General features: G+C 48.7%; 3 protein-coding genes and 2 pseudogenes across 27 annotated transcripts; 2 read left to right on the forward strand and 3 right to left on the reverse strand.

Moving 5' to 3' along the window:
* The first annotated feature begins 11195 nt into the window (after positions 1 to 11195).
* On the forward strand, positions 11196 to 37454 carry UBXN11 (UBX domain protein 11). 20 transcript variants are annotated; one of them, XM_033227666.1, is made up of 16 exons: positions 11455 to 11567; positions 15712 to 15836; positions 15970 to 16075; positions 17156 to 17184; positions 17856 to 17954; positions 21788 to 21900; positions 22370 to 22424; positions 22861 to 22937; positions 25533 to 25659; positions 33457 to 33671; positions 33952 to 34029; positions 35004 to 35124; positions 35243 to 35346; positions 36871 to 36944; positions 37019 to 37159; positions 37239 to 37451. In XM_033227666.1, exons 3-16 carry the CDS (start codon positions 16005 to 16007, stop codon positions 37435 to 37437), a joined length of 1503 nt encoding a protein of 500 aa, XP_033083557.1. In that variant the 5' UTR covers positions 11455 to 11567; positions 15712 to 15836; positions 15970 to 16004; the 3' UTR covers positions 37438 to 37451. The 20 variants fall into 20 exon arrangements, 18 of the variants coding, with proteins under 18 accessions (XP_033083554.1, XP_033083551.1, XP_033083548.1 ...); XM_033227668.1 differs by having other exon boundaries at positions 21788 to 21888; XM_033227665.1 differs by lacking the exon at positions 15712 to 15836.
* A 761-nt stretch (positions 37455 to 38215) lies between these two features.
* Positions 38216 to 40023, reverse strand: SH3BGRL3 (SH3 domain binding glutamate rich protein like 3). The gene is made up of 3 exons (XM_033227678.1): positions 39554 to 40023; positions 38806 to 38973; positions 38216 to 38680 (listed from the first exon to the last, which is right to left on the reverse strand). The coding sequence occupies exons 1-3, from the start codon at positions 39716 to 39718 to the stop codon at positions 38615 to 38617; spliced, it is 399 nt and encodes a 132-aa protein (XP_033083569.1). The 5' UTR covers positions 39719 to 40023; the 3' UTR covers positions 38216 to 38614.
* A 905-nt stretch (positions 40024 to 40928) lies between these two features.
* On the reverse strand, positions 40929 to 87991 carry CEP85 (centrosomal protein 85). 6 transcript variants are annotated; one of them, XM_033227654.1, is made up of 14 exons: positions 87839 to 87991; positions 82060 to 82132; positions 77688 to 77840; positions 64851 to 65545; positions 62981 to 63114; positions 62458 to 62575; positions 60911 to 61096; positions 50571 to 50723; positions 49611 to 49765; positions 48442 to 48535; positions 47567 to 47617; positions 44662 to 44769; positions 42972 to 43197; positions 40929 to 42598 (listed from the first exon to the last, which is right to left on the reverse strand). In XM_033227654.1, exons 2-14 carry the CDS (start codon positions 82112 to 82114, stop codon positions 42441 to 42443), a joined length of 2286 nt encoding a protein of 761 aa, XP_033083545.1. In that variant the 5' UTR covers positions 82115 to 82132; positions 87839 to 87991; the 3' UTR covers positions 40929 to 42440. The 6 variants fall into 6 exon arrangements, with proteins under 6 accessions (XP_033083545.1, XP_033083544.1, XP_033083541.1 ...); XM_033227653.1 differs by having other exon boundaries at positions 40929 to 42601; XM_033227650.1 differs by lacking the exon at positions 87839 to 87991 and adding an exon at positions 87146 to 87695 and having other exon boundaries at positions 40929 to 42601.
* Positions 56151 to 56841, forward strand: LOC117093068 (annotated as a pseudogene).
* Positions 74941 to 75029, reverse strand: LOC117094122 (annotated as a pseudogene).
* Positions 87992 to 106672: the final 18681 nt, after the last annotated feature.

Genomic DNA, 106672 nt, shown 5'->3' on the forward strand with positions numbered 1-106672 from the left:
CCTCATTTCAAGGAACTGGGAAGACTGAAATAGATTATTTCTGAAGTTTAAGACCTTGCGTTTTGTTTTCTTGTTGTTGTTGGGGTTTTTGTTGTTGTTGTTGTTGTTGTTGTTGCTGCTGCTTTTAGACAGAGTTTTGCTCTGTGCAGTGGCACAATCTCGGCTTACTGCAACCTCCACCTCCTCGATTCAAGCAATTATCCTGCCTTAGCTTACTGAATCGCTGGGACTACAGGTGTGTGCCACCACGCCTGGCTACTTTTTTCTATTTTTTTTTTTTTTTTCGTGGAGATGGGGTTTCACCACGTTGGCTAGGCTGGTCTCAAATGCCTGACCTCAAGTGATCCGCCTGCCTTGGCCTCCCAAAGTGCTGGGATTACAGGCATGAGCCACCGCGCCCAGTCAAGACCTAGCATTTTGTGATGTGGGTAGAGAAAGTAGCAAGCAGATGGGTTGTTTGTATTAGCTGAGGATGAGCGACGGAAGTGAGGGAAGGGACAAGCAGGTGACTAAGCTGCGGTGGAAGGGGACTGGGGTGAGGGAGTGGCTGTGAGGGCCCAGGGAGGGGTGGGCGGATGAGAGGAATCCCAAAGCTGGCCTGGACAGTGCTCCATGCTTTATGCATTCCCTCACTTGATTCCCTCTGTGGTGCCCTGCAGCAGGTGTTATGTTTATCCCCATTTGACTGGTGAAAAAACTGAGGCTTAGATGTTAAGTGACTTGCTAAGATCGTAAATGGTGGAGCCAGTCTCATTTGACCTTGAATCCAGGTCTGTCTGAAGCCACAGCCATGTACGTAACCTCTGGGGCTGCCCTAGAATTCACCCATTAAGTCTTGATTCTCTGCCACTCCCGCCTCCTCCCCTACACCAACTCCCCCCAGACTCCAGGAGTTGGTGACCACAGCCCTGGCTCTGGCCCACTCTCCCTTCCTTAGTTCACTTTAGGCCTCATTCACGTGCTTGGTAGTAAAGGGAAAACTCCCCTCACTTCTATTCTATTGTTTTGGGCCTTATGTTGCAAGCCCAGGGAAGATCTGGCTGAGGCCGGGCATGGGGGCTATGCCTGTAATCCTAGCACTTTGGGAGGCTGAGGCAGGCAGATAACTTGAGCACAGGAGTCTGAGACCACCTGGGCAACATACAGAGGCCCCATCTCTAAAAAAAGAAAAAAAATTTGCCGGGCATAGTGGCACAAACCTATATAGCCTCAGCTACTTGGGGGTTGAGGCAGGAGGATTGCTTGTGCCTGGGAGGTCCAGCCATGATTGTGCCACTGCACTCCAGCCTGGGTGACAGAGCAAGACCCTGTCTCAAAAAAAAAAAAAAAGGGCCGGCTGAGGTGGGTGGATCACCTGAGGTCAGGAGTTGAAGACCAGCCTGGCCAACATGGTGAAACCCCGTCTCTACTAAAAATACAAAAATTAGCCAGGTGTGCTGGTGCATGCCTGCAATGCCAACTACTCAGGAGGCTGAGGCAGGAGAATCGCTTGAACCTAAGAGAAGGAGGTTGCAGTGAGCCGAAATGGCACCATTGCACTCTAGCCTGAATGACAAGAGAAAAACTCAATCTCAAAAAAAAAAAAAAAAAAAGGAGAAAGAAGAAAAGAAGAACTGAGAGTCAAAACTGATGAGAGAAAGCCAGGAAGTAGAGAGGGAGGGGCCCCCAGCCACCCATCAACTTCTTTCCCCATCCCTGCCCTTTTCACCCAGAGGTCTCTCCTCATGCTTGACTCAAGTTCTCAACTGCCTTTGGTGTGCCTGTGGGGGTGAGTGATTCTAGGGTTCATGAGAGCCAGGGAGGTGTCCTGTGCCAGAAGGGCACCAGCCCAGGAGACAGGATACCCATGTTGAAGTCAGATTACTCTGCTGAAAATGAGCTCCATCACACTGTGCAATCTTCTCCCCTCTTACAAAGAGGCAGCCAGACAGGACGAGCCTGGGGCTGGCTGTGTTATAGTTTCCTGTGCTGGAGATGCATGCGAGGATATTAAATGCCAGACTCTCATTTGGAAGCATTTTCTTGCAAACCTCAGAAGCTTCATTTTCACCTCCAGACACTCTGAGGAGTATCTTTTACAGTCCATGTATTTCCTCTGCGAGGAAAGCCCTTCTCCAATTATTTTACCTGGCAAACTTTTTTTTTTTTTTTTCCTGTTGAGACAGGTTCTTGCCGTTGTCATGCAGGCTGGAGTACAAGTGGTGCAATCATAGCTCACTGTAACCTCGAACTCCTGGGCTCAAGCAATCCTCCTGCCTCATCCTCCTAAGTAGCTGGGACTACAGGTGCATGTCACCATGCCCAGCTAATTTTTGGGGTGCTGGGGGATGGAGTTTTGCTGTGTTGCCCAGACTGCAAACTCTTCTTTATTCTTCAATATTTAGCTTAGAAGCCCCTTCCCCAGGGAAACTTTCCGCTTTCCCTAGGAAACTCAGAGTTCCTAAATGTTCGAAGGGCCCTTTCTGTTGACCTCTGTTCTAAAGATCGTGTCAACTAAGAATATGGTCTGTCCCTTGTGGGTTGGGACTCGGTTTTGTCATTTCTCTTATTCAGCACAGCACAGAACATGGCACAGAGTAGGTGTCAGGGACTGCTGGAAGAATGAGTGTGTGTAATGTGTCTAGATCTATTCCCACCCTTGAGCCTAGTAGTCCTGCATTTATTCATCCAGTCAATATTTACTATGGAGCAATGGTAGAGTCAGTACTGAAAAGTTACCGATGCAGAAAAGAAATAAGGGGCTGAGAGAAGCAAGCCCTTTATTTGGAGCTGCTTTTCTCCTAAAAGTATTTGCAACTTCAGAGGAGACAGCTGAGAAACTGAGCCGAGCTTTCTCATCTTCACATACTTACAAATATATGGGAGAAAAACTGTAGTTCTAGATCCTCTAAGAAAGAGGAGCCCTGACAAACTCCCCCCACCTAGGCTTTGGGTTGGACCACCATGGGGAGTGAGAGTAAACAGGAAACAACAGCCCAACCCTCAAAGAAATTGAAGACAACATGACCAAAAAGCAGAAACAGATAATAGAAAGTTATACAAAAGATCCAGATAATGGAATAATCAATCAAATTTTCAAATAACTATGCTTTACTCAAAGACATTTTCCTCTTCTGCCCTCTGAGCAGCAGGACAAGATGAGACTGGACAAGATTGAGAACTAGAAATTATAGTAAAGAACCAAATGGAATTCTAGAACTGAAAAATACGGTAATAAAAATTAGAAACTCAGTGGATAGGTTTAACATCAGATTGGGCCAACTGAAGAGAAAATTAGTGAAGTGAAGTAAAGATTGTAAGAAAATATTATTAGAGCAGAATGCGTTTATTGGGTGCCTGCTGTGTGCCAGGTACTGAACTAGGCACTGGGAATACAGCAGTGAACATAAAGACATGGTCCCTGCTATTATGCAGCTGATATTTCAGTGGGGGAAGATGAATAAAAATAATGGTAATTTCAGATTTTCACAAATGGCATGAGGAAATCAAGGGGGTAATGTGAGAAGAAGTGAAACGTGGGGAGGATATATTTTAGGTCAGCGGTCAGGAAAGACCACTCAGAGGAAATGTGTGTGCTAAGACCTGCAGAACAAGAGGAGTCCAGGCATGCAAAGCAGCTTAGATCACCATCCCATCCCAGTTCCACAGTGTCTTTTGATGGCTGTCCTTGGGGCCTAGCACAGTCTCACATAGGCCAGGTTCTCCAAATGTCCTTCATCAATGAGAGAATGGAATACAGCAGGAAGGGAGGAAGGAGAAGAGAGTTCCAGCATACATCACAGTGTGATCCACCCAGAATTTTTCATCCTCACTGAGACGGGGCTGGGATTCAATAGCATCATACAGCATCCAAGGTGAATCTTCATCCACCCATTCATTCAGCTATCCATCTACCCACCTATCCATTCAGTCTTTTGCTCATTCACTCTTTTTTTTTTTTGAGATGGAGTTTCACTCTTGTTGCCCAGGCTGGAGTGCAATAGTGCGATCTCGGCTCACTGCAACCTCCACCTCCTGGGTTCAAGCAATTCTCCTGCGTCAACATCCTGAGTAGCTGGGATTACAGGTGCATGCCACCATGCTCAGCTAATTTTTTGTATTTTTAGTAGAGACAGGGTTTCTCCATGTTGACCAGGCTGGTCTCAAACTCCCAACCTCAGGTGATCTGCCCACCTCGGCCTCCCAAAGTGCTGGGATTACAGGCATGAGCCACTGCGTTCTGGCCTCATTCACTCTTTTAATGAATTTATTGACACCTACTGTGTGTCAGGCAAGATGAATGAGAGTCCTTTCCCCTGAGGAATTTATAGTTTAGCAGGGACACCCATACGAAAATCACAAAACTGAATAAGAAATGCTATAATGGGCCAGGCGTGGTGGTTCATGCCTGTAATCCCAGCACTTTGGAAGTCCGAGGTGGGCAGATCACCTGAACTCAGGAGTTCGAGACCAGCCTGGCTAACTTGGTGAAACCGCAACTCTACTAAAAATACAAAAATTAGTCAAGCATGGTGGTGCACGCCTATAATCCCAGCTACTTGGAGGCTGACACAGGAGAATCACTTGAACCCAGAGGCATAGATTGCAGTGAACTGAGATCCCGCCATTGCACTCCAGCCTGGGTGACAGAAAGAGATTTTGTCTCAAAAAAAGGAAATGCTGGCCGGGCGCGGTGGCTCAAGCCTGTAATCCCAGCACTTTGGGAGGCTGAGACGGGCGGATCACGAGGTCAGGAGATCGAGACCATCCTGGCTAATACGGCGAAACCCCGTCTCTACTAAAAATACAAAAAACTAGCCGGGCGACGAGGCGGGCGCCTGTAGTCCCAGCTACTCGGGAGGCTGAGACAGGAGAATGGCCTGAACCCGGGAGGCGGAGCTTGCAGTGAGCTGAGAGCCGGCCACTGCACTCCAGCCTGGGCGGCAGAGCAAGACTCCGTCTCAAAAAAAAAAAAAAAAAAAAAAAAAAAGGAAATGCTATAATTGCAGCAGGACTTTCGGAGAGTGGTTCTGCTTGCAGGGGAGTGGGGATGAACCAGAGATGATTTCATCGGGGAGGGGACATTTGAACTTGTTGAAGGATCTAGTGGGAATTTTCACAAATGGAAAAGGCAAGAGAGGATATTCTCATTGGAAGGAGAGGCCAGAATGTAGGGAAGAACATGACAGTTTCTGGAACGTGAGAAAGGCCAAACCAAAAATAGGAGGGCTCTAAATATCCAGCTAAGCTATAGAAAATGAGGGCTTCGTCTAAGGTGGTGGTGATGTGGGTGAAGGGGGAACGTGGAAGACAGCTAGATTTGTATTCTGCTAAAGAGACTTGGAGGAACTCTTTCTCCTTCATTATTTACCTCTTACTTCCTGAGCTGGTAGAACTCAATAAACTCTTTAACCTCAGAGGGGTCATAACTGATAAGGGTCTTTCAGGAAATGACCTAAAAGCAAAGCAGACTCTGTCCGCTTTCAAGAATAGAGACTTCTGGGCCGGGCGCGGTGGCTCAAGCCTGTAATCCCAGCACTTTGGGAGGCCGAGACGGACGGATCACGAGGTCAGGAGATCGAGACCATCCTGGCTAACACGGTGAAACCCCGTCTCTACTAAAAAAATACAAAAAATTAGCCGGGCGAGATGGCGGGCGCCTGTAGTCCCAGCTACTCGGGAGGCTGAGGCGAGAGAATGGCGTGAACCCGGAGGCGGAGCTTGCAGTGAGCTGAGATCCGGCCACTGCACTCCAGCCTGGGCGACAGAGCGAGACTCCGTCTCAAAAAAAAAAAAAAAAAAAAAAAGAATAGAGACTTCTGGCCAGGTGCGGTGGGTCACGCCTGTAATCACAACGCTTTGGGAGGCCGAGGTGGGCGGATCATGAGGTCAGGAGTTCGAGACCAGCCTGACCAACATGGTGAAACCCTGTCTTTACTAAAAATACAAAAAATTAGCTGGGCATGGTGGCACATGCCTCGGGAGGCTGAGGTGGGAGAATCGCTTGAACCCGGGAGTCAGAGTTTGCAGTGAGCTGAGATCACACCACTGCACTCCAACCTTGGTAACAAGTGTGAAAATCCATCTCGAGCCGGGCGCGGTGGCTCACGCCTGTAATCCTAGCACTTTGGGAGGCCGAGACGGGTGGATCACGAGGTCAGGAGATCGAGACCATCCTGACTAACACGGTGAAACCCTGTCTCTACTAAAAATACAAAAATTAGCCAGGCGCGGTGGCGGGCGCCTGTAGTCCCAGCTACATGGGAGGCTGAGGCAGGAGAATGGTGTGAACCTGGGAGGCGGAGCTTGCAGTGAGTGGAGATCGCGCCACTGCACTCCAGCCTAGGCGACAGAGCAAGACTCCGTCTCAAAAAAAAAAAAAAAAAAGAAAATCCATCTCGAAAAAAAAAAAAAATAGACTTCTGCCGGGTGCGCTGGCTCACGCCTGTAATCTCAGCACTTTGGGAGGCTGAGGCAGGTGGATCACGAGGTCAGGAGTTCAAGACCAGCCTGGCCAACATGGTGAAACCCCATCTTTATGAAAAAATACAAAAAAATTAGCTGGGCATGGTGGTGGGCACCTGTAATCCCAGCTACTCGGGAGGCTGAGGCAGAGAATCGCTTGAACCCAGGAGGCAGAGGTTGCAGTGAGCTGAGATCATGTCACTGCACTCCAGCCAGGGCAACACAGTGAGACTCTATCTCAAAAAAAAAAAAAAAAAATAATAATAATAATAATAATAGAGACTTCCAGAGCCATCTAGTCCCAGAGCTGGGGTCTACTTCCTCACCCTGCAGGTGGGAAACAGGTCCAGAAAGAGCCTTGTTCAGGACCTCCCTCCTCCCAGGCCAGGACCCTTGCACCATCATCAGACAATGAATATTCACCATTGGATGAGATCAAGATGAGGCTGGGCAACCCCATCTCGTAAGTCCAGAGGGAATTCTTCCAGCTTGGAAGTGGTTGAATGGGTCTCCAAGGCCCTCACAATACTCAAGTCTTGTGAGCCTGGAGACCTCAGAGACTTCCAGACCTTCTAAGATGTAGGAAGAGAAATATAGGTCAAAAAAAAAAAAAAAAAATCAGATGAGCTTAGACTCTTGGTTTCTTTTATAATTTTGTTTCTGAAAAACACCTCTTTTTTTTTTTTTTTTTTTTTTTTTAAGACAGAGTCTGGCTCTGTCACCTAGGCTGGAGAGCAGTGGCACAATCTTGGCTCACTGCAACCTCCACCTCCCAGGTTAAGCAATTCTCCTGCCTTAGCCTCCTGAGTAGCTGGGATTACAGGCATCCACCACCGTGCTCTGCTCATTTTATTTCTTTTTCTTTTTTTTTTTTTTTTTGAGATGGAGTCTTGCTCTTGTTGCCCAGGCTGGAGTGCAGTGGCGCGACCTCGGCTCACTGCAACCTCCAACTGCCGGGTTCAAGCGATTCTCCTGCTTTAGCCTCCAAAGTAGCTGGGATTATAAGCACATGCCACCACACCTGGCTGATTTTTGTATTTTTAGTAGAGACGGGGTTTCACCATGTTGGGCAGGCTGGTCTCAAACTCCTGACCTGAGGTGACCCCCCCGCCTTAGCCTCCCAAAGTGCTGGGATTACACACATGAGCCACTGCTCCTGGCTTAGTTTTTGTATTTTTTAGTGAAGACAGGGTTTCATCATTTTGGCCAGGCTGGTCTCGAACTCCTGACCTCAGGTGATCCACCCACCTCAGCCTCCCAAAATGTTGGGATTACAGGTGTGAAATACTGTGCCCAGCCAAAAACTCCTGCTTTTTGAGCTGGGCAGAGTGGCGAGAGGGTATAGTCTCAGCTACTTGGGAGGCTGAGAGGCCAAGACAGGAGGATACCTTGAGCTCAGGAGTTCAAATTCAGCCTGGGCAACATAGACAGAGCCTGTCTCTAAAAATAAATAAATGAGAAAAGAAAGAAAAGAAAAACACCTTTTCAGATGCAATAATGCAACATTATACAAATTTTTAAAATAATGTATATAGTTTTTTCAGTGTTGTCCCCACTCATGCTGAGGCCGGCGCCCCATTATAAGAAATTTAATTTGTACAATAATCCTAGGAGGTAGATTCTATTAGTATCTCTACTTTACAGGTGTGGACACTGAGACTGATAAATGAAGTATCTTGAGCAGGAACAGCCAGCTATTAAGCGACAGAGCCCAGCCTCATAGAGTTGTTAAGTTATGCTGATCCACAGTACAATGTATCCTCAACAAATGATAGCTATTATAATTTTCCAAGTTTCTCCAGTGAAATTGTATGTTTTTATAATAAGGCTATGACTTCCCCAATAAATGTTATTTAAAAAAAAAATCAAACGAGCAGGGCGCGGTGGCTCACGCCTGTAATTCCAGCACTTTGGGAGGCCGAGGCGGGTGGATCATGAGGTCAGGAGATCGAGACCATCCTGGCCAACAAGGTGAAACCCCACCTCTACTAAAAATGCAAAAATTAGCTAGGGGTGATGGCACGTGCCTGTAATCCCAGCTACTCAGAGGCTGAGGCAGGAGAATTGCTTGAACCAGAGTCAGAGATTGCAGTGAGCTGAGATCACGCCACTGCACTCCAGCCTGGTGACAGAGTGAGACTCTGTCTTGAAAAAGAAAAAAAATCACTCAACTTGGGGCCGGGCGCAGTGGCTCACGCCTGCAATCCCAGCACTTTGGGAGGCTGAGGTGGGTGGATAATGAGGTCAGGAGATGGAGACCATCCTGGGCAACATCGTGAAACCCCGTCCTACTAAAAATACAAAAGAATTATCTGGGCGTGGTGGCTCGTGCCTGTAGTGCCAGCTACTCTGGAGGCTGAGGCTGGAGAATCTCTTGGACCAGGGAGGTGGAGGTGTGGTGAGCCGAGATCGTGCCGCTGTACTCCAGCCTGGTGACAGAGCAAGACTGTGTCTCAAAAAACAAACAAACAAACAAAAACGACTGGCCTGCCAGGTTAGGGGGCTCCCATTTTCCTTCCAGGAACTAGATGTTTGCTGAGTGTCTGCCTGCTGCGGAATCTCCAGCCAGGCCCTGGGTGGGAAGAAGGGATGGGATAAATCCTGGTGCCTGGGTAAGCCACTCATGATCTGGTTCTTGCTGAGGCAGGAATCAGAGGGCAGACCACAGCAGGGCTCATAAGGCCAGAGCTCCTGCTTCCCACGCTTGCTTATCTCCCAGAGCAAGGTGACAGCATGAAGTTGTTACTCTCCCTGACCATGGGTCCAACCCCAAAAAACACTTGGCCCCAGCATGATCTCAGTCTTTCTCATCTTCATATACCTAAAACCTGAGAAAACTTTCTGGGAGCAGCTCAGCAACAAGAGAGCTCCTCCTACCTCCACTCTCCAGTCACACTTTCCGCCCAGACTTCTCCCTTGGCAGTAGGTCTGTACCACCTGCTTCCTAGGCTTATCTATGCCTGCCTTGTTTACCAGAGTGAAAGTTTCTAGGAAGAGCATGGACTCTTGAGGCTGACCGTTCTGGGTTTGAATCCACTTCTGCTTCCTGCCTTTATAATCTTATGCAAGCCACTGTACTACCCTGAGCTTCACTTTTCTCATTTGTAGATATCTTTTTTCTTTTTTTTTCTTTCTTTCTTTTTTTTTTTTTTGAGATGGAGTTTCGCTCTTGTTGCCCAGACTGGAGTGCAATGGCGTGATCTCAGCTCAACGCAACCTCCACCTCCTGGGTTCAAGCGATTCTCCTGCCTCAGCCTTCCTGAGTAGCTGGGATTACAGGCATGAGCCACCATGCCTGACTAATTTTGTATTTTTAGTAGAGATGGGGTTTCTCCATGTTGGTCAGGCTGGTCTCGAACTCCTGACCTCAGATGATCTGCCTGCCTCAGCCTCCCAAAATGCTGGGATTACAGGCATGAGCCACTGTGCCCGGCCCTCATCTGTAAATTTCATGTTACCATCTGACTTGGAAGGCACTCAGTAGTGGTAGCTTTCTTTTTTCTTTTCTTTTTTTTTTTTTTTTGAGACGGAGTCTCGCTCTGTTGCTCGGGCTGGAGTGCAGTGGCCGGATCTCAGCTCACTGCAAGCTCCGCCTCCCGGGTTTACGCCATTCTCCTGCCTCAGCCTCCCGAGTAGCTGGGACTACAGGCGCCGCCACCTCGCCCGGCTAGTTTTTTGTATTTTTTAGTAGAGACGGGGTTTCACCGTGTTAGCCAGGATGGTCTCGATCTCCTGACCTCGTGATCCGCCCGTCTCGGCCTCCCAAAGTGCTGGGATTACAGGCTTGAGCCACCGCGCCAGCCAGTGGTAGCTTTCTTTAGCTTCCAATTTGCATACAAAGAATGCTGTCCACTTTGGGAGGCAGAGATGGACGGATCGCTTGAGCTCAGGAGTTTGAGACCAGCCTGGGTAACATGGCGAAACCCCATCTCTACAAAAAAAAAAAAAAACTAGCTGGGCATTGTTGTGCGCACCTGTAGTCCCAGCTACACTGGTGGCTGCGATGGGAGGATGGCTTGAGCCTGGGAGGCGGATGTTGCAGTGAGCAGAGTCTACCCTTCCCTGAATATGGTAGGTTAGAAAGTCAAATGGAAAAAAAAAAAAAAAAAAAAAAAAAAAAAGCACTCTGTGTTGTGCAGAGAAAGGGCTTTTGAACCTGGGCACCAAGAAGTGAGTGCCTGAGATCAGAACTCATAAACTCCCAGCCCATCACAGCTGAAAGGGTGGAGAGATGATGATGATGATTAACAGCAGGAAACGTTTTTGAAAAAGTGCTCTCTACAGGTGTTTTTGTTTGTTTCGGCTTTCCCCTTTAAAATCGTGTACTTTGCAATATCTTATTTAATCCTCACGGCAACCCAGTGGGGGTGGGTATTATCACTGTTTTACAGATGTAAAATCTAAGGTGTATAAAGTGTCCAAGAACACACAGTCAGGAGCCAGGACTCCTAATTCCAGAGTTCGTGCTCTTAACTGCCTTTAGCTGCTTTGGTGACTGAGTCTAATCCAACAATTTTACAGATGAGGCTCAGGGAGGGGAAATTGTCTTACCCAACTTTTACGCAAGGGAAATAGAATTTGGGCCTCCCTTCCGGGCGCCAATCTGGACAAGGAATTATCACAGAAACTCAGATTTAAGAAACATTTATTAAGTAGTTGCATCATTGCAATCCATCCTCAAAGCAGCCTCCGCTAAGTATTATAGTACTTCGTGTTACAACACTGATCATATGAGGAAATAAGCTAAGAGGGATAATGCCCCCCAAGATCAATTTAGCAAAATAGCGGCACTGTCGGGATCACACATTCAAGTCCAGAGGCTTCCAGCAGTTTCATCAACCTAATCCCAGGTTCCTCCTTCCTGCACCTGTGGGTATGAACGAACTCCCCCCTCCCGACCTGGAGCCCGCCCAGAGCGGTGCATTCTGGGATTCGCCCGCGAAGAATGCCGACTCTTTGGGCCAATGGAATCCGAGCACAGGCGACTGTATCCACCTTCGCTGTCTGCAGGTTGCTCAGGCCTCCCTCAAACTAGCCAATGAGAAGTGCACGGGTCCTGGTCGCCTAGGAAACCGCGTGACAACAAGATGGCGGCGCCGCGGGACGGCTAGCGGCCCTGCGTGGTGAGTCTGGCCCAAGACTTTTCTGCCCCAAGACTTTTCTGCCCCTGGAGTCCTCTCGCAGACTAGAGTCCAAGCCCCTAGAGCCCCGTGGGCCTGCGAGCTCCGCGGCTCCCACAGGAGGGGTTGGGGACCCTGCTTACCATGACTACTCGTAGAGGGGGAAGGAGGCGACACGGCTTCCAGGGCTGGGTTAGGTCGTGATAGACGTCTCTCCCTAAACGCGTCCTGGGGGCATTAGGGAGTGACGGCTGGCAGCGGGCCGGACCGTGTCCCCGCCAGAGCTCTGGGCCCTGGGGATGACGGCTAGGCCGAGGAGGTGTGAAGAAGAATGTTGTGAGTCAACCACAGTACTGAGTTTGGTCCTAGAGATATAGAGGCATGGTACACAGCTTTGTTCTCAGAGCCAGATCTGAAGTGGGTGACAACCCTGCGTTAAGGAGCTTTTGGCCTGAGGGGTAGTCACAGTCCTGCCCTTGGAAGCCCCAAAGTGAAGGAGGTAGACGACTCTGTCCTCAGGGCTCCCTAATCTGAAGGAGGAAGAGACACGCCCCTGTCCTCAGGAGTCCCCCCAAACGGAAGGGGAAATGCAGCCTTTGCCCTCAGGGTCCCCTGTAATCTGGGAGAAGATTAACCTGGGGACAATGTGTTGGATTGGACTGGAGTGACACTGGAAGTAGGGAAGTCAGTTGGGGGCCACGTGACAGCTCCCAGAATGGGCAGTGAGTCCCACTAGGATGGCTGACAGTGGGCATGGAAAGGGGCAGCTATATGTGAGACAGTTTGACCTGCAGTGTTTGGAGTAAGAGGAAAGATGGCGTATGAGGGAAGGAAGGAGAGGAAAATGCTGTGGTTGGGTGATGGGGTCCCATTAAGAAGGGGGAAGGGGAGGAAGTGAGTTTGACGAAGATGTTGGATTTGGCTTAGGAGTTTTTTGTCTTTTGGTTTTCCTCCATGACAGCTTTATTGAGATATAATTCACGTACTACATACTTCACTCCTTTAAAGTGTAAATTTCAATCGTTTTTAGTATATTTCAGTATATATTCCATTTATATGAAATGTGCAGTATGGGCAAGTCTATAGAACAGAAAGTAGATTTGTGGTTGCCTAAGACTGGCTGGGAAAAGGGGTGGGGGCTGGAGAGTAAGTGGCGGGTGACTGCTAGAGGGTACAAGGTCTTTTTAGGCTGATGAAAATGTTCTAAAATTGTGGTGATGGTAGTACAGCTTTGTGAATATACTAAAAACTTAAATTTACACTGTAATAAGGTGAAATATGTGAATTATATCTCAAAGCTGTTTTATGAAAAAGGTTGCATACTGTATAATTCCAGTTATGTAACTTTTTTGAAGTAATATAGAGATGGGCTGGGCGCGGTGGCTCACGCCGGTAATCCTAGCACTTTGGGAAGCTGAGGTAGGAGAATTGCTTGAACCTGGGAGGCAGAGGTTGCAGTGAGCCGAGATCGCGCCATTGCACTCCAGCCTGGGCAACAAGAGCAAAACTCTGTCTCAAAAAAAAAAAAAAAGAAAAGAAAAAAGGAAAGAAAATAAAAAGAAAATTAGAGATGGAAAATAACGTACTGGTTGCCAGTGGTTAGGGCTGGGGGAGGGCGGCAGGATGGGTGTGACTATAAAGAGGGCCACGAGGGAGATCTTGGTGGTGCCAGAATAGTTCTGTATTTTGATTGCAGTGGTAGTTACCCATGTAACTTGACCTATGTGATTTAATCTACCCATGTGATCAAACAGCATAGAACTATACATACAAACTGTAGAAAAAAATGTCAATTCCTGATTTTAATATCATACTGTAGTTATATAAAATCTAACTATTGGCCGGGCACAGTGGCTCACGCCTGTAATCCCAGCACTTTGGGAGGCCAAGGTGTGTGGATTCATGAGGTCAGGCGTTTGAGACCAGCCTGGCCAACATAGTGAAACCCTGTCTCTACTAAAAATACAAAATTAGCTGGGTGTGGTGGCATACACCTATAATCCCAGCTACTTGGGAGACTGAGGCAGGAGAATCACTTGGACCCGGGAGGCAGAGGTTGCAGTGAGCTGAGATCGCGCCACTACACTCCAGCCTGGGTGACAGAGCCCCACTACACTCCAGCCTGGGTGACAGAGCAAGACTCCATCTCAAAAAACAAAACAAAAAAATGTGTTGAGGGGAGCTGGGTAAAGGATACAAAGGATCTTTCTGTACTATTTTCCTAATTTCCTGTGAATCTATAATAACTTTCAAATAAAAAGTTAAAATATAAGTGAAAAACAAACTGAAGGGGAAAAAGAGTTAGCTGGCCAAGGGAAGGGTGCAGGTAGGGGTGGGGAGACCATTCTGGGAGTGGGGGGTTGAGGTTGAGGCAAGGGGGATACATGTGCATTTGAGATATTGCTAGCAGTTCAGGTGGCTCAAGTGTGGGAGGCGGCAAGATGGGACATGAGGTCAGGAGACATAAGCAGGGACCAGGTCACCTATATCAAGGAATTATGAAATTCTTTTTGAGATGGAGTCTTGCTCTGTCACCCAGGGTGGAGTGCAATGGTGCAATCTCTGCTCACTGCAACCTTCACCTCCTGGGTTCAAGCAATTCTTCTGCCTCAGCCTCCCGAGTAGCCAGGATTACAGGTGCCCCCCACCACACCCGGCTAATTTTTGTATTTTTAGTAGAGATGGGGTTTCGCCATGTTAGTCAGGCTGGTCTTGAACTCCTGACCTCAGGTGATCCACCCTCCTCCGCCTCCCAAAGTGCTGGGATTATAGGCGTGAGCCACCACACCTGGCCAGAATTTTGAATTTTTTTCCCTGGGTGAGAAATGCTGGAATTATAGGCATGAGCCACCACTCCCGGCCTGCTTTATGTTTTAAGAAGATCTCTCTGGAGCACATGGGAACTAATGAAGGGGGCCATGAGGGGCTCTCAGACTTGGCCATACAACCCAGGAGGCCGCCCAGACAGGGCAGCGGCTGGGGCAGGGTGTGGGTGAAGAAACTCTGGGCCTGATCCTTGAGGAGGGCTCCTTCCAAGGAAGGGGCAGGGCATGATTCTCAAACTCTGCAGTGAAGGCATTGGAGGCTGCCTCCAGGCAGCATGGATTCCCTTGCTGACTGGCTTCAGAAGTAGGGTTGAGGCCAGAACCAGACATTTTCAAAGTGGAGCTTGCTTGGATTTGTCCTAAAAAATTTGATCCAGGCCAGGTGCGGTGGCTTATGCTTGTAATCCCAGCATTTTGGGAGGTCCCCGAGGCCGAGGCGGGTGGATCACCTGAGGTCATTTACTGAATAGAGTAGTAGCCTTCGATTATGTCCCTCAGGTGCACTCCTCTTTCCAGAAGGAAGAGGGAATGAAAGGAAACTAACATGTATGAGTGCCTCCTGTGGCAGCAACAGCAAAAGCAACAGCAGCCCCAGCTCACATTTTTCAGTGCTTCCTCTGAGCTTGGCACTGGGCTAGACCTTCTCTGTTATCTCTGAATCTGCTCAGAACACTGCCTGTGCCAGTACTGTTACTACCCCCATTTTATACTAAAAGAAACTGAGGATGGGTTAACTCCAGTGAGTGGCAAAACCTGGCATCTTAACCTTGGCGTCACATGGACTGTGTCTTTTTTTTTTTTTTTTTTTTTGAGATGGAGTTTCGCTCTTGTTGCCCGGGTTGGAGTGCAATGGCGCAGTCTCGTCTCATTGCAACCTCCCCACCTCCTGGGTTCAAGCGATTCTCGTGCCTCAGCCTCCCAAGTAGCTGGGACTACAGGTGCATGCCACCACGCCCAGCTAATTTTTGTATTTTTAGTAGAGACAGGATTTCACCATGTTGGACAGGCTGGTCTCAAACCACTGACTTCAGGCAATCCACCCACCTCGGCCTCCCAAAGTGCTGGGATTACAGGTGTGAGTCACCGAGCCCAGCCCACATAGACTGTGTCTTGATTGAATCCTGCCTGTGGGTTGCCCTCTCTGGCTCTGAGATGTTGGTAGTGGCACCGGGTTTCTGGTGGAAGGGAAGGAGACACTTGGGCTTTGTGTCACCCAGCTGGCTGATGGACGGACAGCCTCCTGGGTGGTAGCATTTTCAGGCTCTAAGTCTGGGAAAGTTCCAGGCTTCTAACTCATTTCTGCATCCCATCCACCCTCACAGTCCTTTCCCAAGAACCACCAGGCCAAAGGTCTCACAGTTCAGAGCAGAAAGCTGTATACCCAGAGGAGCAGGCAGATAACAGAAACTTCCAGAAACCTCTGTGGGGACAGTGGAAGCGGCAAAAGGTACTGCTGCCTAGACTGTGCTTCCCATTAGGAAGAGTAGCCAGGGAAGTGGAAACTTCAGTCTACCCCCTGGGATTGGAGCCCTGAGTCCGTCCCCTCTGTCCCCAAGGGCTGACTTCCTGCATTCCTCTAGGGAGTTCCTGACAGCTGGATTCTAGAAGTAGAACTATGAGCTCACCTTTGGCCTCCCTTAGCAAGACCCGGAAAGTGCCCCTGCCCTCGGAGCCTGTGAATTCTGGGTAAGGAGCCAGCCTTAGGGGTCTTTCTGTCCCTGCCTTCCATCCTTCCATGGCCAGAGGACAATGACTCCTAGTGTCTTGGGGAATACAAATGAGGGCCACATAGCCTTCTTTGACCACTGTCTTTTTCTTTATACCTTCTTCTGGGGTGCCCAGCTTTGGATCTGAGCATAAACTGGGTTGTGCTTTTAATAAGGTACGGGCCCTGGAGGAGTGGCTTGGCATCCCATCTGTTCATTCACTGTTCATTGATTAATTCTGCAAACACAGATGGTGTATGGACCTATCCTGGGCCAGGCCCTGTTTAGGGTTCTTAGTAAAGGGAATCTTTTACATCTGTCTAGCACGTTCACGTTTTCAAAACATTTTTTACCTCTCTTCCTTCTTGCTTTTCGGAATACCACTTTGAGTCTTTTTTTTTTTTTTGAGAGCAAGTCTTGCTCTGTTGCCCAGGCTGTGGATTGCAGTGGCACGATCTCGGCTCACTGCATCCTCTGCCTCCCAGGTTCAAGCGATTCTCCTACTTCAGCCTCAGTAGCTGGGACTACAGGCGTGTGCCACAATGCCTGGCTAATTTTTTGTATTTTTAGTAGAGACGAGTCTCACTGTGTTAGCCAGGATGGTCTCGATCTCCTGATCTCGTGATCTGCCCGCCTCGGCCTCCCAAAGTGCTGGGATTACCAGCACTCTAGGTGTGAGCCACTGCGCCTGGCCCCACTTTGAGTCATGCTAAGGCCTAGAAGATTCAGAGAGGTTAAGCAACAGGCCTCACAGCCTTTGCAGAGCAGAGCTGGGGCTGAACTCGTGGGCTTTGCAAGCCTTGTAGTCTTCCCACCTAAGACTCTGCTCTTCACCCCTTCGCCATCCTTCTCCACTGGGCAAAGTGAGTCATGTTGAAGCCTGTCCCTTGTCTCACCCCAGGCTGGGGCTGGGATTTGGGGCTGGAAGTCCTCAGGAGGTAGAGGCCCCGCTTCCATCTCTTTGAGCTTTGACTGAAGTCCGGTGCCCAGAGCCTTATCCCTGGTATCATTCCAGGGGCCCTAACTTATATTTCTTCCTTCTTCCTGCCTGGGTTCCCAGGAGGCGAGGAATCCACATCTATGGGGATGGTAAGTGTGCCCTACCCTCCTGCCCTCTTCGCCTCTCATGTGCTCGCACCTCCTACAGTTGGGCCAATGGAGAGAAATCACACGACGAAGGCCCTTGTCAGCTGGAGCAGCGGTCTACATTGTGTTATCTGCAGCTCCCACGCTGTCCTCCCTGAGGACTGGGCTTCCCTCCTGGAAGCTCTCAGATTAGGAGGCCCCATACCCTTGGCACAGATGTTGCCACTCACATTTGAACCCCTTGACCCACTGTGGGACTGGCCAGTGTGTGCCTAGAAACCACGTGGGGGCCAAGAGATGACCCAGCCCAGGGATCGGGATCCCAGCCCGCCTTCCCCCTCCAGCCTCCTCCAGCATGACAGCCTTTTCTCCCACGAGGTCTGTGCACACATTGCCACCCTGACTCCTGTAGCTCAGGCCTTTGGATCCCCACCCCCCAACACCCCACCATGGCATTGGCATTGGCCATGCAGGTCCCTCTGGGAGCAGAACTGGAAGAACTACAAGAACAGCCCCATTCTGGTTGGGTCCTTGCTCCCCAGCCTTGTGAATTCTCTCTCCTCAAACTCCCTGGAGCACACTGCATAGGCTGCGTCACACTGGCTAGGGCCCAGGGCGTGAGTTTCCTCTGGGCCTCGGCCCCAGAGCAGTGACCTAGGCATCCCTGTCTGCAGAAGATGAGGTGGACATGTTGAGTGATGGGCGTGGCTCAGAAGAAAAGATCTCAGTCCCTTCCTGCTATGGCGGCATAGGTGCCCCTGTGAGTCGGCAAGGTGAGAGCAGAGGCCCGAAGGGTCTGGGTCCTGGCTGCAGGAGGGGGCCCCAGAGAAAGAGCAAGGCCTGGGGAGGCATGGCCCTTCCTCTCGCCTGTTTGGTCTGAGGAAGCTGCTCCCACTCCTGCCTGATGGTGGCAGGGCCCTGGCTTTGCGTAAAGCCACACAAGCCCCACCCGTAGCTCAGGAGGCCTGGCCCAGCCCCAGCCCCAGGCCAGGCTGTGGCTGTAGTTAGCAGGTGTGATATCAGTGGGCTCAGGATTCAGGGTCAGAGAGGGATGAAGATCCTGAGGGTAGAGCTCAGCCTCCTGCTTCTGCAGGGCTCTGGCAAGGTGCAAAGTTGCCTAGACAGTCCACTTAGCTTGGCAGAGGGCTGTGGCAATGCTGAGCTCATGGAGGCACCTAAGGTGGGATGGGGCTGATCAGGGTGACTTCCCAGAGAGGGGATTTAGCAAGTCCGAGAAAAGGGGAGACATGGGCAGGCAGGGATGAGCTGTGCAGAGTGCTGGGCGGGACCTGGGGCTGAGGTTAGAACTTCCCACCAGCTCACTAGCTGTAGTATCTTGAGCAAGCAACTTTGCATCTCTCTGTCTCTTGGGGCCTCCTCTGTGAAGTGGGCATGGGAACAGCAAGGGCAGCGTGTTGGGAGGATTCGATGAGATGCTCCTCGGTTGAAGGCCCCTGGCCAGTGCTTGTCACATGGGGTGCTCAGCGTGGTGGCTGCCCATCAGGAGGCCAGCCGCAAGGAAGGGCCTGATGATCCTCCACCAGGCCCCCTCCATTTTACCGGCAGAGGGGATTGAGGTGGAAAAAGAGACAGGAAGAGCCTGGCCTAAGGTCCCGCAGCCAATTCATCACAAAGCCAGGATCTCCTATACCCTGACTAGGGTCAACTTTCTTTTTTATTTTATTTTTTTTGAGACAGGGTTTTGCTCTGTCATCCAGGCTGGAGTGCAGTGGTGTGATCACAGCTCACTACAACCTCAGCCTCCCAGGCACAATCAGTCTTCCTGCCTCAGCCTCCCAAAGTGCTGGGATTACAGGCATGAGCCACTGTACCCAGCCAGGTCACTTTCAGTAGTAACCATGGCAACCAGGTTCTCTCTTTGAAAAAGCTCCAGGTGTCCTCTCCCTGCTTTCCCCTGTCATCCCCTCCTCTCCCACTCCCAGTCAATATCTGTCCCTACCAAGGTAGATGAGGACCTGCCTGTCTTATTTTACTTCTCAGCCAGCAGCGTCCTATACTGTCCACTGCTCCTTCCTTCTCAGGACCTCCACCAAGCTCTTAGGCACCAAGCTGCTGCCCTCCCATTGCCCTCTGCTTCTAGGCTCTGCCTCTTAGCTATCATTACCACCTCCTTTTTTCCCTCAGTTTTTTTGTTTTGTTTTTGAGACCGTCTTGCTCTGTTGCCCAGGCTGGAGTGCAGTGGTGCAAATCAGTACTTACTGCAGCCTCGACCTGCCAGGCTCAAGCAGTCCTCCCACTTCAGCCTCTTAAGTAGCCGGGACTATAGGCACACACCACCATGCCTGACCATGCCTGGCTAATTTTTGTATTTTTAGTAGAGACAGGGTTTTGCTATGTTGCCCAGGCTGGTCTCGAACTCCTGGTCTCAAGTGATCTGCCCGCCTTGGCCTCCCAAAGTGCTGAAATTACAGGTGCGAGCCACCGCACCTGGGCCCTCAGCTTTTCAATGTGATGTTCCTCTGGCCTGGATTCTCCTCTGTGTCCACTGTGCCCCAGTGAGCTCATCTGTACTCCGTGTGTAGACAGTTCCCAAATGTTTCTTTGTCAATTATGATGCATTTAACTATAAGTCAAAGAAAACCCTTCCTCAACCAAGAAGAACATTAAGGAAGTTTTGTTATCCCACATGCAAAGCCGTCCTAAAGAGGCAGCTCCAGGGGTGTTAATTCAGTGACTCAGAGACATCATCGGGGGCTCAGGTTTCTCCATCTTTTCACCGAACCTGCCTTGACACAGCAGCCTCATGTGGTTGTAGGATGATGGCTGCGGTTCCTGTTTCATACATAGAAAGGACAGTATCTAGGGGAAGAAAAGGAAAAGGCCTGCTTCTTCCTGTATGTTTCTCTTTTTTTCCGTTTTCATACTTTTTTTTTTTTTTTTTTTTTTTGAGACAGAGTCTCTCGCTCTTACCCAGGCTGGAGTGCAGTGGTGCGATCTTGGCTCACTACAACCTCCGCCTCCTTGGTTCAAGTGATTCTCAAGTAACTGGGATGACAGGCATCCACTACCACGCCCGGCTGATTTTTGTATTTTTAGTAGAGACAGAGTTTCACCATGTTGGCCAGGCTGGTTTCGGACTCCTGACTTCAAGTGATCCACCTGCCTCGGCCTCCCAAAGTGCTGGGATTACAGCCGTGAGCCACTGCACCCGGCCCATTCTCATACTTTTTTAATAAAAACTTTTATTTCCCATACTACACAGATGTAAAACTTTTTATTTTGAAAATATTTAAGCATACAGGAAAGTTGAAATAATAATATAGCGAATACCATACGTTCTCCATCTAGATTCAACAATTATGTTCCTGAGTGTGGTGGCACATGCCTGCAGTCCCAGCTACTCAAGAGGCTGACTTGGGAGGATCACTTGAGCCCAGGAGGCCGAGGCTGCAGTGAGCTGTGATTGCACCACTGCACTCCAGTCTGGGCAACAGAACAAGACCCTGTCGCAAAAAAAAGACAAGGCTGAGTGAAGTGGCTCAGACCTGCAATCCCAGCAGTTTGGGAGGCCAAGGCGAGAGGATCATTTAAAACCAGGAGTTTGAGACCCGCCTGGACAACCCAGCAAGACCCTCTCTCTAGAAAAAATAATTTTAAAAAATTTGTCAGGTGTGATGGTGTGCAGTTATAGTCCCAGCTGCTTGGGAGGCTGAGGTGTGAGGATTGCTCAAGCCCAGGAGTTCGAGGCTGCAGTGAGCTATGATCGTACCACTGCACTCCAGCCTGGGCAACAGAGCAAGACTCCATCTCTTAAAAAAACACAAAGATTAAAAGTGACATGGACATTTTGAAGAGTCCTGGCTACTATTTTCTTTCTTTCTTTTTTTTTTTTTCTTTTCTTTCTTTCTTTTTTTTTTTGACGCAGTTTTGCTCTTGTTGCCCAGGCTGGAGTGCAATGGTGTGATCTCGGCTCACTGCAACCTCCACCTCCCAGGTTCAAGTGATTCTCCTGCCTCAGCCTCCCGAGTAGCTGGGATTACAAGGCATGTGTCACCACGCCTGGCTAATTTTGTACTTTTTAGTAGAGACGGGGGTTTCTCCATGTTGGTCAGGCTGGTCTTGAACTCTTGACCTCAGGTGATCCTCCCGCCTCGGCCTCCCAAAGTGCTGGGATTATAGGCATGAGCCACCGCGTGCCCGGCCCTGGCTACTGTTTTCTACAATGCCCTGCATTCTGACTTTATCTGGCAGTTTGCCCGTGGGGTATTTGCCTCACTCCTCTATCTGCCGTTTTGCCTACCACTGGACACTAGATTTGGAGGTTTGATTAGATTGAGGGTGAAAGTTGGCAATGCTTCAGGGTGATGTGGCCCATATGTTACACCACATCCTTGTGTATGTTGGACAAATTACTCGATCCCTCTGTGTCTCACTTTCCTAAACAGTTCATTTACCTCCTGGGTGTGTTTCAAGGATTACAGGGGTTGATCTACATGAAGTGTTTAGAACAGTTCCTGTGATGCCAGTGGGAGCTGCTGTCAGTACCTTCATTTCCATTCCTGGGCCCCCTGTCCTCCTCCCTCCACCCTGACAACTCATCCTCAGCTCTGGGTCTTGGGCTCTAAAGACTTTATGTGCTTGGCAGTCCCTGCATCCCATGACTCGGAGCTGATGGCCTCCATGACGAGGAAGTTGTGGGACTTGGAGCAGCAGGTGAAGGCCCAGACTGATGAGATCCTGTCCAAGGTGGGGCCCCAGGTGGGAGAGGGCCAGGGGCCAGTCTGAGAGGTGGAGGGACTGGGCTGGGGAGGCCAGGAGTTGGACTAGGGCGGGTGATTCTATAACCATCTCCCCGACTGACCTGCCCAGTTTGAGGACCAGGTGTGGCCTGGGCCTGATCTAGGTCCCTGTGACCTGAGCCGAGAGGCTGGGGGTTCTTCCCCTCAGCTGAGCAGGACCCAGTAGACCCTGGACTGGGTGACACAGCGGACTGCTGAGCAGAGCGCGGCACCCTCAGATGCGGGGGTCCTCAGGTGTGGGCCATGCCTCTCCCCACCTCAGAGGAACTGCGAGGGTTATCTGAGGTCCAGGAGAAGTGGCCGTGCCAAAGGGTGGCAGGGGCTTGCTGTTCCCCAGCGTCCAACGTAGGCAAAGCTCTGGAGCTTCCCATCTGGGCAGGGCTCTGGGAACCACAGGCCCTGTGCTCACCCTGTGTCTTATGCTACAGGATCGGAAGATAGCAGCCCTGGAGGACCTAGTGCGGACCCTCCAGCCACACCCAGGTAGGAGGTTCTTGGAGGGCTGACCTGCGCCCCCAGTCAGGCACCTCCCCTGGGCCTGGGGCTCCTGGAAGCTTGGACAATGGCTTCTGGCATGAAGAACATCAAGCTGACTGCTTGGTGGGGTCTGGACAACTGAGCCCACAGAGGGGCTGCAACATATCCAGGACAGTGCTGGAGTCAGTCACTCCGTGCCCTCCTGCATGGGCCTGAGTCCCATCTGAAGTCTGGAGGACAGGAGGCTCTGAGGGGAGTGCCAGCCTCCTAGAGCCCATCAAGGCACAGCCACAGAGTCAGGGGAGAGGCCAGAGAGGTGGGGAGCCAAGAGGCAGTTCTTGGGGGATCCCCAGAACAGCTTCTCCAGATGACCCTCAGGGCAGAGGTGACCTGGCAGTGTCTTGCTGGAGCAGCTGAAGCCTGGCCCTGTCTTTCCCTGAAGCTGAGGCAACCCTGCAGCGGCAGGAGGAACTGGAGACGTTGTGCGTGCAGCTGCAGCGGCAGGTCAGGGAGATGGAGGTGAGAGAGGTGGGGCCCCAGGGGATGCAGGCAGCCAGCAGTCCCCAGCTCTGCGTGGCATGCTCCTCAGGAACTCAGTCCGAGCCCACCTCTCTGGGCCTCTCCTCATCACATCCCAGCCAGGGACCCTGCCCTGCATTTCCCTACTCAGGACTGGCCCAGAATTTAAAGAGCCAGGGAGGTGTCTGGGGTTGGGGCACACCCCTGCTTTTGGGCCCTCTGAACGTGCCTCCCCCCTGCTTAGCGGACCTCATGGCTCCCACTGGACTGAATTGCACAGTCCTCACCGCGGCCTCTGCATGCCTCTTCATGTTATCTTGAACCCCTCTCCCTCCAGCCATGAGGCCCTTCCCCCGGGTCTTTGACCACGTGGAGCTGCTTCCCAACTCAGGGCGTTGGGCGGTGCTGTTGTTGTTCCCTCTACTGAAATGTTTCCCCACCTCCCCCAGGCCAGTTCCACTGGCCTCAGTCATATCCCCCGGGCCTCCTAGGCGGGTTTTCCATCCCATGCTTTCTCAGTGCCTCATCTCTCTTCCCTTGTGGGATTCTGAACTCCACGAAGGAGGAAGCAGTTTCCTCCTGTTGTTTGTCACTGTGCACCTAGGACCTAGCACTGAATTGGTGAAGCTATTTGCTGCCTCTGGCTGTGACTTCTGCTCACTGGGGACTCAGTGACCCCAGTCACCTTTCTTTCCCCCACTCACCTTTCTTTCCCCCACTCACATAGCCATTCAAACAGCAAGGGAACTAGAGGGACACCAGGCACAGGGAAGGGTCCCAGGCACGCATGGGCCCTGCCAGAAGTTCTTCCTGGGATTCAGCCTCTCTCCCTCTCCACGCAGAATTGGATTCCAAAGTCCCAATCTAATTTAAAACCTTGGCAGCAAACCTCCAGGTGCAGCTGAGAGCCCTTCCCTTTCCAGGCTGTTCATACCTGGGGTTGTCCTGGAGCAGTAGCCACAGGCGGTGAGGGCTGCGCCAGAGCCTCGGGGCAGGGGCATGACTGCCCTTGCAGGCATCTCAGCCACACAGTTACCACATTATTCATTTAACAGCCTCATCTGGAGGATCTGCCTGGGGCAGGCCTGGGGCAGAGCATGACCAAGACAGACATGGTCCCTGCCTGCATGAGGCTGCCAGTCTGTGGGGAGGGGAACAAACGAATACACAGGTACACAAGTACAGAGAGTGCTGTGACTTGATGAAATGGGTGACACCACAGAGGCAAGTTGGGGGACCAGCTGTGGGAGTGACATTGGGCATGATGTCTGGTGAATGAGGAGGGGATGGGGTAAGAGGATCTAGGTTTAGAGGGGAAAGGTGCCACTTCCCACCACGTAACTTGGCTTGTGGTCGGTGGCTGTGTGGAGGAAGGAGAAGAACAGGAAGAGAGAAGAGGTCGTAGGGGCCTCATCACATTGGAGCCGTCTGTGGTGCTGACTGGATCCTGTCCTGAAAAAATGGGAAGCCATTGGAAGGCTTCAGTTTGAGAGGTGGTGTGACAAAAAGACCACCTTGCTATGTGGGGGTGGGTGGTGCGGGTGAGGAGAGGACAGGGGGAGGCAGGCGCCGCCCCGGATTGTCCAGGAGAAAGATGACAGTGGCTTGAACTAGGGTGGTGGCAGCAGATGGAGCCCAGCAGATGGGTTCCAGGCCGCACTGGAGGGGACACCACAGGCCTTGTGGGTCATCCTGGAGGAATGGGCCACAGAGGATTCCCAGGTGGAGGGGGTGCCATTTCCAGAGACAGGAAAAGCTGGCGCGGGGAGAGGTCTGAAAGGAAGGCGGGAGCCATGACCATTAGACATCCAAGTGTAGACGGTTGGAAATGTGAGTCTGGAGCTTGGGTGAAATCTGCATAAACACAAATTTGGGTTCTGTTGTATATGTTTGGGAGAGCATGTGGACGGAGCTGGGCCCTCACGAGTTGGTGTTGGATCGGAAGGGGAAATGGTGAAGGAAACTGGAAAGGAACAGCCCAGGAGATGGGAGGAAAACTAGCACATGGTGAAAGATAAAGACAGAAACGTGCCCGTGCGCTTGGCAGCGGGTAGGTTGGTGGGGGCAGCACCTTGAGCAGTTTCAGAGAGGTATGGTGATGGAGCCAGGTTAGAGTGGCTTGAGAAAAGAAGTGGGGGTGTGGATGTGTAGACAGTCCAGAAGTTTCCTGTGGCAGAGGGGACATGCGGCCAAGCCCTAGGGAGGCTGGCACATGGTTCACATCCCTCAGCCCTGCCTCCTCCTCACACTTGGGCCAGGCCACATGGTTCCTGCAGCAAGGAGGCCGACCTTACCGAGCCCTCGCGTGGGCCGGGCACTGGCGGGAGTGAGCTTACTTGAGCCCTCCTCACAAGCTTAGGTGGCAGGAACTGTCATCTCCATTTTATTAGAGGAGTCGCCTCAGGCTCTAGGGGCTGAAGCAGCTTTCCAAGGTCACAGCCAGGAAGTGGCAAGATCCCCCCACTCATCCGTCTGTCGGGTCAGCTCTGGGGGCCCCATCGCCTGCAGACTGAGGCTGGGCTTTGGGACGACGCTCTTTCCCTGGGACGGGGCTGAGCGGACGGTGCCCCTGTGTCTCCCCCTTCTTTCCCACAGCGGTTCCTCAGTGACTATGGCCTGCAGTGGGTGGGCGAGCCCATGGACCAGGAGGACTCAGAGAGCAAGACAGTCTCAGAGGATGGTGAGAGGGACTGGATGACAGCCAAGAAGTTCTGGAAGCCAGGTAGAGCAGGGTGTCTGCCCCAGGCCCTCTTCAAAAGGAATTCTCCAACAGTTTGCTGCTGGCCGGCAGCTCCCCAGAGGCTCATCTCATTCATACCTGGGCCCCTGACCTGAGTCGCCCTGAGAGCCCACACCTTGCCCCTGACACAATGCGGGAGTGGCCTCGGCCTCCATCACTGACCACTTAACCTGCTGGCCCGGTTCTCCCGGGTCCCCCCTCTGCTCTCTCTTGCTCATCTGTCAGAGACCGAGAGAGACAAGAGGTAGCAAGGCCTCATTTGCCTCTGGTTACATAGTCTACAAAATGCCACCAATCTAGAAGCTGTTGCTGTTTAAAAAAAAGCAATCCTTCTGTTCCGGAAGCTGCTCCCAAATTCTCAGGCTTGGCCTCCCTCTCCAGGTTCACTTATGGCCCTTGGAACCCACCTGGTTCTGTGGGCCCGCAATGTGTCTTTTTTTTGAGATGGAGTCTTGCTCTGTCACCCAGACTGGAGTGCAGTGGCACGATCTTGGCTCACTGCAACCTCTGCCTCCCGGGTTCAAGCAATTCTTCTGCCTCAACCTCCTGAGTAGCTAGGATTACAGGTGTGTGCGAACACACCCAGCTAATTTTTTTATTTTTAGTAGAGACGGGGTTTCACCATGTTGGCCAGGCTGGTCTCTAACTCCTGACGTCTTGATCTGCCGGCCTCCCAAAGTGCTGGGATTATAGGCTAGAGCCACCACGCCCGGCCCACCATGTCTTATTTTTAACTTGACTGCTAATATCTAGAGGGATTCCTCCCACAGTCCCCTCCTGTAGACCCACAGATTTGGGTACATAGAACTGGCCATTTCTGAAAACCAGGCCCATTCTCTTCAAAGAATGGGAATTGTCAAAAGTTGATTCTCTAGGCTCTAGAGTCAGGCACGCCTGCGCCCTCAACTTGATCCCACCTCCTATCCCTTGATGTGACTTGGGCAGGTGACCTCTATTCACTTCATCAACAAAACAGGAGTGTTTTCCTTCCCTGGGAGTTACCAGGAACAAATGAGTTAAACGCAGAGTGCCTCGCTCGCAGCCATTGTTGTTTCCAAAGTCTGAGGGCGGGGGTGGTCACAGGAGCACAGCTTCCAAGAGGCCCATGTGGAAGATGACGGCCCCTTCTTGGTTTCCTGTTTCCTGCTAGGTAAAAACCCAGACTCCAAACATGAGAATCCTGCCTCCTGTTTAGGCCTGGGCTCTGGCCATATCCCCCCAAATCTCAGGGTGCAATGCCCTCACTGCTTGTTCTGAAAAAAAATCACTTCCCATTTTTGTGCCATTTGCAGCTTTCTTTTTTTTTTTTTTTTTGAGATGGATTCTCGCTCTGTTGCCCAGGCTGGAGTGCAGTGGCACAATCTCGGCTCACTGCAAGCTCTGCTTCTTGGGTTCAAGCGATCCTCCTGAGTAGCTGGGATTACAGGCGCCACCACCACGCCTGGCTAATTTTTGTATTTTTAGTAGAGACAGCATTGCACCATGTTGGTCAGGCTGGTCTTGAACTCCTGACCTCGTGATCTTCCTGCTTCAGCCTCCCAAAGTGCTGGGATTACAGGCGTGAGCCGCCGCGCCCAGCCATTTGCAGCTAGCTTTCAAAGCATTTTCTTTTTTTTCTTTTTCTTTCTCTCTCTTTCTTTTTTTTTTGACTTAAGGCTGACAGCCCACTGGAAGACAGTTGGTCACTGAGGCAGAAGAAGAGATGATGCCTAGGCTGAGTGTAGTGGCACAATCATGGCCCACTGCAGCCTCAACCTCCTGGCCTCAAGTGATCCTCCCACCTCAGCTGTCTGAGTAGCTGGGACTGCAGGCATGTGCCACCACACCCAGATGATTTTCTTTATTTTTTGTAGAGACGAGGTCTTGCTACGTTCCCAAGGTTGGTCTTGAACTCCTGGATGCCAGTGATCCTCCTGCCTCAGCCTCCCAGAGTGCTGGGATTACAGTTGTGAGCCACTGTGCCCTGCCAGCATCTTCATAGCCTTGACAGGGGCCAGGAGTTACTCCATTTCACAGATGGGTAAAGGGAGGCACTTAAGGAGTCTGTGGACTCATTATTCAGAGAAGGGGGCAAGACTTAAGGCTGACAGCCCACTGGAAGACAGTTGGTCACTGAGGCGGAAGATGAGATGATGCCCAGCTTGAGGGTGGGGATGGTGAGAAGGGATGGGCAGAGAGATTTAGGTAGAATCCATGGCCTTGGTGTCGTTACGTGAGGGAGAGGACTGGAGCAGTCAGGGATGACCCGAGGGAGCACAGCTGTGGGAAAGATGCCGAGTCCATTTGGGACACAGCAAAGCTGGGGGCTGTGCGGCCTCTATGATGCTGCACCTCACAGGGGTGTCGTGGGGAGAGTTCTCGAGGGACCCCTGGCATGAGTGAGAGGTGAGGCCCTATCAGGTGGCTGCAGGTGCTCTAAAAATGTCTATCCTGGGTCTAGGCCAGAGGCTGACAAGTGCCGCACCCTGGACCCTGCCTGGCAGACTGGGCACAGGCTTCAGGTAGGCCTGCCATCTTGTTGCAGGGCAGCCTTCCTCCTGGCCGGGGGGACCTCCTTGCTCCTTTCCAGATGGCCGGTTTCTGGACCTGGCTCTGTGGATTCCTAGTCTGCCCTGTTTGGTTGTTTGTGCGCTGAGTGCCTCAAGTCAAAATAACTGGTGAAAAACCCTGCCCTCCATCTTGGAGGCCCTGGTCACATAAGTGGCCCCTCCGTGCGTTCTCTTCCTTCTTTTGTTTTTTCATTTTTTCAGCATGGGAGGGGCCTTGATTCGGCGCTTTCTGCCAGATGAATGACGTTTTTCATGGCTAGCAGCTTCTGTTCCTGGGACATCTCTCTCTCCTGCGTCCCCATTCCTCTCTCCCCAGGTGCCAACCTGCTCCTGCCCAGGAGCCTCAGGCTCACAGCTCGGCCCCCGCTGGCCTGATGCTCGGCTGATTGCTCTGCTCTCCCTCTGTTGGAGAAGCTCCTACAGGCTCTGGGGTGGAGGCCTGTGGAGGGTGAGCCAGGGCCGTCTGTACCGAGCTGGGGGGGATGATCAAACTTTCTGGAGCCTGAGACTCTTAGGGAGGAGGGCTGGTGGGGCCATGAAGGGGCTTGGCCTCAGGCTGGATCGCTCACTCTCCCCTCTCTCTGCCAGCGTCACAGAGGATGCTGTGCCAGGTGCTTCAGGGTCCGCGGAGACATGAAAGGGACAGTCCTGCTCTAGTCACACGCCACTGGGGCCAGATGTTGGGCCTCGGGGCTGAGAGCTCTGGTAAGCTCTGAGGTTCTCACTCCCCCCACTCCAACCCTCTGCATCTCTGAGCTCCTCATTTCTTCCCTGTTCCCCTGAGAATCCTCACCCTCCCATCCCCCTCTGAGATCCCCACTTCCCCTACCCCAGTCAGTCCTTGCCTCCCTCCATGGCTCCACCTCTCCCTGCCAGCACCCCGCACACCTCCCTCCTTCCTCTCAAGCCCCACACTCGTGAGTCTGGGTTGGAGACCCTCTGACTCCGCAGCCTGCATGACTTGCCCCTGGGCCTGCCCTTCAATCCCCGTAGCCACCGGCTTGACCCCTCCCCACCTGCCCTTCTGCCTCCAGCCTTTGCTCCTGCTCTGTCCCCACAGGGCGCCTTGCCTGCTTCCCTCTCCTCTGAAGCTCAGGGCAAATCCAGCCTCTGCCTCAGTCGTGCTGATGGGCTTCTAGGGCCACGGAATGGATGTGGTAATGAACTGACAGCCATTGTCACCTAGCTGTTGTCATGCATGTCCCAGTGCTTGGCACATGGGCAAGTTGTGTGTAGCTGCATGTGATTGACTGTGATGCCCGTGTGCCCAGGCTTGGATGATCAGAGCACATTGGGGCAATTATCTGCACAGGATGAGGTGGGGACAGGGTGGTGCGGGACCTGAGCAGGTCCTGCCAGGCCACAGGCTGCTTGAGTGCTCTGGCAGTGGCCAGACCCGCAGGGCCTCCTTTCCTGCACTGGCTCCTCTGCGGAGCAGAGTGACTGCAGTAAAGTCCCCAGAGCGGGGCTCGACTTGCAGGTGTGTGGTAATAGCGGTTCCACTTCCTGTTGCAGCTGTCTGCCTGAGGGTCAAGGGCAGGCACATGGAGGGCGGCACCGCGTGAGCTGCTGGGGTGCCGTGGGCACTTGTGCAGTGAGGGGCTGCCACCTTGCCACTGAGCATGGCAGGGTCTGGCCCTCTTCTGGGCTCCACAGCCCCCACAGTGAAACTTACACATGCCATTGTCACCGTTTGCCGCCCTGTCTTCTTCACTTGAGTCTGAGCCTGAGGATGGCAGGACCCTGGGCGTGGGCATCGCCATGATTGGCAGGGTCTAGCAGAGCACGGGTGCTCAGACATTGCTAGACAGTAGGATCCAGCCGTGCTTCTAGTGGCCCAGTCACTCTGGGCCAGGCCCAGGGCTCAATGCTCCTGAGCTCAAGGGGTACCCAGCATGGCTGGAAGGCAAACAAGCAAGCAGAAAGCAGCAGCCTGTGACGAGGGCCAAGGGAGTGGGCGCAAGGGCTCTAGGCATGCAGCCTCGAGGCAGGTTGGGGGGGCTCCTAGCAAGGCTTCTTGGAGGAGGTGGGGGTGAGTGGGCACAGCTTGAGCCCAGCGATGAGTAGGCGGTGCTAGGGACAACAGCCACCATCTGCCAAACACTTCCTCCAAGCCTCACAGCAGCCCTGTGAAGTGTGGCAACTTTTATTGTCCTCATCGTACAGAAGAGGAAGCTGAGGCCCATAGAGGCCCAGGGTTACAGAGCTTGGAAGTGCCCTGCAGTGCCCACCAGAGCGCAAGGCGAGGGGCATGTTGAGGAGAGGCTGGGTGCTAAGTAAGGGTCTTGGGAGTTGAGCCAAAGAGCTTGGACTTGACGTCCCTTCTCCTCATTTTAATACGCTCGTGGGCTCTCAAAGTTGGACGAGACCTCAGAGGTGATCTCCCAGCATTGCCACCCTCCTTGGGAAAGGGACCCCAGTAAGCAGCCTCCCAAGAACCAATATTGAGAGGCAGCTTATGAGATCACTGAGGCTGAGTCACTTGGGCCCTGCAAGCTGCATGATCTGGGGTGTGACACCTCACAAGGCCCAATTTCCTTATCTGTAAAACAGGAACGGTGATGCCTGCCTCCTGGCATTTGGCACAGGGCCATCATTTATATAGGTTCACCAGCTGGATCTTTTTTTTTTTTTTGAGACGGAGTCTCGCTCTGCCGCCCAGGCTGGAGTGCAGTGGCCGGATCTCAGCTCACTGCAAACTCTGCCTCCTGGGTTTACGCCATTCTCCTGCCTCAGCCTCCCCAGTAGCTGGGACTACAGGCGCCCGCCACGTCGCCCGGCTAGTTTTTTGTATTTTTTAGTAGGGACGGGGTTTCACCGTGTTAGCCAGGATGGTCTCCATCTCCTGACCTCGTGATCCGCCGGTCTCGGCCTCCCAAAGTGCTGGGATTACAGGCGTGAGCCACCGCGCCTGGAACACCAGCTGGATCCTGCAGGCAGCACAGGGTTGTTGTCATCTCCCCATTGCACAGAAAGGACAGCTGTGGCTCAAAGAGGAAGTGCCTTTCCATTTGAGTTCTGCTGCTAGCTCAGGGTAGACCTGGGACTTGCCCTCTGACCTTCCTCCCGCTGTGTGACTCCCCAACTACACCTCTCTCCATCCACGGGTCAGGCCTCAGTTGAACCCTTGTGGGGTGGTGGTGGGGCTCACTGACTTCACAAGGCCCTGCTGTGATAGCTCTTCCTGTCTTATTCTCTCAGTGCTGGTTTGCCCAGAGCTGTGGTTCCTTCTTCCTGGCCCCTGGTCTCATCTCCACTCTGTGATATCCAGCGTCTGCCTAGCCCACCTGCTGTTACTTCTTTAAGCTAGGGCTGTTTTCTTGGCAAGCTTCTCTCTTGCCTTTTGTCGTTTCTCGGCATCCTCCCTGGTCTGGCCCCATCCCATGTCGACCCCCCATGTTCATCAGCCTGAAAAACCCCTGGCCCTGGGAGGTGACAGGAACACTGAATTAGGAGTTGGTGTATTTGGTGCTCTTCCTGGCTCTGTCTGGTCTGATCAGGCCATGTCATCTGACCTTTCTGGGCCTCACTTTCCCCATCTATAAAGAAGACAGAGCCCTGGCAACACAGCGAGACCCAGTCTCTAAAAAAAATTTTTTTTTTTAATTAGCAGAGTGTGGTGATGCTGCCTGTGGTCCCAGCTACTTGGGAGGCTGAGGTGGGAGGATCAGTTGAACCTGGAAGGTTGCGGTTGCAGTGAGTCATCACTGTGCCACTGTACTCCAGCTTGGGTGACAGAGGGAGACCCTGTCTCGGAAAAAAAAAAAGAGGGTTAAGGCAGGCATTGTATGAGATTATCTATTCTGCTATTGTTTTTAGGTTTGCCTATTTGTATTTAAAGTAGTTGTTAAAAGAAAATAATGTCTTGGTATCATTCTGTTAGGTGAGTTTTTCCAGGGAATCTCAGGGACTGTGGGGGAACCCCAGGAGGAGGTGGGGGCAGGTGTAGCCCCTTCAACGGTAGGAAGTGTAGGGGAGAGAAGGCCAGCTGGGGCCTACCATTTGACCTGCTGCAAAAGAAACAGGAAACACATCTGCACCTCCCTGGTACAGCCACTGCACCACTGAGAGGAAAGGAATTGGGTCCCCAGAGCCCTGACCCACATCCTGCCGCAGCCTGCCTGTCCTGTTGAAAAACAGCCTCTCCGAGGCCCCGAAAGTTACTGGTGTGTTGTAGGGCACACCCTAACAGATGACTTACTTGGGGGCCAGGTCCCATCAAAATGACAGAACAGGCCCCTGGTCTGTCCCCAGCCAGCATCTACCTGTCCTCCACCTTTCTGCTCTGTTATCCGTCATGGCTGGCCCCACCACTCCATATTCTCCCCCAAAGCCAGTGCACAGCTGTAGGCGCCACACATTTTTCAGAAGAGGAGTCCAGAGCTTTGTCAGCTTCTCAAAGGGGTCTGTGACCCAGAAATAGTTGCACAACCTACGGTCTGTTCCATATCTGTTCTGGCCAGCAGCTGTCCCTACATCCTCCCTAAGAGCCATCTGTCCCTCTTCTGACCTCCCTCTCCTGAGATGGGTGGGGGAAACAGACTTGAGAGGCAGCCCCGACTCCCTTCCCAGTTCCTCCTCTCACCAATTGGCTTGGGACAAGTCATTTTTCATCTCAGTGGGCCTGTTTCCTCATGTGTAAAATGGAGCTAAATAACCCCTGCCTCAGCCTGGCGTGGTGGCTCATGCCTGTAATCCCAGCACTTTGGGAGGCCGAGGCGGGCTGATCATCTGAGGTCAGGAGTTCCAGACCAGCCTGACCAATATGATGAAACCCCATCTCTACTAAAAATACAAAAATTAGCTGAGTGTGGTGGCATGCACATGTAATCCCAACTAGGAGGCTGAGACAGGAGAATCACTTGAACCTGGGAGGGGAGGTTGCGGTGATCCAAGATTGTGCCATTGCACTCCAGCCTGGGCAACAAGAGTGAAACTCCGTCTCAAATAAACAAAAATACCCCTGCCTCAAGCCTCAGGGTTGGCATAAGGACCATGTGTGCAAGGTGGAGGTGGGCACAGTAGCGAACATGGACAGGGTGCGTGTTCCAAGCTGGCTCTTAGGAAGACAGCTGCTGTTACTATCTAGTGTTGGCCTTCCTTTTCCCCAGGGAGTCAGTTGAGGAGACACTAAGACCACTGCCCAGCTTGGGAGGGAGCCACAGAGACTAGGGGTGCTAGGGACACGGCAGCCAGGAGGCGGCTCATAGGTGTCTGTCCTCTTTGCCAGGGGACTCATTGGCGCCCCCTGAGGTGGACTTTGACAGGCTGCTGGCCAGCCTGCAGGATCTTAGTGAGCTGGTGGTAGAGGGTGACACCCAGGTGACACCAGTGCCCGGCGGGGCACAGCTGCGTACCCTCGAGCCCATCCCACTGAAGCTCTACCGGAATGGCATCATGATGTTCGATGGGCCCTTCCAGCCCTTCTACAATCCCTCCACACAGGTAGGAGCGGTGTTGGGGGGTTGGTGTTCTAATGCCCCTGCTGCCCACTGTTAGTTGGGGATGATGGAGTCAGTTCACCCCAGGTCCAGCCTGCCCTCCATGGGGCACCCAGGCCCACACACGACTTGCAGAGGCCCCTCCCCCAAGGCCTGGGACTCTGAATGCTGCCAGAGTGCAGCACTGGGTGACCCTGGATCTAGGGCCTGCCATCCAGACTAGTGGCAGGGCAGGATGGGTCCAAGGCCCAGGCCACCCGCTCACTTTTCCTCTCCCCTTGCAGCGCTGCCTCCGAGACATATTGGATGGCTTCTTTCCCTCAGAGCTCCAGCGACTGTACCCCAATGGGGTCCCCTTTAAGGTGATGAGCTGCTCCTCAAACCACACCTTTGGGGATTTTGGAGGGAGTGAGGATACACAGCCTCCCCAGGCACCTCCCATTCTGAGGGAAAGCCACTGCGCCCCCTGGGGGACCCCAGTTTGATGCCCTCTAGGAGGATAAGCCTGGAGCCGGGCTGGGAAGGGAGCAGAGAGGACTGAAACAGAGCAGCAGGCAGCGCCCTCTGCTGGCACCCTGGAGACAGCCTCGGCTGCAGGGCCACTGCCTCCTAGTCCTCCCCAACTTTCAGGACACCTTGACAACCTGGGGTCCCTGCAGAAGTGACCCGGCTATCCCCCAAGTCTCCTGAAGCTGTCTGGGTAGGGTGGGAGGCAGTGCTGTGAGCCACATGCAAAACAGAGGGGACAGATGTTGGGACTCAAGGACATAAGGTAGAGCTGGCCCATGGGTAGGTACCACCACCGGAGCCCGTGAGGCTGCGTGTTGCAGAGGGTGGTGGGTTAGTGCCGCACTGAGGGCGTGTCAGGGAGGGAGCATGTGTCACCAGGGCTCAGGAAACAGCATGAGTCATGACTGGGGGTGTTTAAGGCATTTGTGCCACAATGGGGGCCTCGGAGCATGCCTTGATGAGGCAAGTGAGGTTCCATGTACGATGATGCAGTTTGTGCTGCAGACTGGAAAAAGGCAGGGGCTTCATCCTCTCCTGACCCCCTCACACTCTGCCTTCACGGTAGGCTCCTGAGAGGGGGGGTCTCCAAGGAGGGTGTGAGTACTGCAGCTTCAGCTGGCCTGGATGGGGTGCTTGCAGGAGCAGCAGGGCCGAGGAAGATGACAGCAGTATGAACTGTGGCTCTCTTGAGGCCTGGGTTTCCTCATATGTAAAATGGGGGTTGCATTAGACCATACCCTTGGCCTGTGTTTAGGCAAATAGGGCTGAAAGTGGGGCCAAGGGCTGAAGAGCTGGGCCCGCTGCTGTCGCCCTTCTTTCTTGCCAGGTGAGTGACTTGCACAATCAGGTCTACCTGGAGGATGGGCTGGACCCCTTCCCAGGCGAGGGCCGTGTGGTGGGCCGGCAGCGGATGCACAAGGCCTGGGACAGGGCGGAGGAGCACCCAGGTGAGTTTGGCCTCCAGGTTGAGCCAGGGGGCCGGGGGACTGCAGAACAAACTGCAGGGGGGCTCCATCACCACTCATAGTCCTTCCTGGGCCCCGGTTCCCAATGCTGTCCCTGCAGGCTCCAGGATGACTGCTGAGAAATTTCTGAACAGGCTCCCCAAGTTTGTGATCCGGCAAGGCGAGGTGATTGACATCCGGGGCCCCATCAGGGACACCTTGCAGGTGAGGCCAACCCTAACTCCCCCAGCCCTCTTGGGGGAACTTTAGCACCAGCCCTGGTCCAGCCTGCCAGAACTGTCTTGTCTGGAGGCTCAAGCTTGAGGCACCTGATGAGTCCCTCAGAGCTGTTGCTCCACTGTCTCCTGGAAACTGTGAGGCTGGTGAGGGCACTGACTGGGCCCTAGAAAGCAGGTGGGTTGGCTGTAAGAGGGCTAAAGTCAGTCCAGGCCAGGGGTGAGCCCAAGGCCCAGGCCACCCCATCAAGGTCTAGGCCAAAATATCCAGCTCAGTACTAGGTACTCCCTTTGTGGTTGCCTCAGACTCTCCTTGGCCCTCATCATTCTGTCTCCTCGCTCCCTATCCTGCTTCTCTTCCTAGGTGTCCACATGTGAAAGGCACCAAACCTTAGTTTCTCAGGTCTCCTCTGCCTCCCTCACCCACACATTGCTAAGTCCTGCTGGTCTGTCCACCCCCAGAACTTCTCCCAGATGCATCCCTTCTCCCGATTCCTGCCACCCACCACCCTAGTCTAGGGTCCAGAGTATCTCTCCCAGACAGCTGCCTCCCACTGCCACTCCTGCCCCTGCTGACCATCCTCCAGGCTGCCTTCCCTGTTGATATCTTCCAGTGGTTCTTGAGATAAAGCCATGTTCCTTATGCTGGCACTCAAGGCCCGTCCTATATTGCCAGGCCCCTCCTCACACCAACCTATTCCTTCCAGTCCAATTGAGCCCCAGCTTCAGCCACACATAATGCTGGCAATTGCCCAAATGTGTCACCACCTCTAGGAAGCTTTCCCTGACCCCAGGATCTCTGTTGATGCTGTCTGGAATATCCCTGCACTCATTCCATTTTTTTTTTTTTTTTTTTTTTTTTTGAGACGGAGTCTCGTCTCGCTCTGTCGCCCGGGCTGGAGTGCAGTGGCCGGATCTCAGCTCACTGCAAGCTCCGCCTCCCAGGTTTACGCCATTCTCCTGCCTCAGCCTCCCGAGTAGCTGGGACTACAGGCGCCCGCCACCTCGCCCGGCTAGCTTTTTGTATTTTTTAGTAGAGACGGGGTTTCACCGTGTTAGCCAGGATGGTCTCGATCTCCTGACCTCGTGATCCGCCCGTCTCGGCCTCCCAAAGTGCTGGGATTACAGGCTTGAGCCACCGCGCCCGGCCCCACCCATTCCATTTCTAAGGACTCCCACTCATCCTTCAGTCACAGCTCAGTTGTCATTTTCTGAGGGAAGCCTTCCCTGACCCCAGGCTGGGGTGGGCTTCCAGCCTGATCATCATCTGTGTGGGTTTCTGTCTCCATTAGACCGAAACGGGGGTTACCTGGGGGGGAACCATGGGGCTGCCTCCCAGAACCTCCTTCCCCTTCCATTGCCTCTCCTCTGGCCTTGGTTTATACAAAACACCCCCTCCCGCTTTGCTCACTGGTCTCATCTGTCCCTGGTCAAGGATGTGTCCCTCTAAGGATTGCGGGAATGACTCAAATGGGGCCTAGGGCTCTGTCCACCCTCCATTGATACCTTCCAGAACTGCTGCCCATTGCCTGCCCGGATCCAGGAGATTGTGGTGGAGACGCCCACCTTGGCCACTGAGCGAGAGAGGTAAGGGCAGGACGAGGAGGTGAGGGCCTGGGGGCATTGGGTCACCAAGTGCTGATGGCCTCTGGGCTGTGCAGGAGCCAGGAGTCGCCCAACACGCCAGCACCCCCGCTCTCCATGCTGCGCATCAAGTCTGAGAATGGGGAACAGTCCTTCCTACTGATGATGCAGCCTGATAACACCATTGGGGATGTGCGAGCCCTGCTAGCGCAGGCCAGGTGGGCGCAGGGCAGGGCTGGGACCACAGAGGGGCTCTGGCCTCACTGCCCAGCCTGATCTGCTCTGCCTGGTCCCCAGGGCCATGGATGCCTCTGCCTTTGAGATCTTCAGCACATTCCCACCCACCCTCTACCAGGACGATGCACTCACGCTGCAGGCTGCAGGCCTCGTGCCCAAAGCAGCATTACTGCTGCGGGCACGCCAAGCCCCAAATTCCAGCCCGAACTTCAGTCCTAGACCCTGTCCTGGTCCCGGCCCCAGTCCCAGCCCCCAATAAAGCGCCCGCCCCCTCAACCCGCTGCTCCGCCAGGCTCTCAGGGGTGGGCCATCTTGCCAGGCACGTAGGAAAGGCCTGGGACCAGCTGGGCCAGGGAGGGGGCGGTGCCGACCCGCCCCTTGGTAACTTGAGCCCCAGCTGGCGGGCCTGGCTGCTGGGTCTTTGTCTTCTAGGTTCCTCTTTCTCCCAAGAAGGGCTAAGTGGATCCTTTGAAGGGAGGGATGCAGTGGGGGGAAGGAGCTGGCCCCAGCTGGGTTTACATTCTCAGCTGGGACAGCAGAGCCTCACTGTGTAGTGTGCAGCCAGCAGATACCTGTGCACAGGCACAGACCCACCAACTCGTGGGGACACTTCAACACTGCACAAAGCCATTTTGCCACTGGACCCATGCCCCCAAACTAGCAGAACTGCAGCTGGGTACCCACCTCCCATGACACACTCATACTTATCCATTGTGCTTCAACACAGGCGCATGGGATGGCCACACTCACTGACAGGCATGCAAATGTGCAGTACACACCAAGGCACAAGCGTGATATGGACACCACATGCATGTGAACTGGAGGGTGACCCACCCAGACATCTCCAGAAACCACTGGTCCACACAGGTATGTGTGTGCCAGACATATCCAAACACATGCGCTAACACAGAGGTGACAGTCCCATGAGAACAGCTCAGCCACCCTTCCCACAGAGCACAGTCTCAGCACAGTCACAACTACCAACCTTGCCCAGGGCAGGGACCCAGGAGGCCCAGGCCACAACCAACCAGACACAGTGCCAATGGAACAGGACATCATTTAATTGTCTCTAGGGTCCTCCTGGGAGAGGGACTGCGGGGCCTTTGGCAGAGCTCTGGCTGATGGAACCAATAGAGGTGCCCATCAGCCAGTGCCAGGCAGGATGGCGGCCCCAATGCTTGGCTGGGGGCAGCCAGCATTTGGGGCTGTTGCTTAAGACAATTTCTGAGACTAATAGGTAAGGAATGTTGCCTTTGGATGGAGAAGAGGGGACTACATTTAGAGAGGAGGGAGGAGAAGTGGCCTGGATTGCGGGAGGGACTCTAAGGTTAGGATAGGAATGACAGGGAGTTGGTCAAAAGGTCCTTCATGGCCAGTTGAAGGCTGGGGGAAGTGTGGTGATGGAGTCCAGCAGGGGAACTCTGGACAGGCTTGACTCAGGCCAGCTTCAGGAACTCCTGCAGCGTGTTTTGTTCCACGGCCTCCACGAAGAGCTCATAGTCCTGGGGAAGGGGAGGCAAGGGGTGGTCACCTGAATGCAGGAGGCCCAAGTGCTTTGTGGCAGATCAGACCCTGGCCAGAGTCCTCTTCCAACACTCCCCCCACCCCCGAGTCCCCCAGCCCATACCCCACAGTACTGGTCCCCGTTGACAATCTGGGGTGGGGTGGCCTTGGGGTTGCCCGCCAAGGCTCGCATCTCATCCCTCAGGGCGTTGTCCTGGGAGATGTCCACTAGCTGGTATTGGATGCGCTTCCCATCCAGGATTCGGGTCACCTCGCTCTGCTGGGACTTGATCTGGGGACAGAGGGTGGGTAGGGGTTATTGGATAGGCTGGAGGATTTATGGGGGAACGCTGGGCAGGGTGAGAGAGGCTGTGACCAGGAGCTTTTGTCCCCCAGACCCCCCTCCACACTAAGGGAGGGTTCTGGCCTCTAGGAGTTGGGAGGATGAGTCAGGCTTGAGGTGGTGCAGGATGAAAAGAGGGGTCAACTACGGGGACGGGGTCAGAGTGAAGGGAAGTGGGATCAGGCTCAGGGTGGGGTGGGGAGGGCAGGGCAGGCCCCCCAGGCCCCGGAAGAGCAGGCTGCAGTCGTGGTCAGGGTCAGCCTGGTAGTGGGAGTGCAGAGAATGGGTGTGGGGTTGATGGGGGATGGGCACGGGAAGTTCATGCTGCGGCTGCAAAGGACCCAGGATGCCCGATGAAGACGCTCAGGATGGGGCCTCAGAACCGGATCCGGGAGACAGTGCCCAGCACCTCGCCGACGCACTCCCCCATCCCGCCCCCGTCCTGGGGGGCGGGTCCCGGGCGCCAGGGTCCAAAACACTGGGACATAACCCTTGCTCTCCCCCAGCGCCAGTCCGGGCGCACACTTACTTCGCGGGAGCCGGTGACCGACGTGCTGTAGACGCGCAGGCCGCTCATGCTGGGGGTAGACGGGCCGGCGGGCAGAGAGCGGCAGTAGTGGCAGCTGCACTGCCGGGAGACGACGCCGCCGCCGTGCTCGGGAGCGGTTTCCTTCCTGCTCCGCCCGCAAGTCATCGCGCTCGGGACCAATGGGCGGCGCGGGCAGGCGGGGCGGGGCCTACGCGACACCGCCCCGCGCGCCGGAGGCCCCTTCCCTTCCCCCTGGGTGACCAGGCGCGCAGAGGGACCCGTCCCACGCAGGGTCGCCCCTTCTGTGGCTGCCCTGCTCGTCCTTTTCGGCCCTTCCCTGATCTGGAGCTCAGTGTGCCTGGGGAGGAGCTGGGTGGCAGGACAGGCCCGGGAGAGGGTCTGGCAGAAGCCTCCTCTCCAACCGCACCCAGGTTTGGTGCATCCAACTTCCCATCTACGAGAGCCGCTGTCTCCAGGAGGAGGTGCCCTAAATAGTACAGGGCAGCTTGGGGCTTTGGAAGGCTTGAGCTGCTTTCAGACCCAAAGTTCCCCTATTAAGGTACCTTGCTCCAAGGGAACCCCTCTCTCCCCACCCAACACACACCACTAACCCTAGGGGATAGGAAGCATAGGACAGCAGGAAGGACATGCTTCCATTTCCCCCCCAAGTTCCTCTCCACTCAGGTGGGAAGGTTTAGACAAGGAAGGGTGGTGGCAGGATGCAGAGGCCACACCCCCAAGGAAACAGATGGAGACCAAGGCTGACAGCTGGGAAGTGTGGCGGTAGAAGGTGGTATCAGGATTCTTGAGACCCTAGGGTCAAGCTGACCCTTAAGATCCACCGCTGGTCTTGGGGTGGTCCAAGCTCAACCCCAGCTCCATGCATGCATGCCCCAAACTGCTACTACTCCCAGCAATTCAGGAGTTGAGGGGGCAGACTCCAGCAACCAACCCAATTTTGGAAACCTAGCAATCTGTCTGGCATTCAACATGCTTCTCAGATGCCCCCCTGGTCCAGGGCTCAGGCAGGTAACAGCCCAGACAGACAACCCTTGCTCAGGTAAAGCCACTTCCTCACAGCAACCCAGAGGCTGCTGACTTCCTGCGAGGACTGCTGAAACTTTCCAGTGACAAACTTCTGCTATGAATCAGGGAAAGTCTGCCCAACAGAAATGAGTGCGAAGAGATCTGGTCCTACATAACGACAGAGGAGCAGAAGTGGCAGAGATAGGGATAGGAGGCTGGACTTGCCGAAAGTTCCTCCACGCTGCTGCCTGGGGGACCTGGCTGAAAACCCAGACTTTGGCTCTAACAAACCAAAGTGAGGGGTAGAATAGCGTGGTGGTGGTGATGGAAGGGTACGGAAAACTGAGGAGTCTGTTAAGATATTTTATTTTATAATCAAAATAGGCAATACAAACAAGTTGACATAACAAAGATTCATATAAATAACTGGTTATAAACTTTGAGGAAAAATACCCGTGAGCATGGTGGCTGGGCTCCCAATGCACAGGGTGGAGACCAACCAGACGGCTCTGCCTTTAAGAGGCAGGAGCCCAGAGGCTGAAGGGCTGGCTGGGTGGGGCTGCTCTGAATGGAAGGGATAAGTCACTCCATAAATAAAACACAAACTTGTAAAAACACTTAAGAAAGAGCCTCATTCAGGCCCAGGCATGAGGTCCAAGATGCTGCCAAGAGCCCAAAGCTTAGCAAAAATCTTGTAGTGGCTGACTGGCCCACACATGGCCCCTGCCTGGCCTGGCTCCAGATCTAGATGAGGCATGGCTGGCCCACCAACCAGACACTAACAAGTGTGAGAGGCTCCCTAAACCAGGAGGCAAGAAAAACCAGAGGGCAAAGGGCCCTCCCTAAAGCCCCAGAGAAACAACCCAGGAAACATTAAAAGCTGTACTTTAAAGCTGACTTGTACTGGGTACTCTGAACTTTCAAGGAGGCCAGAGCAGGAAAGGGAAAGGAATAACCCCAACCACCCCCAATACAAAAGAGGCACAAATTAAGGGGCTGGGCACAGGCTGTAGCCCTCGGTGAGGGGTTAAGCAGCTTGACAGTTGCTCTGTGGTCTTTGGGATATAATTCTGCCCAAGGCTAGAACCACAGAGAAGAGTTTGCACTCTTAAGTCCAGGAAGGGGGCTACCTGGAAGGCCTGAGAACAAAGGAGAAAGGGGCTGTGCTAAACACAAGGCCAGGGCCCTAGGGACACAAGGCAGCTGGAGAGTGGGATCTCTTGTTAAATGGCATGGTAGACAGATTAGAGTCCCGGCTATAATCCCTAGGGCCCCAATCCTAGTAGTTATATGCTAACCAACACACTACCCTGAGGCTTCTGGGAGAACAAGAGCCCTGAGGAAGAAGCAGTGAGACCAGGCATGAGAAAACCCAGAAAGCCAGCTCAGTGTTCCCAGGAAGGCTGGCACACGGGGCCTGAGAATTCTTAAATGGTCACTGTTATTGGTACTCCCTCGGCCTTTCCAGGCCCCTCTGATGAGCTCTCTAATCAGCAGGACCAAGGTGTGAAGTGGGAGTTAACAGGGATCCATCCCATTGGATGAAGAAAGGTGGACAGCCTGTTCGTCTCTGATGTCAGCCTAGGACTGGGAACAGTTTGTGAGGACTTATCTGTTGTACCTGCCAAAAGTTAATTAGTAACTCACCGTCGAGAGTGAATTAGCAGGACAAATGTAATCCAACATGCCAGTGTGGGGTAGGACAGTTCCCTAATCAGCCCTTGGGCCCCAGATGCAGGCTCTCCCCTCCCCTCTGACACTTCTCTCTGGGAACAGCAGACAAGAGAATGTCAGGGCAGAAACCTGCTGGATTAGGCTCTCAGCAGCCCAGATCCTCCCTGGGGGAATCCCCCAGAATTCCTCACTGTGTGACACAGTTTTCTCCCATGTCCTGGGCATATCTGTCTGACATGGTGGTCCTTAAGTCCTCAATGTCACGACGCAGCTGTTGAACCTCCTCTAGTTTCCTCTTGATCACATCTGGCTTCTGCAAATCTAGCTGAGTCTCTGGGTGCTGTGCTGCTGGGGAGAAGAGGATTTCACGAGAATGTTAGTTGCAAGACACTTTCATGTGGACGGCGGAGTATGGATAGGCAGTATCTTGAACCCACAGTCTTGGGACATACACTTTAAAAAAAGCATCTGGGGACAGTGGGTTAATTTGCTGCTGAAGGCCCACTTTTAGTTTGTCCTACATGCAAGTACCCCCCATAGCTTGTTTCCAAAAACAGATTTATGAACACCTACTTTGTGAAACAAATGTCCAGAGGGCAGTGGCCAGGCCTATGTACTCTGTCTACATATTACGTTAAGAATATGGGAAAGTGGGATGGGGGAGAGAAGAGAAAGAAGGCCCCTCCTTCCTGGGCACCAGATTGGTCTGAGGACTCACAGTGAATGCCTAGGAGTAGGGAGAGATTGGGGTCATGGCCCTGGGCCCTCTGGGTCACAATGCTACAGACAGCCTGCAGATCTTGAAGGCAACTAGCCAACTCCTGGTGCAGCTCAAGTGCCAGCTGGGCCGTGTCTGGTGAAGGTGGAGACCCTGGTTGGGCCTGGCGCAGGTGTTCCTGGAGTGTCAGATTCTTCTCAATCAAGTCCTGGTTTTGCACTGAAAGCTGAGCAGACAGATGGGTAAGCCCATTAACTCAGGCCCAGGGAGAGGAAGAGTATCTATGCATGTATGTGTGGGTGTGGAAGGAATGGGTGAGTCATAGGCAGTGTCCCCCCTTCCCCAACCCTACCCCTGCCAACAGGCTTTAGCACTTCCCCCACTATCAATATCAGGCCTGATTCTTCCTGTGGGTAGGCTGAGCCCACAGGGCTCTAGCACTAGAGAGGAAGCCAACCCTCAACTGGTTCTGAATCATCAGCATCTAAGTTTCTGTTCAAGAACCAGAGAAGATGCTCCTGCCCCTAGGAACTCTATCTCAAGTCAGTCCCTCAGCCAACTCTGTTAGCCAGGCTATTAGAGAAGGCTTACCGTGAACCGTGAAATCTGAGGAGACACTGGTTTCAATCTCTCCCTGCCACCCTGACAAAAGTGGCCACCAGCCAGCCTGATCACAGTGTGTCAAAGGAATAAAGAGAGTAAGAAAGACAGTATGACAGCTAGTAGCCACTGGGTGGGGGGCTGGAGAAGCTGGGACCTGGAGGATCCAGCCCTGGAACGAGTCCTGCCTTTTCAAACTCTCACCTCAGTGGAGTCAGACTTTATTACAAAAACCATCTATTCATGTATGTCTGTCTGTTTCCCTCTCTTCCTGACAGCTTAATCCACTTCCCTTCCCTTCCTACCTTGACTGTGTTTTCATAGAGTCTGAATAGAGTCCCTCTTTCAGTCCCAGGCCCTCCACCCACACTGGGCCACATGACAATCCTAGCTAAAGGAGGTTCCTTCCTAGGTACTAGGCCATTCAGAAAACTTGGTTGCCCCCTGCTGACAGCTCTGTTTAGTGCATGAAGGCCACCAAATCCTCAGTCCTGAACTCTCCAACCCCAGAAACCTGCGGCTTTAAGACGACAAAGGAAGAGAGAATGACTTTCCCCATCAAAAAGCATTCCTGGGCCTGGCGCAGTGGCTCACACCTGTAATCCCCGCACTTTGGGAGGCTGAGGTGGGCGAATCACGAGGTCAGGGGATGGAGACCATCCTGGCCAATGTGGTGAAACCCCGTCTCAACTAAAATACAAAAAAAATTAGCTGGACACGGTGGCTCGTGCCTGTAGTCCCAGCTACTCAGGAGGCTGAGATGGGAATCGCTTGAACTCGGGAGGTGGAGGTTGCAGTGAGCCGAGATTGCGCCACTGCACTCTAGCCTGGCAACAGAGCAAGACTGTCTCCAAAAAAAAAAAAAAAGAAAGAAAAAAAAAGCATTCCTAGGTAGTAGTTATGGACATGCTAAAACAGGCTTAGGGTCTGTAATATAAAGGATGATGCAATGCACCTTTCCTCTGCCCCCAAAGCTCAGTAGGTACCTTTCCCTTTCAAACACTGGGGTTCCTATTGGAGTAGAGATGGGGAGGGCATACAAAGAAATCGGGTTTGTGGAGGCAGAACCAAGAGGTCTAATGCTACTCACCTCCTTCACGGCTGTGCGCAGCTGCTGCAGGGCTGAATCCCTTCGCTGGGCCTCCTCTCTCAGGGCCTGGCTTGTTCCTTCTTCTTGAGCCACTTCCTGCTCTAGGCTCTGAATCACACAGCCAAGATGGTGAGGGAACACAGGAGTAACAAGTCTGGTTCTGACAATATCACCGCTGGCTTGGACTATATAGTGAAGACTCACCCTACCTACACACTCCTGCTAAGAAATCATTTTAGAACAGTCCCAATTTGTGGCCTCCCATTTAAACCCTCCTATAGCCCTTGACCACAAAACAAATAGAGGTCAGTTTCTTAGCAGGGCATTCAAGGCCACGGTAGCTCCTACCTACTTTTCTAGCCATATCTCTTTCCACCCTCCACATGGCCAGCCTCTACACTGCCATAATGAATGACTGGCCCTCATCCCTGAAGGCTGCAGCGTCAATGCTTCTGCTCACTTCCCTTTTCCTTTGTTCAAGCTGCTCTTCTGCTGTTACCTCCAAGAAACCTCCAAGGCCCACCTGAGCTTTCTTCAATCTGCAAATCAGATCCAATTAATCCTAATCCTATCTTGCTATCATATCCATCATGGCTTACAAGTACATCTGCTTAATATTCTAGCTGGCTATGCACATGATCCTTCACTCCACTCAAACACAAACTTTCTTGAGGGCAGGGAATGTGCTATTCAGCTGAGTTCAGTATTTACTGAGCGCTTACTGTGACAGGCACTGAGGAGAACACCAACAGTTCCTGTCTTTTAGGAGTTAACAGTCAAGTGCTCTTGACAATACTGTCTATTAAATGCTGTTCAGAGACATGGAAAGGGGTAGGAGAGCATACTCACAGGTGCCTAATCTAGTGAGTTCTGTGTAAGTGTGTTTGTGTGTGTAGGAGGGGTCAGGGGAAGGGAGATATTTAAGCTTTTAAACTTCTGCCTCACTCTATTCATTTAATTTTTCTTCAAATTTTGAAACTGATTTGAAGTGTGCAATTTTTTTATATTTCTCATTTTATATCAATAAAAAAAACAACTGCCAAGGAAAACACCTCATGATCATGAAATATCCAAAGTGACGATGAATCCATCGAATTCCAACAAATTCACCTGATATATATATATATATATTTGAGATGGAGTCTTGCTCTGTTGCCCAGGCTGGAGTACAGTGGCGTGATCTCAGCTCACTGCAACCTCTGCCTCCCAGGTTCAAGCAATTCTCCTTGCCTCAGCCTCCCGAGTAGCTGGGACTACAGGTGCGTGACACCACGCCCGGCTAATTTTTTGTATTCTAGTAGAGACGGGGTTTCACCTTGTTAGCCAGGATGGTCTCAATCTCCTGACCTCATGAGCTGCCCACCTTGGCCTCCCAAAGTGCTGGGATTAGAGGCGTGAGCCACCGCGCCCAGCCTCACCTGATATTTTAATTTGCTTAAGTAGTCTTATCATAGGTAAATGTGCCATTTAAAATGTCAGGCCTTTCCAAACTTTGTAGAACCCCAAGTGTTCTAGGAAACTTATTTTGAGATCCATTAAAAACTCTACTAAAAACCTGGGATTTTAAATGGGTATATATTAAAATGCTTGCCAGGCTTGACTACCTCCTTACAGGACTTGAAAGAGGTGAACCAGATAGACGTAGCCCAATCCATATAATGGCAAAGGCAGGACTGCAGCCTCCATTTATTCCCTCCAAATAAGTGCATTTCAGGTGTTTTGGTGTGAAAACTTTTAGAGTCCAAAGAGATGCTGAGTGAACCCACTTTACCCAGGATTTCTTGGAGAATCCAGTTAAAAACACTCCCACTCTGGCCCCAAATAGAAACCTGGAGTCATCTTTGATTCTTCCCTGTTCTTCAACCCTTACATCTTGTCAGTCACTGATTCCACTTGATGTTACCTCCTAAAGTCACTTAAATCTATCCCCTCACATCTCCCTGCTGCTATGCTGCCTTATGCCAGGTTCCCTCATCATCTCTCACAAGAATTTCTCCAACAGTCCCCTGGACCTTCCCTCTCTCCAGAATGCCAATCTTCCACACTTGAGCCTGAGTTGCAAACCTGACCACATCACATCCCAATTAAATGCTGTCATAGGCTGGGCATGGTGACTCACGCCTGTAATCCCAGCACTTTGGGAGGCCGGGGCGGGTAGATCACCTGAGGTCAGGAGTTCGAGAGCAGCCTAGCCAACGTGGTGAAACCCCGTCTCTACAAAAAAAATACAAAAATTAGACGGACATGATGGCGGGCACCTGTAATCCCAGCTACTTGGGAGGCTGAGGCAGAATTGCTTGAACCCGGGAGGCAAAGGTTGCAGTGAGCCAAGATTGCGCCACTGCACTCGAGCCTAGGGGACAAGAGTGAGACTCCGTCTCAAAAAATAAAAAATAAAAAAAACTAACTTAGTTGATAGATAATGCCCTCCCATAGCCTGGAATGCCCAGGTCTCCACTTGCCAACTTAAAGTGAATACTTCAGCAGTATCAAACTGCTTGCAGCACCACATTCAAACTATGCCGTTTCATGTCTCCATGTTCCCACTCATGCTGTTCCTCCTATCTGGAATCCAACACATCCTATCCACCTCCTCTTCTTTGCCTGGCTAACTCCTCATCCTTCTAGGTTCAGGATCTCTAGAAACCTCTCTTTTACCTCCCTTCCTCCCACTGACTCTCCTGTGCTCCCCCAGGATACTGTGGGCACTGCTCTCACAGTACTGTGCTGAAACTCCCTACTATATTTGTGTCCTCTGAGCAAGGCTCGGAAGCACTGGGGTCTCATTCTTCTTGTATCTCTAACACTGAGCACTTGCATGGCAGAGAACAAAATAAATATTGGCTAAATTCTAGAGATTCCATCATTAAGTTCTGCCCACCATGTCCCAAGGATTCCTGCTCACCTGTACTTGTGAGCGCAACTGATCCATCTTCTGTTGCTGCTTCTCCACAATCTGAAAGGCAAAGTTATCAAGGAAGGCTGCAAGCACAAGGCTGACAGTGAGGTCAGAGGGCAAGAGGGCTGCACTAAGACATGTGGTCTGGCTATTAGACCATTAAGAGGGAGACCAGGATACAGATTAGTGAACTCTACCTACAGAAATATAAACCAGACTCCTAATCCTGGCTAACTAGCTTCACAATACTGTGCTCCAATCACAAGGTTTATACAGGAATGTAGTGTATATACAGGAATGACCACTACTGGGGAAAGGGAACTCTCACCCTAATAACTGCAGGCCAGTGGAATCAACTTTATATATAGCCAGTGCAAACTCTTGTTCTTTGGTACAAGGACATGGCTAAAAATTCAGTTTAATGGAGCTTGCCATTTCTAGTGCTATTATGGTTGTTGTTATTTACAGTTTTGGTCATACTGATTATCCAAGAAGGGACCCTAAACAGGCCTGGTTTCTTGTCTTTTAAAGACTGCAGGTGTTCTCTGAATCAATTCAGGGTTTCTGTATGGGCCTGAGCCATGAATAAAGTACACCAAACTTTACTGCACCATTTTGGGTCATCTAATCTAGACATTCAGAGGCATATCATCCCTCCTCTTACTTTTGCCTATATTCTAAGTGAGTCAAGTTTGCCTGTTATAAGGATGACATTCTAAATACAAATTACTATATAGGGTGACTTCTCAGAAAAGAAAGAAAAGCTCTTGGTAACAAATCCTATATAGACCAAAGCCAGGAATTCATGTCTGCCTCCCAATACACAATCTTCTCTTTCCTCCCAGCCTACCCTCCGTTACAGCCTGGACACCCTCAGTCACCTTTTGGAGCGAATCATATTGCTTCTGCCAGGACTCCATTTCCACTTCTGGACCTTCTCCACGGGTCTCCTCCACAGACTGTTTATCTTGCAGGCTGAAAGACAGTGGTCCCTTCAAGAACTCTGAAGTTAGAGACAAGTGGCTTTGATTCTTGGTTCTGCTATTTATTGAACATTTTGAGGCAAGACATTTAGTCCCCTCCAAGCGGTAGCTTGGGATAATACTTAGGTCTGTTGTAATATAAGGGGTGCCACACAAAAGCTCCTCAGCGTATGTTAATTCTCTTCCCTAGGGGCCAGAATCTATACAGTGTGACACCAATTCTCTACCTGCCCAAGGCTCTTGTATATTTTGTTTTGATATTTAAAAAATACAAACTTATCACATATATTTAGACTGTAAGTCATATATGTACATTGTAGGAAGTTCAGAAAATACAAAAGCTGTTTTCTTGGCACACAGTCTGGTGCAAAGCCAACTTTGTCCTCTAACCCCACTTCTGACTCTGACCAATGGTTTCCTCCAGTGGGTCCCTACAATTACTTATAGCAAAGCCCGACTGCTGAGATAAACAACAGGGACACTGTGGTTAAATATGGGATGAGAAATCCAATCTATCCCATTAGAAACTGGAATTGGTCCAAGAGGCTGTTGAAACACAGAAACTGCTATTAATATGGAGGAGATTCCCAAGACACCCTGAGAGTACATTATGGCATCTTGTTTGTTCTCAGAACCTGTCATGGCAATGGAGAACAATCCCTAGGGCTGAGGAGAAACAGATGCTCCTGGTAGCCTTTATTAACTACATGGCTTGAACTGTGGATAACTCTCAGTTCTTACCACCAGTACCCACTTTTGAAAGTATACAGATACCTCATTTCCCAGTTTATAAAGTGCTTTCATTTATTCAACACATACATACTAAGAATTATGTGCCAGACACGGGGTTAGATCCTTACAAAGGCTATGAAGATAAGCCCCCACTGCATCCTTACTCCATGCCAAAGATATAAAAGCTGCTTCCCTACTATTCACAGTCCAAAGAAAACAAAGCTCAGAGAAGTAAAATAATTTTCCCAAATCACCCAAAGTCACAAAGGTAAGTAAGCAGGATGGCTATGACAAAAAACTCTCTCCATTCCTCTCAATCCCATAGGGTTATTTACCTATGTCCAGCAGAGGAAAATTCCGCTTCTCTCTGCTTCAGGCTTTCCAGTTGAGTCTCCTTGTCTCTGCAGATTGCCTGGGTCTCCTCTAGCAAACTCTCCAGCTCAGTCACTTTCTCCTGCAGCTCTGTGCTCTTCAACTCAGAATCCTTAAGCTGAGAAACAGGATCCCACGTTTAGGTCAAATAAGTGTTAGAAATGCAAAATGCTTGTTTCTCGGTGTCACAAAGAAATAGCACTCAAACATACATTTAATTTCCTCAGCAAGGCAATTTTTACTTTCTGCAGAAAGGGTGCTCCTCGCAGATGGAACAATGGCAAGAGCACAACTGGATAGGGGATTCTTATTCCTGAAGCAGGTCGTCCCTACTGCTATGCTGTCACCCTATTGGCTAGGGTTGAACCACACAGTCTAAGCTAATTCTGATTGGCTATTTTAAAGAGAGCAGGTGTATGAGCCAGAGTGAGGGGGGTGGGGTGAGTAGTTTGGTGGGAAGGACAGTTAGGAACAGGTATCTAAAGGTGACTTAGGTCACAGCAGGTGACTGGGGAGACTCAGGTCAAAGCAGGTGATGGGGATGAGTCAGGACGGAGCAGGTGACCAAGGGAACAGATGTGAACTACTGATTAAAACTGGTGGAAAAGGTTGTTTAATGAAACTCGAAGCAAGAGGGTGAAGAGAACCAGGAAGTTAAACTTTAAAGAGTAAGAGAGCTGAACATACTGATTCTTTGAAGAGAAACTTGGGGTTCACTATATTTAACATAAGGAAGCCTCTGTCTGGGTACCTCAAAAATTTGCAGTCTGGTTACAAATCTGACAAATGTGAATCTGGACACGACTGCTTTGGGATTATCCTTTCAGGAAGTCACAGGATAACTGCATACAGCAGATGATGAAAAAGTTCCCCTGCCTGGCCACTCCCTGATCACCCCAGGCATGCCAAGACACTGCTGCTACCTGCTGGCTCTGCTTCTGATGGTCTTCCAGCGTGGGCAGGTCAGCCAGGTAACGCTCCAAGGTCTCAATACGCTGCTGCTTCTCCCGGTTCTGCTCTGATTCCTTCTGACATTTCTTTTTCAAATTATTGATATGTTTATCGCGACCTTTGACCTAGAAGAAGAAATGTGAAGTTTGTCTCTACCCTTCACTCCACTATGACCCTGCCGGAGTGCAGTGGTGTGATCTCAGCTGACTGCAGCCTCCACCTCCCAGGCTCAAGTGATCCTCCTACCTCAGCCCCTGGAGTAGCTGGGACTACAGGCACACGCTACCATGGTAGGCTAATTTTTCTATTTTTTGTAGAGACAGGGTTTTGCCATGTTTTTCAGGCTGGTCTCCAACTCCTGGCCTCAAGCCATTCACCCACCTTGGCCTCCCAAAGTGCTGGGATTACAGGCATGAGCCACCACACCCAGCCACATCAACTTTTTTTGAAGCAACCCTTGAGGCTGTGAACGTTGTTCTACTGCAATGAAGGTAGGAAGCCAAACAAATTTTGCCATTTAGGATTTGAGTATAAAACTAAAGAATTTTTTTTTTTTTTTGAGGCGGAGTCTCGCTCTGTCGCCCGGACTGGAGTGCAGTGGCCAGATCTCAGCTCACTGCAAGCTCCGCCTCCCGGGTTTACGCCATTCTCCTGCCTCAGCCTCCGAGTAGCTGGGACTACAGGCGCCCGCCACCTTGCCCGGCCAGTTTTTGTATTTTTAGTAGAGATGGGGTTTCACCGTGTTAGCCAGGATGGTCTCGATCTCCTGACCTCGTGATCCGCCCGTCTCGGCCTCCCAAAGTGCTGGGATTACAGACTTGAGCCACCGCGCCTGGCCAAAACTAAAGAATTAATCAACTTTCAAATCAAGGACAGAGAAACACTTCTAGGGCAGTTTTTAAAAACTGGCAGCATTTCTGTTGTAAAATACAGAATTTGTCTGGTCTCTGTACCTGGTTCCTGGGAGGTAACCTCTAAGCCCTTGGAATTTCCTGAATTGGACAGAAGTGGGCCAGAACCCATCATGAGTAAATTTATGCCAATACTATGACTCAGAATGGATGCAGATCACCAGAAAAACCAACTGCTTTGAACCTAATCTACTACGGGAAAGGGAGAGGGATGGGTGATTGAGTTTAATCACGCCTACATAAATGAAACTCCAACTAAAAACTCTGGACACAGAAGCTCACTGGAGCTTCCTGGTAGGTAAACACATAAATGTGCTGTGTTTACATGCTCTTATTCCACACAAGGAGAGGGCATGGAAGCTCTGCTCTCAGGATGCTCCTGGACCTCACCCTATGTCTCTGAATTGTATCCCACCCCCTCACCCCCTTTTTTTTGAGACAGAGTTTCGCTCTTGTCACCCAGGCTGGAGTGCAGTGGCACGATCTTGGCTCACTGCAACCTCCGCCTCCCAGGTTCAAGTGATTCTCCTGACTCAGCTTCCTGAGTAGCTGGGATTACAAGCACCCGCCACTACGCCCAGCTAATTACTCTATTTTTAGTACAGAATAATACTGTACTAAAAATGGGATGGGATTTCACCATGTTGGCCAGGCTGGTCTCGAACCCCTGACCTCAGGTGATCCACCCGCCTTGGCCTTCCAAGGTGCTGGGATTACAGGCATCACCCACTGTGCCCAACCCTGAATTGTATCACTTATAATAAAACTGTAATAATAAGTATAGTACTTTCCTGAGTTCTGTAAGTAATTCTGGGAATTATTAAACCTGAAGGTCACAGAAGCCAGTTGGTCAGAAATACGAGTGGTCTGAAGACCCCAGAATTTGCTGTTGGCATCTGGAGTTTTGTTGAGAACTGTACCCTTAAACCTGTGGAGTCTGACACTAACTCCAGATGGTCTGCATCTGAATTGGACCGCAGAAGTATACATAACTTTCTGATAAGACATATAACCAGTTTGGTCAGAAAAGTAATATATTCTTCCCTAAATACCGTACATGATATAAAGCCATGCAATCAACTGGAAAGGCTAATGAGACTTGAGAGAAAGAGCTATGTGCGTTTGCTAATTATCATATCCTAAACACACAGCAGAATGCCTGGCACAGAGCAGGTATTCAATAAAGATTTGAACAGAGGCTTTTTCTTCACCATTATGGTGCTTTGTTTTATTTTGTTTCCTTACGAACAAGGAAGCTGAGGAAAACAAGAGAAAACAGAAAAAGTGATGCAGGTATATTAAATGTCAAAGAGGAGACAAAGGCCTAATTTAATCCAAAGATATACTACTACTAAGAAAGATCCCTGAAAATCAGTCAAAAGCTTTATCCTAGGTCCAATCTGTACTCTTAAATCTCTGAAATAGTGATTTTCACATTTCAGTATGTATCAGAATCACCTGGAAAGCTTACTGAAAATGGTAAACTGACCATAAATGTTTATGTATTCTCCCTTCCAAAAACATCTTTAAAATGACAGACAAGAAATAAAGTATCAACTGAGAAACAACAGGGGAGGAAACAAAAGTCTAGGAAAGATTTTTTTTTTTGAAACAGGGTCTTGCTCTGCCACCCATGCTGAAGTGCAGTGACACGGACACAGCCCACTGCAGCCTTGACCTCCTGGGCTCAAGTGATTGATGCTCCCACCTCAGCCTCCCGAGTGGCTTAGACTATACAAGTGTGTACTACCACGCCCAGCAAATATTGAAAAAAAAAAAAAATTTTTTTTTTTGAGACGGAGTTTCGTTCTTGTTGCCCAGGCTGGAGTGCAGTGGCACGATCTTGACTCACTGCAACCTCCACCTCCCGGGTTCAAGCGATTCTCCTGCCTCAGCCTCCCAAGCAGCTGGGGTTACAGGTGTCCACCACCACGCCCAGCTAATGTTTTGTATTATTGGTAGAGACAGGGTTTCACCATATTGGCCAGGCTGGTCTTGAACTCCTGACCTTTTACGTGATCCGCCTGCCTTGGTCTCCCAAAGTGCTGGGATTACAGGCGTGAGCCACCGAGCCTGACTTAAAATTTTTTTATAGAGATGGAGTCTCGCCATGTTGCCCAGGCTGTTCTTGAACTGGGCTCAAGCAATTCTCCTGCCTTGGCCTCCCAAAGTACCAGGATTAACAGGAGTGAGCCACCATGCCCAGCTTATGAAAGATTTCAACATTTTTAAAAGGTGAAAGTGAACAGGGGAGATAAATGACATGGGGCAGAAAAGTTACAATCTGTAGTGGGAGTTACAGACAACAGGGAAGAAAATCTGCTCCTCCCAACTCCCAAGAGCCTCTGAAGTACCAGCTCAAGATGGAGGCAAGTATCAACCACAGATTTGAAAAACAGGGGAATTCCCTAGAAATCTATATACAAGTTAGCTAGATATCAGCCCCATCCTGGGCTTCCCCATCAGGAGACTATTCTCTGAAGAAATAGATGAGAGAAATTCCCGACTCAAGAGTACCCAGTCACAGCAGAGAGGGTGAAGTATTGGGTTGAAAACAAGTATAAGTAAAAATCTATGTATATGGCCGAGTATGGTGGCTCACACCTGTAATCCCAGCACTTTGGGAGGCTGAGGTGGGAGGATTAGTTGAGGTCAGGAGCTCAAGACCAGCCTGGCCAAAATGGTAAAACTCCATCTCTATAAAAAGAACAAAAATGGCCAGGCGCGGTGGCTCAAGCCTGTAATCCCAGCACTTTGGGAGGCCGAGACGGGCGGATCATGAGGTCAGGAGATCGAGACCATCCTGGCTAACACGGTGAAACCCCGTCTCTACTAAAAAGTACAAAAAACTAGCCAGGCGTGGTGGCGGGCGCCTGTAGTCCCAGCTACTCAGGAGGCTGAGGCAGGAGAATGGCGGGAACCCGGGAGGCGGAGCTTGCAGTGAGCTGAGATCTGGCCACTGCACTCCAGCCTGGGCGACAGAGCAAGACTCTGTCTCAAAAAAAAAAAAAAAAAAAAAAAAAAGTACAAAAATTAGGCTGGTGCAGTGACTCAAGCCTGTAATAATCCTAGCACTTTCGGAAGTCAAGGCGGGCGGATCACCTGAGGTCAGGAGTTTGAGACCAGCCTGAGAAACATGGCAAAATCCTATCTCTACTAAAAATACAAAAATTAGCCAGGCGAGATGGTGGGTGCTTATAATCCCAGCTACTCGGGAAGCTGAGGCAGGAGAATCGCTTGAACCCAGGAGACGGAGGCTGTAGTGGCCGAGATCATGCCACTGAACTCCAGCCCAGGCAACAGAGCGAGACTCTATCTCGGAAACAAAAAAAACCCTGGTGTGGTGTTACATGCCTGTAATCCTAGCTACTCAGGCGGCTGAGGCATGAGAGAGAATAGTTTGAACCTGGGAGGCGGAGGCTGCAGTGAGCCTAAATCGTGGCACTGCACTCCACCCACTCCACAGTCTCCAGCGAGACTGTGTCTCAAAAAAAAAGAAAAAAAAAATTGTATGTATAGAACTGTGGGGACTCTAAGCCCAATCTCAACACCGAGAATCCAAAGGCTAAAAAGCATTCCTGCCTCTAGCCTCTCCACCGGAGAGCAGGTTGAAGATTCTTCCCTAGAGAGAATGAGAGAAGACATCCAGATACTGACATTTGAGCGTTCCCAAGTGAAAAGGGTAGCCTAAGTCTGATCCTACACTGAAGTCCAACAGGTAACCACCATGAATCCAGAGCTTTCATCCAGCTTTTAAATGCTTCCTTTTTATTTTTTTGAAGGAGTCTCACTCTCATCACCAAGGCTGGAGTGCAGTGGCGCCATCTCGGCTCACTGCAACCTCCACCTCCCGGGTTCAAGCGATTCTCCTGCCTCAGTCTCCTGAGTAGCTGGGATTACAGGCACCCACTACCATGCCCGGCCAATTTTTGTATTTTTAGTAAAGACACGATTTCACCATGTTGGCCAGGCTGGTCTCAAATTCCTGACCTTAGGTGATCCACCCGCCTTGGCCTCCCAAAGTGCTGGGATTACAGGCGTGAGCCACCGCACCCAGCCTGCTTCCTTCTTAAATACGAATGCCCGTCCATTCAATGATCACCAAGCCTCTAACATGAAAGACACCAAAAACAGAAAAAAAGGACCTTAAGAAAACAAGAAATACTATAAACAGATATAAACATCCAAAACAATTACAATCAATATTGTCGGGGAGATACTGTTCCCATGAAACAAAAACAGATGTCTAAAATTCATCAAAGAAAAAAAGTGCAGGAAAAGCATACTATTCAGAAATATAGCTGTCCCTTGGCATACATGGGGGACTGGTTCCAGGACCACCTTTGTATATTGAAATCTGCTTATACTTGAGTCCCACAGTTGGTCCTGTAGAAACTGCATATATGTCGGCCCTCCATACACTCTGGTTTTGCATCTCTTGAATATGTGATTTTTGATCTGCGTTTGGTTGAAAAAAAATACACGTACAAGTGGAACTGTGCAGCTTAAATGTATTGTTCCAAGGTCAACTATATATATCAGAGGAAAGAGGAGAGCTCTAGATAGATACTACTGTGGGGTTGTGCTGGGGTACAGAACTACTAATCTTTTTTTTTTTTTTTTTCAGACAGTGTCTTGCTGTTACCCAGACTGCAGTGTAACTGTGAGATCATGGCTTACTGCAGCCTTGATCTTTTGGGCTCCAGTGATTCTCCCACCTCAGCCTCCTGAGTAGCTGGGACTACAGGTGGCACCACCACACCTGGCTAATTTTTAAAAAATTTTTGTAGCTTTCGCCACTTGGCAGCCACTCAACCCAGCCACTTCCAGGTCCCTGCCATCCTGCTCCTTCCCTTCCTGGGAACCAGCCCAGTTCCAAGCCGCCCACAGAGCCTCCGGGAATGCCTGGCTATAAGCTGGCTTTAATCTTGACAGCCATGCTGTGGCCAGACACTTCTGCTACTTTGAAATGTATGATACAAGCCCTGATGAACAGAGGAGCAATAGTGAGGGACTTGGAAAACCTGGGCGAATGAGCACTTCCTTATAAGATCTCTGTCAACAGCACAGCAGAAGCGGGTATTTCTTGGTGAATTTTTATGCACCGACCACAACTGTTGAAAGCATGATGGAGCACTTGTCTAGAGATGCAGATGTGATTAGACACAGTATTGTGAAACATCCCAGGAACTAAAAGAATATAAAGAGATTGTCCTAGTCTCACTTGATGAAAAACTATATTCCACAAAGCAGCAGCAGTGAGGGCCAGGTACAGTGGCTCACATCTGTAATCCCAGCACTTTGGGAGGCCAAGGTGGGTGAATCACCTGAGGCCAGGAGTTCAAGACCAGCCTGGCCAACAATAGTGAAACCCCGTCTCTACTAAAAGTACAAAATTAAGCCCAGCGTGGTGGCATGCGCCTATCATCCCAGCTACTTGGGAGGCTAAGTCACAAGAATGACTTGAGCCAGAGAAATGGAAGTTGAAGTGAGAAGATTCACTAGACTTTAGCCTTATATAGAATTCCTGGCCGGGCGCGGTGGCTCAAGCCTGTAATCCCAGCACTTTGGGAGGCCGAGACGGGCGGATCACGAGGTCAGGAGATCGAGACCATCCTGGCTAACACGGTGAAACCCCGTCTCTACTAAAAAATACAAAAAAAACTAGCCGGGCGACATGGCGGGCGCCTGTAGTCCCAGCTGCTCGGGAGGCTGAGGCAGGAGAATGGCGTAAACCCAGGAGGCGGAGCTTGCAGTGAGCTGAGACCCGGCCACTGCACTCCAGCCTGGGCGGCAGAGCAAGACTCCGTCTCAAAAAAAAAAAAAAAAAAAAAGAATTCCTTCACATTTGAGCAGCATGGATGAGAAGGAATAGTTTGCAAGCCTGGCCTTTATTTAAGAGTGTGTTGCAGATGCTGTTTGATTTTTCTAAAGTATTTTTAGCCCATACTCCCCTTTGCTGCAAGAAGTAGGGAACTGCTCACTGACAAGCTTCTCTATCATCTCTGGCACCAGTGGATCATTCTTGATTTTGTTTACATTAGTGTTATTTCTTTGTCAGCGAGGACTTTTCCCCTTCCAACAGTCACACCCTCCGCCCCCCGCCTTTTTTTTTTTTTTTTTTTTTTTTGAGGCGGAGTCTCGCTCTGTCGCCCAGGCTGGAGTGCAGTGGCCGGATCTCAGCTCACTGCAAGCTCCGCCTCCCGGGTTTACGCCATTCTCCTGCCTCAGCCTCCGAGTAGCTGGGACTACAGGCGCCCGCCACCTCGCCCGGCTAGTTTTTTGTATTTTTAGTAGAGACGGGGTTTCACTGTATTAGCCAGGAGGGTCTCGATCTCCTGACCTCGTGATCCGCCCGTCTCGGCCTCCCAAAGTGCTGGGATTACAGGCTTGAGCCACCGCGCCCGGCCACGCCTTTTTTTTTTTGACAGAATCTCACTCACTCTGTTGTCCAGACTGGAGAGCAGTGGTGTGATCTCGGCTCACTGCAACATCTACCTCCCGGGTTCAAGCGACTCTCTTGTCCCAGCCTCCTAAGTAGCTGAGGTTACAGGCACCCACTACCACATCTGGGTTTTTTTTTTTTTTTGAGACGGAGTCTTGCTCTGTCACCAGGCTGCAAGTGCAGTGGCATGATCTTGGGTCACTGCAACCTCCGCCTCCCGGGTTCAAGCGATTCTCCTGCCTCAGCCTCCCAAGCAGCTGGGACTATAGGCGTGTGCCACCACACCCAGCTAATTTTTTGTATTTTTAGTAGAGATGGGGTTTCACCATGTTGGCCAGGATGTTCTCAATCTCCTGACCTTGTGCCTTGTGATCTGCCCACCTCAGCCTCCCAAAGTGTTGGGATTACAGGTCTGAGCCATCGTGCCCGGCCACTTTTGTTTTTTTTTTTTTTTGTAGAGACAGGGTTTCACCATGTTGGCCAGACTGGTCTCAAACTCCTGACCTCAAGTGATTCACCTGCCTTGGCCTCCCAATATGCTGGGATTACAGGTGTGAGCCACTGTCTCCGGCCAGTAAAAACAAAACTTATAATACCACCTGGGATTGTAAACTAGTCATTCAGACTGTATAACCACATAGAAATAAAAATTGAAGAGCAATGTATTATATGGGCAAATTTTGCTCTGAGTAACAAACTTGATTTTAGGAAAAAAAAAAATTTTTTTTTTTTTTTAAGAGAAGGAGTCTCACTGTGTTGTCCAGACTTGTCTTTTTTTTTTTTTTTTGAGACAGTCTCGCTCTGTCACCCAGGCTGGAGTGCCATGGCCGGATCTCAGCTCACTGCAAGCTCCGCCTCCCGAGTAGCTGGGACTACAGGCGCCCGCCACCTCGCCCGGCTAGTTTTTTGTATTTTTAGTAGAGATGGGGTTTCACCGTGTTAGCCAGGATAGTCTTATCTCCTGACCTTGTGAACCACCCGTCTCAGCCTCCCAAAGTGCTGGGATTACAGGCTTGAGCCACCGCGCCCGGCCTCAGACTTGTCTTAACTCCTGAGCTCAAGCAATCCTCTTGCCACAGTCTCCCAAAGTGCTGGAATTACAGGTATGAGCCACTGAGTCTGGCCAGAACTATTAAATTTTTTATTTTTTCATTTGTTTTTAGAACTACTAATTTTATTATAAATCTATTGGTAATTACTTAATATATAAATTATTATTATTTTTAAACTCACTAACTCAACTTTATTTTATTTTTTTGAGATGGAGTTTTGCTCCTGCTGTCCAGGCTAGGGTGCAATGGAGCAATCTCGGCTCACTGCAACCTCCGCCTCCCGGGTTAAATTGATTCTCCTGCTTCAGCCTCCTGAGTAGCTGGGATTATAGGCATGTGCCACCATGCCCAGCTAATTTTGTATTTTTAGTAGTCTCCATGTTCGTCAGGCTGGTCTTGAACTCCCAACCTCAGGTGATCTGCCCATTAAGCCTCCCAAAGTGCAGGGATTACAGGCATAAGCCACAGCGCCCAGCCTAACTCAACTTTAAATTTTCTTTTTTAACAAACCCTCTTAAGTCCTTCCAGTACCAATAACATCAGCATCACCTGGGAGCTTGTCAGAAATGCAGAATCCAGCTGGGTGCAGTGGATCACATCCATAATCCCAGCACTTTAGGAGGCTGAGGTGGGTGGATCACCTGAGGTCAGGAGTTCGGGACTGGCCTGGCCAACATGGTGAAACCTCATCTCCACTAAAATTACAAAAATTAGCTGGGTGTGGTAGCAGGCACCTATAATCCCAACTACTTGGGAGGCTGAAGCAGGAGAATTGCTTGAACCCAGGAGGCTGAGGTTGCAGTGAGCTGAGATTGCACCACTGCACTCCAGCCCGGGTGCCAGAGTGAAACTCCATGTCAACAAAAAAAAAAAAAAAAAAAAAAAAGAAATGAAGGATCTCAGGCCCCCTCCTAGAACTACTGAATCTGATGTACATTTTTAACAAGATCCCCAAGTGATTCTGAAACACTGAAGTTTGAGAAATATTGCTCTAGTTGTTTTAAGTGGTCCAGAACTTAACATTACTAAACTGGTTCCCCAAAAACACATGCTTTAAAGCAAGCCATGAATTGGGAGATAACAACAAAACCAAAGAACTTTAAACCTAAGGCAATTTTAAGAGTACTGGCAAAAAAAAAAACAAAAACAAAAACAAAAAACACCCAAACTAGCTGTGCACATGGAATTTTTTTTTTTCCCCGAGTCTTGCTCTATTACCCAGGCTGGAGTGCAACAGCATGATGGCGTGATCCTGATTCACTGCAACCTCCACCTCCTGGGTTCAAGCTATTCTCCTGCTTCAGCCTCCCAGGTAGCTGAGATTACAGGCGCCAGCCACCACACCCGGCTAATTTTTGTATTTTTAGTAGAGATTGGGTTTCACCATGTTGGCCAGGCTGGTCTCGAACACCCAGCCTCAAGTGATCCACCCATTTCAGCCTCCCAAAGTGCTGGGATTACAGGTGTAAGCCACCACGCCTGGCGCACATGGAATTTTTCTCTACTTTTTAGGAAGGGTGAGAAACCAGACTGAATGATATAAATACACCACAGGTATTTAAATATCTTGCAACAGTGCCATCTGGTATGAGTACTCAAGTTGGTTTTCTACCCAGACCAGCTGGTGGTACATTGCACAGCACAACCTGGGACAGTGAGGGATCATACAACTTTCCCTGACTGTTGTGGTTTTGTGGAGATGAAGCAAAAATGAGGGAGGGAGGAGAGTTCCATTTCTAGCAAAAAGGAGATCTGTGATGATTCTGTGTGAGAAGGCAGTGGAGGATCTCACCCAGTTGTCTCCTTTTAGTTCAGGAATGGGGGCCGGAAACAGCTTAGGCTTTAGAGTAGACAGCTGACTGCCAATTCCTTTGTGAATTAGGGCTATCAGCTATTCAGCTCACCCTTTCTTCCTGTTTCTTCACTTCCTCAGAATGCTTCTGCAACGCCACTTTGAGCGACTCTCTGATGAGCTGGACTTCAACTTCAGAAGCAGACAGTTTCTTTTCAAGGTCAATCTTTTCTCTGCTCAAGGCTTCTGTCTTCTGTGCAAACTGTGCACGTAAGAAAGTGTTTTCTCGCTGCAATTCCTGCCAGAAAGATTCTCAATATGTAACTGTTCTCTATCCTTCTAGTCTCATGTACTTTATTTATTCCCAGCATACTTCATGGTCAAATATCATTTTTCTCCAATAATTTCTTTAAGAAGTGGTTCTCAACTGGGTCTTAGGGTTAACAGCATCAGCCTTACCTATTGCTGTAATTTGTTAGCAATGCGCAATGCAATTTCTTAAGCCTAACTCCTAGGCCCACCAAATCAGAAACTATAGGGATGGGTCCCAATAATGTGTGTTTTAACAAGCGCTCCAGGTATTCTGATGCACACTCACATTTGAGAACCACTGCCTTAAAGCAATACCTAAGCCACTGTATACTGGAAGGAACCCAGGACAAGACATCAGAAGACCTGGGCTTAAAGCCTGGCTTCCCTCCACTCATTCTCTATATTATCTCATGCAAGGTCTTTCTCTTTCTCGGGTTTCAATTCTTTCATCAGTAAATTTGAAGAATTAACTAGATTTTATTTAAGGCACTTCCCACTGTCAACATTCTGATTCTATGAGACAGGATACTGCCTTAATTAGGTAGCAAAGCCAATGTTATAACCTGTCAAATATCCAACATTCAAATGCCCAAACTGCAGAGGCTTGGTCAACAAAGCAGGCTTCTTTTCAAGCTCTCAACCCCCACAACCATTGATCTCAGTGAGAATATGATCTTCTTCAGCTGCTCCTAGATATGGAGGATAAAAATGAGAATGGCCGGGTGCAATGGCTCACACCTGTAATCCCAGCACTTTGAGGCTTAGGTAGGCGGATCACGAGGTCAGGAGTTCGAGACCAGCCTAGCCAATATGGCGAAACCCCATCTCTACTAAAAACATAAAAATTAGCCAGGCATGGTGGCAGGCGCCTGTAATCCTAGCTACTTGGGAGGCTGAGGCAGGAGAATCGCTTGAACCAAGAAGACGGAGGTTGCAGTGAGCCGAGATTGTGCCACTGCACTCCAGCCTGGGTGACAGAGCAGGGAGAAAAAAAAAAAGAGAGAATGGCTCTAAATCCCGCAACATCTTTGCCTCTCTCTCCTTTTGGCCAGGGCTAGAAGATTAAGTCTTCTCGTAACATCACTCAATTCTAGGACTTTACTATCTACCTTTCTCCCAAGTATGTCTTGACACCCAGGCATCTGGACTTTCGCCTGGTTCTTAGCCTTTTCTGCCACCACTAGGGCATGATAAAGGGTGCTTTATAATTAGTATGTTACTCTTTGAGGGTAATTAGTATGTTTACTCTTGATCTCTTTTGTATCTCCTGGATACCTAATGGTGCCAAGCATAGGGAAGACACTGAGTTATGACAAACAGAATGCCATCTTGATTGCCAATACTTACCTGTAGCCTCAGCAAGCAGACATCACCAAAGGGGGCAGGGCGGCCCAAGAGGGCACTGTGGACTTGCAGTTCGCTCTCTCGCACTTTCTGCTCCAGCTGCGAGATGTGTTTCCTCTGCCTGCACAAGCCGGTAGAACTGGGTCAAGGTCCTGATGTTAACCCCTCACAATATAAGCCCCTACTAAATATAATCCCTATTATGTACGCAAGATCTTAGATTCTGGATATCACTATTTTCTGAAGGAAGAACAAATGAGAAAGATAACTGAGGGGAAATGAGGAAAAAATCAGAGGCAATGAACTGGCTACCCCCTTCAGGCATTCCCTAGAGCCCTAAAGAAATATATAACTGGCCTATTACGTTATATATACGACTAGGCTGCTTATCAAACTGCCTCCACCGTGAGGCAAGACATGGGCCTAAACAGAGGAGGAATGTTTTGCCCTTGGGAAGACTCCATTAGGTGTCTTCAATGGGGCCTGGGAGAGTAGTCTGGCTCTGTGGTACCCCTTGCCCTCTTACTTATCAATGAGAAGCTCTTTTTCTTTCAGAAGGTGTTCATTACTGTTCAAGATGCTGATCCACTGTGCTGGCTCTAAGATGGGCAGTGAAGGAGCAAAAGCAGGAGGATGGTGGCAGATGGCTCCGTTCTGAAGCTGAAAGGCAAGTAGGCCCAGGTGAGCTTGATCTTGACCCATACATGCCTGAAAACACCTGAGCAGTAATCAGCTGGGTCTGTAGTCAAGGCCCAACTTGGCTCAGCCTGATGAGGCCCAATGTTTATGAAATAATTTTAGCTCTGAGGCATGACTGGAAAGAACCTGCCAGGAAGGCTTCTGCCAACTGAACACTCCCTGTTCAAAAAGGCTCTAGTTTCTAAGAAAAGGTCAGTTATCTTTTATTATCTAGCAACAGAGGCAAACCAGGAGCTAGGATGTCCTCACCAACCAAGGAAGGGGAATATGTCTGCTCCCTTCCTTCCCACTCTTCAGCAGCATAAGGATTTTTTAAAAGAAAATATGCTGGGCGCGGTGGCTCACGCCTGTAATCCCAGCACTTGGGGAGGCCAAGGCGGGCAGACTGCCTGAGCTCTGGAGTTCTAAACCAGCCTGGGCAACAGGGTGAAACCCTGTCTCCACTAAAAAATACAAAAAATTAGCCGGCGGTGGTGGCATGCGCCTGTGGTTCCCAGCTACTCAGGAGGCTGAGGCAGGAAAATTGCTTGAACCTGGGAGGTGGAGGTTGCAGTAAGCCAAAATCATGCCACTGGGAGACAGAGCAAGACTCTGTCTCCAGAAAAAAAACACATACACACACACACACAAAAAAAAAAAAAAAAAAGAAAAGAAAAAAGAAAATACAGGCCAGGTGCAGTAGCTCACCCCCCGCCCCCAGCTTTGGGAGGCCGAGGCGGACAGATAACAAGGTCAGGAGTTCGAGACCAGGCTGGCCAGCATGGTGAAACTGTTTCTACTAAAAATACAAAAACGACCCAGGGGTGGTGGCACGCACCTGTAGTTTCAGCTACTCAGGAGGTTGAGGCAGGAGAATCACTTGACCCCCCTGGGAGGTGGAGGTTGCAGTGAGCCGAGATCATGCCACTGCACTCCAGCCTGGGCAACAGAGCGAGACTCCATCTCAAAAAAAAGAAAAAAAAAAAAAGAAAATACAAAAGTGATAGAGAGAACACAGGGGCTCAAAGAAGGTTTTCTTATTTATTTATTTATTTATTTATTTATTGAGACGGAGTCTCACTGTCATCCATGCTGGAGTGCAATGGAGTGGTCTTGGCTCACTGAAACCTCCACCTCCCAGGTTCAAGCAATTCTCCCACCTCAGCCTCCCAAGTAGTTGGGACTATAGGTGCATGCCACCACACCTGGCTAATTTTTACATTTTTAGTAGAGGCAGGGTTTCACTCTGCTGGCCAGATTGGTCTCGAACTCCTGCCCACCTTGGCCCAAAGTGCTGGGATTAAAGGCATGAGTCACTGCACCTGGCCTCAAAGATGGGTTTTAAACCCTAGCTCTACCAATCACCAGCTCTATGACCCTGGACAGATTATGTAGTCTAAGAACCTGGTAAGTTTCTACATCTACCTCGTTAGTACACTATGAAGATTAAATAAAATTCTGTAGTCTAGTAACTGGTATAAATACCTTTTAAATTTTCCTTTGTAACCTTTTGCTATTTTGGAGACCCTAACTGGTGCTTAATTTGACCACCAAACAGATTCAATGGCCAACAGCTCACAAGCCTGTATTTCCTGTCTACAAACATCTTCCTTCTTTTTATAGCTATTTTATTTAAAGCCAAAATTCAAAGGACAAAAGCTATTACAATTCTAAGAACTGTACAGAACCTAGAAAACCAAGGAAAGATGGACCTCTACCTGCATTTGCTCCATCTGTAAACGGATCAATTCCAGCTGCTGCCGACAAGTGCTGAGTTCACAAGATTGCTCTCGGGGATGCCAAGTGTCAGGACTCGGCTGCCACACCTGAGAGGGCAGCGGCTTGGAGAGCCCGGGAGCAGGCTGGAGTCCCAAAGGGAGGACCCCACTGCTATTAGAATGTGGTCCATTCCGCTCAAACACTGCCCCGCTGCCCGGTGCCTTCTTGGCCTCAGGCAACACTTTGTACAACTCCTTACTTGTGCTGGTTCTTGGGTTGTGGAAGCGGACTCGGTGGTGAGGATCTGAATAAAGTGTCTCCATCACTGCCGACTGATTGAGGGTAGAGTCCATGCGAGGAATATCAAACTTCCTCGCCTCTTCTTGTCTTTCATGGCCCACTGCTGGAAACCAGGACTGCTCAATTCCATTTTCTCCAGGAGCACCAGAGAGATACACGAGATCTCTAGATAGGCCTGGAGAAAGTTTCATTGCACCGAGGTCTCCATTTCTTGTCATTCCCACACTTTCAGCCAACCCTGACAAAGGGAGTTTGGAGGAAGAGGGTCCAACAGGTGTAGAATTTGGCTTGGCAGGAGAGGTCCCTAAAGTAGAAGGCATCACATGGGCTGTTGGAATGGTTACATGGCTTTTGATGGGCTGGAAAGGAGGACTGCCACTTGAGCTGCAAAAATCTGCGGAGAGAATAGTCTTCCATAAGTAAAAATTGAAGCAGCAAGCTTTCTTGAGTTTGAATGCTATGCCAGAAACTCTCAGCCTGTCCTGAGACCAAGCAGAGAGAGCACCGTCATCAAAAGTATCAAGCAGAAAGACACAGCAACCAAACTGGGAGATGTATTTTCCAGGATCTCAAATGCCATTCACAAGGTAAACCAACAAAAGGCATTTAACGGCTTCACTTTTAACTTAGTCCTTTGTACTAGAATTAAAAAAATCGTGTCAGTCAACAGACAAAGCTGAAAACTGAACTTTAAAAAAAAATTACTTACTTAAGGAAAATGAGTTAGGTCCTACTCTTCTGGAAGCTGGACAACTCTCAGCTATAATCAAATCTAATAAAAATATCCTTTCCAAGAGTTGCCAGAATCTTCTGCGACCTCCAAAAGCTCCCCCAGGAAGGTGAGCAAAGAGTCCAAACTATCTGAAGAATGAAGCGAACTAGACAGTCTTGCTCAGTATGCAGGGCATGGAGTATGGCATCCGAGGCAGGATTCTGTTCTCTCTCCCATACCCCAGACCTGACTGCCTGGATATGTGAAGTTATTCTTAGTAACTCTCAGGTTTCACTTTAGCACAGTGAGCACTCTCAATTGGGTACACACTGAAATCCTCTATTTTATATTTTGTCTTTCACTTGGCCCCTTGTGTGTACCCAACTGTGGTTTTTTTTTTTTTTTTTTTTTTAACTTTTCCTTCAGACTGAATTCATGTTTCCTTTGGCTCCTGCGTGGTCTTGGGAAACAACCCTTGATTAGCCCAACTGCAGAAGGTTCACATTTCTACCTATTTCCAACTTTCAAGTACTACTCTGAGGGGGACTACTGCAAGCAAACAATAAGGGAGGAATGTGAGGTAACATACTTATTGCTTTCAGCGGGCAGAAAACTAAATAAGGAAACAAGGAATACCAATTTCTTTTCAACTATATTCAGTACTTGTTCCCAAATCAAGCATATCTACGCTGGAGAAGAGTGACTACCAACTTGTTTCTCTTTTTTTCCTCCCCACCAACCAACACAGAGCACACTCAGATAACAACAAATACTATAATTGTTCCCAGAATTACGTGAGTATAAGATCAGCTACTATCTTCTCATTAAACAACTTTTTTTTTTTTTTTTTTTTTGAGATGGGGGTCTCACTCTGTCACCCAGGCTGGAGCACAGTGGCGTGATCACAGTTCACTGAAGCCTCAACCTCCCCAGGCTCAGGTGATCTTCCCACCTCAGTTTTTTTATTTTTAGTAGAGACAGGGTTTTGCCATGTTGCCCAGACTGGTCTCGAACACATGGGCTCAAGTGATCCACCCACCTCAGCCTCCCAAAGTGCTAGGATTATAGGTGTGAGCCACCATGCCTGGCCTTAAGCAACTCTTTAAAAATACAGGCAAGCCACCTCACACCTGTCAGAATGGCTATTATCAAAAAGATGAGGCCGGGCGCAGTGGCTCACACCTGTAATCTCCAGCACTTTGGGAGGCTGAGGAGGGGGGATCTTGAGGTTAGGAAATCGAAACTATCCTGGCTAACACAGTGAAACCCCATCTCTACTAAAAATACAAAATATTAGCTGGGCGTGGTGGCACGTGCCTGTGGTCCCAGTTATTCTGGAGGCTGAGGCAGGAGAATCACTTGAATCCGGGAGGCGGAGGTTGCAATGAGCCGGGGTCGCACCATTGCACTCCAGCCAGGGCGACAGAGCAAGACTCCATCTCCAAAAAAAAAAAAAGAGATGAAAGACAACAAGTTTGGAGAGGATGTAGAGAAAAGGGAACTCTGGTACACAGTTGGTGGGAATGTAACAACACAGTCATTGTGGAAAACAATGGAGTATGTAGGTTCCTCAAAAAAACCAAAAAACGAAAAATAGTTACCATATGATCCAGCAATCCACTTCTGGGTATATATCCAAAGAATATGAAATTAGTATGTCAAAGAGATATATACAATCCCATGTTTACTGAGTAATTATTCACAATAGCCAAGTTATAGAATCAACCGATGAATAGGTAAGGAAAATGCAGTATACAGACACAATGGAATACCAGCCTTACAAAAGATATAATTTATGTCACTTGCAACAACATGGATGAACCTGGAGGACACTAAGAGAAATAAGCCAGGCACAAAATGACAAATACTGCACGTTCTTATTTGTATGTGGAAGCTAAAAAAACCTCGACACATAGAAATAGAGAGAATAATTGTGGTTACTATAAGTTCGGGAGCAGGAGGAATCGAGATGCTAATCAAAGGGTAAAACATTTCGGTTAGACAGGAGGAATAAATACTTTTAAAAAAGATGTGCAAGCCTTATACTATATGCATAGTATCTAATTTCCTATACTCAAGATGATCTTGGGGATACATAAAAGGCCACACTAAAAAAACACACACACACACATAACAAAACAAAAACCTGAATAAGTTCTGACAACATGCATTAGTCTCTCAGGACACCAAGAAAGAAATTTCTCAGTTAAAGGACCCAGTTTCTGATGTCTCACAACTTAAATATAGGACTAGTACACAAAGTTAAGGCAGACTGGTAGTGATAAAGACTTCAAAGACTAGTAAGCAATACAATTTTTTCATTTTTTTTTTGAGATGGAGTTTCGCCTGTTGCCCAGGCTGGAATGCAATGGCACAATCTTGGCCTACTGCAACCTCCGCCTCCTAGGTTCAAGCAATTCTCCTGCCTCAGCCTCCTGAGTGGCTCGGATTAAAGGCATGCTCCACCACATCTGGCTAATTTTGTATTTTCAGTAGACACGGGGCTTCTCCATGCTGGTCAGGCTGGTCTTGAACTCCCAACCTCAGGTGATCTGCCCGCCTCGGCCTCCCAAAGTGCTGGAATTACAGGCGTGAGCCACTGTGCCTGGCCCAATTTTTTCTTTTTTGAGATGGGGTCTCACCCACTCTGTTGTCCAGGCTGGAGTGCAGTGGCACAATCTTGGCTCACCACAACCTCTGCCTCCCAGGTTCAAGCGACTCTTCTGCCTCAGCCTCCTGAGTAGCTGGGATTACAGGAATCTGCCACCATGCCTGGCTAATTTTTGTATTTCTAGTGGATGGGGTTTCACCATGTTGGCCAGGCTGGTCTTGACCTCCTAACCTCAAGTGATCCACCTGTCTCAGCCTTCCAAAGTGCTGGGATTACAGGGATGAGCCACGGTGCTTAACCATAAGCAGTATGTTTTAAATTCTCCATAAAAGCACATAGTATCAGTTCTTATCAACGGTTGCTGCTCCCATAGTGTAATTACAAAACAGAAGACTGTGAGGTTGTAGCACACGAGGTGTTGCTACCATGAACTCTGCAATACCTCCTACCATTCTCTATCCATAGCACCACTCTCTCTAGATTCACCAAATTCAGTTCTGAGTCCACACCCTCTGCTATGGTTTGAAAGTGTCTGTCCCCAGGCCGGGCGCGGTGGCTCAAGCCTGTAATCCCAGCACTTTGGGAGGCCGAGACGGGCGGATCACGAGGTCAGGAGATCGAGACCATCCTGGCTAACACGGTGAAACCCCGTCTCTACTAAAAAAATACAAAAAAAACTAGCCGGGCGAGGTGGCGGGCGCCTATGGTCCCAGCTACTCGGGAGGCTGAGGCAGGAGAATGGCGTAAACCCGGGAAGCGGAGCTTGCAGTGAGCTGAGATCCGGCCACTGCACTCCAGCCTGGGCGACAGAGCGAGACTCCGTCTCAAAAAAAAAAAAAAAAAAAAAAAAAAAGAAAGTGTCTGTCCCCTAAAAGTTCATGTGTTGGAAACTTAATTGCCAATGTAACAGTATTAAGAAGCGGGGGCCTCTAAGAGGTGACTGGGTCATGAGGGTAGAAGCTTCATAATAGATTAGCAGAAGTGAGTTAGTTCTCAAAGCAGTCGGTTGTTATAAAAGCAAGCTTGGGGCCAGGCACGGTGGCTCATGCCTGTAATCCCAGCACTTTGGGAGGCTGAGGCGGGCGGATCACCTGAGGTCAGGAGTTTGAGACCAGTCTGATCAACATGGAGAAACCCCATCTCTACTAAAAATATAAAATTAGCTGGGTGTGGTGACACATGCCTGGAATCCCAGCTTCTTGGGAAGCTGAGGCAGGAGAATCGCTTGAACCTGGGAGGCAGAGGTTGCGGTGAGCCGAGATCCTACCATTGCACTCCAGCCTGGGCAACAAGAGCTAAACTCCATCTCAAAAAAAAAAAAAAAAAAGCAAGCTTGGGTTTGGCATGGTGGCTTACGCATGTAATCCTAGCACTTTGGGAGGCAGAGGCAAGCGAATCATATGAGGTCAGGAGTTCAAGACCAGCCTGGCTAACATGGTGAAACCCCATCTCTACTAAAAATGCAAAAATTAGCTGGGCGTGATGGCAGGTGCCTGTAATCCCAGCTACTCGGGGGGCTGAGGCAGGAGAATCATTTGAACCTGGGAGGCGGCAGCTGCAGTGAGCCAAGATCCCGCCACTGCACTCCAGCCTGAGTGACAGAAATAAGACTGTCTCAAAAAAAAAAAGAAAAAAAGGCAAGCGTGGCTCACTCTTGTGGTCTCTGCTTTTCCACCATGTTGTGATACAGTACAAAAGCCTTTGCCAGATGCTGCCACTATGCCTTTGGACTTCCCACTCTCCAGAACCATGGGCAAAATAAACATCTTTTCTGTATAAGTTACACTGTCTCAGGTATTCTCTTATAGTAACAGAAAACAGACTAAGACAACCCCAAAATAATGTCAAAACCAAAGCCAAGAAGAAAAGTACCAACTGACCTAGAAGAATACGGCTTTCCTAATTTTTTATAGATAATAAATGGACATCTTAGAAAATTAAGGTGATGTCCTTGTCCACATTTTTAACTTATCTATTGAGTTTATCTATTTATATTAAGGAAACTGCCTGATTCAGACTAACTGTGCTATAAAATGTAAAGTTACACTCCAACCTTTTTGGTACCAGGGGAATGGTTTTGTGGAACACAATTTTTCCACAGATGATGGTGGGGGGGATGGTTTCAGGATCAAACTGTTCCACCTCAGATCATCAGGTATTAGATTCTCGTAAGGACTGAGCAATCTAGATGCCTCACATGCACAGTTCATAATAGGGTTTGTTCTTCTATGAGAATCTAATGTCACCACTGATCTGACAGGAGGCGCAGGCTGAGGCAGTAACGCTTGCTCGCCTGCTACTCACCTCCAGCCGTGTGGCCTGGTTCCTAATATGCATGGACTGGTACTGATTCACAGGCCAAAAGTTGGGGACCTCTGAGTTACACGGTAAGTCTGGTTTGTGGTTTAGAATTTTTTTTTTTTTTTTTTTTTTTTTTGAGACGGAGTCTTGCTCTGTCACCCAGGCTGGAGTGCAGTGGTGTGATCTCGGCTGACTGCAAGCTCCGCCTCCTAGGTTCACGCCATTCTCCTGCCTCAGCCTCCTGAGAAGCTTGGGACTACAGGTGCCCACCACCACACTCGGCTAATTTTTTTTTGTATTTTTAGTAGAGATGGGGTTTCACCACATTAGCCAGGATGGTCTTGATCTCCTGACCTCATGATCCACCCGCCTCGGCCTCCCAAAGTGCCGGGATTACAGGCGTGAGCCACCGTGCCCGGCCAGAATATTTTGAAATGAAATAGCAACACTCATTTTCAAAGGGACCTCTATCTTCTACGATTTTCAAAGGCATTCAAAATTTAGTGTATGGGAACCAGGCAGGTGATACACTTCTGTAGGCCCAGCTACTCAGTAGTCTAACTCAGGAGGATTACTTGAGCCCTCTTGAGTTTATGGCTATAGTACACTATGATGGTACCTGTGAACAATCATTGCACTCCAGTTGTAGGCAACATAGCGAGACCCATCTCTTTAAAAAATACAGTGCATGGGATATGTGATTTTTATTTACAGATATCTACAGTTCCCCAAAACATTGGGGTTTTGCCATTTTAAGAATACAGTTCTAAATCTCTCCTCTACTTAACAACATTTTCTGCCCCCTCCCCACCCTAAAAAACAACTCATTTTTTAGCAAACTTCCTTTCACAGTAAGGGTAGATTCAGCTATTACCAAATCTCAGTCACTTCAGTCTACACCTGAAGTGATTCAGTAGCCTGAATTAAGCCAGTGACTATTTCAGTCTTGTGCAAAGAGCTGAAAGCATTCTGAACTCTTCAGTACCCACCTCTACTCTGTCCCTCTAGAATCTTCCAAGGTAAAACACCTTAGTGAAGGGTGGAATCAAAAGCATGCCTATTCAACTTAAAGATGCAACAATGAACTATACTGTATACCAGTCATAGGGGTTCTTGTCAACTAGACTACAAGCTAGATTCATGAAAAAAATGTCTAAGAGTTAAGATTAGAGGCCAAGAGCGTGGCTCACGCCTATAATCCCAGCGCTTTGAGAGGCCAAGGTGGGTGGATCAGCTGAGGTCAGGAGTTCGAGACCAGTCTGGCCAACATGGTGAAACCCCATCTTTACTAAAAATATAAAAATTGGCCGGGTGTGGTGGCACGTGCCTGTAATCCCAACTACTCAGGAGGCTGAGGCAGAAGAATCGCTTGAACCCAGGAGGTGGAGGTTGCAGTGAGCCAAGATCACGCCACTGCACTCCAGCCTGGGTGACAGAGGGACACTCCATCTCAAAACAAACACACACACAAAAAGAGTTAAGATTAGGATCATGGGCCGGGCGCGGTGGCTCAAGCCTGTAATCCCAGCACTTTGGGAGGCCGAGACGGGCGGATCACGAGGTCAGGAGATCGAGACCATCCTGGCTAACACGGTGAAACCCCGTCTCTACTAAAAATTACAAAAAACTAGCCGGGCGAGGTGGCGGGCGCCTGTAGTCCCAGCTACTCAGGAGGCTGAGGCAGGAGAATGGCGGGAACCCGGGAGGCGGAGCTTGCAGTGAGCTGAGATCCCGCCACTGCACTCCAGCCTGGGCGACAGAGCGAGACTCCGTCTCAAAAAAAAAAAAAAAAAAAAAGATTAGGATCATGGTATTTAACAAACACAGCAGTTTAAAAAAACAATTAGGGCCGGGTGTGGTGGCTCACGCCTGTAATCCTAGCACTTGGGAGGCCAAGGCAGGTGGATCACGAGGTCAAGAGTTCAAGACCAGACTGGCCAACATGGTGAAATCCCGTCTCTACAAAAAATACAAACATTAGCCAGGCGTGGTGGCGCGCCTGTAATTGCAGCTACTCGGGAGGCTGAGGCAGGAAAATAGCTTGACCCCAGGAGGCAGAGGTTTCGGTGACTGAGATTGTGCCACTGCACTCCAGCCTGGGCGACAGAGCGACTGTCTCAAAAAACTAGTAATAATAATAAAAATAAATAAATAAATAAAAACTTCTAGACCATTATCTTTGGTGCCTATCTCAAGAGGACTATTACAATTTTAAAAGAATGCACTAGAAATACAAATATTTTCTCAAAAGAATAAAAAAGAGAGTCACACATACAATCTGTGTAGCAATGTAACTGAATTAAATACAGCTGGTCATTTCAACGGGCAAAATGTAGACCATTGATTGATTTTAAAAATATCTATTATTTAGGCCGGGCGCGGTGGCTCAAGCCTGTAATCCCAGCACTTTGGGAGGCCGAGACGGGCGGATCACGAGGTCAGGAGATCGAGACCATCCTGGCTAGCATGGTGAAACCCCGTCTCTACTAAAAATACAAAAAACTAGCCGGGCGAGGTGGCGGGCGCCTGTAGTCCCAGCTACTCGGGAGACTGAGGCAGGAGAATGGCGTGAACCCGGGAGGCGGAGCTTGCAGTGAGCCGAGATTGCGCCACTGCACTCCAGTCTGGGCGACAGAGCGAGACTCCGCCTCAAAAAAAAAAAAAAAAAAAAAAAAAAAACTATTATTTAATAAAAAATAAAAAGGTCCCATGACTGTACATGCAGACAAAATCTTAACAAGTGAAAATTAAATTAACAGTAAGACTTTTGATTACACAATTGATAGACTATTACACAGTCAGGAGACCAGAATCTGATAACCAGCTGTATGATGTTAGGCAAGTTACTTAACTCCTTGGGGAATTTTTGTTATTCACCAATCAAAACGAGCAGAGGTGATTTTTGAAGTCCTGTGTACCTCAAAATCTATGATTCAATTCTACTCGGTATTTACTGAGCACAGTTCCCATTATACATATAGTTGTCAAACTATTAAAATTAATGCTAAGGGCTGGGTGCAGTGCACACCCAGTGTTAATAGTTTGACAACTATATGTATAATGTAATCCCAGCACTTTGGAAGGCCAGGGCAGGAGGACTGCTTGAGCCCAGAACTTCAAGAACCAGCCTGGGCAAGATGGTGTGAACCTGTTTCCATAAAAAACAAAACAAAACAAACAAACAAACAAACAAAACTGGCTGAGTGTGATGGTACACGCCTGTAGTCCCAGCTACTCAGAAGGTTTAGGTGGAAAGATCACTTGAGCCCAGGAGTTCAAGGCTGCAATGAGCTTATGATCACGCCATTGCACTCCAGCCTGGGTGACAAAAAGAGACCCTATCTTTATAAAACAAACAAACAAAAACTAAAATTAATGCTAGATGTCTAGGAACCAGTAATAGTAGATGTGGTCCCCACTACCTCCTCTTTTTTTTGGAGACAAGATCTCACTATGTTGCCCAGACTCTACTCAAACTCCTGGGCTCAAGTGGTTTTCCCACCTCAGCCTTGGGAGCAGCTGGGACTACAAGTACAGACCACTGTCCCTGGCTTTTTTTTTCTTTTCATTTTTAAATTTACTCCTCTCAGCTCATACCTATTTAAGAAAAACAAAAACCAAAAACCTTTATTGAAATACAATTCACATATCATACAATTTGCTCACCTGAGGTGTACAATTCAATGGGTTTTAGTATATCAATGGAGTTGTGTAATCACTACAATCAATCTTACAACATTTTCATCACTCCAAAAAGAAAACCTCTTACCCTTTGGCAGTCATGCTATGTTTCCACCAGCCTCTGAAGCCCTAGAAAACCATTAATCTACTTTGTGTTTCTGTATGTTCACCTATTCTGGACTTTAGGCATTAGATTCTCATAAGGAGCATGCAATCTAGATCCCTCAAATGCATAGTTCACAATAGCATTCGTGCTCCTATGAGAATTTAATCCCACCACTGATTTGACAGGAGATGGAGCTCAGGCGGTAATGCTCGACCTGCTGCTCACCTCCTGCTGTGTTGTTCCTAACAGGCCAGACTAGTACTGTTCCTAGGCCCAGGGGTTGGGGACCCCTGATATAGATGGAATCATGCAATATACAGCCTTTTGTGTCTGGCTTTTTTTTTTAACTTCATATATAATGGTTATTTCATTTTATTTTCATTTTCTTTTTCTTACCGGTGCTCTACGCATTCAGAAAAACTTCTCTAGTAACATACTACAGAAATGATCCCTGAAAATATAGTCTTAGTATATATATTATTATTATTATTTTTTGAGACAAGAGTCTCACTCTGTTGCCCAGGCTGGAGTGCAATGGCACAATCTCAGCTCACTACAACCTCTGCCTCCCAGGTTCAAGTGATTCTCCTGTCCCAGCCTCCCAAATAGATTACAGATACACATAACCATGCCCAGCTAATTTTTTGTATTTTAGTAGAGATGGGGTTTCACTGTGTTGCCCAGGCTGGTCTCAAACTCCTGAGATCGGGCAATCCACCCACTTTGGCCTCCCAAAGTGCTAGGATTACAGACATCAGCCACCACGCCTGGCCAGTATATGTTTTTAAGGTAGCACGTACCAGTATTTCATTTCTTTTTATTGCTGAATAATATTCTACTGTATTATATGGATATTTTATTCATTCATTCATCAGTTGTGGGTTTTGGGTTGTTTTTACTTTTGACTATCACGAATAATGCTGCTACCAACATTTATGTACAAGTCCACACAAAAACTTGTGTATTCATTTCTCCTGGGTATATATCTAGGAGCAGAACTATCAGGTCAGGAATCACTCTATGTTTAACTTTTATTTCCCTAAAAGAATAAAAAACAGAGTCACACACACAACCTGTGTAACAAGGTGATTGAACTTATTTTTTTTTTTTTGAGATGGGGTCTCACTATGTTGCCCAGGCTAGTCTCCAAACTCCGGGGCTCAAGTGATCCTCCTGCCTCAGCCTCGCAAGTAGTTGGGATTATTATTATCTTTTGAAGTATAGCCATCCTAGTGGCTGTGGAGTAGATGTTTTAAAATCACAACACATGAGGCCGGGCGCGGTGGCTCAAGCCTGTAATCCCAGCACTTTGCGAGGCTGAGACGGGCGGATCACGAGGTCAGGAGATCGAGACCATCCTGGCTAACACGGTGAAACCCCGTCTCTAATAAAAAATACAAAAAACTAGCCAGGCGAGGTGGCGGGCGGCCTGTAGTCCCAGCTACTCGGGAGGCTGAGACAGGAGAATGGCGGGAACCCGGGAGGCGGAGCTTGCAGTGAGCTGAGATCCGGCCACTGCACTCCAGCCTGGGCAACAGAGCAAGACTCCGTCTCAAAAAAAAAAAAAAAAAATTACAACACATGATTATCGAAGTGACTAGTTTTGTGACTTTAAGAAACTCATTCAATCACTTTGAAATTCAGCCTTCTCATCCGTAAAATGGAAATAAGACATATTATAGGGTTCTTAAGGGCTGTAGTGAAATAATAAAGAAAAAATTTATAGTATCTATCACAAAGCATACAATCAACAGTAGTTAATTATTATCATTAGGTTCTCTGCCTTCTAGAACTCACCAATCTAAATGGAAAAACAAAATACCCTCATAAAGTATTGCCTGGCAATACTTAAGTGCAAAAACAAGTGGCAGAGATAAAAAAGATACAAGAATGCAAGGAGAATGATATGACTAATGAGTGTAAGGGATGGGAAAAGCCTGTGGGATATTTGCTGGATCTTGAATAGTAAGATCAACATAGCTAGGAAAGGCAAGAGGAGGCAGGCATTGCACACATGGGCCCAGATTAAAGAAGGAAAAAAAGATCCCGGGTATCAGAAACCCAAAACCAGCTGGGTATGGTGGCTCTAGCCTATAATCCCTGCACTCAGCACTTTGGGAGACTGAGGCAATAGGATCGTTTCAGGCAAATAAGTTGAACAATATAGCAAGGGCAATATAGCAAGACCTCAATTCTACAAAAAAGAAAAAACAAACAAACAAAAAAAAACATAGCTGGGTGTAGTGGCACCATGCTGGTAGTCCCTGCTACTCAGGAGCCTAGGAGTTTAAGGCTGCAGTGAGCATGATGGCACTACTGCACTCCAGCCTTGGTGACAGAGCGAGACCATCTCAAAAAATTAGTAGAAACAAAACAAAAAACAGGACTGTACATTCAGACCTGGTGACAGCAGGAAATATGTTTGAGTGGGTGGCATAGGGACGATCACAGAACTGAAGGCTCTGAACTTCATCTTCCAAGCAATAGGAGTTATTGAAGATTTACAGGAAACTATGAAATTAGGCTTTTAGCAAAAATAATCTGGCAGCAGAGGGAGAAAGACTTGAGGCCAATTAACCTATTAGAAAGTTGTTTCAAAGGCTAGGCACAGGGGTTCATGCCTGTAATCTCAGCACTTTGGGAGGCCGAGGCAGGTGGTTCTCTTGAGTCTGGGAGTCCAGACCAGCCTGGGCAACACGGCGAAACCCCATCTCTATAAAAACACACAAAAAATTAGTGAAGCATGGTGGTGCATACCTGCAGTCTCAGCTACCCAGGAGGCTGAGGTGGGAGGATCACCTCAGCCTGGGAGGCTGAGGTGGGAGGATCACCTCAGCCTGGGAGGCTGCAGTGAGCCACGATCACGCCAGTGAACTCCAACCCGGGTGACAGAGTGAGACCCCGTCCTCCCATCCCCCAACAAAGTTGTTTCAGATAAGATAAAAAATGGAAATTCAGATAAAGGGACCAGATGTGAGTAGCACAGGGAAAGAAGAAAGACTCCTTGAATAGACCGACATTATAAACATTCTGGAAATAACACAATCTGGAAATGCCAATATACCCAAAATGAAATCTGAAAATGACAACACATATTGGTAATCAAATAATTAATACAGACTTACCCTCTGCAATATCTGAGCATGATGTACCAATGGCTGTGTCCCCACTGTCAGCTACACTTGAACAGCGGCTGAAGCGGCTCCGAAAGGGCTCCGAGATAACTGGGGTCTGCCATTCAGTCCCCAGGGAACTGCCCTTCTGAATCACATTGGAACCTGAAACAAGAGGCATTTCCCACCTTTACTGTGAACGAGCTGATATAACCCCAGATCGTTTTTTACAAAATCACATAAACCATGAGAGAATAGCAGCAATCTACCCCTATCTCTCTTCTGTGCCTATTTCAGCTGCTCCGACCTAGTTTTTTTTTTTTGGAGACGGAGTCTGCTCTGTTGCCCAGGCTAGAGTGCAGTGGTGTGCAACTCACGGCAACCTCCGCTTCCTGGGTTCAAGCAATTCTCTGCCTCAGCCTCCCGAGTAGCTGGGATTACAAGTGCCCACCACCACGCCCAGTTAATTTTTATATTTTTAGTAGAGAGGGGTTTTACCATCTTGGCCAGGCCGGTCTTGAACTCCTGACCTCATAATCCACCCTCCTCGGCCTCCCAAAGTGCTGGGATTACAGGTGTGAGCCAGCGCGCCCAGCCTGAGCTAGTTAATTTTAAGTGGAAATAGTATGAGAAGTAAGAATATTCAAAGATGGTAATAAGTAAGACCCACCAAGAATCCAGGAGTACTGGAACAGAAAACAATCATATTTAATAGCAGTGGCCATTTATTGAAACCTGTAAAGACACAGCACCTTACAAACATAATCTTGCCTACCTACTTACTGAAAAGTATTACCACCCCTATTTTACAGAGGGGAAGGCTGATATTTGAACCTAGTTCTTTCTGATTCCAAAACCCACATTTCCTCTTACAGTTTCTCAGTGGTGCTTTTGGCATTCTGGGGATGACTATTCTTCAATGTGTAGTCTATACATTACAGAATGGTAATGCATCCCTGGTTCCCACTCACTAAATGCCAGCAGCAACCCTCAACCAAGCAACAAGCAGTCCAGTCCCCAGTTGAAAATCATTGCTTCGAGGTTGCAGTGAGCCAAGATCGCGCCACTGCACTCCAGCCTAGGCAACAAGAGTGAAACTCCGTTCCCCTCACCCCTCAAAAAAAGAAAAGATATCATTGCATCACTGAACCAGGGTACCCCAAATAGATGAATCCTATGGAGATCAAGGTGAGTTTTGAAAGTCAATCTGAAGAGCCTAGGGCTTTATCTTGAGAGCTATGTGAAGAAATCACTAAAATTGCTGAGCAGGTTAAGACAAAAAGACTGGTGAGATTTATTTGATTTAAAATATGCTGTTTGAGGGGAGGTAGGTAGGAAGTGTTTAATAAATACTTGATTCACTAACATTCTAGCAAAGACTTAAATTTATTTTTTAGAAACCACTATAATTTTCCTAAGGTGTATCTGGTGATCCATGTAAACAAATAAACAAACAAAAAAACTAATGGCAGCTACTTATCCTCCATTTAACTTAAAGTGTGAGAGCTGATATCAGAAAATATGGTTCTACAGACTCTCCGATCTAGTGGGAGGCAAATGATATTCGAACACAAATTACTTTACTCCTTTCTTCCAAGTTTAGTGCTTCTCCCATTTTTTTAACCTATTTTCTTCCACTTTTGCTCCGTTTTTGCTACCCTTACTTTGGCTTTCTACTGAAGGCAACCTGACTTTCCCCAAATACTTCTATTCTTTGGATCACAGTGACTGCCTCATTTGAAAGAATCTTTATACACTCAATAATCTGTAATTGTTATAGAAGACACAGGCAACAGTCAGAGTTTCTGAGCAGCATGAGATTAGCCAATGCTACTATACTAAGTTGGTGTAATTCTAACCCAAAGCAAAGAAATCTGACCTTCTGGTGAGTCTACACAGCTTTCTCTCTCTAGTCAGTGTAAAATTTGCCAGTCTTTCTGAAACAGTTAAGATTGAAGGCCTCTATTACCACCTTCCTGACTTCCTACTAGAAACCGCTCCCTGTTACTACTACTAATCTTCCACTCTTCATCGTTACCATTTTTCCATCCACTTACTCCGTACTCTAACTCAAAAGAGTTATTTGTTAAAAACATATTTTGGTATATTTATAGAGGTTTACGCTTATTTCAAAATTGAAGTTTAAATGCTGAAGTTGGCTGGGTACCGTGGTCATGCCTGTAATCCTAGCACTTTGGGAGGCCAGGGCGAGCAGATTACTTGAGCTCAGGAGTTGGGGACCAGCCTGGGCACATGGTGAAACCCCGTATCTACTAAAAATACAAAAAAATTAGCCAGGCCTGGTGGTGCATGCCTGTAATCCTAGCTACTTGGAAGGTTGAGGCATGAGAATCACTTAAACCTGGGAGATGGAGGTTGTAGTGAGCTGAGATTGTGCCACTGCATTTCAGCCTGGGCCACAGAGCAAGATTCTGTCTCCAAAAAAAAAAAAAAGCTGAAATTTTTTGTGTTATAGTGCATGTCCTATCAGTAGCATCCTTATCAATTATTAAGACCTTTATTAATCTGAATGAGATACTACTGAAGAGAGAAAAAAACCATCAGAAAGCTTTGTTAGGAAAGGGAATGTTCCAAAAACTTCCATTATATACATAACTGTCATAGAAACTGTACAAACCTCAGAGAATGTGCAGCACATAAGCAGATGTTTAAAAAATATTTGCTGAGGCCGGGTACAGTGGCTCATGCCTGTAATCCCAGCACTTTGGGAGGTTGAGGCGGGCAGATCACAAGGTCAGGAAATTGAGACCATCCTGGCTAACATGGTGAAACCCCATCTCTACTAAAAAATACAAAAAATAAGATGGAAGTGATGGCGGGCGCCTGGAGTCCCAGCTACGTGGGAGGCTGAGGCAGGAGAATGGTATGAACCCGGGAGGCAGAACTTGCAGTGAGCCGAGATCGTGCCACCGCACTCCAGCCAGGGTGACAGAGTGAGACTCCGTCTCAAAAAAAAAAAAAAAAAAAGTGCTGAATGAATCTTGAATTGATTCAACCAATGCTTATAATGGTGCCTACTATATGCAAGGCAGCATGCCTAAGAGAATACAGCAAACATTTACTGAATATCTATGCTGAGAAAGGCACTGTGAGATTTTTAAGTTAAATAAAACATATCCTAAGTTGAATTAATGTGCCCTCTTCTTTACCAATACCCCAGAATTCAACAAGTCATTTTTCTAAAATACTACTTATTTGAAATATATATTATCTACTTAATATGCCTGCACAGTGTATACATATATTTACGTGTTTAATATACAGTCAGCTCTCCGTATCCATGGTTTCTTTTTTTTTTCCTATTTTTTTGAGACACAGTCTCGCTCTGTTGCCCAGGCTGGAGTGCAGTGGACCGATCTCAGCTCGCCTCAACCTCCACTTCCTGGGTTCAAGTGAATCTCCTGCCTCAGCCTCCCAAGTAGGTGGGATTACAGGCACGTGCCACTGCACCCTGCTAATTTTTGTATTTTTAGTAGACACGGGGTTTCACCATGTTGGCCAGGCTGGTCTCGAACTCCTGACCTCAGGTGATCCACCTGCCTTGGGCTCCCAAAGTGCTGGAATTACAGGTGTGAGCCACAGCGCCCGGCCATATTCATGGTTTCTACGTGTGTGAATTCAACCAATTTTTTTTTAATAGCATCTTACTAAATGTGCATAGACTTGTTTTTCTTCTTATTCCCCAAACAATACAGTATAACTGTTTACACAGCATTTACATTGCATTGGGCATTACAAGTAATCTAGAGATGGTTTAAGGTAAACCGTAGGATATACATAGGTTATATGCAAATAGCACACCATCTTATATCAGGGACTCGAGTTATCTGTGGATTTTGGTATCTGCAGGAGGTCTTGGAACCAATATGCCATGGATACTTAAGGACTGTATATATTTAATATATCTACTGAAGTTTAAACATCTTGTTAATCCATTCTAAAGTTAAATTTCTGAGTTTCTAGTAACAACACAACAGAATTTGTTGGCATCCAAGCAGAATTTCAATCTTTGTGGGCTAGCAGATGACTGACCCACCCGGAGGACAAAGACAACATAGAACACAGTAATTTATGCTGTGTTTTTCTGATTTCAAATGGAACTATGTTCCAAAGTCATTCTGTTCCAATCCTTTATGTGTCGTCCTCTCCCAACCACGTGGTCCTGTTGAAAGCCACATAGGACAAGAGATAAATAATTGTTCCCTCAGAGACCTGTTTTTATATTCTATGAAGCTGCATGTTATTTTTGTTCTTTTAGCACCAGCATTTCAGTGAATGCTTGTTTGTTCAATATTTACCTTAAGGAATATGAAAAAACAGAACAAAGGTCAGAATCTAACCCAGAAAACTTCTGACTACTCACTTGGTGAAGTGATGTGAGAGATCCCCTCAGTTGGATATTTCTCCTGCATGGCCATCACAGTTATCTGAGCCAACTGTAGAATGAAGGAATAACCAGTCAGTTCTCTGCAGTATCTTTAATTCCCTGCAAGTTAGTTCCCATTCAACTGAAACTGTCAAAACCATATAGAATATTCAAGTATTTGGCCAGGCACAGTGGCTCACGCCTGTAATCCCAGCACTTTGGGAGGCCAAGGCGGGCGGATCACCTGAGGTCAGGAGTTCAAGACCAGCCTGACCAACATGGTGAAACCCCATCTCAACTAAAAACACAAAAATTGGCCAGGCGTGGTGGCACACATCTGTAATCCCAGCTATTGGGAGGTTGAGGCAGGAGGACTGCTTAAACCCAGGAGGCAGAGGTTTCAGTGAGCCAAGATCACACCACTGCACTCCAGCCTGGGCAACTGAGCAAGACTTCATCTCAAGAAAATAAAAAAGAATATTCAAGTATTCTAAATGTTTTACTCCTAAGGATATTTAGGAGTAAATATGTTTTTATGTATTTTACTTCTAACGATATTTTTAAAGACAAAGTAAATCCCCATACTCCACTTTACTTATCTCTTCCTAAATCCAGTATAGAAAACCTAGAACTAGAGATTACCAGTGCAGATTCCATATGGTCCTAGAACCCCTCTGATTTTTACAAAATTTAAAAATATTACTTTTAATTAACAAACTTTACCATGAATCTTCTTAGCCATGGGGACATGATGACAGGATGAGGTGGATAAAGAACTAAAGAACTAAACCAACGTGAAGTATTACAGCCTTAATTATGATTAACATAACACAAATTCCTCAATTCTTCCAGTAATTAAAGTCGTATAAAGATGGAAAGAACTCTTGATCATAAGTAGAACTGCAATCCTGAGCTAGGAACATGAAGCTCTCGTCCCATGTTCTCACTCCTTAAAATATTTATATTTACAGTACACTAGGGGTAGGTGCTGAGAATTCAGCAGAAGCAGATTTGAAGTCTAAACAAATACACTTGAACCCACTAAACATTAAGTTACCAATTTATTAACCGTGTAACCTTGGGCAAATTTCTTAGTATCTCTGTTCCTCAGTTTCTTCATATAAAAAGGAGGATAACAACACAACTTAATTCATGTTAATTCATTTATAATTAACTTACAACAGTGCCTGACACATACTAAGTGCTGTTATTACTTCGCAATTTACATCAGCAAAAGTGGCACTGTACAGCCCATGGAAGATCAAGGAGTATAAATTCAGAAACTCTAAATTTATAAAAGCCCCAAAAGAGTTTGGGACAATTCGGCCAGGCTCAGTGGCTCACGCCTGTAATCCCAGCACTTTGGGAGGCCGAGGCAGGCAGATCACCTGAGGTCAGGAGACCAGCCTGGCCAACAGGGTGAAACCTCGTCTCTACTAAAAGTACAAAAAATAGCCAAGCATGGTGGCAGGTGCCTGTAATCCCACCTACTTGGGAGGCTGAGGCAGGAGAATCGCTTGGACCTGGGAGGCGGAGGTTGCAGTGAGCCAAGATCGCGCCATTGCACTCCAGCCTGGATGACAGAGCAAGACTCCATCACCAAAAAAAAAAAAAAAAAAGAAAGAAAAAAAAAGACTTTGGGACAATTCACAGAACATAACTCTTAGAGGTGAAAATCACTCTGTAGAAAAAAGAAGACCATATGGTACCATTTCTCTAATGTACTTTAGTGACCTCTATAGTATTCTCTTAGTAACAACAACCCAAACCCTTATTAATCCACTGCACTTACAACAGATAAAGGGTATCATCCTCAGAATCCCAGTTCTTCACATACTGGGTGAGGGAAGTTTTGTTCAGTAATAAAAGCTTTAGTTTATGGCAAGTATGATTCTGTGAGTTAAATGATGATATAGTAGATTACCTCCTTACTAGTGATTTCCTTTCTTGTCAATATCAAAATCCTTTTATTCACTCCTTTCTTTAAAGGATGACAAAATGGTAGGCCCACTGGATTCTAAGACGTTTCTAAATTCAGACAAGTTGAAAATATGGTGACAGAAGAACTCCCAGTTACCCTATGACTCAGCAATTCCACACTGAAGTATATACCCAAGAGAAATGAAAACATAGGTTTACACAAAAGCTTCAATAAGAATGTTCACAGCAGCATTATTTACAATAGCCAAAAAGTGGAAACACCATAAATGTCCATCAGCTAATGAATGGATACATAAAATGTGGTATATCCAAAAACCAGAATATTACTCAGCAATAAAAGGAAGTACTGACACATGTGACAACATGGATGAACACTGAAGACATGCACAGTCAAAGAAGTCAAACAAAAGGCTTGATCCTATTTATATGAAATGTCAGAATAGGCAAATCCATAGAGACAGAGATTAGTGACTGCAAGGGACTGAGAGGAAGGAGGGTAGGAGAATAGGAAGTGACTGCTAATGGATACCGGGTTTCTTTTCAGGGTGATCAAAATGTTCTGAGATTAGATAGTGGTGACTGACTGCACAACCTTGCCAATATATTAAAAACCTCTGAATTGCACACACATAAAATTAAATTTTATGGTACGTGATATAAACCAAAAATAAAATTCTAAGGCACCCCCAACCATCTGAGTGGACCCCTCCCCTTGGCCAAGGACATTTCAAAGTTAAGCTGAAAAACCTGTTAAGGCCATGAAGGCGGTAGTGGTGGTGGAGTCCTACACCCCTCATTATACCCTCCTCCCTTCTGGAATTCAGGAAAAGCATTAACATTAACACAGGTGTCTGTAAGAAACATTTACAATCTATTCTCTCTAAAGCCTGCTATTTGGAGGCTTCATCTGCATGATAAAACCTTGATCCCCAGGATCCCTTAACCCAGACACTCCTTTCTATTGATAATAACTTTCAACCAACTGCCAATCAGAAAATTTTGAAATCTACCTATGACCTGGAAGCCCCTACCCCCTAAGAGTTGTCTTACCCTTCCGGATCAATGTAAATCTTACATGTCTTTGATTGATGTCTCATGTCTCCCCAAAATGTTTATAACCAGGGCACACGTTATCAGGATCACCTGAGGGCTGTGTCAGGGGCCATTGGTTACCCATATTTGGCTCAGAATAAATCTCTTCAAATATTTTACAGAGTCTGACCCTCACTGACAACAAATACCTCAAAAAGAAAACAAGAAAGAAAGAAACCCCTTAAGGACTAAAACAATACAAAATAAATCATTCTTAAGTTCAGAATTACATGAGCTACTGGTGGAAATTTTTGGGACAACTGAAGGAGACGGAAATTTCCTGGGATAAAAATGAGAGAAATGAATGTACAAGAAGTAACACAACCAATTACAAAGCTTAGAAAGGGAGTGAATGGAGGCAGACAGAGAAAAAACAAAAAAAAGCACCCACCAGGATTAGTTTCCATCTTCAAAGCCCTTTAAACTACAGAAATGTCATTCATTCAACAAATTTAACATGCATTCTGCACTTATTACCTATCAAACACTGTGCTCAACACTTTGTAGGTATCATGTCTCACGTTTCATGCTCACATCAACCCTATGAGGCAGTTACTATTATCCTCATTTTATGGATGAGAAAATAAAGGTTTATAGTAGTGAAGGTCATACAGCTAGGAAGAGGCTTCAAAGCCAGGACTGTACTCTAATGCTACAGGAGTCTGGTCAGCATTCTATATGTGACAAAACACACAAAAAAGGGATCAAGCACGGCACCACAAGTTGGAGTTTCTGCCTCAGACAGCAAGAACTGCAAGCCTCAATTATATTAGCAGCAAAAGTTCATAGCATTTCTTCACTTTGTCCTTGGTCATCACCTAGGCTTTATTTCTCAAGTTGCTACCCAAGAATTAGATTTTGACTGCCGTTAAGTATTTTTCCCCTATAAGAATTACAATCTAAGTGTGGCCAGGCGCGGTGGCTCACGCCTGTAATCTCAGCACTTCGGGAGGCCGAGACGGGCGGATCACCTGAGGTCGGGAGTTTGAGACCAGCCTGACCAACATGGAGAACGCCCGTCTCTACTAAAAATACAAAATTAACCGGGCATGGTGGCGCATGCCTGTAATCCCAGCTACTTGGGAGGCTTAGGCAGGAGAATCGCTTGAACCCGGGAGGCGGAGGTTGCGGTGAGCCGAGATCGCGCCACGGCACTCCAGCCTGGGCGACAAGAGCAAAACTCCGTCTCAAAAAAGAATTAAGGGCCGGGCGCGGTGGCTCAAGCCTGTAATCCCAGCACTTTGGGAGGCCGAGACGGGCGGATCACAAGGTCAGGAGATCGAGACCATCCTGGCTAACATGGTGAAACCCCGTCTCTACTAAAAATACAAAAAACTAGCCGGGCGACGTGGCGGGCGCCTATAGTCCCAGCTACTCGGGAGGCTGAGGCAGGAGAATGGCGTGAACCCGGGAGGCGGAGCTTGCAGTGAGCTGAGATCTGGCCACTGCACTCCAGCCTGGGCGGCAGATCGAGACTCCGTCTCAAAAAAAAAAAAAAAAGAATTACAATCTAAGTGTGGAACATCACGGTTGGCAGCTGTTAAGAGAACCACATCAAGACGAGAGAGGATTTGAAGGGACACACAGACAGCTGACACAGACACACGAAGAATCTCACACCATCACACTATTTTCACTGCCTTGATCATTCATTAAACCTTGTGAAAGAGAAGCCACATCCTCGACAAGAAGTTGCCTTTACAAACAAAAGTCACGAGACATACAAAACCACCAGATCATTATAAAGCAGACAAGGTCTGAGGGCAAGTAAATGAGACCTGGCTAGCTTCATCATCCTTGTATCACCACCGCCCCCTACTTAACCCAGTGTTCAATTCATCAACCGAAATTTACTGCGTGCCTACTATGCGCCTGGCTCTGAGCCACGTGTTGGGAATATACTGGTGTAAAGGATCGCTCTCATTAACTGAGGTGAAGTAAGCGCTGAATATACTGTTGAGCAAATAAACCTGAACACACTCAACTTTCAGTTCAACCAAAGCACCAGCTCCTTGCTGAAGGAAAGTTCCTCACCTTCCGCCCTACTGACCTTTTGGGGCATTTTTCTTTGTTGTTGGCGGCTTCGCTGTGTAGCAGCATCCCTGGCTTCTTCACACTAGATGCCAGTAGCAAGCCCTGGAGCAGTGACTATCAAAGATGTTTCCAGACATCGACCAATGTCCCCAGGGAAGCAAAATCGCCCCGGCCGAGAAGTCCCGGGGTAAGGCCCCGCCAAGTGCTCTCCGTCCCACAACCCTAATTCTCTCCACAGTCTTCCAACCTCGGCCCAGACTTCACCTCCTCGGGAAGGGCTCCCTGACCTCTCCGACTAGATCCGCGCCTTCTGTTTTGTGCTCTTTGTAAGATTTTTCCACTCTACCCTCACTGCGCGCCGAGGGATTACCCCGCTTAACGTCGACTCCCCTCTCAGGGCTGTGCGCTCCGCGAGGGCAAGGAATGCGCCGCCCATTGTGTCCCTGGCTATCGGCACAGGGCCTGGCACGCAGGTAAAGCGACTGCTGTGGGGTGAACCGCGGAGGGCAAAGCAAGGCAACGGGGTCAAGCGAGGGGAACGCGACGCGAGAGGGCGTCGGGCACTCGCTTCGGGGCGGAGGCGCATGCGCTTCGCTCTCCCCTGCCCCTCACGGTGGCAGGTCGCGAGCTTCTGAGGCTTCACCGGAGCTATGGGAGGAGAGGCAAGGTCGGCCACTAGGACTGGGGCTCCCGAGGGAGGAAAACTTACACGGTCCTGAAAGCGGGCGGCGAAATTCCTCACTCGGGAAGACTGACTGCAGCCACCACGTCTGCGGTGAGCGCTGGTTCCCTCCCTCAGCTCCTCTAACGGCCGTTGCACGCCCGCCAGGCCGCGCGCCACAGAACGCGCGTCCTCCGGCCCCACCCCGTTCTGCCGCCTCTGGCCAATCGGGAGTCGAACCGCACCGGCTTCCCGCCCCTTTCTGTCCTTTTCTGACCAATCGGCAGTCGAGCCTTGTCGGTATCCCGCCCCCGCACACTACCCTCTGCTCTGAGCCGGACGGATCTTTCTGCGCATGACCACGCAGCCACTTGGCTTGTTCTCTGCCCCTTGCCCCCTTTTACCTGTAGGTGGAGCCCTGCTCACCTATACCTGGAGGGGCCTGCTGAGCCTGTGCAGGTTGGGAAGGTGGCGGCCCGGGGGCGGAGGGAGGGGACACGAGAATCCCACTCAACCTGCCTCACCCTCCTTCCATTACAACGCGCGTCTATCTGTTCTCCCACCTGAAGCAGGGGTTCGGGTTGTGACCAGGAGTTAAGGTGTAGCCTGGGTCACTGACTAGTCAGGGTCAAGGCTTGGTCTGGGTTGGAAGCAGTGGCCAGCCTGTGATCAAGGTTCAGGTTGAAAGGTAAAGGATCAGTCCCACCTCCCTCCCCAAACTTGGTCCCCAGGAAGAGGAACGTTAAGTTCATTTGCATTAATAGGCCCTTGAAGAGTCGGAGAGGAGAATTGTTTCAAATGAGAACAGAACCATCAGCCAAAGGAATGAATCTCGGATAGTGAAATTTTGGGTATCTAGAAACCTGACTTGGGAGGGAGAGATATTAAAAAGTTGTGCAGGAAGCCGGCCGCGGTGGCTCACACCTGTAATCCCAGCATTTTGGGAGACAGAGGAGGGCGGATCACGAGGTCAGGAGATCGAGACCATCCTGGCCAATATGGTGAAACCTCCTCTCTATTAAAAATACAAAAATTAGCTGGGCGTGCTGGCGTGTGCCTGTAATCCCAGCTACTCGGGAGGCTGAGGCAGGAGAATCGCTTGAACCAGGGAGTCTGAGGTTGCAGTGAGCCGAGATTGCCTCCCGTCCCAGTACTCCAGCCTGGCCACAGAGTGAGGCTCCATCTCTAGAGAAAAAAAAAAAGTTGTATGATTTCTTAGCTTTAAGAGCCAGACAAAGCGAGTTCATTACTGAATAAAAGTCACCCTGGAGGAAAGACCCTAGGGATGTGCCCCAAGGTTGTATCCTCTGCGCTCTCTTTTAGTATTTTAAGGTAAAAATATAGGAGATATAAAATAACAGATTTAATGGATAATGAAAATGAACCTGGGTATGATATGAAATTAGGACCAGAAGGCTCTGTTAATGTAAAGGCTAAAAAAAAAAAAAAAAAAAGTTAAGACAGGGTGTCTAAATGAAGAAATTTATGGACTGATGGGTAGAAAGCTAGAAAGTGTTAGTCCTGGCCAGACACGGTGGCTCACGCCTGTAATCCCAGCACTTTGGGAGGCCAAGGCAGGTGGATCACCTGAGGTCAGGAGTTTGAAATCAGCCTGTGGCCAACATGATAAAACCCCGTCTCTACTAAAAATACAAAAATTAGCCAGGTGTGGTGGTGGGCGCCTGTAATCCCAGCTACTGGGGAAGCTAAGTCAAGAGAATCGCTTGAACCCAGGAGGAGAGGTTGCAGTGAGCCAAGATCACTGCACTCCAGCCTGGGCAACAGAGCAAGATTCTGGAAAAAAAAAAAAAAGAAAAGAAAAGAGTCAGAAAACGTTGAAAGGCTTCCATTTCTTTTGTGAAAGGCATATATGAGGTGGGAGGGAATAGGGGCATCTAGAGGACTGAGAAGAATTAGGAAGATGTGAATTGCTGATACAGAGGATAGAAGAGAAATCTGACTGAAACATAGTGGAAGTGTTGAGATTTAATTTACAAATAGCAAACAGTACATTTGTACAATTCTTTTTAATAGATATCTATAGTTTAAAAGTAACTCTGTTATCTACTGCCAATTTTCTTTTTTGTTTGTTTGTTTTGTTTTGAGACAGTCTTGCTCTGTCACCCAGGCTCCTGGAGTGTAGTGGCACGATCTCAGCTCACTGCAACCTCCGCCTCCTGGGTTCAAGCAATTCTCCTGTCTCAGCCTCCTGAGTAGCTGGGACTATAGGCACCCACCACTACACCTGGCTAATTTTTGTATTTTTAGTAGAGACGGGGTTTCACCATGTTGACCAGGCTGGTCTCAAACTCCTGACCTCAGGTGATCCACCTGCCTTGGCCTCCCAAAATGCTGGGATTACAGGCATGGGCCACCGCGGCCAGCCCTACTGCCAATTTTCAAACGTGAATGACTTGTCATATGTATATATATACAAATATACTAGTCAGGGTTATGGCACAGTCTGAGGCTAGCTAGGGTCAGGGCTTGGTCTGGGTTGGAGGCAATGGTCAGCCTATGACCAGGGTTCAGGTTGAAGGGTAAGGAATCAGTCCTGCCTCCCTCCCCAAACTTGGTCCCCAGGAAAAGGAACCATTAAGTCCATTGTCCATTTACATTAATATGAGCTTGAAGAATCAGACTGGAAAATTGTTTCAAAGGAGGAACGCGCACACACACACATTTGAGAAGGGGTCTCTTTATATTGCCTAGGCTGGGCTCGAACTCCTGGGCTTACGCTATCCTCCCGTTCAATCTCCAGAGTAGCTGGGACTACAGACTTGTGCCACCACTCCCAGCTCATTTATATTTTAACAGAGACTTTTGGTCCTAATTTCAGAGAATATTCACGACCAACCTCTTTAGATATATTCTTTTTTTTTTTTTTTTCGAGATGTAGTCTTGCTTTGTTGCCCAGACTGGAGTACAGTGGAGTGATCTCAGCTCACTGCAACCTCTGCCTCCCAGGTTCAAGTGATTCTTCTGCCTCAGCCTCCCGAGTAGCTGGGACTACAGGCACGTGCCACCATGCCTGGCTAATTTTTGTATTTTTAATAGAGACAGGGTTTCACCATGTTGGCTAGGCTGGTCTCAAATTCCTGACCTTGTGATCTGCCTGCCTTGGCCTCCCAAAGTGTTGGGATTACAGATGTGAGTGCCTGGCCAATATGAGATATTCTTAAATCGTCAGTTACATTATTGTTTTTAAAAGACTTGCTGGATGTATTAGTCTGTTCTCACACTGAGAACTGTTCTCACAGTGTGAGAACAGACTAATGTTAACTGGGTAAGACATACCTGAGACTAGGTAATTTATAAAGAGAAGAGGATTAATTGACTCACAGTTCCACAGGGTTGGGGAGGCCTCAGGAAACTTACAATCATGGCAAAAGGGGAAGCAAGCACATCCTTCTTCACATGGTGGCAGCAAGGAGAAGTGCCCAGCAAAAAGGGGAAAAGCCTCTTATAAAACCATCAGATCTTGTGAGAACTCACTATCATGAGACCAGCATGAGGGCAACTGCCCCCATGATTAAATTACCTCCCGTCATTTTCCTCCTATGACACATGGAGATTATGGGAACACGATGAGATTTGGGTAGGGACACAACCAAATCATATCACTGAATATTTTAATAAAATATATCAAGTACACTATGATTTAATAACTGAAAAGGGACAGGGTTAGGCCAGATGTGACCTACCTCAGTATAATAAAAAATAAATTGCAATCCCAGCACTTTGGGAGGCCGAGACGGGCGGATCACAAGGTCAGGAGATCGAGACCATCCTGGCTAACACAGTGAAACCCCGTCTCTACTAAAAAATACAAAAAACTAGCCGGGTGTGGTGGCGGCCGCCTGTGGTCCCAGCTACTCGGGAGGCTGAGGCAGGAGAATGGCGTAAACCCAGGAGGCGGAGCTTGCAGTAAGCTGAGATCCGGCCACTGCACTCCAGCCTGGGGGACAGAGCGAGACTCCGTCTCAAAAAATAAAATAAAATAAAATAAAATAAAAATAAAAATAAAATAAAATAAATTGTAACTTAGTTAAAATCATATAATTAGAGTTATCACTTTCATATGCACTGTGTTGTCTGGTGGATTATTTTATAAGCATCTATTGTTACAGAGCACTGAGGCTTCTTTAACATGGTCAACTAATTTAGTTTAAATGCAGTAGCTTCCTTGTTTACTTAATTTTATTTCATTTATTTTCTTTTTGAGATATTTAAGCAGAGTCAATATTTTGTCCTTATCCTTCAAGATATATATGTATATATTTTTTCTACTTCCCTTCTTCCCTCAGGATATATTTTATCTATTTGTTTTTGAGACAGAGTCTTGCTCTGTTGCCCAGGCTGGAGTGCAATGGCACAATCTCGGCTCACTGCAAACCTCTACCTCTTGGGTTCAAGAGATTCTCTTGCCTCAGCCTCCTGAGTAGCTGGGATTACAGGCACCTGCCACCATGCCCAGCTAATTTTTGTATTTTTAGTAGAGAGGATTTCACTATTATCACCAGGCTGGGCTTGCATGCCTGACCTCAGGTGATCCACCCACCTCAGCCTCCCAAAATGCAGGGATTACAAGTGTGAGCCACAGTGCCCGTCCAGGATACATTTTAAATAACGGCAAGGGCTAATGCCTTCAATAGCAGGGCTGTTTAAACAGTCTACTACAGATGTATAAAGTCAATATGAATTCACAATAAAATGTAATTGCTGATTTAATAAATGTGTGACTTTGATGTGCATGAAAAAATAATATGGATTGATCATTTGATATGATTTTTTTCAGGAGCTGTTAAGGCATTAAAGACAAAATGTTCCTGCAAATGAAAATTTTTTTTTTTGAGACAAGAGTCTTGCTGTGTCACCCAGGCTGGAGTGCAGTGGCGCGATCTCAGCTCACTGCAACCTCTGCCTCCCAGGTTCATGCCATTCTCCTGCCTCAGCCTCCCAAGTAGCTGGGACTACAGGTGCCCACCACCACGCCCGGCAAATTTTTTGTGTTTTTAGTAGAGACGGGGTTTCACCGTGTTAGCCAGAGTGGTCTTGATCTCCTGACCTCATGCTCTACTCGCCTCGGGCAGATAAATGTGTACACTGCCAAAGTGCTGGGATTACAGGCATGAGCCACCGTGCCCGGCCAACCTGCAAATGAAATATTAAGACTGTTAAATTAAATTTAGCTTTTTTTTTTTTTTTTTGAGACGGAGTCTGGCTCTGTCGCCCAGGCTGGAGTGCAGTGGCCGGATCTCAGCTCACTGCAAGCTCCGCCTCCCGGGTTTACGCCATTCTCTCACCTCAGCCTCCCGAGTAGCTGGACTACAGGCACCCGCCATCTTGCCCGGCTAATTTTTGTATTTTTTTAGTACAGACGGGGTTTCACCGTGTTAGCCAGGATGGTCTCGATCTCTGACCTCGTGATCCGCCGTCTCGGCCTCCCAAAGTGCTGGGATTACAGGCTTGAGCCACCGTGCCCGGCCTTTTTTTTTTTTTTTTAGAGAAGGTCTTACTGTCACTCAGGCTGGAGTACAGTGGCAGGAACACAGCTCACTGCCTCAGCCTCCCAAGTAGCTGGGACTACAGGTGCCCGCCATCACGCCCGGCTAATTTTTTGTGTTTTTAGTAGAGAGGGGGTTTCACCGTGTTAGCCAGAATGGTCTTGATCTCCTGACCTCGTGATCTACTCGCCTCGGGCAGATAAATGTGTACACTGCCAAAGTGCTGGGATTACAGGCATGAGCCACCGTGCCTGGCCAACCTGCAAATGAAATATTAAGACTGTTAAATTTAAATTAAATTTAGCTTTTCTTTTTTTTTAAGACAAGGTCTTACTGTCACTCAGGCTGGAGTACAGTGGCAGGAACACAGCTCACTGCCTCAGCCTCCCAAGTAGCTGGGACTACAGGTGCCCGCCATCATGCCCGGCTGAATTTTTTTTTTTTTTTTTTGTATTTTTAGTAGAGACAGGGTTTCTCCGTGTTAGCCAGGATGGTCTCGATCTCCTAACCTCGTGATCCACCCGCCTCGGCCTCCCAAAATGCTGGGATTACAGGCGTGAGCCACCGCGCCCAGCGAGGATTGAAGTTTTGAAGGACCGTTATGGAACGGAAAGAAGGGAGAGACTGTTTCTAGATCATTAAGGAATATTTACCAAAAAAAAAAGGTTGGCACGAGGGACAGCCTGGGAAAAGAGTTATCTGATGTGACAGGAAAGGTAAGAATGGAAGGAGACAGGCAGAGAAGGCTCAGACTCGAAATTTACTGAGTGAGATCAGGACTCGGTGAGGAGAGCAGAGGGGAAGCCGAGGAGGACATGGGCTCGGGGAGGAGACTTGCATTTAGGGAAGAGTGGAGGGCATGAAGGAAGGAGGGGACTTGGTGACAGGTCTCAGAGCAGGTCGGTAGGAGGCTCTGGAAGAGGAGTCAGGGAGGCCCCAGAAATGATCCAGTTACCGCTTATTCGGATAGGCTCGAATACTATCCAGCTGCTGTCGCGCTCCAGACCCTCCCGCGTTCGGATCTCCCAGGAGCGATCCCTCCCAGGCGAGTTCTTCTGACTAAAGGCCTGTGGGCAACTCAAGCACAAGGGTAGCGAAGCCAGCCAGACGGGGACCTTGCCCAAGACCCCGGGGTAGCCCCACCTCTCTCCCCGCCCCAAGTGAGTTCACCAAGCCACAAGACCTAGGTCTTCAAAATCCCGCCCCGTCTTCCACAAGCCCCGCCCATGGCAGGACTTGCCAGTTCCCAGCTCTGCAGTCACCCAGGCCCCGCCTTCCGTGACACTTCCGTGAGGACGGCGCAGCTGGGAGTCCGGCTACCCAGCCTGCCCTGCAGGAACTGCTTTGCAGGCAAGGCTGCGGCGACTGCGCAGGAGGCCCCGGGGCTGCCCACTCACTGGTTGGCACGGGCGTCTCGCCCGCGTGTCACACAGGGTCACTCGGCCGTGCAGGTAGAGCGTATCGCTCGTCGAGAGGCCGATCAGGTTGAAGGCCAGGGTCACCTCCAGAGAGGCCCCGTTGGCCCGCAGGCCTGGAGCAGCCGGTTGCTGATAGAGCAGCTGTGGGGAGAGGCAGCGTCACGGGCCCGCGGTGCCCATGGATGAGCACCGAGCGCCGTTGCCCACTTTTCACGTTTGCTTGTATAGATGCAGATGCTGGTCTCACGCTGAGAACTTTACATGGATTGTTTCATTTCATCCTCACAGATCCCGTGAAGAAGACAATACTTTTGCTCCTCACCACCCCTTTTTTAAAGATAAGGAAACTGAGGCTCAAACTGAGGTTCAAAGAGGGTTGCCCAAGGTTCTGCAGGGAGCAGGCTGGCCCCAGCGCCCGCCCACAGTCTTAATCACTGGGTTCTATTTCCTCCTGACAAAGGAGGAATGACAGGTGAGGGACAGGTTTGGCTGTGGTGTGTTTCAGAGCTTGTACTCGAGACCGATGGTGTGTCATGGGTGTGGTCGCCTAAACTCTGAGTCCTGCCGTGTTCTCTCAGCTGTAAAGTGGGGGAAATAATACTTCATAGGGTTGTTTGGAGGAATAAATGAGGTAATAAATGATTCCCTGTGCTCTGTGAAGCCTTGTTGCTAAAATATGACCTAGAAGCCCAGAGACCCAACTCTTTCCCAAGAATGTTGAGGAAGAACTTGGATTCACTGTCGCTGTGTTCCCAACACTTAGCAAGATCTGCAACTTATTGTGTGAACTGAGCCTCAGTTTCTCTATAAAGTGGGAATGAAAATATAACTATCTCGGCCAGGCACGGTGACTCACGCCTGTAATCCCAGCACTTTGGGAGGCTGAGGCGGGTGGATCACCTGAGGTCAAGAGTTCGAGACCAGCCTGGCCAATATGGTGAAACCCCATATCTACTAAAAATACAAAAATTAGCTAGGCGTGGTGGCTGGCGCCTGTGGTCCCAGCTGCTCCGGAGGCTGAGACAGGAGAATTGCTTGAACCTGGGAGGCAGAGGTGGTAGTGAGCTGAGATCGTGCCACTTCACTCCAGTCTGAGCAACAGAGAGACAAAATGTAACTATCTTATAGAGTGTGTTGGAGGCTTAAATGATTTAATATATGTGAAGTGATTCAAACTGTCTGGCGTAGAGTCAATGCTATGTCAGTATTAGATATTATTAACTACTAAATATAATGAATGTCCAATATATAACATATACATAGCACTCTGAAATGTTGTATCTTTGTTTTTTAGTTTTATCATTGTAGGCCCTCAGTAATTGAGCAAAGAATAAAAGAAATGCATGTTATTTGTTGGCTGCAAGATCTTGGGCAGGCTTTAATCTCTGAGCCTTAATTTAGTTATCTTCAAAATGGGAGTGATAGCATTATTCAAGAAACATTCACCTAGCACTTACTTTCTTCCAGCGTTTGCATGCCAGGGATACCAAGAAGAGTGACAGAATCTGTGCTCAAGGGTATAAAAGCACCCAGCACAAGCCAAATCCAAGGGCTGGTCTGGCACTCACAGGAGGTTACTAGGCCTGACCTCTTGTTCACAAAGTGATAAGTGACCTTAACAGCACCTGTCCTGGAGATGTTGGTGCTGGCAAAGACCTCACTGACCACCAGGGCAAATTAGTCTGGATCACAGCTTATGGCCTTGAGGACCGCGTAGAGGGGCATGCCAAGAGGAACTGTTCTGTTCTCAAGCAGAGTTGAGAGCTGAAGATCTGTGAAGATGCCCAAGATGATGATGGTGTCCCCAGTGCCCGGAACGTGGATGGTGCTATATCTGGAGAGGGACAGAAGTGAAACCCTCATCATGAAACCCTAGAGGGAGAGACACTCACCCACACCTTCTGCCTCCGCAAGGTCCCTGAGCACTGGTAACCATAGAGAATAAAGAGCGGGCGGAACAAACCTGCTTACCTTCTTCCTGGTCTGCCTAAAATGTGAGGTGCCATCTCGTAGATCCCCAGACCTAGGACCCTTGAAGCTATCCACAGGAATTTACACAGACAACTTGTATGTATTCCTTCACAGAAGCTTTTTTTTTTTTTTGTAAATTGAGACAGGGTCTCACTCTGTTGCCTAGGCTGGAGGGCAGTGGCATGACTACGGCTCACTGCAGCCTCGACCTCCCAGGCTCAAGCGATCCCCCCACCTCAGCCTCCCAAGTAGCTGAGACTATAAGCACACACCATCAAGTCCAGCCGGAAGCATCTCTTTTCTTCCACTAATACTTTGAATTTCCGTCTAAGAGGTGCCTCTGTTTGAGCATATGGGAGCAACATCCTGAGGGTGCTAACTCTTGTGCCTGGATTAGAGGTAGAGAGGTAGAGAACTCAGTAGGCTCCCAGGGCCCAGCCAGAGTGGAAGCTGATGAGGCAGAACTTATGGGAAGGAGAATACCTGGTAGGGGTGAGTCTGGCTGACATTTACCACCAGGGAATACTTGCAGCTGAAGCTGAGCATTGTGGAGTCATTGCTGATGAAACCAGAGAGAACCCGCAGAAGCCGCACCTCCAGAGAGTACAGGGCGTGGCTGCTGTTGGTCTAGAAAGGACAAGAAGGCTGCCATTACTCTCAGATCTCCAGAGGAGATGCCTTCTCCCATCCTCATTTGCTGCAAGTTGTTTACTTATTTTATTTTATTTATTTTTTTTTTGATACAGAGTCTCCCTTTGTTGCCCAGGCTGGAGTGCAGTGGCGCGATCTCGGCTCACTGCAACCGCCGCCTCCCCGGTTCAAGTGATTCCCGGCCGCAAGTTGTTTATTTGAATAAAAGTGATTGCTGGGCACGGTGGCTATAATCCCAGCACTTTGGGAGGCCAAGGCAGGTGGATCGCCTGAGGTCAGGAGTTCCAGACAAGTCTGGCCAATATGACGAAACCCTGTCTCTACTAAAAATACAAAAAATTAGCTGGTCGTGGTAGCGGGCCCCTATAATCCCAGCTATTCAGGAGGCTGAGGCAGGAGGATCACTTCAACCTGGGAGGCAGGGGTTGGAGTGATCAGAGATCGTGCCACTGCACTCCAGCCCGGGTGACAGAGCAAGACTCTGTCTCAAAAAAAAAAAAAAAAAAAAAAAAAAACTGATAGCGGAAGTTTACTGAACATGGGCTGCATGCCAGGCACTGTGGTTTGACCACAATTCTCTGAGGGGAGTTATCCCATTTTACAGAAGAGCAAACAGGCTTAGAAAGGTTAAAAATCTTATCCAGGCCAGGTGCTGTGGCTCACGCCTATAATCCCAGCACTTTGGGAGACCGAAGAGGGTGGATCACCTGAGGTTGGGAGTTAGACAACAGCTTGACCAACATGGAGAAACTCCATCTCTGCTGAAAATATAAAATTACCTGGGCTTGGTGGTGCATGCCTGTTATCTGAGCTACTCAAGAGGTTGAGGCAGGAGGATCACTTGAACCTGGGAGGCAGAGGTTGCAGTGAGCGGAGATCACGCCATTGCACTTCAGCCTGGGCAACAAGAGCACGGTGGCACGTGCCTGTAATTCCAGTTACTTCAGAGGCTGACACACGAGAATCACTTGAACCCAGGAGGCAGATGTTGCAGTAAGCGGAGATCACACCACTGCACTCCAGGCTGGGCAACAGAGCAAGACTCTGTCTCGAAAAAAAATATTTGTTTTGTTATTATAAATAAAGCAGTTTATTAAAAAGAACATAGAGAGGGCAGGCACAGTGGCTCATGCCTGTAATCCCAGCACTTTGGGAGGCCGAGGCGGGCGGATCATGAGGTCAGGAGTTAAAGACCAGCCTGGCCAACATAGTGAAACCCTGTCTCTACTAAAAATACAAAAAATTAGCTGGGTGTGGTGGCAGGCACCCATAATCCCAGCTACTTGAGAGTCTGAGGCAGGAGAAGGAATCACTTGAACCTGGGAGGCGAAGGTTGCAGTGAGCTGAGATCATGCCATTGCACTCCTGCCTGGGCAACAGTGTAAGACTCTGTTTAAAAACAAAAACAAAAACAAACAAAAAAACAAAATACTGAGAGAGTTCTGGAAGCCTAGCCATGGACTTAGCCTTTCCGTGTTGAAACTGCCGATTCTATTCCATAAGCTAAGCAAGAGACCCCATGAATCCCTGGGTGGCAGAACCAGAGACAAAGGCAGACAACTGGGAGGAACTAAACCATCTTTTTTGTTGTTGTTGTTGTTTTGAGACAGAGTCTCACTCTGTCACCCAGGCTGGAGTGCAATGGCGTGGTCTCGGCTCACTGCAACCTCCGCCTCCTGGGTTCAAGCAATTATCCTGCTTCAGCCTCCCAGGCACCAGCTGGGACTGCAGGTGCCTGCCACCACCCACAGCTCATTTTTGTATTTTTAGTAGAGACGGGGTTTCACCATATTAGCCAGGCTGGTCTTGAACTCCTGACCTCATTATCTACCCACCTTGGCCTCCCAAAGTGCTGGGATTACAAGCGTGAGCCACTGCACCCGGCCTAAACCATCTCTTTAGGACAAACTCTGCTTGTTAAACTGAGCCTGGGGAGCCCCGGCGCCTCCTTGAAGGGATGTGGAAGGCAGTCTATGTGTTGAGGGAAACTGACCTGGCAGGGGACTCTCCCCCATTCAGTCAGAACTGCTCTACTTCTGCGTATTTATTTTTATATTTGGCTTTTATGTAAGACCCCTCCCAAAGAAATGAGGTGGCAGCGTCAGTGAGCAGTTGGGAGCGCAAACTACTCTGTAATAGCTAGCCGTGTGATTTGGGAAAATCCCTCAACATGACTGGGCCTTCCACTACTCTCTTTAAAATGGGAACCTCACAGGATTACCGTGAAAATTTAATGAGATAATGCCTGTAAAAAAAGTACTTGGCCACGACACATGGCATATGGTAAGAAATTAATAAATATTGGTTGTGACTGTGATTGTTATTATTTTAGAGGGTTCCATGGCTGACAATAGTTTGGAAACCAATAACTCAATCCATCAAACATAGTATCACCCACAAGGGTGTTCCCAGTCTGAAGGGGGACAACACAGTCTTTTCTGTCAAAAAGACTGGCCCTGATGGCTGGGATTTGACTCCGTTCCAGATAATTTCTTAGTCAGATGGAAATAAAGTAATAACTGGTGGCCAATCACTCCTTTCCCGGCCCCTCCCGCCATCAGATGGCCTCTCCCAGTTTGCTTACAGAGAGGCAAAGTCCACAAGTACCCTCCTTCTTCTCTTTTTTTTTTTTTTAAGATGGAGTCTCGCTCTGTTGCCCAAGCAGGAGTGCAGTGGCACAATCTCGGCTCGCTGCAAGCTCTGCCTCCCAGGTTCATGCCATTCTCCTGCCTCAGTCTCCCGAGTAGCTGGGACTACAGGCACCTGCCACCACGCCCGGCTAATTTTTTTTTTTTTTTTTGTATTTTTAGTAGAGATGGGGGTTTCACTGTGTTAGCCAGGATGGTCTCGATCTCCTGACCTCGTGATCTGCCCGCCTTGGCCTCCCAAAGTGGTGGGATTACAGGTGTGAGCCACTGCACCTGGCCACCCTCCTTATTCTGTAACAAGAAGACCTGGACACGGAGACCCTGTTCTATCTTGCTGACGCTGGAGCATCCTGAGAAGGCAACTTTCATCAGCATCCAGCGGCAAGCCTGCAGGATATAGCTGCTCAGGACCACCTCGATTTTCTGTGGCCAGCAGTGTAGGCTCACCTACCCCTGGACAGTTCTGCAGGAGGACAAAAGCCAGGGCAGGGGACTCCTGAGGCTCCTGGGATGATGCCATGGGAGGAGATTCAAGTTCTAATGTTGGGGGAGGAGACGTTTTTGGGATATTAGCCCAATTCTCAAACACTTCCTTAAACAAGGACTCTCCACTGGGCATGGTGGCTCACGTCTGTAATCTCAGCACTTTGGGAGGCTGAGGCAGGCAGATCACCTGAAGTCAGGAGTTTGAGACCAGCCTGGCTAACATGGTGAAACCCGGTCCCTACTACAAATACAGAACTTAGCCGGACGCGGTGGCGCGTGCCTGTAGTCCCAGCTACTCCAGAGGCTGAGGGTGGAGAATCACTTGAACCCAGAGGCGGAGGTTGCAGTGAGCTGAGATTGTGCCACTGCACTCCAGCCTGGGCGACAGAGCGAGACTGCATCTCAAAAAAAAAAACAAAAAAACAAAAAAACAAGGACTCTTCCTCACCATACTTGTTGCCCCGTGGGACGCTGGTCACTGGCATTAGCTGATCCACTCAGAATCTCTTTCCCAGGAATTAGGAACTAGGCCTCAAAGGAGGCAGCATAAAGCTTGAGAGGTGAGGTGGTCTTCTGTCATGTGGGCTGGGAGGTGGGAGGGACAGAGTGGGTGCAGGTGTGGAATGGGAGGAGCAAGACTGAGCAGAGAGAGAAGTGGCCCTCTGGTTCCTGCTACATTCCCAGTTCTAGTTCCAGTCCTTGGAGAACCTGGCTGGAGTCTGCCCTTGGCCTCCATGAGACACTGTTTTTCTTTAGCCCAATTGGTTTCTGTTATTTGTCTGGCAAGATTATTTTTTGAGATATTAATTTATTTTATTCTCTGTCATTTTCGTCCTATTCCAATCTGGAAGCCAGGCCTTGCAGTTTTTTCGAGGGGCCTAAACTGCTTGGAGTCAATGGCTCAGTCTGGAGAAGTCTAAACTCATTGAAGAGAGCTCTGAGGGAAGGATGGGGATGCTTGAGAGCCTGGAGGGAGGGGCTTCAGCGGCTGCAGGTCCTCTTTCAGACTTTCCAGTTTCGTGAGCCAACAAAGTTTGTTTTATTTTGTTTCATGTTTTCTTTTCTTTTCTTTATTCTTTTCTTTTCTTTCCTTTTTTTTTTTTTTTTTTTGGAGATGGGTCTCACTGTGTCACCCAGACTGGAGTGCAATGTTGCAATCTCGGCTCACTGCTACCTCCACCTCCTGGGCTCAATTGATCTTCCCATCTCAGCCTCCTGAGTAGCTGGGACTACAGGTATGCCACCATGCCTGGCTAATTTTTGTGTTTTTTTTATAGAGATGGAGTTTTGCCATGTTGCTCAGGCTGGTCTCAAAATTCCTGGAATCAAGCAATCCACCCACCTTGGCCTCCCAAAGTGCTGGGATTACAGGTGTGAGACACTGTGCCTGGCCTCATGTTTTCCTTTTTTTTTTCCTTTGAGTAAGGGTCTGTCTCTGTCACCCAGGCTGAAGTGCAGTTGCATACTCTTGGCTCACTGCAGCCTGGAAGTCCTAGGCTCAAGTGATCCTCCTACCTGTCTTCCAAGTAGTTGGGACTACAGGTGCATGCCATCACACTGGCTAATTTTTATATTTTTGGTAGAGACAGAGTCTCCATATGTTGGTTAGGCTCATATTTTCAATTTAAAAAAAACATTTATGTATTTTACTCAAACCAATTAGAGTTGGGTTTCTGCTACTTGCAACACAAAGTATCCTAACTGATACATGCCAAATACCAGTGCTATCTGAGTGATGAATGAGAAGCTAATACTTAACCCTCCCCTCTTTTTGCATCTGCTTTCTTCATGCTTTCTATTGAATTTTGAATGAACTGCTTAAAAATTAGTAATTTAAAAGTAAAGTTAACTTTGGGAACCCAAGGCAGGAGGATCGCTTGCATCCAGGAGTTAAAGGGCAGGCTAAGCAACATGGGGAGATTCCCTTTCTAAAAAAAAGAAAAAAAGAAAAAAATTAAAATTAGCCAGGCATGGTGGCATGTACCTATAGTCCCACTTATTCAGAAGGCTGAGGTGGCAGGGTAGCTTGAGCCCCTGAGGTCAAGACTGCAATGAGCTGTGATTGTGCCACTGCTCTCCAGCCTGGACCACAGAGTAAGACCCTGTCTCAAAAAACAAAAACAAAAAAAAAAACCAACAACCAAAAAAGGAAAACTGGATGGACACAGTGGCTCATGCCTGTAATCCCAGTACTTTGGAAGGCCGAGGCAGAAAGATTGCTTGAGGTCAGGAATTCGACACCAGCCTGGGCACTAGCAAGAGCCTTGTCTCTACAAACAAACAAACAAAAAAGAAAATTAGCCAGGTGTAGTCCCTGCTACTGGGGAGGCTGAGGCAGGAGGACCACTTGAGCCCAGGAAGTTTGAGGCTACAGTGAGCTATAATCATGCCACTACACTCCAGCCTAAGTGACAGAGTAAGATCCTGTCCTAAAAGTAATAAAATAATAATGATAAAAAGCAAAACATAATGGAAATACCAACGCAAAACACTTCTGGACTTGTTTTATTACTTTGAATTTTTTTTTTTTTTTTTTTTTTTTTGAGACGGAGTCTTGCTCTGCCACCCAGGCTGGAGTGCAGTGGCCGGATCTCAGCTCACTGCAAGCTCCACCTCCCGGGTTTACGCCATTCTCCTGCCTCAGCCTCCCGAGTAGCTGGGACTACAGGCGCCCGCCTCATCGCCCGGCTAGTTTTTTTTTTTTTTTTTTTTTGTATTTTTAAGTAGAGACAGGGTTTCACCGTATTAGCCAGGATGGTCTCGATCTCCTGACCTCGTGATCCGCCCGTCTCGGCCTCCCAAAGTGCTGGGATTACAGGCTTGAGCCACCGCGCCCGGCCTATTACTTTGAATTTAAATATAATTTTCTTTCTTTTTTAAAAGTTTACTGTTTTTGGCAGGCATGTTTGGTCAGAGGGATGAGCTGTAACTTAAGAGCAGATGCTGCTGGGCGCGGTGGTTCACGCCTGTAATCCTAGCATTTTAGGAGCCTGACGTGGCAGGATCACTTGAACCCAGGAGTTCAAGACCATCCTGAGCAACATAGTGAGACCCCATCTCTACAAAAATTTTTAAAAATTAACTGGGTGTGGTGGCATGCACCTGTAGTTGCAGATACTCAGGTGGCTGAGGTGAGATGATTGCTTGAACCCAGCAGGTCCAAGCTGCAGTGATCTGTGACCACGCCACTGCACCCCAGCCTGGGCAACAGAGCAAGACTCTGTCTCAAAACAAAACAAAACAAAACAAAAAAAAGAGCAGATGCTTTATATTCATCAACACGTATTGTTGAGAGGAGAGGGGAGTTTGTCAGTCACATAACATTCTGCTGTTGCAGTCAATTGCAGTCAATCATATATTGTGATACGAAATGCCAAATAATATTAATAATAGCTGGTAGGTAAATACAGTCTTATCCCTAGCAAAAGAAAATGAGACCCAGTTCAAACCCAGTCTATCTCGCAGAGCCCGTGGTCTTACCCACAGGGGGAAAGAAATAACACAAAAGGAAAAGCTGTCTCATTCTCAGTGTGTGAAAACTCAATGATGTACGTCATATTTTCTGTGGAGGGGCACATGCAGCATGTGCAAGTTGGCACATAACCCTGGTCTTACTGAGAGAGTCTATTGAGGGAGAAACAACCCTCTAATGGGCCACCATCTGCCTCAGGGCTTGACTAAAATCCACCTGGATTGAACTTCTACCTTGTACAGCCCTGCTTAGCTCCCCTGCTCTGCAACAGGTATCCCAAGGTGCTGCATGAACATTCCTTAGAATGAGGATTCTAGGGACAAATAACCTTAGGAAATGCATGCTCTAATCTGCTGCTAGGAAGTCACAGGAAACAGAGGAATATTAAAGGTTCTGAAAAGTTCTGCAGTCAAGACACAATTTTGTTGAATCCGGCATTTCCCAAATGTATTTGACAATAGAACCTTTTCTTTTTCTCTTTTTTGTTAAAGTGAAATGTCTGTTGTAATCACATAGCACTGGTGTCCCAGGAAATACATTTTGGAAAACAATGACCCATAAGTTAAGCACTGCTCGTTTTGCATGTAACAAAAGCTGCATCCCAAGGCAGGATTACCCAATAGACCAAAGCAGGAATGCCTAAGACGTATTTTTTAAAGCAATTAAAAATTATTTAAAAAGACACAATAGTCATTTTAGGAAAAGCAGAATTTTGTTAAGTATATTTTATTATATTTTATTAAAAATACAGGCCGGGCGCGGTGGCTCAAGCCTGTAATCCCAGCACTTTGGGAGGCCGAGACGGGTGGATCATGAGATCAGGAGATCGAGACCATCCTGGCTAACACGGTGAAACCCCGTCTCTACTAAAAATACAAAAAATTAGCCGGCGAGATGGCGGGCGCCTGTAGTCCCAGTTACTCGGGAGGCTGAGGCAGGAGAATGGCGTAAACCTGGGAGGCGGAGCTTGCAGTGAGCCGACATCGCGCCACTGCACTCCAGCCTGGGCGACAGAGCGAGACTCCGTCTCAAAAAAAAAAAAAAAAAATACAGATGGGGGTTGGGTGCAGTGGCTCACGCCTGTAATCCCAGCACTTTGGGAGGCTGAGGCGGGTGGATTACAAGGTCAGGAGATCAAGACCATCCTAGCCAATATGGTGAAACCCCATCTCTACTAAAAATACAAAAATTAGCTGGGCATGGTGGCACGTGCCTGTAATCCCAGCTACTTGGGAGGCTAAGGCAGGAGAATCACTTGAACCAGGGAGTTGGAGGTTGCAGCGAGCCAAAATTACACCACTACATTCCAGCCTGGTGACAGAATGACACTCCGTCTCAAAAAAAAAAGTAGAGATGTAGAGATGGGATCCCACTAGGTTGCCCAGGCTGGTCTTGAGCTCCCACCCTCAAGTGATCCTTCCACCTCAGCCTCCCAAAGTTGCTGGGATTACAGGCATGAGCCACTGTGCCCAGACTTGTCAAATTTAAATGCTTGGGGAAGAAGAGGTTAGAATTATTTCAACTATGAAGAACATATGTTTGGGGGATATTATTACCTTTTTGCTGTCCTAGACCCAACTTCAGGCCTGCCAGAGGATGGATCTGGGAGTTTGTGGCACTGCCTGTCGGAGGCCCTGTGAACTCAGCCTTTCTGTAATATCTGCCACACTGACTTGCCCCAACACTCAGACTTTTGCCTTAGTTTTCCCACCTGGCCTTCCAAGCCTCCGCTGGGACTACAGTCCTTGTCTTTGGTGAAGCTTCTTCCCCCAAGAAAGTTTCGTCTCTGGACAGTAGCTAGAGTCCTGGGGGCTGGAGCTGAAAAATTGTGCACTCTATCCCATATGCCCAGCTGCCTGTTTTCCTGCCAGAAATTGCCTCTACCCAGATGGACTCAGAAGATGCCAACGTCTTACCAAACTTCACTGGCCCTCTCATACCCTTTGGACCATTTGGGTCTTCACAGAGTTATGATGTCCACTCTGGTCCCCTACCTCTTCTTTGTTTTACTCACATGAGTTCCTTAGACTTACCAGCATGGAAGTAGTCGCTGTCATGGCACATACAAACTCCCCTGCTACCTGCATATTCATCCAAAGCACAGGCTGCAGCTCTGAGACCACTACTCTGGGTGTGTTTGGGGAAGGTTTGGCTGGCCCCAGTCACAGCAGAGGATTTTGTTGTTTCCCAGGACCTGGGGAGAAGCCCTGTGGAATGAGCAGCTGTCATCTCATATGACTGGATTATAGTAGTGGCAACACTGGAGGTTGATTCTGCCACATGGGAAGGTGTCTGTGAGACTGTGTTATGATGCATCCCAGACAACTTGCTCATTGTGGAGGTGGTTGTTGGGGGTAAGGATGCAGCTGTAGTTTTTCCTTCCTGAGTCTCAGATGTAGTTGTTCCAAGAAGAGTTATCCTGAAAGTGTTTGCGTTTAGCAAGGTAGTGTGCATAACTTCGCTGGCTGTCATGGGTGAAGACTCTTTTATGCCAGTGGTTTTGTTCAGTGCTGTTGGGCATGTAGTTATAGCTGACTTCCCAGAGACAGTGGTTGCCATGGACCCAGATGATTGAACATGATGGCCTGGTGTGTTCTTTGCTGTTGGGGATGTAGTTATAGCTGACTTCCCAGAGACGGTGGGTGCCATAGACCTGGACAATAGAACATCACTGCCTGGTGTGTTCAGTGCTATTGAGGATGTAGTTGTAGCTGACTTCCCAGACACAG

Source organism: Trachypithecus francoisi, unplaced genomic scaffold, assembly GCF_009764315.1.
Source record: "Trachypithecus francoisi isolate TF-2019V2 unplaced genomic scaffold, Tfra_2.0 Lachesis_group12, whole genome shotgun sequence".
NCBI lineage: Eukaryota > Metazoa > Chordata > Mammalia > Primates > Cercopithecidae > Trachypithecus > Trachypithecus francoisi.

Excerpts from the sequence above, each read along its gene's own strand:
- UBXN11 (XM_033227657.1), top strand. The coding sequence starts at position 11,320 with ATGAACGAACTCCCCCCTCCCGACCTGGAGCCCGCCCAGAGCGGTGCA. Across the intron at positions 17,185-17,855 it reads AATCCACATCTATGGGGATG|AAGATGAGGTGGACATGTTG; the intron begins GTAAGTGTGCCC and ends CCCTGTCTGCAG. Across the intron at positions 25,660-33,456 it reads CAAGAAGTTCTGGAAGCCAG|GGGACTCATTGGCGCCCCCT; the intron begins GTAGAGCAGGGT and ends CCTCTTTGCCAG.
- SH3BGRL3 (XM_033227678.1), bottom strand. The coding sequence starts at position 39,718 with ATGACTTGCGGGCGGAGCAGGAAGGAAACCGCTCCCGAGCACGGCGGC. Across the intron at positions 38,974-39,553 it reads CGGTCACCGGCTCCCGCGAA|ATCAAGTCCCAGCAGAGCGA; the intron begins GTAAGTGTGCGC and ends CTCTGTCCCCAG. Across the intron at positions 38,681-38,805 it reads ACGGGGACCAGTACTGTGGG|GACTATGAGCTCTTCGTGGA; the intron begins GTATGGGCTGGG and ends CCCCTTCCCCAG.
- CEP85 (XM_033227650.1), bottom strand. Across the intron at positions 47,618-48,441 it reads AATATGATTCGCTCCAAAAG|ATTGTGGAGAAGCAGCAACA; the intron begins GTGACTGAGGGT and ends TTTGCCTTTCAG. Across the intron at positions 42,602-42,971 it reads CCTACTCCTAGGCATTCACT|CAGCACAGCACCCAGAGACT; the intron begins GTGAGTCCTCAG and ends TCTTCTCCCCAG.